At 45.5% G+C, this 106096-nt stretch overlaps 3 protein-coding genes across 4 annotated transcripts; 2 read left to right on the forward strand and 1 right to left on the reverse strand.

Annotated features, from left to right (window-relative positions):
* The first annotated feature begins 7624 nt into the window (after positions 1-7624).
* Positions 7625-29894, forward strand: HSD17B7 (hydroxysteroid 17-beta dehydrogenase 7). The gene is made up of 9 exons (XM_048497492.1): positions 7625-7739; positions 12882-13085; positions 16694-16786; positions 20910-21024; positions 22002-22196; positions 24235-24339; positions 26387-26443; positions 28385-28483; positions 29558-29894. The coding sequence occupies exons 1-9, from the start codon at positions 7705-7707 to the stop codon at positions 29657-29659; spliced, it is 1005 nt and encodes a 334-aa protein (XP_048353449.1). The 5' UTR covers positions 7625-7704; the 3' UTR covers positions 29660-29894.
* A 6012-nt stretch (positions 29895-35906) lies between these two features.
* On the reverse strand, positions 35907-63732 carry CCDC190 (coiled-coil domain containing 190). Of its 2 annotated transcripts, none has more exons than XM_048498455.1 (5): positions 63369-63732; positions 44754-45076; positions 39252-39561; positions 38424-38538; positions 35907-37109 (listed from the first exon to the last, which is right to left on the reverse strand). In XM_048498455.1, exons 3-5 carry the CDS (start codon positions 39424-39426, stop codon positions 36551-36553), a joined length of 849 nt encoding a protein of 282 aa, XP_048354412.1. In that variant the 5' UTR covers positions 39427-39561; positions 44754-45076; positions 63369-63732; the 3' UTR covers positions 35907-36550. The 2 variants fall into 2 exon arrangements, with proteins under 2 accessions (XP_048354412.1, XP_048354411.1); XM_048498454.1 differs by having other exon boundaries at positions 35907-37112; positions 63369-63725.
* On the forward strand, positions 63590-97134 carry OLFML2B (olfactomedin like 2B). Its single transcript, XM_048498453.1, has 8 exons — positions 63590-63990; positions 69236-69499; positions 82891-82998; positions 85754-85906; positions 87903-88128; positions 91125-91724; positions 94048-94224; positions 96171-97134. The coding sequence occupies exons 1-8, from the start codon at positions 63832-63834 to the stop codon at positions 96770-96772; spliced, it is 2289 nt and encodes a 762-aa protein (XP_048354410.1). The 5' UTR covers positions 63590-63831; the 3' UTR covers positions 96773-97134.
* Positions 97135-106096: the final 8962 nt, after the last annotated feature.

Consider the following 106096-nt stretch of genomic DNA (forward strand, 5'->3'; position numbering starts at 1 on the left):
TTGGGTTGACAAATTCTTGTAGATTTGGGAGTAGAAGATAGGGTTTGGGGAGGGGAGGGATGACAACAGAGCATAATGCTGGAGTCCACGTTCCAAAAGCAATCCTTATGTCCAGAGGAGCTGAACTCTGCAGTCTGTAATATCTCCAGGTCCCTCACCTGGAGGCTGGCAACCCTATAATGCAGTGGTGGCGAACCTTTGGCACTCCAGATGTTATGGACTTCTGAGTTACATCAGCCCTACCAGCATGGCTAGTTGGTATGCTGGCAGAGACTGATTATGAATCCTCAGTCCATATAGATGCTCAAAGTCACTCCCTCATTCTGGACTGTTTCTGGAACCCTCTGAGGACATGTGAGGTTTTTTGCTGTGGTACCCCTTGTTCTGTAGCCCCATGATGGGGTGGTGGCAGATTTGACAGAGAGTGGAAACAAATTAGGAAAGACATTTTTAACTCTCAAATTTTTAAGATATTGTTTTTTATTGAAATGATAAAGTAAAAACAAAAAAGGGTGCATATCAATGACTTTGCGAAAAGAACAATATCCATTTCGTGATCAGTTTTTTAAAGTGAAAACATATGCCCTTCAGGCATAAACTTAGGAGTCAGATTTCAAGTTGTCTGCAGGTTTAGTCTCTCAAAGCTGACAATGGTGACAATACAATTTCAAGAATGTCCCCTGCCTGTGCTATAAATAGTTAATACCCTGTTTCTCCGAAAATAAGACATCCCCTGAGAATAAGACGTAGTAGAGCTTTTGCTGAAGTGCTAAATATAAAAACATCCCAGTAAGGGCGTACTTAGTTTTTTTTGTTTGAGCTGATGCCCATCGAGCGAGGAACACCAGAGCATGCAGCTGTGGAGCAGAAAAATAAGACATCCCCTGAAAATAAGACATAGCGCATCTTTGGGAACAAAAATTAATATAAGACACTGTCTTATTTTCGGAGAAACACAATAGCTATACCGGGACCCAAAATGTTAATTTAGAAATTCTTCAATGCTCAGATCTTCCCAGAGAGATCCTTCTTTTTTTTCCTGTACACCCACAATGCACGTATCACAAACTGCTATTTGAAAGGTTCCCTCAGATTCAGAAGTGGTTTGCCATACTGCGTAGATGCTGTTGTCCAAAACAGATATACATAAAGGCTCCTAAGAATTCAGTTCTTTGAAGCCTGACCACAGTTTATAATATATTATACATTAGTCTTGTTGCTGTTTGTAGTGTATTGTTTGCATTTCTTGTCGTGTACACCATTCTCCTGCAAACAGAACACATTCCTCGGAGATGTTCTAAGTTACCGTTGTGATTAATTGGTCCCTCTACTATAGCGAGACCCCAAGAGGGGCATGTTCTTTCCAGCCTGAGGAAATATAAACTTCAGGCTGCTTAATCTTTGTTTATAGCTGTAGTATTTGTTCTGAAGCAGTTCTGTATGTGGAAACGGAGGCTTAGATTACCAGTGTATAGTTTATTTATTCTCTGTAAGGTTAACATTGAACTGTATTCCTGTAAAATGATCAGTTTGTAAATAAGAAGACTCTTTGGAGGAGGAAAAATTCGTGTTGCTGTCTGTGTATTGAGAGTGAAGTGTGATTAGTTCTGTCACTACGTACAGCTGGGGTGTCTGCTTAATACAGTGGCTGTCGGGGCCTCAGTTGGCTCCTCCCCCTCTGATGCTGCTCCGGTCATGGTAAGTAGAATCCATCAGGACGATCCAGGGAAATCAAATCCTCCAAACAAAAGTCATGTAGTATCTTGATTAGATCGAACCTATCAAAGAGCTGTGCCCCATGGCACAGAGTGGAAGGCTGAAGTACTGCAGTCAAAGCTCTGCTCATGACTTGAGTTAGGTCCAATGGTGGGATCCAAAAATTTTAGTAATAGGTTCCCTCACCAGCCCCCCCCCCCCTCAGCAAAGGGGGCAGAGGCGTACCTAGGCAAACCTGAGCCCTGGGCAAAAGCTGAGTTGGATGCCCCATGGGCAGCCACCCACCTAACTTAAAAAAATTTTTTTTGCACCAGGTCATTTCTAAAGCATTATCACATTATAGAAATGCCCCAACTCACAAATCTGAACCTACGCTTGTGGTGAAACACACAGGTTCTTTGATAGAGACTGGTGAGATAAAAGTCTGAAAGGCTGAGAATCAATGAATTGCAGTACCTGAAGGGATTAACAGTTCAGGGGAGTTACATTAATAGTCATAATTGCTATATGGAACCTTCACATTCAAAGGCAGTATGCCTCGGGGAGAGTGAGGGGCATGGGGGGCAAACGGACAATTAGTAACCCCCTCTCGGCACACACAAATAATTAGTAACCCACTCTCGGGAACTGGTGAGAACCTGCTGGATCCCACCTCTGGTTAGGTCCTGATAGAAGTTGGTTTCAGGTAGCTGGCTCAAGTTTGACTCAGCCTTCCATCCTTCCAAGGTCAGTAAAATAAGTACCCAGCCAGCTGGGGGCGAAGTGCAAAGCTTGCTGGAAGAGGCAATGGCAAACCAACATAGAACATATGCGAGAATTGCTCCTCTGTTGGCACAGGAATGCCCAGTAAATCGGGAGTTTGCACTGCCCCCGGTGCGGCAGCGTGGCTGCCACATTTTTGCCCCAGAGTCTTCCAATGGCATTGGCTTTGCTCCACGAATTTCCTGAACTGCAAAGGTTGAGGTTCCTTTGTTGCTCAGGAGGCTTCCACCGCTGTGCAAAACTACTCCGTAGCAGAACCGGCAAATTTTTCTGCCTTGCTGCTCTGGTCCGCCCCACCAATGGAGAGGTGCTGAGAATCGGCACCCCCGCCCACACTTGCAGTGAAAAAAAATGGAGGGAGAAACCTTGGGCAGAAAAGTGGCATGTGCAGACACCGCAAATGGGAGGTCAGTGATTCTCTCGCACACACAAGGATTTTAGATTTAGATTTTAGATGGAGGAGGGTGAAGGATGGCGTCCCGCTCGCTTTAAGCAAAAGTTTTAGGCGAGGCGAGGGCGCGTTCTCAGCGCCTGTTTTGTGTTCAGAGTCATTTAAAACTAAAATAGTGACAGTGAGTGGGGGGAATGGGGCAAGATTCAATCAATCTGAACGCAAGAAACGGAAGCTGCCCGCGCATGCGTGAAAGAGACTGCCGAAGAGCTCGTGGTACTTATGGGAATGCCCCGGGCTTGTGGGGAACCATTCGGGGCTTCCTGCACTGGCTCTGACTCGAGCGAAGGAAAGAGCCAGGCAGCAATGGGGAACTACAAGCAGGGTGTAAAGAGGAGGTTGACTCAGTTTGTTACACTGGGTGAGAAGCCCTGCAGCAGGTACAGTCCCATGATAAGCCACAGTGTAATTTTGACATGCAAAACAGGCCATAGTCTGCCTAGTAAATGTCATGATGAAATGTCACCCCATAGTTAATGACCCCATACTTGCCTTTTACCTTTGCCTTTTACCTGTTATCACCACACCTGTTGATGAAGACCTTCATCAGCAGTGGCGTAGGAGCTCATGTATCTAATCTGGAGGAACCGGGTTTGATTCCCAGCTCTGCCGCCTGAGCTGTGGAGAACATGTGGGAATTCAGATTAGCCTGTACCTCCCACCTGCGCCAGCTGGGTGACCTTGGGCTAGTCACAGCTTCGGAGCTCTCTCAGCCCCACCTACCTCACAGGGTGTTTGTTGTGAGGGCAAAGGAAGATTATGAAAGCCTTTGAGTCTCCTGCAGGAGGGGATATCAACCAAACTCTTCTTCTTCTTCTTCTTCTTAGGGGGAATGGTCCTGTCGGGAGGTATGCCAGCATCAGTGGTTGGCTTCTTTCTACACATGACACGGAGGCATTGCTGGCATGCAGCGGGTGGCCAAAGACTGGCAGGGACAAGACAATTGTCTAAAGGCCAAGGGGGAGCTTGCTCCATGGGCCTAACAGGAGATCCCATTCTAAAAACTCTTGTAATGTGACTGGACCTTTTCATCCAGATTGCTCCTAATAACAGTTAACAGGCGTATGAGCCCAGAGCCCTGCCATTTTTGAGAAAACTACATCTGAAATTGTGACTCAGCTGAACAAATCAGTGCAGGAGGAATCCAAGATTACATGAGAAAGATTCTGCAGCAAAATGAAAAAAAAGTATGTGAATTGTTCCTTAATGTCCTTGGCGTGCGAGTAAAAGAGATACAAAAAAGCAAAAGCATTCCTCTAAAACATAACCAGAGTCTGGCTGCACTAGCCAAAAGATTATCATCTCACTTTCAAACTAAGCCAGCCAAATTCCTCTTTTCAAAACACACATCCAGATAAAAAGCGTGTGTGGGGAGAGGGGTTGTGCCATTCTAAACGAAGTACTAAGTCTCTCTGGTTAGAAATACCTTTTCGTTACAGCAGAGTGCACAGATGCAAAACACAGTGGAGCTCACCCAGGCATGCATGTGTGCTGAACACAAAAGAAACTGGGAGCCAATTCATTGTTTCTGACTAGTAAGAGAAAACTTTATTAGTGAACTCCATTCTGGATAGAAAAGTGGAGAGACAGGTTCTCTATTCTCTAACTAGCTGGATGGGGAGGGATGCTGTCTGCATCTCTCTGCACGCGTGGTGAAGGATGGAGGAATGGGTGCAAAAATGGTGGAGAGTGGAGAAGCAGCAGGAAGGAAGGACATTCCCTGTGCAGCGATCTACATTAAAAAGATAGTGTCAGAGCAGCAGAGAAAAGTTGCCCAGTGTCTTGTCCACCTAGGGTAAAGATGAGTGCAGTCCTGCATGTGCACAAAAAGTGACAGGTGTCTGCTTCCACCAGAGAAAATACAGCGGAACCTCGGTTTTCATTTCCTTCAGTTTTCATCGATTTTTTCAGTGAAAAATTTGTCTCGGTTTTCATCGATTTGCAGTAAGGTGCAGAGGTTTGTGGGGAAAATCCATAGGACAAAAGCTGTTGCAGGCCATGTCTGCAACTTGTTTAATGACAATGTCTTCCCCATTTCAGACAAATCTTAAAGAGGCGTCAGAAACAGACCTCTTGGGACAGTTTTCTTAAAGAGGCGTCAGAAACAGACCTCTTGGGACAGTGCAACATTGGTCCGCTGGCTCTGAAGCTGGTCCGAGTGTTATTGTTTGTTACTGTTTTCAGCATTAAACACTATGTTTATTCATCAAAACATTGTTGTTGTTGTTGTTGTTAATTCAATTTGGTGCACCACCCCATCTCCAGAGGGCTCTGGGCGGTGTACAACATCAACATAAAATACAATAACAAGAGGGACGAGTAAATAACAACCAATAAATGCCTAACATTAAGAACTCAACCCTATAAACTCTAAAATATTAATTTAATTTAAAACAGCGGTGCTACATGAAATTGGCATCCGCCAAAACCCTTACTTAAAAAATCCTCTAACGAGGAAAGAGGAAGGGGAGCGCGATTGTGTCCCAAAAGGGACCCTCACAGGAGAACAGAGGGGGTACAATTCAGCGACTGGTCTCTCCAAAGGCCTGGTGAAACAACTCAGTTTTACAGGCCCTGCGGAAATCGCTGAGATCCCGCAGGGCCGGACAGCTGGAGGAGAGTGTTCCACCAGGCGAGGCCAGAGCCGTAAAGGCCCTGGCCTGAGTGGAGGCCAGTCGCATCATCGAGGGGCCAGGGACTTCCAGTAGATGTGCCTCTGCCGAATGCAGAGGCCGAGTAGGTCCCGAAGGTACGATGTGTTTTTAGTATGTTTTTTGGAGTGCCTAGAACGGATTAATTGGATTTACATTGATTCCCATGGAAATTTGCCTTGATTTTCATCGGTTTCGGTTTTCATCGATTCTTTGGGTTACCAACGAAAACTGAGGTTCCACTGTACTGCAGAATTTAAATAAGTATTAAACAGCCATTTCTGTGTGCAGCTTTCCTTTGGCACTATTAAACTAGCACTGGCGAACACTCCCCTCCATATAGAAAATGGCAGACAGAGCAGCAGCAACAGGAGAAATGGCGGTGAGAATGGCCAATGAGAATTAAGGTTCAAATAACCAGGCCATAATTACTGGGGGGAAAAATTTTGTGAATAAAGACATGAATTAATGAATGTTTTGTTAATAAACCTATTACTGTTTTGAACAGGAATGTGTTATTTATCGAAAATGTATTTATACACCACTATCTCCCCGGTGAGGTACCAGATTGGCTCACATCATTCTCCCCTTTTCCAGTGTAGCCTCACAACAACCCTGCAAGCTAGGCTAGGGTGAGAGAGTCTAACTAACCCAAGGTCACTCAGCTGAAATATTTGCAAGCATACATATGTATTAACACAAGCCTTTCTACATTTACCTGATCCAAACAACATATAAGTATCACAGGTGCTCGGAGGGTTGATCTACCTCCCATTAAGAAGTGCATCTAATGGGAGGTAGATCAGCCCTCCAAGCACCTGCGATTCTCTTCCATTGACCCTGCAAAGTTTTGTAGGTGTCTCCACTAAAAAGAAGAGAGAGATGTGTGAAGGATCACAAAGAACAACTTTATTTGTCTGGTTTTTACATTACAGTGGCCGTTGGGAGAGCTGAAGGAAGAGGAAATTCCTGTAAACATAAGGAAAATGGTCACAACAGCAGCATGAAGCCTCCTGACACTTGCAGAAGTTGGGAGGCACTACATTATAGTGCTCTAAGGTGGTGGGGTGGAATCTGAACAAGTTGGCACTAGAACCACAGTGATGCATTCAGCTGAGAAGTTCCAGGAAGAAGAGGCAGATCGATCTACAATCAAACTCTCATCTTTATCTTGAACAGGGTATAGCTGTGAATGCATCTTCTTAGCAGGTTCATATCCAAATGCTGCTGATAAGATGTGTTAACCTAAACCTAGCGATCTGACTTCCTGATAAGGCTCCCTTCATTCTTGAGCGGGAGCAGCACAAAGTCCCTCACTCAACACCAGACTGGCGGCAAAGAATTCAAATCGTCTGTGTTACTGCTGCTGTTATCCAAAGTTTCAGAAACCACGATGGTTTCCTCTCGCTATCTAGGCTTCTAAATGTCATGCAATACGACTCTAAAGAACATCAAGGGAATTGTGTGCGTGCACGCAAAGAAAGTGCACAAGTTTGTATGTTCCACTCTGAGGCTGTCAATTGCAATGGCATGCCACTTTCCAGAATCTCTTTTCAAAAGGTTCTACGGGAGAGTTACAGAGAGCAACGTCTCCCTTCCCCGTTGTTTGCTCCCAGCGCCAGGCGCTGGCGGGTGTACGTCATACTACCCGGCTGGAGGTTCTACATGGGCTTGGTTTCTTTGCTTTGGATTTTGCGCGCGCCAACCCAGCTGCTCTCCACTCCACAGCCGTTCCAACATCAGTAGTAGAAAGTATGACGTCGATGACGATCCGCCAATGAAAAGTCCGCGGCGCCACAAACTGGAACACCCACTAGCCCGCCCTCCGAACGCTCAAGCCCTATCCTATTGGCTAACAGTCTCCATTTGATTCCTGCCCATCATCGGGCTGCAGTCACCACCGTTCTCCGCTTTCATTAGCGCCAGGAAGGGCTGTCTTATTGGTGACACGCGTCAGGAAGGGGCGTGGCTTGAGTTTCACTGCACTGCTTCCCGGTGGGGCTTCCCGGTATATGGGGGCGTGGTCGCACGACTGAGGGGGCGGGGCTTGGGTGATGTTCCTATAGTAGTCAGCGGCTGGGCTGCGATCTTGCCTTCATTCATTCTGATCTTGTGGGCAGCGCCATGCAGAGGATCGCAGTGGTCACCGGAGCCAGCAGGTGAGGAAGTATAACGATGCCTGAAAGGGGGTCCGGCTTTTACTAAAAAACATGTGGGTTCCAGACACGTGTCAGCCAATTGTAATGTATGCATGCAAGTTGCAGACATGAGTCTAAACCCCGCGTTCTTCCATTGGCAGCATTACGCACGTGTCTCATAGTCTCTCCCTTTGGTATTAGTGGGACTGGAATGGGGCTTGTATGTGGTTTGATCTCCTTACTCTGTTTTCTACAGAGTTCTCCGTTGTGACTTTGGCTGGAAAGTGATATGGGGTGGGGGAGATGATCTTGATGACTTTGGAGAAAAATGACCTTTTGGGAGGGCAATGGCAGCCCCACCCAGTTCTAAATGTAGCCTAATATGTGTATTAAAAAACAACAACAGTCAAGTATCATTAATATGAAAATGTCATGATTCTTTTTTCTTTAATGAATGCCTCTCAGCTATGTTTTTGCCTTGGCCAAAAATGCTAGAAAGCAGAAGCAGATCTGTTCCTTACTAAGCCGCGGAATGCTGCCTCTTTGAGAAGTGGGCATCTTTTTTGCCCGCTGTACCCCACACCCCTGCACATCACTCTGCAACAGGTATGAGCAGTGGTGGGATTCAGCAGGTTCGCACCACTTCAGCAGAACCGGTTGTTAAAATGGTGCTTGTAAACAACCAGTTGACAAATTATTTGAATCCCACCACCGGAACCGGTTGTTAAATTATTTGAATCCCACCACTGGGTATGAGTGAAGAACCAGCTGGTGAAGAACCAGAAGACAGGTGTGGGAGGCGAAGTGGAGGACTGAGCATGGCTGGGCACAGTAGGAATGCTGCCACTGCCTCCAGGATTCCAGGTGCCGTGATGTGAAACTTTTTTTCCCAGGTGCGGTACAATGGTTTGGCAAACTATTGTTTGACTCATGCCGGCACTGACTTATCCCTGTTTTTTTCCTTATAGCGAGGACTTTTCCTGTTCCTGGATCCCGTGGACAGCTCTTTAGAGAGAGGCCTACTTGTTTAAAGGATTTGGGAGGGAGGATCAAACTGGTTATTTGAGGACATTTCTAAAATCAGTTTTATGTTCGTATCATATTAGCTGCATTATGGGGGGGTCGGTCTGCTGGGAGAAACTGGAATTAATGGATATTGCCAATTTAGACTGGGTCCAATGCTTAGAGAAAAGGATTGTTGTTTGAAACTTGGCCTCTAATCTCTATCTGTACATCACTGAAAAATAAAACTACCAGTATCAAATTAGTGGTGCGGCTGCTTGTGGAATACTATGTACAATTCTGTTATCTTATTTCAATGAAGATATCTTAGCACTGGAAAAGGCACTGGAGGATCACCTTTGGTATGAGTGAAAAATAGGTTAGAGTGTCTAGGACTTCTTTAATTTAGAAGAACAATTTCTAAAGTGGCACTGAAGAAAAGGCTACAGAATTGTACATTGTTTAGTGAGATTTTTTTTTTTCCTCACTAACACAGAGCTGGAACTTGGGGCCACCTGGTGAAATTAAATTCAGGCCAAGTGAAAGAAAGATTTTATCACAGCATGAAATACATTCCGTGAGGTGTGATAAAACAACACCTTATCAAGGGGTGTTGAACTCCAAAGATATTCCGCAATAGTTAATTGGAACCTGTTGGTTCAGGATTTCAAAAATAGATAAGGCTGAGAAATCGTGAATGGCCCAAAGTTGCCTGTCTCAGGGAAGAGGTTAATGCTGGGTCACTGACTCCCTTCTGGCAGTCTTTATAAAATTAGTTTTGGAAGATGGGGTGTTTGGGATGAGTACACCGTGTAATATTCAGTGACCTGCCTTTTTAAAAAAACTAAGCTCTTTTTTCCTACTTAATGGAAAAATTTAGATCTTTGAAAGTTTGAAATCACACCCTATGCCAGTGGTGGCGAGCCTTTGGCACTCCAGATGTTATGGACTACAATTCCCATCAGCCTGCCAGGGGCTGATGGCCAATTGTAGCCCATGTGGCAGGCATCTGTAATCCTGCTAAGGTATAGAACATAATACTCCATAGGTGTCAAACTCGCGGCCCTCCAGATGTTATGGACTACAGTTCCCATCATTCCCTGCCAGTATGCAAACCATAATTTGCAGTTGGATCCTTTGCATGGTTACTTGACTAAGTCTCTTGAGTCGAGCGTCAACAGTTGCTCATAAGCAGATATGCATGGGATTGGACTGTGTGAGTTTTGTTGCTACTGTCGTTGCTTTTCACCAGTGCTGGGAGTTGCAGGGTGGGAAATGAGACTATCCTGGGACTTTTAGGTCTGTCTGTCTAAATCTGCAATGTCGGCTGGACTACTCGCTGTTAATGGAAATGCATCATATACTTGCTCATGGGGTCTCTTTGTCTAGTATTCCTGCATAGGGGATAGGAGATTTTCACTGCTTCTCCTTCTACAGCAAAAAAACCTCCAGTTCCGCCCTCATGCTATTCCTGAGGGTCTCCCAGGAACAGTATTTGATGGCTGCAGTGGGTTTCTCAGAGAAAGTGCACACCTACTGATGGAAACCTTCTGTCAGTAGAGACTTACCAGGATTTGAGCCCATTTCTTCTAGGGTTAAATTGTAACACAAGCATAAACCTCCTTTATGTTTGTGTCAGCGTGGTATAGTAATTAAGAGCAGGTTCACTAATCTGGAGAATCAGGTTTGATTCCCTACTCTGCCACTTGAGCTGTGGAGGCTTATCTCAGGAACCAGATTAGCTTGTGCACTCCAACACATGCCAGATGGGTGAGCTTGGGCTAGTCGCAGTTCTTCGGAGCTCTCTCAGCCCCACCCACCTCACAGGGTGTTTGTTGTGGAGGAGAGGGGGAAGGGAAAGGAGTTTGTAAGCCCCTTTGGATCTCCTTGCAGGAAAGAAAGGGGGGGGGGGATATAAATCCAAACTCTTCTTCTTTTCAGTTCCTGCTCTAGTGTTCTCAAATATTTCTCTGTGAGAAAATATTGGGGTAGCACAAAGGAATGTGTACAAATTCCCAAAAGAGCTTAATGCTTTCTCTGATCTTGTTATTGTACATGTGGAATAGGAAGGTTTGTGCTCTCTTTTCTGGGATTTTTCACACTGTGTCCTTTTATCCTTGTTACATATCAGTCAGTGGTGTAAAAGGAAGGGATTTTTATTCCATCCAGTTATGTGGAAACTGAGCTGGAAACTGTTGGCCTCACACTTCAGATCATGTTGTCCCAAAAGTGTGGGGCATAAGTGAACGGATTGTGTTTCCCCCTCAGCATTTATCATCTTTGTTTTTTCAAGTAGCCCAGTGCCTCAGACAACAGTCTGTTGTTTTGGATTAGCCATGCCTAATGCTAGAAAGATCATATCTGGTTCTAGGACAGACTGCCACCTTCATCTGGGACCAAATGAAATTTAATGACAGCGCACAGAAACTTACCCGTCTGCTGCTGGATCTCCTGCCTTTATGTTTTGCAGTCAAAGCGCACTTTTTTGTAAAATAGTGGAGATATTGGCATAGGGAAAAAAAGAATGGCATGGAGTCTTTTTAAACACATTTCTTAACTGGTCCCTTACAGAGGAAAATGACATTTGTTAAAGGGGGGGGGGGGGTTATCCCAGACAGTAGTACCTTCAGGGCAGGATTTGGGAAAAAGGTTCAGGGTCCCCGTTTATGGACTCATTGGGGCTGCCCCTGAAAGCAAACCACTTTTGTGAAATTTGTTTTCTTGAGAAGTGTCAGTTAAAACCTTTTTGTTAAGTGTCCTGTCAAACTGACATTCTCGTTTATTGAATGCAATGAGTTGCTGTATGTTTATAAAGTTTGCTTTCTTTGTAAACTGTATTTTAGGTCATATGCTGTGTATACATTTTCTTGAAAAGTGGATGGCGTCAAATATATATTATGGTGTGTAATTTTTCTGCTGGTGTGTACAGCTGCACCTATTTGAGACTTTGGTGTCTTAATATAGTAGTGTTAAGGGTATGCCTAATAGCAAGTATCTCTCTGGTGATCTGATCTAGGGTGGTGGCCCTGTTTGAGGACTGCATCTTTGTTTCTACTTGCACTTTCCTTGTATATTTGTAAATAAAACTGGTACTACAAAGATACCACATGTCTCTGGTGTTCTCTCATTCAAAGGAAATAAACCTTGATAGCTCTTCTGTGGATCTTTTGGTCACTTGGGAAAATGGGGAGATCATGAAAGTATTTGCATGATAATCTTTCCTTTCAGGTGTTGATGTGTGAAACTGGAATATATAGGATGCCTGCGGTGTGCTTTTTGAAAAGTAGCTGCATTTTTGTCATTCATTATTCTGTCTTCAGGGGAGCCTGACAAAACTAAGGCAAAACAACTACTCCTCAGGGGAATTTATCTGCTCTTTTCTTGCCTTCAGTTTGGCCGTGGCTTACATTAATCTCTTCAGTCCTGTTGGGTGACCAGGTCAATGCGTCTTCTCAGTAACCTAGCATGGTAGTACCATAGAGGACCATTCTTTCCCTTGCGTTCAACCCGTCCCATTGCTCCTCATTCAGACTTTCACTTCCTTGCATCCAAAGTCTCCAGTCTTCTGCAAAAAAGGATTGGTTGAACCAGGATTGAGCAGAAGTGTCTACAGCAGTGGTTCTCAACCTGGGGGTCGGGACCCCTTTGGGGGTCGAATGACCCTTTCACAGGGGTCGCCTAAGACTCTCTGCATCAGTGTTCTCCATCTGTAAAATGGATAAATGTTAGGGTTGGGGGTCACCACAACATGAGGAACTGTATTAAAGGGTCACGGCATTAGGAAGGTTGAGAACCACTGCTCTACAGTGATCGTTAAAATTTTTCCAAAAGAGTTGGTGACAGTTACCTACCATAGGAAGTTCTACCTACTGTCCCAAGGAGACATTTTTCTTGAAGAAAGTGTATGAGTTGCCAGGGAGTTTTCTGTAATGAGTGCCGAGTGGCCAGCCTCTTCTACCACGATACGTTTACTGTACTAGGGCTTGGTGGTAGTCAGGCAGTTCCTTAATCCAGGGGTTGGCATATTTCATAACCGTTTCGGTTGGCTCCTTATGAAAGGAGTGAACAATTTGGGTGGACCGCCTGTCCTCTTCAGAGAGTTCCCATAGACAGCCGATTTGTACATTTGATAGCATGCCTCATTATTATTTTCTGTTACAGTGGCATTGGCTCTGCCCTGTGTGAGCGCCTTCTCCAGGAAGATGCCAGCCTCCTTCTGTGTCTAGCTTGCAGGAACATGGAGAAGGCCAACACCACCCGCAAGAAGCTATTGTCCTACTTTCCCCATGCAGACATCAGCGTCGTTCAAGTGGACGTGGGCAAGGTGGAATCAGTCCTAAATGCAGCCAAAGAGATTAAGAAGAGGTACGCAGGAGGGTGGGGACAGGGTGAGTGCGGCTCCCTGTGGCTTTTCGTAAGGAGTCATTTGCTTATCTTAGTTTGCCCTGTTCACAAACAGTGAACAGTGCAATTTTCCAGCCCATCACCGTGTTGCAGAATTTAATAAGTATATATTAGCAGTGCCAGATTTAGATGAAGAGAAGTCCTCGGCTGTTCCTCCTGTGAGATCCCTCCCAATCCTCCATCTCATGACTAGAGGAAGATGGAAGAGTGTTTTAAACAGAGTCAAGCCAAAAACGATGTTGGATGTTTAAAATTCTGCAGTCCACAATTTCTCCTCTAAAGGATGTAAGATGTTGCTGTTAAATACCGTAATAATTGGAAAAAATGTATAAATGTTAAAATGAACACTGTGAAAAACTTTTGGCATAACCTAACTTTATAAAAATTTTGTGGAATAAGCAAGAATTTGTCAAAAATATACGCCTTGGATTTTGAGGCCCTAGATTTTGAGGCCCTAGGCTTCAGGTTGTTGTTGTTGTTGTTGTTGTTGTTGTTGTTGTTGTTGTTATTATTTATTGTATTTATAAACCGCCCTCCCCCAGAGGGCTCAGGGCGGTGAACAAACAAATAGATAGAGCACAGTAAAAACAAGTTATAGATAATCATTAAATATGGCTCTATATATTAAAATCAACCCCCAATTAAAATGCAGCATCTTAATATCAGAATTACCGATGGCGTCCTACTCATGGTCCCCTAAGAGAGGGGGGAGGAAGAGGGAGGGGGGGAACGGCAGGGTTGCCAAGTCTATAGTTAAATCTGGTACTACATTTTAGTCTAATGTAGCAATGTAAAACTTAAAAGCCTTTTAAAGTGGTCTGGATACTTGCCAGCAAATAAAAAGGCTGGCTTGCCACAGGAAGGATTTAAGCACATGAAAGAATGCCGTTCTACATGTCCTCAGAATATATGGGCAACCAAACATGTTTACAATTGCATCAGAAGTCCATACCCAGAGATTGTAGCCAGAGTTTCAGCCAACTGCGGTTTTCAACTATCAGGCGAAGAAGTTCAGTCCCACCATGCAGTGGTTATTATCAGCCCTGATCTGGATGGCTTGGCTAGTACGATTTTGTCAGATCTCAGAAGCTAGTAGCAGGATTGGCCCTGATTAGTACTTAGATGGGATACTATGAAGGAATACCAGGCCTTTTCTGCACGGGGCCAAAAACAGCAGCCCAGGGACGGAAAAAATCGGTCCCTGGGGTGCTGTTTGCACAGGCGCCGCTGTCCTGTGCGGCCCCGAGTGGCGTGAAGGCGCCGCTTTCCACCTCCCTTCCCAAGGGCACCGCTTTCCCGTTCCCCCCCCCCCCCACTCATCTCGTCCTCCAGCGTCATTCTGGAGGGCTGCTGAGACCCGCCCATGCTGCCCTCCGACCCCTGGGCTCCCGTGCGAATGGCCCCCTCCCCTCCACTGGCATAATTTCTGCTGGTGGAGAGGCGCCCTTTCCGCCGTGCGGAAAAGGCCCCAGAGTCACTATGTAGGCTACCTCTGTTAGTCTCTTGCTTTGAAACCCATAACCCATATTATGAAACCAATATAGGTTTCATAAGTTGGCTGTGACTTGATGTCACTTTACACACGCATCGAAACAGAGGCCATTTCATGCCCTTGAATGCTGTAATCCCAGGTTTTGTTTAGTTTAAAGAAGTCATAAATGCTATTATTTTGTGTTTTTTGACAATTTTTCCCTTTCCCATTTTAAATTTATCTTTTCTGCACCCCCTTCCAACATGTGTGCATTTATTTTTTTAAACTCTCAAATAGTTTTGCACTTGCCTGTAACACTTTGAAGACTGACTTTTTTTGGGTATGTCATAAGTTTCCATAGGCTAGAATCTACTTTTCCAGCCTAGTTTTTCAAGATACATTATTGACATTTCATGCACAAAATTGTTTGGAGAGGTTATTCTGAGGGGTTTTTTTCGCCATCAAAGTTCATGACAAAACCAAATTTTTGTCATGTAAGATCTTTCCTTTGGGCCCCTTTAGGGTAACAAAGGTAGATCTTGATTCAACAGTCAGAAGTTTATGTGACAACTATTGTGACTGACATCAATGGCTGCCAAACTTTCTGAAGTAGGAATCACTTTTAAAAGTTACTTTGCAAGTAGGTCCCAAAAAGTAGCATAACTTCACACTATAATCCCTGGTATGAAATACAAGAATCTCACACCATTTAACAATAAACAAGTTTTTTTTAATTTTCTTTTAAGTATTTTCAAGTGTATTGCATTCCTGAACAGCAGGGTATATTTTAGCATATTTCATATATTAAGTATAGGCAAGACCAAACCTCCTATTTCTTTTCCCAGCACTCCCTGTGCTATACCCTCTTGGCCCTGGGGCCTACATCAGGGTCCCACCCCAGCACTGAAGAGCCACTGGCTGAAGTAAGGCTAGTGCAAGCAGATATTAATGTGCCTTTTGAGAAGTCCCATCATTTGGCAGCAAGATGCCAAGCTAAATTTTGTAGATTAATACTGAGTTGTAAAGTTCTTTTAAAAGGGTGCAACTCTTCAGTATATCAATTATAACTGTTTCTGAGGACAGTCTTTCTGTTCTCTGTATTCTTCCAAGGCCTCCGTCCTGGCTAGCTCTGTTGAATTCAGTGGGGGTTATTTCTGAGTGAATGGATCAAGCAATAAAAACATTGAGTGCGTTCTTAATGTAAAGTTGATAAGCTTTAACTCAAAATTTGTATTTCCAATGAAAAAGCTAAAAACCTTACCAAAACATAGTACTGTTTTGAGATGTTTGCTTTGTCAGTCTAAGCTAGAAACCCAATTAAAGGCTCAGAAGTATTTTCACCAACTGTTTTCATTCTAGAACAGTTTCTAGCTCTAATTAGTAGAGATAAAATAAATAGAAGTCATCTTGGTGCAGAGTGACTTCCCCTTCTTCCTCCATCTCCTGACATTTTGAATTCAAAGTAGTAACTCAAGCAACTTACATTTTAAAGCCTATCTGTGCCATGTCTCCCGTTGGAAACAATGCTTGACAGAGCCAAGAAAGGAAGTTACTACATGTTACCATGGTGTACCTTTTGGCCTTTTTTATGATATTGTGGTACTTTTTAATGCCACACTACTGCATCCAAGTGGTAATAAACACCTTAATGTTTGTGAATAGTGAGGTATAATTGAAGGGCTGTAACTGGAGGGGGGAAGTTAGGAACTTGTCTTTGCAGGCTTGGAGTTTGTTATAATTGGTTCTTTCCTGAACAGTCCTCCTATAATGCATGATGACCCAGAGTCTACAGCATTGTGTGGATTAAACCATTTCCTGGTCTAAACCTCTCCAGGTTCCAGGTGAGGTTGGGTTATATATTTAAATGCTGTACGGTACGATGAATACTTGCAAGCAGAAAGCCACCATATTGAAATAAACAATCAACTACTGGTGCACAAACTCCCAAATTATTTTACCACAAAGGAAGATGGTGATCAGTTGAACCAGCCATGGGATCCTAATGCATGTTTTTTATATGACTAGTTCTGTGTTGCAAGTGTTCAAGATTGTCCTTCTCTTCCAACAGTGACTAACAATAATTAATTCTGTTGTGCAGGTTTCAGCATGTGGATTATCTCTTCTTAAATGCTGGGATCATGGTAAATCCACGTATCAGCCTCTCAGCTTTTGTGCATGGACTTTTCTCGAGGTACAGCATATCCATCTCACCAGTGGATCTTAATTCTCTGCCTGGCTTTGTGAATGGAAGGGATGGGACGACTAGATGTTTCGGTATCTAGGAGTTTGCTTTGGTTGGCCAAGTGAAATTGTAGATGTAGTCTCTGTCATTACCCATGTTACAAACCAAGCACATAGAATCCCCATGGATCTCCTTCCTCTAAGACAGACTGCCACAATTTTGACTCTTTTTGATGTGAAGAAAGCAAAAAAATATTACCCAAGGTCACTGTGTTGTTTTTCTTCTTCTGGATGTAACCCAACTAGAGTTCTAAGAATGTCAACATTTATTTTGAGTATAAAGTACATTCCTAATCTTCACAGAGCTACATTTCGTGACATGAAGATAAAATTATTAGCGGACCAGAAACAAAACTTTAAATTAAACATAGCGCAGATTCACTGTCTGTTCCCTCTCCCTGTTAACTTCATTTGTTAGGATGGGACCCATCCTAAGATCTCCCCACCTAAGATCAAAACCAGTGTTTGAGTAATCATATTGCAGAATGAAAGTGCTAGCTAACTTTAGGCACCAGTGTGTTTTTTCCTCAAACATGTTAGCTTTAGTGCAGAGACTTGTTTAGAGCTACTGCCTGTCAAGAGCATCTGTTTTGGCTTCCCATTCCACAGGAAGCCATAATGCCCTTGAAATCCTGCTCCTATTGGTCAGGATTTTAGAGCACATCTTAGGCTGTCATGGGATGGGAGAAATGTCATGTTTAGCAAGAGGAAATCCTTGTGCCCCTGGAACACTGCCCGGGATCCAACGTGCTGGGTTGATATGCATATTGGGTTGGATCCAGACTCAGTTTTTCATCAGTGGAACGTTTCAGAATTTTTCTGTTCTGTTGCGGCCCACTGATCTCCATAAAGCACTGAGAAATAGAGATCCTTGGGGAACAGCATGAAGAAATGGGTCTGCAACGGGAAGGCAGAATTGATGGAGATTGCCAGTTAATCTGGATCTAACTCCTTAGAGCACCAGGATGACTGACTGACTGACTGACTGACTTATAAATATGGCTTGAAGAAAGATTAAAGCTGTGGTTGAAAAGGAAGCAAGCAATATTTTGAATTGGGCAAAGGTTACGGGGGGCAGGCATGGAAGATATGGGGAAAGAAGTCTTCTGGTCTCTGCTGCTTCTGCTCACACTCGATATGAGGGGTTGATGTGTTGGTTTGAGAGAAAATGCCTGGGTTCACAGTAAAGCCAAGAAGATCCTTGGAATTAAAAGCTCTTACAGAGCCTAAATGAGAAACTACCAGGGCCAGGATTGGGTTGACAGAGGCAGGAAAAGAGAGGATCACATTTATCTGTAGCCCTTTGTGGCCTTTCTGGTTTTGTACCATGGAACCTGTACATACACACACATCTTGTAGGACCAATATATCTTTTTTCCTGCTGTTCGCAGTTCTATGGAGTGTTGTTAAGAACAGTAGCCCTAGTTGGTCATTAGCCTTAAATGCAAAAGGCTGTCTTTGCCCTATAATAGGGGCATGGGAATTGTAGTCCATGAACATCTGAAGTGCCAGAGTTGGACACCCCTGCCCTATAATTCTACGCCTCAGTAGAAAAAACAAGTTAGAAAACAATGGGTTTACGTTGGATGTTTGCAGTATGCTTTGCTCATGTGCATTAAGAACTGGAAGTAGTCTAATTGTAGTTCTGGGTTGTTGTTGTTGTTTTCAAAGCTGCTGCAGCTGGAGGCATAGGAAAACTCCTAGGCAAATGTCAAACTTCATTTGCTGGGCACATTGCACTCCTGTTACAATATCAGTATTTGGAACAATTCTGGCATCATATTTCCCCCTCTCCTTTTCACGGTCTCCTTTCCCCGTATCGCGTTCATTGTGAACTTGCTCCTTGCTTTCAAGGTCTTTCATCCTTGGGCCCTCCCCTGATCTCCTTCCTCTTCCTTAGGTTCTGTGCCCCTTCCAATGGGGGAAGGTTTCTTCAGGCATAACTAGGGGCTGTTGGCCCAGTTCTCTTCATGCACAACTCTTGAGTCCAGTAGAAGGAGCTCTTTGAATCTTTGTTCTCCTTGCTGTGTAACATATTGCGCAAGTGATCCGAGTTTATTTACATATTTCCTTCTGTCACAAAATCCATTATGTACCTCTTTTTGTACTGTTTCCAGTTCATCCTTCTTACAGTTAGCAAGTTGCAAACAAAAACTCCAGATATGAGGACAACATGACTTTATGTATCTATTTACTTCACTTATACCCCACTTTTCTCCCTCATGATCATGAGAGCTAGCAGGGTATAGTAGTAAAGAGCAGGTGGACTCTAATCTGGAGAACTGGGTTTGATTCCCCCTTCCTCCACATGAGTGGAGGAGTCTTATCTGGTGAACCAGATTTGTTTCCCCACTCCTACATATGCCTGCTGGGTGACCTTGGACTAGTCACAGTTCTATAAGAACTCTCTCAGCCCAATCTACTTCATGTTGTCTGTTGTGGGGAGAGGAAGGGGAAGGAATTTGTAAGGCCCTTTGAGTCTCCTTACAGGAGAGAAATGGGTATAAATCCAAACTCTTCTTCCCTACTGAGACCTCAAAGTAGCTTGCAATATTCTTCCCTTCCTTTTCTTCTCACAATAACCCCATAAGAGGTATGTTAGAGTGATTGTGGCTAACCCAAGGTAACACCAGCAAACTTCCCTGGCAGAGTGGGGACGAACTTAGATCACCCAGATCCTAGTCTGATAGTCATTCACCACTACCCCACACTGGCTATAGTATTATGATCTGCATTCTGTCTTTTCACTACCTGGTTAACTTCTTGTTAGACTGTGCATTGGGTTAGAGGGCCATGAGGGCAGGCTTAAAATGGCCATGGACTAACAAGTGGTTATTTTTATTTCCACTTGTACAGTGCTCTTCCTCTATTGGGTTCCTCTAGGTCAGTGGTGGCAAACCTTTGGCTGATGGGAATTGTAGTCCATAACATCTGGAGTGCCAAAGGTTTGCCACCACGGCTCTAGGTGGTCTCCCCTTCAAATACTGACTAGGCCCAACCCTGCTTAATGGCAGTGATGACACATCATAAAGTGAAACAAAAGTTTCATTTTGCCCAATTTGTGTTACTTCATATATGTTGTACAGAAGCAGGATTGGTTTTTGATTTTTATATAATACATGCCCAAAGTGGTTTACAGTCGCCATCTTGGTTTTTCCTGATGACAATCCTGGGGGTCATGTTTTCACCCCTTCCCATTTTACCACGGAGGAACTTGCTGCTTACAGATGAAGGCTGCAGTCATTGGATATCTCTGGCAACAGCATGAGTGACTGCTTCCCTCTGTCTTCCCATTCAGACTTATATCATAGCTCCACTGTTTCCTGCCCCTTGTGTATAGTTGCCACCAGTGTTTGTTGTAGTGGATAGCTCCACTGTTTCCTGCAGCCTCTTCCTAAAAGTTTACCTCACATTCTATCACCACCCCTCAAAAGTTTGGTTTCTGATTATTTAGGAAACCTTTGATTTAGAATAGTGTCATTCTAGTATGCTGTTTTATGTCCACAGTATGACTTATGTGAAACTTCCAGATTGAAACTCAGCCATTACATCCATCTTTTGTGTGGTTGTGATTCAGAGAAGAACCATGCACACAGCCAGTGAGTTTTCTCTCTTTAGCCACTCAAGTAGGCACATAATAGAGACTTTCTGGGTTGAAGTAAGGGCTCTAGTTCAGCATCTGGTTTCCCCCAGTAGCCAGCCAGGTGTCTCCCAGGAACAACCCAAGCCAGGCCTGTAGGCAAATTTACTAATTAAAAGCATCATCATAATAACATACAAGAAACTCCAGATACTTTCCTGAATTTTCGATGTTGTCTTGAGAACCCCTCTGAAAAGCTGGTCTCCATACTGTCACCTCGGAACTACTCTAAAATGGGCTGAATAGAAATAGTTAAGGATTCTGTCATTTCCCACGGGGGGGGGGGTTGCTCTCTTATTACCACCAAATAATCTTCCCTACCTCTGTAAGAAGGGGGTAATGTTTATATTTTTAAATTAATTGTCCAGTTAAGGGCAGCTGTATTCCCTCTTGTTCAGGATACGCTGTAATTTTTGTTGTTGTGTGTTTGCAGGCAAGCAGTTCGGATGCTGACCACAGCAGAAGGCTTGATGACCCAAGAGGACCGCGTCAGTCCAGACGGCCTTCAGGAAGTCTTTGAAACCAACCTTTTTGGGCATTTCATACTGGTAGGGAAGCTTTTGGCCTAGCACCTGGGTTCTACTGGATGGTGGGAGGCCGTCTTGCTTGGGTGTTCATCACCATCTCTCAAGGAGGCAGGACAAACTTCTTGGCCACTCCCACTTGCCCTGCTGATGTCATCAAGCCTCAGTATCTTCCTGCCTCACTCAGGGAGAGCAGGACTTTTTGTAGGCTCTTCAGAGTTTCAGTGCTTTTGGTGTTCGTCTTTTTTTTCACCTTTACTTGCTGTGTGTTCCTGGGCTTTTCTCTCCCCCCCCCCCCATCCCCCACTGCTATTCCATCTGTGTCTGGGGCATGTGTGACAGAAGAAGCAGGGATCGTCGGAGTATCTTTTCCCGCCACCTTCTGTTTGAAGGTAGTTCATAATCTGTTGTAGGTGCCAGCTTCGTAGAAGGCTCTCCAATGTACAGCTTTGTTAGTTCTGAGATAGCTGCCATTTTGGGTGCCAGAAGAAGAAAACAACGCTTTTGAAAAAAGTTTGACTGAAACATTGCTCTGAGATTCCAATTCCTAAGTGAAAATCATGACTTGCAGATCACATCTAGAATCTGACCTGCCACATCTGCTTTTTTTCCCTTGTGGTGCTCTTTTTGCCTAGCATTGGTTGCTTGGAATAGTGGCATTTGGCTTGTGTACAGTCTATAACTGAAAGCCCAGTGTCACAGTGTCATAAAACCACCTTCCAGAGCACCAGTTTTCTCCGAGAGATCTGATCCATCATCTGGAGATCAGTTGTAATTTCTGTTGATCTCCAGTCACCACCTGGAAGTTGTCAGCCTTAATTATACATTAGTTTGTCGACTATTGCCCAGTCCCTTTAACAGAGGCTTAATGGGATGTTGTTCACCAGGTGATTTTGTTCTACACAGAGCCTCTGTTCCAGAGAGAGGACTTTTTTTCCCCTCCAAGCTGTTTGTCAATTCTAGTTGGAGTCTTCTGAAAACTTGTTTTTTTGTCTTCACAGATCCGGCAGCTGGAATCCTTGCTTACCTGTTCTGAAAGGCCCAGCCAGCTCATTTGGACCTCCTCGATCAGTGCCCGCAAGTCTAACTTCAGTCTGGATGACTACCAGCATTGCCAAGGCAAAGAGGCCTACAGCTCATCTAAATATGCCACTGACCTTACCAGTGTGGCTTTGAACAGCCATTTCAACAAACAGGTGAGTGTTGTTAATTCCTTCTCTGCAATGGCCTATTGTTTTTCAGAAGAGGAATGAGGTTGGGGTGATCTGCCAGAAAATGTTGATGAAGTATGATGCGACTTAAAGTGCTACAGAGTTTAAATATGTAAACAATGCCCTGTGAAATGTCTAAATCTGGCTGGGGAGGGGCCTACTATGGTTTTTGCTTTCTTAGGCAATATGAGGAATTTTGTTCAAGTATGGTTTATGTCTTAATTTGTTCAGGGCACAGAGTGGTTTGCAGGTACCTTTGGTTTTGGTGCAGGATTTGAGCTATTTCAGAGGAGGTTTTCCTGTTGTTTTGGCTTTGTTTCATCTTCCTGCATCCTTTTCTCCTCTCTCCTCTGTAGTGTTTAGAAAACATGCAGGGTGTGTCACAATCTCTGTTCTCCAAGCACACCACAAAAGTGCAGCTTGCCTGCATCAAAGGAGTGCAGGAATTTTGGTGCACTCCCACTATTTGCATTTGAGTTTGCTGACTCATTTTCTCCTATGTGCAATCTCCTAAATATGGGCAAAGCATCTACAAACATACAAGCTGGAATCCTGAATTTCCATGCGTTGTAACTGAAAATCACATTCATTTCCCAATAATTTCTGATCACATACCTAGGCATTATTCCATGTGTGGTGAACATAATGAAGGTACCACAGTAGTTCTCATTTCGAAGACATAGGGTACTGAGGTTGAAATGCATTAAGTTCTCCAACGCCTACTGGCAAACGTAGGCAACAGGGACTCCCATATTTCAGGGCCATAGTTTTGATCCACTAAGTCAAACTGCAGGTGTGCAGAACAGGTGGTCCCGTGACTTTAAAAATTGCAGAGCAGAGAACAATTCAAAACCTCCCCAGCAGATTTACAGAACACCTCTTTGCAAACCTTTACAAATTGACTCTTTCAAATGTATTGATCATATTTGTACCATGCCATTCCCTTAAGACTATGTTTTCATCAGGATGAGCAAGTGTGAAATTGGACTGAGATTGCAAGTCCTGCTCTGTCCTGAACCCTGACCACTACCACCACCACCCGGCTCCGGCCTGGACCTTTTATCTATTGCATCACATTAGCCTTCTTTTTTGTAATCTACATAGCTTCTCATATGGAATCAAATGTTTGAAGGCTACCTACCCTTCCCCCAGCAGATCTATTTGCAAGAAGGTGCTTGGAGACCTTCCATCCTTGTGGGTCTTTCCCAGTGGTGGGATCCAAAAATTTTAGTAACAGGTTCCCATGGTGGTGGGATTCAAACAGTGGCGTAGCGTCAAAGGGGCTGGGCGGGGCACAATGGGGGCATTGCCGGGCATTCTGGGGGCGGGGCATTAATATTTTCTCTGTTACTGTAAAAAACTCTTACTGTAAAAAAAAAGTTCCTAATTTCCAGCTGGTATCTTTCTGTCCATAATTTAAACTCATTATAGCAAGTCCTATCGTCTACTGCCAACAGAAACAACTACTTCTCCTCTAATTGACTGCCTGTCAAATACTTAATACTTTCAAATACTTAATTTTGTTTCTTGAAATCAAAAGAAGGATACTTTCCTTAAACAAGGAACTTTACCATATTTCTAAAACATGTTTTTAAAACAGCCTAACAGGGAGAGTTATCCCATTTTCTACCTTCGCTAACCAGCCACATAGGAAACAACAGGACTTTATGATTTTTGGACCTAATGGAATTTCTAACGGAAAAGCAGACCCAATTAGTAACCCCCTCTCGGCACACACAAATAATTAGTAACCCACTCTCGGGAACTGGTGAGAACCTGCTGGATCCCACCTCTGGTCTTTCCTGAAGAATGCTTTCTCGGAAATAATCCCCCTGGGATGTAGAGCAATTGGCATGCATAAAGATCAGAGTGGAAAACTACCTGGAAGAGGGAGGCAGCTCATCCCTCCTTCTCTTAGTAAGCCAAGTGACTGCACATCTTACTTAATGTGGGGTCTGCTGGATTCACTTTCCCCCCCGGCCCAAAACAACCTTTTGCCTTTGTTTCCCCTCTTTCCCAATAGGGTCTGTATTCCAGTGTTATGTGTCCAGGAGTTGTGATGACCAACATGACCTATGAAATCATGCCTGCTTTCATCTGGAAGTTATTTCTCCCCATTATGTGGCTGGTGAGTTGGGGCAGCTTCTGAAACCCTTATAGGAAAAAGAGGGGCCATAACTCACTATAGAGGAGGGGTCCCCAACTTGGTTCCCAAGGGGGTCATGGCATCCACTCACCCCTTGTACCTACCAAGTGCTTCTAAAAAAGTAGGAGAGGCTTTGGCCCAGAAAGGCTTCAGATTCTTTCTCCTTCAGGGTACTCCCCATTCTGAAGATCCCAAGTATTGAATGTGTTGGTTTGGCATGGGACATTGAGGAGAGTTTGGCTATCTGGCTGGTGTACCAACCATCTAACATACCAGCCAATACCCTGCTAAAGCTGTTGGGAGTAGTGTCAGGCTGGGCCTTGGAGTTTCCCAGGCTAATTGTTATGCAGGGCTTTAACCTTTAACCTCCATGTTGATATGCATACCTAAAGGACCTGCATACCTAAAGGACCGTCTCTCCCTATATCGCCCTGTTAGGCCCCTCTGCTCCTCGGAGGCAGAGCTGTTGGTGGTTTCCGGCCCCAAAGCGAGCTGGCTGGTCTTTATGGCCCTGGCCCCTACCTGGTGGAACAGGCTCCCAGGTGAGATCAGGGCCCTGGGAGATATACAGAGTTTCCGTAGGGCCTGTAAAACAGACCTGTTCCGCCAGGCATTTGGCCAGCCGGGTAACAACTCCTTTCGCTATAAATAATATCTGGCCTCCTGAGAGCACAAGAAAAGGGGGAGGGAAGAACTCTGACGCCATCGAAAGAAATATAGTTCTCAAATTTAGGAAGTGTAGATCGTTTTAACTGTTTTTAATGTATTTATAATATTGTTGTTAACCGCCCTTAGCTCCTAGGGGAGGGCAGTATACAAACAAACAAACAAACAAACAAAATATGGCTGTCTCCATGCTGAGCTGGCGATTCTGGGACTTTCTCAATTTGTGTCAGGTCCCACGCATGAAGCAGGCCACAACCTGGATTTAATCTTTGGTATGGGTCGGATATTGGCCCAGTCTCTGTGAATAGAGTGCTGTGGTCAGACCATTTTGCCCTGAAGGCCTGTTTGAGCACCCCAGCCGCTCCCTGTGTAGGCGGTAAACTGATTTATGCATGCCTGTGGAGCTTTATGTTAGATGAGATGGTAGAGGACTGGTATAGCAGCAGTGGCATTGTGGCTAAGAGCAGTGGCTAAGAGCAGGTGCACTCTGATCTGGAGGAACCGGGCTTGATTCCCAGTTCTGCCGCTTGAGCTGTGGAGGCTTATCTGGGGAATTCAGATTAGCCTGTGCACTCCCACACTCACCAGCTAGGTGACCTTGGGCTAGTCACAGCTTTTCGGAGCTCTCTCAGCCCCACCCACCTCACAGGATGTTTGCTGTGAGGGGGGAAGGGCAAGGAGATTGTAAGCCCCTTTGAGTCTCCTACAGGAGAGAAAGGGGGGAATATAAATCCAAACTCTTCTTCTTCTTTCTGAAGCCGGTGATGAAGTGGCATTCTCTTTGCCCCCAGTCCAGGCCAGCTCCTTGGTATATCATGAAGCTATAGAAGACAAAGTGGGAGCTGAGATTACGAGAGCAAGTTTGGCAGAGAACACCTAATGAAGCGGCAAGATCATCTTATAGGGTGCTTACGAAATCCTATGAGATTACTGTGCAGTCATCATTACAACAGCTAGCTCTCACTTGACACAATTGTTTAGGATAATTAGGCTGTTGACTGCCTTTCTGGAGGGATCCTCAAATACTCCGCATTTGGTAAGCTGTGAAGCATTTTGTGAGCTTTTTTGCGGATAAAATCTTGTCACTCCATCAGAACCATCAGGTCAACATTGATACAGTTAGTAAACTGAAAGCCCATTGGTACACTTGTTGGCCAATGGCTCAGTTTATTGCTAGTAGATATAAATCCAAGGCATGACTGCTGTCTCATTGTATAGTAACAGAATGCATGTTTTCTGCTTGAGCACTGGTTGCTGTAAATGTTTATGTGGGGCAGGGTGGGGTCAAGTAGTGTTTCCTACATTTTGCCGTGCTGTAGAAGGGAGATCTGAAAAATTAAACTTTGTTTTGCTCTGCTGTCAGATCCGCTTTTTCACCCACACTTACACATTGACGCCCTACAATGGAGCAGAAGCACAGGTAAGGGTCTTTAATCTGTAACATTCAGGCTGGCATTAGTCTTTTATGTCAAACCATTCCCAGCCATCTTCTCTGCTTCTGTTGGCTTGCCTCCCAGTCAAGTAAGTAGGGAGAAGTTTATTCCAGGGATCCCCAGCGTGGTGCCCGAGGGTTCCATAAAGCCCCCCACACCTTTCCTGGTGCTCACCAGGTGTGTTATTACAAAGGTGGGGCAGATGGCGCCTTAACTTTCTCTGCTGCTGTTCAGGTTTTTTCTCTCCAAAGGCTACGAATATGTCCCAGCGGTCCTTAACCTCTACAATGCTAAAATGTCACAGCAACATTTGTATTGGGCCCCCCTCTGGATCGGTGCTTGGAACCGATCAGTTGAGAGATTACAGTCTGTTTTCCTCTATAAGATTTTTGGAGTGCCCCCTGTGTACCATATGCAGTCCTATGCCTGGAATCTGGACCGCATCTTTTAGAAACCAGTGCCTGGATGCTTACATTTAAGTTTTGGATTAGAGTGTGTTTTAACACAGAATCCAGCAGTATAATTTATATAGCGTTGCCAGATCTACAATCTTTGGAGTGGTGGTCGCTCATAATAACTAAATTATCTTTTCTTGGCCTGTCTCTAGAGGCCATGCTTATGCTTCCCCCGAATGAGATCCTGACTGCTATCAAAAGGAGGGTTTTTTTGATCAAGAACAACAATTTCTTATAAGTCAGTCCAGGAAGACTTGTTCTGCCAGTCTTGGCATTCAGCCCAAACTAGGTCAGATGGCTAATTGTCTTTTTTTACAAAGCCCAAACATAGGTATATAATAACAAGGGCCAGATGTAACACACCCTCCACCGCTTTGTTCTAATGGCCGACTACAGAACATTTGAACTCATGACAGACATTGTCCCTATCATTTGAATATGCCTGAAACTCATGTGCATATCCTTTTTATCTGCCCCCAATACTCAATTTTAAGATGTACCATTCCTGCCCTTGAGTCTGATTCAAAGCCAAAGAACCTCTATAATTTAAAGTTGGTACAGTTGCTGGACTATGGCCATCACTAGGACGTTAAAAGCACTGGCCTGGGGTGGGGGTGGGAGCCGCCATTTTGCCCCAGGCCCCATCCTGCTTCCCCCCCCCCCCCCCCCCCGGGGCTTTTTATTGGGTAAGATTCTGATTGGCTTTGCGAAACAAACTTTTTTTAGCACAGGTAGTATTAAGACCCAGCATCTGTCTCCTATTAAAACTTGAGCACTGCTCCCATTTCTCTTGACAGCTCGTTTAGGTAACAGTCCAAGTTATGGTGCTATTCCCATACAGCTGCTGTTATGCCAATACTTCATGCCTGAATGTAACTGGTGCCATATCCAGGATTGCCAGCTTCCAGGTAGCACCTGGAGATCTCCCGTTGTTACACCTGACCTCCAGAAGACCAAAATCAGTTCACCTGGAGAAAATGGCTGCTTTGGAGCATAAACTCTATGACATTATACCAGGGGTGTCCAACTCTGGTGCTTCACATATTCATGGACTACAATTCCCATCAGCCCCTGCTGGCATGGCCAACTGAAGTGCCAGAGTTGGACACCCATGCATTATACTCTCCTGAGATCCCTCCCCAGACTCCATCCCCCAAAATCATCAGGTATTTCCCAACACAGACCTGGCAACCCTAGCCATATCTTTTCACCTCTCTGCCAGGCCTGCATTCCATCTCTCACACCTATCCTTTTGGCACCTGCTAAGCTTTGTAGAAAGGCCCCACCTACCTCACAGGGTGTTTGTTGTGAGGGGGGAAGGGAAAGGAGTTTGTAGGCCCCTTTGAGTCTCCTTGCAGGAGAGAAAGGAGGGATATAAATTCATACTCTTCTCCTTCCTAGATTTAGGCAGAGCTTGTCTGAATTGAAGGGGTGTTTACAACACACTGCTCATTGCTTGCCCTTCTCGTCTAGGTTTGGCTATTCAAGCAGAAGCCAGAGGTGCTGGACCCACTGGCAAAATTTCACAGCTGTATCACATTCCTTGGGAAGAAATATGTTGATATCCGCAAGGTAAACACACCTGTTTGTTTTAATTATGCAACAGCTGTTGTTTCATTCATGGCATCTATGTGAATTCTGAAGTACGGAATGGGAGGCAGGCCTTTTATGAGGCAAGGCAGCAGATTTATACTTACCATTACCAGAGGTGCTCAACACAGATTCAAAGGGTACATTTTGCCAAAAACTTCTCCTGGGCCAGCCCTCATTGAAAGTCATTGCCTGGAACCTTAGGGATTGGAAAGGCTAAAATATAATTTGGCATTTCCTTTTTTTGTTTGTTTAAAGCTTACTACACATACAGAAACTTTTTAACAGATACAACTTTGTTGCCCCTTGTTTGGCACATTGTGGCAGACTCTTGCTGACGACAAAATTAAGAAGCCAGTCCCATTAGAAGTTATTAGAACAGGAGACAACAATAAGTATTTGAAAAAAACCCAAACAAACCTTGATACCAGTATCATTTATTACTTGCATGAATACTTCTAGTAGATTTTTTTTTAAAGAAGCAGCTTCAGCCAGCTAGTAGGACTGGTGTACGTGAAAATAAGTTTTGGTGTGTATATCCCTAGCGAGATGAAGAATCCTGTATGTGAAGGTAAGAATTGCATCTGTAGTTTCTGCAGCATCCCAGATTAACAACACTGCAGTTTCTTTTGAGCATGTGTCAATAGTGCTGGTCAGTTGGTTTACATGCAGGGAGCTCTGTAGCTCCTGCTATCTGAGGCAGCCAATCAGCATTAGCACAGGTTATTGGGTCCATTCTGTGTACATGCATAGCAGACTGAGACCAAGAAATAACTTATGCCCGTATTAAATTCAGTAACAAGTCTCAGCAAATGATTGGTTTGGTGCCCTACCCAGGCAGGCTGAACCTCCTTAGGGGAAACGGGCTTAACTCATCTGCTGACCTCCTTCTTTGGAGGTTTTTAAAGAGAGGCTGGAGGGCCATCTGATAGGAGTGCTTTGATTGTGTGTTTCTGCATTGCAGGGGGTTGGACTTGATGGCCCTTGGGGTCTCTTCCAACTCTATGATTCTATGCTTCTATGACCTTTCACCGCTGTGTTCTGTGTATCTTTCAGATGGATATCGACAGAAGCCTGGCTGAGAAATTTTACCAGAAGTTGTTGCAACTCGAGAAGGAACTTTTGGCGAAATGTGGCAGCCCGGCACCTAAGCAATAACTCATTAATGTCTCCTGTTGCCTATCTTCATGGCAGTGGGACATTTTTCTTCTTGTTTGCAAAGCAAACCTCACTAAAAAAATGACATCAGGCTTTCCTGGGAATGATGAGAGGAACCAAAAAGACTTAATAATCTCTCCCTTCAGTATCCCTCCCTCTCAGTGTCTTGAACTTTTTTACTGCTATATACAAACTGTCTTTCTAATAAACTAGCTATGCATAACTGTTGGAAAAATGTTGCATCTGGCTTGCACTTCCTCCTGCCCCATGGCTGGCAGTTTGCTGCAGCTCAGGAAGTACTCATCTTCAGAAGGAGGTAGGAATGTTATCAAGTGTCTCAAAATGGGTCCGGACCTTTTTAGTTTGCATACCTGTTTCAGGAGGCTACCGATGTCTGAATTTCTCACTGATTCAGAAACTGACTGCCTTCTTCCCATTTCCATGCAAGAGAGACAATAGTATTTCCTCCAGCTCTTTCCAGATCTGGCAGTCATGAATGGGGCTTGCTTTCCTACCCATCCGGTTCTCATCCACAGTACAGTTCCTCTGGAAGGTCCAGGTCCACATTTTCATCCTAGAAGTACAGTTCCTTAAGGTTATGATTTCCTACTTGAAGATGTCTGCAGCAGGTAGTAAAGCAAACTACTCAATTTGACTGAAGGAGCTGCTATTCATGAAAGTGGGCTTCTTTATCTCACTCTACCTCATACTGCTTCTTAACTTAGTTCTGAGCAAATTACTAAACTATGCAAAACTAGACCACATTTGAGTAGCTGTAAAAATCAGTCACAAGTGCAGTCAATTTCACAAGGGAGCGGGTGACAGGTCTACCGTTACCATCTAATAAAAGAGGTAATGTCTCCAGGTGATCTGTTTTGGAGCAAGGAAAAAATTAAAAGATTTCTAGCCTCAGAAAAATAGTTACATTCAAAAGTCATGTGAGGCAGAATGTCTACACTACCTATCAGAGTACAGCATCTTAAGACATTTCCCTAGATGGTAAGGCGTTTAGGCACACTAACAAGGGCACTCCTATAGTGAGGAACAGTCAAATAAGAAATAGGCTTCTGTGGTAACCAAAGAGCTTCACACACTGTGCACCTGCCGTGCTACCTCTCAGCCTGCTTCTAGGGGTGTACATGCATATTATGCTGTAGGGGAAAGGAGAGTATGTGTCTGGATTCCCCTCCCCTTTTCTCCTTGCTAAGAAGCTGATTTTCTGCAGTTGCTGATTTTCTGGTTACCTTTTTATAGAATTGCATCCTGGGCCAGTGTGTGGATATGTTGTGTAAACATTTTGCTGACTAATTATGCAGGCAGTGTGAAGTTGCAGAACAGGCTGCCTGTGTTCTGGGGATAGGTTTTTTGAGCCAGCAGCACACCACTGTCAAATGGAGCATTCTGTATCTTAATACTGATTTTAAAAAACTCATTTAGTTTTCTGAAATCTTAGGCTCATTCCGCACATGCAGAATAATGCACTTTCAGACTGCTTTCAGTGCTCTTTGAAGCTGTGCGGAATAGCAAAATCCACTTGCAAACAGTTGTGAAAGTGGTTTGAAAACGCATTATTTTGCGTGTGCGGAAGGGGCCTAAGGTATCTTTAGTCTCTTAATTGGCCTCTGCCACATTGCCAGGATTTAAAGTGACTCAAAAACCCAAATTGCAGGTGCTGATTAAACTAGGCAGCTCTAATGCAAGAATATTCTATTTGACCTGTACTGCAAGCTGAACATCTGGCTATGATGTTTTGGTTTTGATTGTTTTTTTAACCACCAAGTTCACACAGCCCAAGTTCTTGGGCTGTTTCCTTCCCTTACCCCACTTTCTGCCATGCCTTTCATTTTTGTCCTCCCTGTCCTGTGTTTCATGTAAACCTTGAGCTTCCTGGAGCAGGGCATACATCTCAGTAAATAACATGAAGTGCGGATGTGTTTTTAACAAGCAGGCTGGAAAAGTGATCACCCATTGGGTGAGAGACTGAAGGGGATGGAAGGTTTGCTGTCCACAAAAGCACTAATGAATGTTGGGCAAGGAAAGAGAGAGACAACTTCCTTTTTGTGGCTCAGTCCTGCAAAGTTCCTTGGGCAGGCACAGACCCCAGTCTCTTAAATGCTCTTATGTGAGGAACCAGTCACATTTCCTGTCTTTAAGTAGAGCAGCAATTCCCAGCTTGGCACCCATGACTCCTGCCAGTGTTTTTCTTTCATACATTTTGAGTCTAAGGAACACAGAAGAAAAAGTACTTCAGATTATTCCCTTTCTTTGGTAACTGATACCAGGCAGTGTATTTTTTCCACCAAAGAACTGATTCTTCTCTCTGTGGCAGCCATTTGGTAGTCACTCCACCCAGCAGCCATTTTGTTTTGGCATGTATTAACTTTACTCAGAAGTTTAAAAGCACCTGCAATCTCACCATCATGATGATGATGATGATGATGATGATGATGATGATGATGATGATGATGATTATACACATAACAACACAGCACAAGTGTCTGGAATTCATCTCTGAATATCGAGTCCTTCCCAAGGACCTAGGATATTAGAGGTATTTGCGTAGAATGTGTGCAGTTCCTAGAAGTGCTGCTTTCTGCAGCATGTGGACTGATGTTCTGTCCAAGTTTAGGCTTTCCAGATGTTTTTCAAGATTTCTTGGGATTCCTCCTAGAGCACCGACTTTACTTGGTGGGATTACTGTTGTTGCTTTCTGCCACAATGCGACTTCAGCTTCAATTTGGTAGGTCGCGCTTGTATTTTTGTGATGGCTTTTCCAGCTCTTTTGTCCTCTACCCTGCTGTCCAACTGGCACAGCAACATCTATGATCCCAAACATGTTTTTTCTCTACCACTGTTATGTCTGGGGTGTTGTGTGCCAGGTGATAAACTGTCTGTCTGTATTCTAAAAGTCCCAGAGTATTTTTGCTTCTTCATTTTCTGTGGACTTCTCTGGCTTGTGCTCGTACCAGGTCTTGCTACACGGCAGGCCGTACGCTTTGCAAAGGTTCCAGTGCACCATTGCTGCTAGCCTATTGTGACGTTCAAGATAGTCAGTTTGGGCTATTTTCTTACAACAGCAGATGATGTGCTCCACGGTTTCATCACCCTCTTTGCAGAGACGGCACTTTGGGTCATTGTAGGACTTTTCGATTCGTGTCTTTATTGCATTTGTCCGTAATACTTGCTCCTGGGCAGCAAAAATCAGGCCTTCAGTTTCCTTCTTTAGAGTTCCCCTTCGGAGCCACTCCCATGTTTTCTTGCTGTCAACCTTCCCTTCAATGTTCTTAAAGTACTGCCCATGGAGTGGCTTGTTTAGCCACTGCTCCTTTCGTGTTTTAAACTGTTGGACTCTATACTCTTTTGATTCTTTGGCTTTCAGCATCTCAGCCTTGTGGACTTCTTTCAATGCTGTCTCTTGACTTTCTTGGATGTATTTTTTCAGGCCTCTTTTCTCTTCCTCTACTGATTGCTTGATGTGGAGCAGTCCTCTTCCTCCTTCTGACCTTGCTAGGTAGAGTCTGTCTACATCACTTCTTGGATGCAGTGCTCGATTGATGGTCATAATTTTCCTTGTTTTTCTGTCCAGGATGTCCAATTCGGCTTGTGTCCAGTTAATTATGCCAGCAGTGTAGCGTACTACAGGCACCGCCCAAGTATTAATTGCCTTTATTGTATATCCTCCATTTAACTTTGATTTCAAAATTTTTCTTACCCTTCTAAGATATTCCTTCCTAATTGCGCCTTTGACTTCTGCATGCTTGATGTTCTCTGCTTGCAGTATCCCCAAGTATTTGTAGCTTTCATTCACTGGTAAGCTCTTTATTTCTATGTCATTTGGCATATTCACACCTTCGCATGTTGCAAGTGTTATTATTATTATTATATTATATTATTATATTATATTATTATATTATATATTATATATATTATAATTATAATTATAATTATAATTATAATAATAATAATAATAATTATTATTATTATTATTATTATTATTATTATTATTATTATTATTATTATTATTATTATTTATAAACCGCCCTCCCCCGAAGGGCCCAGATATATTGACAGGTATCTGGTATAGAGACAGATATATTGACAGGTATCTTCTGAGAATCTTCTCACAGGTAATTGTCTCAGTGTTCTTTGTTCTTTATCTTGGTAGTTAAAAAAAAAAGATAAGTGGACCACGCCCCGCCGGTACACTGTAAATCTAACCAGTTCTCTTAGAGGGGAACAGCAAAGGATAGATTAATCCGATAGGTAAAGTTTGACTTCAACATAATTTCCCCCTCGTCTTTGCAAACTTGTAGCTGTGTGCTCAGTTCTTCAGCATCTATGTTAATTGATTTCAACCACTCAATCAATTCTTTCAACATATCTGTCTCGCTATCCAGCCTTGGCACCCCAACCAACCGTAGTTGCCAGTTCAGCCAATCTCGCCTTGAGCTGTCTAATTTCCATGGAATTTTTTTCTGCTTTTCCACTGTTTATTTCACAGCAGTCGCAGAAGATTGATCTTTCATTATCTTCATATCGAACCCCAGTGCCTTTAAGTTATCCTGGACTGTTTTGGAGAAATCATTAAATGACTCCTTCATTTGCAACATAAAGTCCATTAAATCTGGGGTGTCTTTGGGAGCCATAGTCTTCTCCTAATGTTTTTCTCTATCACCTTAAAAAAAAAATTAAAATGACTCACCAGCTTGTTTTCTGGCTTCACCGGCTGTCCAGAGTTTCAGTTTTTGTTACTTTGTGGAATTTTCACTTTAATCCAGCTATGTTTTCATTTTTTGCTGGTTTTCTCTGATTATTTGCCGGGAGAACCCAGATTGCGACTTAGTCCAGAGCCCCTCGGGGATAGGGCGGTATAAAAATCCAAATCATTCATTCATTCATTCATTCATTCATTCATTCATTCATTCATTCATTCATACATACATACATACATACATACATACATAATCTGTGTCCAACATGGCACGGTTCTTTGCGCTTTTGCCCCAGCCAAAAATGCCAAGAGCTCTTCCTCTAAATATGTACTTCTCCTAAAATTAGCAGACTGTTACTTCAAATGGGCTGTGTTGTAATGGAGAGCTTCTTGTTCTTTGAAAGCGTATTAAGCAAACCGCTTTCCCGCTGTGTGTGTTCTCGTGCATGTCTTCATATGTTACCAGATACAGTTGAGGTGTATCAGTCATAGGTATCAAACTCAGGCCCTCTAGATGTTCATGGACTATAATTCCCAGCAGCCCCTGCTGCTAGCATGGCCAATTGGTCCTGCTGGCATGGGCTGATGGGAATTGTAGTCCATGAACACCTGGAGGGCCTGAGTTTGACACCTATGCCTGAGGCTAGCACATGTTGTGTGGTGCTAGCTACGTGAAAATGAAAAGGTAATTATTAATGGCATGTAATCCAAATTCGAAGCTTGATGTGTTCTCTCTTCAGTTACCGATGCTTTCCATTATGGCACTTGATACTGAATGGACATAAGTCAAATGTTGTGTGCTATATAGAATCCAACTTTCGAACAAGTAAAATTCCTCTGGCCTTAATCTGCTTAACCTGTGAATTAATATTTTAAGGAATAATTTTCCCTATCTTGCTTTGATCATCTCCAGTTCAGCCTCAAAAGGAGGGTAAGCAATCTACTTCAGGGGGTACAGTGACATGGGGGAGGGAGGAGATCTTATTTGATCATTTGAAAAGGTTTCTAACATCACATGCTATAAGGGGGAACACACCCTACTTGGAGAAAACTCTTTTAAATGGGAAGAAAATATATTTAATAGATCTGTGCTAATGAACAGGTAGACTTGTCTTAGTTTTCTGTTCATTTTTTTTCTTTTTTAAAAAGACCCCCTTTTTTGCATTTACATGAATATGCAGCTACCCTTTATTGTACTAGAAAAATCCTTATAAAATCATGCCACTGGGTTGGTGTGGAGGTGTGACGTAGGCTCATTCTGCACATGCAGAATAATGCACTTTCAAACTGCTTTCAGTGCTCTTTGAAGCTGTGCGGAATGGCAAAATCCACTTGCAAACAGTTGTGAAAGTGGCTTGAAAATGCATTATTTTGCGTGTGTGGAAAGGGGCCGTAGTTTTATAGATACCAGAAGGGGCCTATAGATACCAGAAGCTGTATATATTTGATGCTCTTGCAGTGTTTTTCTTCCATCACATCTTTGACTGGCAGGATAGGAAGGTGTGCATGCATTATGAACATATAAAGCAACCTTAATTAAGCCAAGATGGTTTATTACAGCAGAAGGAGGGATACCAAAAATCTCTAATGGGAGACGCCAAAGATTGAATTTGGGATATTCTGCATGCCAAGCTGGAGTTCAGCTACTGATATCAGCGTGACAACAGCAGTAGCTCCCTATCTCGTACAGACCAGTACTGATTCCTGGCCTCAGTGTCTAGCTCTGCCATTTGTTTCCCTTCTGAGAAGAGGTAGTTTTCCCTTTATTCAGTGAAATTTTTGTCCAAAATCTTCAACATCCAGCTTAAAATGGACGCTTTTTTAATTTGCTGTCAAGTCACACCTGACTTATGGTGGTCCCACGAAGTTTTCAAGGCAAGAGATGTTCAGAGGCACTATGCTTTAGAAAATGGCACTATGCTCTAGAAAACGTTACATCTGGGCCTAGATTTTAAGCCAGGCCTACACAATATGATCGAAATTGAATGCAGCCCAGCAGGGTCTTGAGCAACCATCTGCCAAACAAACCATAAAACACAACTGATAGATTTTCTGAGACACAAGCTGTGTAGCCTGTTTTAGGCTGACTCTTTAAGGTCTATGCCATGGGCTATTAGATAAATGCCCTTTTTTCCTGCCCAAGGCTTGGTATTCCTTGAGTAGGCCAAATACCCCAGTGTTTAGGGTTTAGGATTAATCATAGTCTGTTGTTGCAGAGTTTTGTGCCCAAATATTTCCTGGAGGCTGAGTTCTTTTTCCCAAGCTGGAATGTTCTTGTGCCGGATGTAACGGAATTTCCGAGCTTCAGCATATGACTTGGTGAAATTGGGTCTGTAATACATAGTCCTGAGGCGTCCATCTGCAGCATAGGCCTCTGCATCTAGAATCAGCTTCTCGTGAACAAAAGAAGGTCTTCGCTTCCCTGGGGGATTCATAGGTTTATCTGTGGGGTCCTTACATCCAGCATCTCTAGACTCTTCTGCTGTGAGATCTCTCCCTTGCTCCTGTCTGTTACCGGGCTCTTCTCCCTTTGCAGGTTCTTCCAAGATGCTCAGCTGCTTGGCGATGGTGTTTTTAAGAGCCGTCACTTCACTGTCAGCCACAGAACTTTGGTCCTTAGTTTTCAATGGTGGCAAATGCCCTTTTCCAACTTCTTCACAGCCTAAGACATCACTACTGTGTGGATGTGAGGGAAGCTGGCTTGTACTTGACGGGCCTCCTGGCTTGGCTTTCCTCATGCTTCTAGAAGAGAAGGAGAATTATGCAGTCCTTGTCCAAACAGAAATGTTGTTTCATTCCCTCAGAGAGCCAGAGTGATGTAGTCATGAAATGGAATCTGGGAGGCTTGGGTTCAGATCACCACTAAGCAGGGGCGTACCACTCAGGGGGACATATGGGGTCAAATGTCCTTGAGCTGAGGCCATTTAGTCAAGTGGGGGGTGGAAAATTGCCCCCTACACCCAGTAGTGGGATCCAAAAATTTTAGTAACAGGTTCCCATGGTGGTGGGATTCAAACAGTGGCGTAGCGCCAATGGGACTGGGCGGAGCACGACGGGGGATGGCCGGGCATTCCGGGGGCGGGGCATTAATAATTTCTCTGTTACTGTAAAAAACTCTTACTGTAAAAAAAAGTTTCCTAATTTCCAGCTGGTATCTTTCTGTCCATAATTTAAACTCATTACAGCAAGTCCTATCGTCTACTGCCAACAGAAACAACTACTTCTCCTCTAATTGACTGCCTGTCAAATACTTAATACTTTCAAATACTTAATTTTGTTTCTAGAAATCAAAAGAAGGATACTTTCCTTAAACAAGGAACTTTACCATATTTCTAAAACATGTTTTTAAAACAGCCCAACAGGGAGAATTATCCCGTTTTCTACCTTCGCTAACCAGCCACACAGGAAACAACAGGACTTTATGATTTTTGGACCTAATGGAATTTCTAATGGAAAAGCAGACCCAATTAGTAACCCCCTCTCGGCACACACAAATAATTAGTAACCCACTCTTGGGGACTGGTGAGAACCTGCTGGATCCCACCTCTGCCTACACCCCTCCTCGTGATGGTTACTTTGAGATTACCTAAATGCCAAAAAGTGTTGTTTAGACGTGGTGGGGGAGGATGGCTGCTCATACAGGAGAGGGAGGTGGAAAACTCAGATTTTGCACCAGGCTACATTTCCCCTAGATATGCCTCTGCCACTCAGCTATGGAACCTTACTGGGTGACCTTGGGTCAGTCATGCACTCTCAGCCTAATCTACCTCACTGGTTTCTTGTAAGGATAAAATGGAGGAGTAAAGAATGATGTAAGCTGCTTTTGGTCCTCATTGGAGAGAAAAGCAGGGTATAAAGGAATAAATAAATATCACAGAATGGAAAGACCATCTCCTCTGTGTACCCCAACCACAGTTCATGGAATTCTGGCACACAGAGAGTGGCATCAGATGAGAGGAAAAGTGAACCGTCTTGTTTTCTAATGTTCTGGCTAATTTTCCAGTTCTTAGCAGCCCTCACATTTCTAGGAGGTCAAAAATTAAGCCCTCTTACCGTTGTGCTGCATCTTTGGAGCTGCTATCCCACTTTGTCTGATGGGATAGTAGCGGTAGTCTCATGTTTATGCCAATACGTCCTGGGCCCAGGAATAGCTTCTGCTTGGGGCGGCCTGGGAAGAACAGGAGAATGATGGAATAATATATTGAACACAAAACACGAGGCAAAAGAGATCTGAATGGCATCCCAGTAGATTTTGACTGAAACACCTCAGCGGATGAATAACTGGAGATGGCCTCTTTTGACACGTCCTTCACTCAAAATTCACCCTCCTTGAGCTGCATCTGATGCCAGCCACAGATACAGGCGAAACGTCAGGAGAAAATGCTCCTGGAACACAGCCATACAGCCCGGAAACCCAATGATATTTATTTGTTAGAATATATATTTAATAATTTACTTTGGCTTTTATTTTGAATTACATATACAGTATATGGGGGCACCATAATCTTTCAGTGCTTAGGTCCTCTAACAGTCTTAATCTGGCCCTGATGGCATTATACCCTAAATCCCTCCCTTCCTCAAACTCTTCCCTTCCTAGGCTCCACCCCAAAAGCCCCCAAATATTCCTCAACCTGGAACTGGCAACTCTTATTGAAAGCCATCAGAATGAGAATCACACTGTGGGTGCAGAGTCTGCAATGCATTCACATTGATAAAGCACGGAAGGCCTGCTTCTACACGCAGATCTCCTTTACCCACAGAGACTCCTTAGGGGCTCTTGGCAAGCCAGTTAAACCAAATAAAACATCATTAACTGCTGAATCCTCACAAAAAGAGCTTTGTTATTAGGTTATACAAAAGCAGGGGCCTCCTGCTGCTCACTTTTCCGCAACTTCTGGAGTTCCTGCTGGAGTCGCCTCTGTTCCTTGGTCATTGAATTCAAATAGGAAAGCCGAGCTTCTTCCAAACTCCGCAGCCCACAATTGAGCCGGACCTCTGCCCTTTTGACATCTCGCCTCTTTGCTTCCCAGTGTCGGAGGTCCTCACTTTTGGCCATGAAGTCTTTGGCTACTTACAGAAGTATGCCTGATGTTTGCGCAGAGATGGGGTGTGCCTTGTGAGCACCTGTGCTAAATGGTGCCTTTCAGGTGGCTCCCAGAAATGCTAAATTGTCAGGCATGCTTGGAGAAATCTGAAAAAAGATTTGGTGAGATCAGTGTCCTGTGTTTGATGCTTTGTGACAGCACATTCCAGAGCTCTGCAAATTTTGAAAAAGCAGAGATTAAATCCTGGTAGTTCAACCTGAAGGAGAGGTAGGACTTTCCTCCACTCAGATTTGAAACATCTGCCCCAGAACATATTATAGCATTCACAGCATATAGGAGGGGAGGGATCTCTCCACTCCCACAAATCTCTTTTTTTCTGGACACTGCTCCTTCTTTTGTGTGTCTGGAGAGCTTGGTACAGCGTACCAGCGTATCTGTACAGCGTTTCAGAGTGTTTCAAGTCCTGCACATCCAGTACTATATGATGTTTTACATTTTTGTAAGAAAGGCTGGTATTGTCCCACACCCCACTCTTCATACACATATTATAGATGTGAAAGACTGAGAGGTCAGCCTAAGCCCATCTTGTGAATTAGTGGATACAGCAAAATTAACACCAGGGCCTTTCTCATTCACTGCCACCTATTCTGCCAGCCCCCATACATGCAAATGTTAGGGTACAGAGAATAGGTTCTGTCCATTCACACCCATGTGTAACCCCATGACTATGGAATAACCTTCCAAGGAGGTACTTGTGGCGCCCTGACTTGGAGATGACTTTATAGGATCGTGTTGGATTAGCTTGGTGGCATTCTTAAAAGTGTGGTTTTTATTATTATTTGTATTGTGACTGCCTTGAGTACCCTAAGGTAGAAAATGGCTAATAAATTTTTTTTAATCCCATCTTCTCAGTGGCATACTGAGGAGGGGGCACAAGGGGACTCGAGCCCAAGGAGCTACTTCCTTGGGGAGCATTTTGAGTCTTCCCCATCCCACCGCCCGCAGGTTGCCGATCATGGTTGAGTGTTGCTGCACTGCAGCCTTCAGCAGCTGTTCCAAAATTATCCATTCACCCCATCGCTCTGGGCCAGGCGGGCCTCTGCGCATCCAAGTGATGCAAGATGGGACGGTGTGCTGTGCCCTCTGCTGTGCCCCACTACCGCTCACTGTAGGCCCATCAGCTCCAGGAAGAGGCAGTGGCTCCCACCCACCTGGTGGGGGCATTGGGGGGAGAGATTCCCGGCTTCCTGCTGCCCCCAGTTGCCCAGGCCAGAGGGGGATGGCAGTGTTAGGAGCGTGGGGTGAATTGCTCCTTCCCTTCTTACCTGATGTTGCTCTGTGGAGGCTTTCAGGATGCTTGAGAGCTGAGGCAAGAGGAGCGGTGGGGGCACAATGGGTCCTGGGCCAGGGAGAAAGCCAGAGGTGGGATCCAGCAGGTTCTCACAGGTTCCCGAGAGTAGGTTACTAATTATTTGTGTGTGCCGAGAGGGGGTTACTAATTGGTGATTTTGCCACGTGAATTTTGCCCTAGCTACGCCCCTCCTCTCAGCAGTAGCGCGCAGAACTTGAAGCAGTCTAGCAGGAGGTGCACCGGCGTGCATGGCAGCCTGCGCCTGTGTGCATTCGTTTCCCGCCCCCGGAATGCCCAGCCACACCCCCGTCGTGCCCCACCCAGCCCCTTTGGCGCTATGCCACAGTTTGAATCCCACCACCATGGGAACCTGTTACTAAATTTTTTGGATCCCACCACTGGAGAAAGCACGTGGCCAGCTTGACTGCCCGCTCTTGGGCTGTGTAACAAGTGGTGGGGTGAAATAGGGAAGGGTCGGCAATCCCTACTTCTTAAGGAGCAGGTTGGCCAAGGAGATCCCCATGTAGCAGAATGCTTCTGCATCACCCTGTCCTTCACTGCCATTTATGCTGAGGGAGAGTTTTAGGTCCATTCAGCTGGGGGTGGGGGGACAGCAGTAGCACTGCACCTGGTAGGATGAATTGAGAAATCAGAGAACTTGTATCTGGGCAGGAAACACAGGTTGCCCAGGTGGAGGTTGCTGGAGCGATGGAACCAGGTTTCAAAGGCTCATTGGAGCTGTTTGCCGAAGGTAAGGGGAAGTGATTGTCAGAAACTGGAGTAAGGGGGGGACAGGATTGAATCCCAAACTGAAAGCCACATCTGCAAGCTTTCGAGTTATCTAGAACACTTCTTCACCAAGTGATGTTTAAACAACATGTCTTCAATACCTGGATTATTTGAGGACTTTCTTGTCACTCTCCCCCTCCGACTATGTTACTGTTCCAATTATGTTTCCTCAAATATATACTCAGTTCTGGCTGCAAACAAATTCATACTTAGGATGCGTCCTTCCACTGAATTACGTGGGATCTAATTCTGACTGATTATGGGTAGGATTGGGTTGTAAATTTTCTGCCTCTGAAGGAGAATTCTAGGTTGGTTGGATTCTGACTAGAGAACTCACTTCTGTTGTATTCATTGGATAGGGGTTGCTAGGAGAAAAGCTGCTATCTGAACAGCAGTTCATTATGTAATATGAAAAAGTAAATCTTTGCATTGCTGTGCTCCTTTTGATATATGGCCAAACAGTGCTGAATCTATTATGCTAAAGCTAACATCCCTGTTTGGTTTACTTCTTGGTTTGCAGTCTGGACTGCAGGAAGTAGGACAGATCCTAATGCCCTTTTTATGGTTCTGTGTCTGGTCGTCTTGGTTACCTTGAATGTTGTCTATTATCCCTCGGTGCTTTGTCTGAACTGCCACCTGAGAAGTGTGTAGATTTTGGGGATTAAATCTGTTAATGGTCCTTGAGGAAAGGGAGTTGGGGTGGTCTTAGCCATCGGGCAGTAGGGTTGGTGATTCGGTAAAGCCAAATCACAACTCCCCTCCCAAAAAGCCATGACACCCACACCGTTGGCAAAATGATTGCCATCAATGGGCAGCCTTTCAGTACAATATAGTACATCAGATTCTGCAAGGTGCTCCACTTGGTTACGGCCTGGTACATGCCCCCCTCTTGCTTCACAGTGAAGAGGACCATGATGACAGTGGTATACAGGTCTGCAAGGGTCTACGTGAAGGCATAGTCGTGCCATGCTCGCAGGAGAACTGTGCACTTCACCATGGATATCTAGACCTGCTGGCAGGCAGGGCATGCCTACCTTACAGTCACTGTGCTTGCACTGGTGGCAGCCCGATGACCTCTTGGTGGGGAAGGGGACCAGAGCTAGGCAGGGAGAGGGCCAACGAGCCAGCTATTGCCATGCTTTGCTCCACACCGAGGTGCTCAATGAGGTGCTCATGTTGGATAACATCGCTGCTTCCATCAAACCACAACTAGCCACATGGGAAGGCAGGGACCACACCATGAGCTTCACAGTCAACGTTAGGGCAGCAACGAGGGCATTGGGCCTGAAGTACCTTTCCTGTACAGCCCACCTTCTCCACCTCATGCTGAAGGATGCTGCGGGATTGCTCTATTTGCTGCCTGCTATAGGAGTTTTTGATTATTTATACATGTAGTAAATATGATCTAGCCCCAGTGAGTCTCTGGGGATTTTTTCCCCCCAAGAAAACTTAAATCTGTAATAGTGCCCCAGAGATAGTGTGACCAGACATCCCATTTTTGGCGGGACAGTCCCGCTTTTGACGAATTTGTCCCGGGTCCCGCGGGGTTTTTTAAATGTCCCAATTTTTGGAAGGCTGCCGCACTGCCTTCTGGGGCGCTCCCCTGTGACAGGGCGGGAAACAGGGGTTTGGCAGTGTGGCAGCCTCTCGCACTGCCACACTGCCTTCTGGGGTGCTCCCGTTTCCCGCCCTGTGACAAGGCGGGAAACAGGGGAGTGCCCCAGAAAGCAGTGCACTCCTGCGGCTGCGCACGAACCCCCCCCAGGGTGTCCCACTTTAAAAAGGTGAAAATCTGGTCACCTTACCCAGAGAGCCAGCATGGTATAGTGGTTAAGAGCAGGTGGATTCTAATTTGGAGAACCAGTTTTGATTCCCCGCTCCTCCACCTGAGTGGCAGAGGCTTATCTGGTGAACCAGATGCATTTCCACATTCCTACATTCCTGCTGGGTGACCTTGGGCTAGTCACAGTTCTCTCAGAACTCTCTCAGCCCCACCTACCTCACAAGGTGTCTTTTGTGGGGAGAGGAAGGGAAAGGAACTTGTAGGCCCTCCTTACCAGAGGGAAAGGTGGGGTATAAATCCAAACTCTTCTTCTTCAGTACTTCAGAAATGGGGTATGTAGGTTTTAGCAGTGTTACCAAACAGGGAGAGATAAGAGGATGCCCCTACCCTTGATCACATTGCTCTTTACGACAGTGTGGACAGTCATACAGTTGCTACATAGAATGTAGAAATGCCACACTCCTGGTGTAGAAGGCATGCAGTCTATACTAGCAAGCTGAGCCAAACTACGATGGGACAGAAAGGAAGAGGTCTGGAAATGTTACCCTGTATAATATGGGACGATGAATAGTACAGACTTGACAGTCAGCAGTAGGACACATAAAGTGGTTCAGGCTTTATCAGTGTTTGTTTAGAGAGGGATTCAATGGGGCATTCCTAGCTGGCAATTGCGGGTGGGTGGGGAAGATTTAGTAACATTCTAGTGGTACTGTGAAGTTCATGTTTCCTGTTTTCTTTTAAGAGACACCCGCCTAGTTTGCCATAAAATTCCCGCACATGTGAGTGATTTTGCAGTAGTACTGAGAACATCCTGGATTCTGACCAGGTCTGTTGAATTTTGCCATCACCCTGCATACGACGAGTTGTAGGCTGTACAAACTACTGCTTTGGAGCTGACCTTTGAACACATAAATCAGGGCCCCTGGCAAGTTTCTGAAGGATACCCCTTCCCGCAAACAGTAAATAGCAAATCTATACTAACTATTCTGATTTGTGCTGTCTCTAGTCACACTCCCAACCCCGTAAACAGGCATTGAAAAACAAATTCCACTTGCTAACTATTCTGCTTGTGAATACAAATGACAAAATAAAATGTTTGAGGCAAAATGGATCCATGTTTGATTATACATCCTTAGAATGGGTACTAATCAGATGGCCAGATGCAAAGGAGACTTGTATTCCTTTGCATCTGGACATCTGAGTAGTGTCTAAGCAGAAAAACAAGTCGCTTTTTCAGGTAACAGGAGTTGGTGGCAGATTTTCCTAGGCTACCAAAAACAAGCTTCTGCTAACAAAAATGTCTGTACTGTAAAGACAGAGAAATCCGGATATCTGATCACACTCAAGCAGTTTACAAAGGCAGGACAACGATGCTCATACCTTGGAGAAGGATACATGTGACTTGCAGTACTTACACACTCAGGATTCTTGCTGTGATGTAGGGTGCTGTTTCTTATCCAGACTGTGAATTTGAAGCTGGCTGAGGAGATTCTCACCATTCATTCACAAAGTTGACTGTGTCAATCAGCAACCAGCTAGCTTGCTTTTTCTTATTGGAAAACCCCAGACATTATGCAAGCAAAGCTTCCGGCTTCCCAACCTGCTCGATCTGTTTCCATCCCTGCCTGTATGTGGTTGTTGCTGGTTCTGCTTCACGTTTTTGGCTGGGTGCCAGGAAGGTGGAGGCTAGCGAAGGGTAGCGATTTGGCTCAGGGGAACAGTCCCGCAACAAAGAGCCCTGTAAATAGGAAACAGACGTGTGAAATGACATCATTGGACAAGGTTTTTACTGATAAGGGGGGAAAATAGAATCCTGCCTGAACAGCATAGTTTGCTTGATTTTTAATCAAGTAATAGTAACAACTATTAATAGTAACAACTAGCTGATGCCCATGTGCCACTTAGAAGAGTTTGAAGAAGAAGGGTTTGGATTTATATCCCCCCTTTCTCTCCTGCAGGAGACTCAAAGGGGCTTACAATCTCCTTGCCCTTCCCCCCCTCACAACAAACACCCTGTGAGGTGGGTGGGGCGGAGAGAGCTCCGAGAAGCTGTGACTAGCCCAAGGTCACCCAGCTGGCGTGTGTGGGAGTGTACAGGCTAATCTGAATTCCCCAGATAAGCCTCCACAGCTCAGGTGGCAGAGCTGGGAATCAAACCCGGTTCCTCCAGATTAGATACACGAGCTCTTAACCTCCTACGCCATTGCTGCTCCTTACCGTATATACTTTCATTGCCAGTATACCTACAAATACCTAATTTGAGGTTTCGCACCACATAATTCCTTTGGGGACAGACCAAAGCGGATATACCTCATGGCAGGGCTACAATCTGCTATGAAATTTGCCCACCATCGTGGCTGACCTGAAGTTGTTTTTCCAAGGATTGCCAGTCCATTCTAACTGATCTCGATTACAGAGATTAGTTCCCCTTGAGAAAATGGCTGCTTTAGAGGGTGCCCTCTATGGCATTCTATTCCGCTGAGCTCCTTCCCCTTTCCAAACCCTCCCCAGACTCCCCCTCACAAATATCCAGGAATTTCCTAACCCAATCCTAGGTTATTGCCCAACTTGTGCACAATCCTGATGCTCCCCCAGTCACTTAAAGCCTTTTGTTTACAATGCAGCAGCTGAATAAAATTAAACTGGAGTCCCCTGGCACCTTACAGACCAATCACATTTATTCCAGCATAAAATTTCACGGGTCAGTTATGCTGGAATAAATTTTGTTAGTCTTGAAACTGGCACTAGAATCCTCCTTTATGTGGTGGTATAGTTGTATCTCTGTAGCCATTCCAGAAAGGTGGCAGCGTCTTGATCCTATTGCAGCAGAAATAAGCGGCAGTCTGATCGCACCTGAAAAATGACCGAGATTTTACTGCAACGCAGGCATTCTTGAATCAGAACCTGCCCTAGACTCCTGTTTGTTCTTCTACAGGGAATTTGTGCACTTTCCTGCTGTAATCCCTTATAACAAAACAGAACTTGATAGTATCAACTGACCTGGGAAAAAACTCCCAGTCCCAGAGTATGGATAAACAAAGAAACTATACTCACTATACAATGTGAACCAAAGGATTAAATCCTGCCTGGAAAAAGAAATCATTATATTTTGCAATGCTTTCTCTGAAATCCAACTCCAAGAAAAACATTTGAAATGGACTCTTGGGAACCGGTATCTTTACCACTAATTGTTTGCCCTGCATAGCTTACAAAGAGCTGTAAGCTTGAAATTCAGCTTAGGGCAAAAATAAATGTGAACCCTTAGATACCTACTATATTGCAAAACCTAGCAACTAGAACCCAAGAGATCAATTGATTCCCAGGGTATATTTCCCTGTTTCTCTTAAGAGCATTAGAACAGAGTACTTCTGGAGAAAGGTTCCAGGCAAGGCGAGGGGAAGAAACAGCCTTTAGTTAGAGTTTGCTATTAGCGTGCTGGGAAACGTACTGGTGCATTATCAGTTTTAGCAACACTGCCATATGATGGGCAGAGGAATTGGAGGGCACACATCCCCCCCGCCCAGAAGTCTGTGATAGGATCAGCCAGTTCAGGTTTAGATCAGAAGTGTCAATAATAGCAGTGATGGTATGTCCACAATTCCAGTCTTCAGGTGGTGGCTGCAAATGCCCCAGAATTACAGCTGGTTTGATAAAATGGCCACTTTGGATGGTGGACTTTATGGCATTATATCCTACTGAGATCTCTTCCCAAACCCTTTCCTCTCTAGGCTCCACTACTAATATCTCCAGGAATTTCCCAATCCAGATCAGGGGCTGATGGGAATTGTAGTCCATGAACATCTGAAGCACCAGAGTTGGATACTCCTGATTTACTGCTTTTCCATGCCTCCCTGCCATCCCAGAACTTCCTTCTCACCACCATTTTATCACGTCGCTGAGCTCACTTCATTCCCTCTCGCCTGTTTATTTTAATCATTTCTGTGTTATTTTAATGGGGGGGGGTAAAACCTGCGAAGCATCAATTATACAAGTTATAGAGAATCGAAGCAAGAAGCACTGAAGCACCAATTCAACAAATAATTTAAAAAAGTGGAACAATCTCTCACAGCTGCCATGAATCATTTCAAGGAGGTGAATGCGGACAAAAATTGGCCCCTTCCGCACAAGCAGAATAATGCACTTTCAATCCACTTTCAATCAACTTTCACAATTGTTTGCAAGTGGATTTTGCTATACCGCACAGTAAAATCCAACTGCAAAGTGCATTGAAAGTGGATTGGAAGTAGATTATTCTGCATGTGTGGAAGGGGCATGTGTAGTAAAGGAGAGCATTGAAAATGTTTTAGAAACATTTCAGGTTACTTGTGTGGAAAGGGCCATTGTCAGCTTTTATCATAAGGATACAAGGTGGATTACAGTTACTACAATCAACAAAACGGGGCATTCAATAACCAATGCATTAATATTTTAGAAGTCTGGAACCAGCAAAAAGAACAGAAGCATGGCATATGTATTAACAAGTGATACACAGCATAAGTATATTAACATAATACATTAAGTGGTACAAAATGATGCAATAGGATCCTGCTTACAATAAGCTGTATACTGCACCACAGACCATAGTCCCTAATAATTTATGCAAGTAAGTTTGTGAACCATTTTGTACAGCACAACCTTATTATCCACACAGAAAAGCCTTTTTGAATAGTTTAGTGTTGCATAGTTTGCAGAAGGTCAGGAGAGTAGCAGCTTTCCTGACTTTGTACTTTAATAATTGTATTTATTTCGTTTTGAGGTATCGGCTGTGCTGTTTTTTACTTGGTAGGGTTACTAGGATCCCCCTCAGCCCCAAGTGGGGAATAGTGGGGGGGAAGATGGCAATGGCACAGTCACGCCAGATTTTTACATGGCTGGGATAGAAGTGACATTGTGTAAACCAGCACATCTTCCCAGACTTGAGAATATCCCCAAAACCATGGGCTAATGATTACCCCTTCCCCAACTGTTTTAATCTCCAGTAAAGAAAAAAAAAGACAGACAATATAAGGGACTTTAAAGGAGGGGTCAAAAACAGCAAGGGCCACTCTGTGGAGGAAAATGGCATAGGAGCAAAATGTTATCCCCCCTCCCCCCCTGCACCTTCCTAAGTGCTGCAAACTCAAACTGTATTTATCTCACAGCCCAGCATGTTGCAGCTGAATTATTTTGTGGAGAATTAACTGTAGGTTCCCAGCATCTTATGCAGTTTGGTCCTTATTGTTGGATTGCACATACCTATTTTCTTCCTAGGGCAAATATGAGACAAGTATTGACAGAAGACAATGTTATACAGGTGACCACTAGGTGTCACTGTATTCTCACATACTCTTTAAGGACCATAAGTCTGCCAGTCCACAAAATGGCCTGTAGGGGGAGCCTTAAGTCCATCCTGGACAATATACAGTAGGATATGGCAATTCTTGCATCTCTTATGGGGCCATGGGTTAAAAATGCTTTTTCTTTACTGGTTATCCCCACTACTGCATGAGTGGCATATAAATAATATAAATATACAAGTGGAAGACCCACAAAGACTTGCTCTTGGGGAATCTCATCCCTCCCCATTTCCTCTTTCTCTTAGTTGGAAGCTCCCATAGTTTCTCCACCTTTCCTGCCTCCTCTTCTTCCCACCTAGCAGCTTACTTTCATCTGTCTCTCCAATCTTCAGTTTTCCTGCCTTCACTACCTCTAGCGGCTGCTCCTTGGGAAAAGGCTGGCCATGTTTTCAGCATTGGGCCCAGTTCTGCATTAAGGAACCCACAAGGACTTGTGAGAGGCACCTCACTTTCCACCATTACTATTTCTGTCTCTCATGCTTCTCTTCCTCTTGGCAACATCCATAATTTCATCTTTCCTGTCTTCCTTCTCTCCTTCAACCAGCAACGTACATTTTATCTGCCCCCTGTATCTGCAGCTGTTTTATTTATTTATCTGTATTATTTATATACATTTATTTACCTGTATTATCTATATATCTGTATTTATCTGTAAATACTTGTAAATATACATTTATTTGCCTAAATTATTTATATACATATACTCTATTTTTCTTCCCAATAAAGATCCAAAGCAGCTTATATCGTTCTCCTCATCTCCATTTTATCCTCACAATAGCCCTGTGAGGTAGGTGAAGCTGAGTGTATATGACTGACCCAAAACCATACAACAATTTCCATGTCAGAGTTGGAATTTGAGCCTAGGTTTTGCAGATCCTAGTCTATAACTCTAACCGCTACACCACTTGTTTTCATGTGGTGGCTACCAATCTTGATCCTCCTTGATCTCAGATTGCAAATGCCTTAGCAGACCAGGTGTTTAGGAGCAGCAGCAGCAGCAGAAGGCCATTGCTTTCACATGCTGCACGTGAGCTCCCAAAGGCACCTGGTGAGCCACTGCGAGTAGCAGAGTGCTGGACTAGATGGACTCTGGTCTGATCCAGCAGGCTAGTTCTTATGTTCTTAACAGTGACAAGCAGCAGAGGCAGGGTATGTCAGGCAAGACATGTAGTATCAAGTCTCCTAGTGGTTGCTGCTGCTCCTGGCCCCACTGAGTTCTCCCTCACAGGTCAAAACAGCCATGGAAACAGCCCTGCCCTCTTCCCTTGCTTCTTACTGACAAGATTTAAACTGGCAACACTGTTGTTGCCTAGCAATGTCTATAAAGGGCACGTGTTTCTTAAAGTGATAGCTGCTGCTTCCACTATTTGTGGTGGCATTAACCCCCTGGATACTTTGTATATAGGATTTCACAAATCCAGGGCTTTTCTCAGGTTTGTGGAAATATGTCTTTTGTCTGTTCATGGCTGCAGTCCACAGATCTGGCCATGTTGAGAATTAACTATATTGATAAAATATGTTCTTTAATCATTTTGTTTGGAAAGTCTTATGGATGGACTCCAGATATACTATATGAGTCCAAGACACTTCATTTGCTGATACACAGGTGAGCATCTCAAGGGCAGAACCTTTACTGACCAATGGGGAGAAGGAGAGGTTGGACATGTGAATGAAGGGTTTTCACACATGCCAAATAGTGCACTTTCAATCCCCTTTAATGATTGTGTGCAAGTGGATTTTGCCATTTCATATGGTAAAATCTAGCTGCAAAGTACGTTGAAAGTGGGTTGAAAGTGTATAATTCAGCATGTATAAAAGTGGCCAATCCTGGAATGTATATGCCTCTCTGTTAGGAGTTTGCATATGTAAATAGTAATGCTCATAGATTGGCCTAATTTGATTGGTTTAATTCTCTCCCACCCCTGCTCATTATTCCTCCACAGTAGAGGTAAATAGAACTCCAACTACCATCTAAATCGGAGGTGTCCAACTTTGGCACTTCAGATGTTCATGACTACAATTCCCATCAGACTCTGCTGGCATGGAACACTCTTCCTCCAGCTGTCCGGGCCCTGCTGGACCTTGGGGATTTCTGCAGGGCAGATGGAGTTGTTCCACAGGGCCTTTGGAGAGACCAGTTGCTGATGGTGCCCGCTCTGTTCTCCTGTTCTAATGGGTCTGTCAACATGGTTGGGACCCACCGTTCCTCCTTCCTCTTTTTAGGAGGGTTTTAAGTAAGAGGTTTTTGTGGGATGCCATTTTAAAGTAGCATTCACTGTTTTAATGGAAATTAATATTTTACTGGCTATGGAGCTTGAGCTACTAACTCTAGGTATTTATTTGTCAGTAATTTATTTGCTCCGCCTGCTACGCTTGTGTTTTAATTATGATTTTATGTATGATTATTTGTGATGTACACCACCCAGAGCCCTTTGGGGATCGGGGGTTTTTCAAATTCAATCAATAATAATAATAAATAAATAATAATAGTCCATGAACATCTGAACCGCTAGAGTTGGACACCCCTGATCTAATTCAAACCCTTACTCAGCACAGGACATGCCAAGTTAGAGCTGCCAACCTCTGCTTGAAGACACCAGAAGTTCTTTTAGAAGTTCTAATGTTCAGCTGAAAACTACCCTCCTGGATCTTCCCATTAGATCTCATCTTGCCCTCTGAAACAGCAGAGAAAATGAATCTTTGCTTTTTTTTCCATTGGATAGGTCGTTTCCAAGCTAAATGTACCCAGTTCCTTCATCCTTTCCTTGTGGGGCATTTCCCAAAACCCTGATCTCCTTCATTGCCCTACTCTGAAACCCTTCTAATTTGCCTTTCAGAATGAGACACAGGGCTCCAGGTTTATTTATTTATTTACATTTTTTGTAGTTGGCTTTTCTCACTTGGGCTCAAGGGGTCCCAGAGTGAGTAAATACAAACAAAATGGGACATTCAATAAATAATTAAATAGGATTTGGGTTGCAAAACCAACCAGACATCTAAAAAACAGAAAGGAAGCGAGCATAAATATTAACAGGACACATTAAATAATGCAATGTTAAACAATACAATCCAAGTTACAGCAAATTGTACACAGTAGTATAGACCACAGACCCTAATAAATTTATCCAAGTAACTTTGTGAATCATTTTGTACACTCCTACTCTATTGCCTGTGTAGAAAAACCCTATTAAGTAATTCAGTGACACAGTGGAACTATTACAGCTTGTGAGTTGGATACTAAGCCTTTGATGCAGGATAATTGTGTTGGGGTTTTTTTCTTTGGCAGATGCATCATACTGCTGAGTGACAGGGGGCTTCTGATTGACTGCAACCCCAAGATATACCACCTACATTACTGCTCAGTTAGATGCTGTCATCCTGTATAGTTTGCCTAAATATAGGACTTATGCAGAAATGTAGCGGGTGAGTCTTTGCTTATCATTTTTTCTCTCTGCCAAGAAATCTCCATGTTTACAACACAAGAACAAGTCTGGGGCAGGGGATGGTGAGTGAGTCTACTGAGTTTGACTATTACAATCTAGAAGGAGAGGATTTTGGATTTATACCCCTGCCTTTCTCTCCTGTAAGGACTCTCAAAGTGGCTTACAAACGCATTCCCTTCCTCTCCCTATAACAGACACCTTGTGAGGTAGGTGCAGTTGGGAAGAAGAAGAAGAAGATGGAGAAGAAGAAGAAGAAGAAGAAGAAGAAGAAGAAGAAGAAGAAGAAGAAGAAGAAGAAGAAGAAGAAGAAGAAGAAGAAGAAGAAGAAGAAGAAGAAGAAGAAGAAGAAGAAGAAGAGGAGGAGGAGGAGGAGGAGGAGGAGGAGGAGGAGGAGGAGTTTGGATTTATATCCCCCTTTCTCTCCTGAAGGAGACTCAAAGGGTCTTACAATCTCCTTGCCCTTCCCCATTCACAACAAACACCCTGTGAGGTGGGTGGGGCTGAGAGAGCTCTGAAAAGTTGTGACTAGCCCAGGGGTAGGGAACCTGCGGCTCTCCATATGTTCAGGAACTACAATTCCCAATTGGCCATGCTGACAGAGGCTGATGGGAATTGTAGTTCCTGAACATCTGGAAAGCCGCAGGTTCCCTACCCCTGGACTAGCCCAAGGTCACCCAGCTGGCGTGTGTGGGAGTGCCCAGGCTAATCTAAATTCCCCAGAGAAGCCTCTACAACTCAAGCGGCAGAGCTGGGAATCAAACCCGGTTCCTCCAGATCAGAGTGCACCTGCTCTTAGCCACTATGCCACTGCTGCTCTTAGAAAGGTCTGAAGAACTGTGACCACTAGCCCAAGATCACCCAGCAGGCTTTGTGTGTAGGAGTGGGGAAACAAATCCACTTCACCAGATAAGAGTCCACTGCTCATGTGGAGGAGCGGGGAATCAAACTTGGTTCTCCAGATATAAGTCCACCACTCTTGACCACTACATCACACAGCAAAGTGTGAGGGAAAAGGTGGAAATAACATGGAATTGTAAAAGACTACATGTATTACAACTCGTTTTTTTTTTTGGTCTTTGGAAATCAATGAACAGTTTGATGTTGCAGACTGATTATTACACGTTCTCAGAGCTATTAGTTTTGGCGAGACAGTGAGAATGGAATGCAACTCTCAACAGGACTCTCTCTTAGATAATGCCTGCATCTATTTTCATGCCAGTGTTTGCCTGTCTCAGTGAATATATGTCTCATCCATCTGCAGGCATTTACACGTGCTGGCTAATGCACTTTCAAAGCACTTTGAGCTCAATTTCCCTGTGTGAAATGGCAAAATCCACTTGCAAAAGATCACTAACGTGAATTGCAAGTGGATTGAAAGTGCATTAGCCAGCATGTGTAAATGCCTGCAGATGGATGAGACATATATTCACTGAGGCAGGCAAACACTGACATGAAAATAGATGCAGCATGTGCGAAAGTGTTATTTTCTTAAGCAAACATCACCTCTCAGAGCAGTTATTTGCCTACAGGGAAAATGTATGTCCATGTATGTAGTGTACAGGTATGTAGCCCATCAGTACAGGTATGCGACCTTGAGTCAGTAAGCTTAACCTACTTACTATACATGAGGAATTAAAAGAAGCAAAGTAGCATTTGGTGGCAAGATGTGTTGTAAACAACTTGTGCCGAAATGGCCATGTATGGACTTGTCCGCATGTCTTAACCCAGCCCTGAATGTAAGCCATCAGAAAGTGTCTGGAATTCAGATCAAGGCAAAAAGAAATCAACCATTAGTTATGTCAGGTTTGTTGCAGAAATTATTTTTCATGCTCCGAAGTCATCCCCCTAGCAAGGTTTAAGTTTTTCTGGGAAAACATATTCATGATCTGAATGGCCACACGTGGTTTTACAACTGGATGGGCAGTCAGAGAACCAACAAACAGCCTCACCAACACAATAGGCCTCTTTCAAGAGTGATCTACTGTCATGGCTCAGAGCTCTGTAGGAGACTGGCCAAGGGCCCTTTCCTTACTGGTACCAAGCCAAGGAACAGGGTGTTTTAAGGTAACAGGCTTAGCATCTCCAGGACTGGGCATATCACTGGAAAGGTCCAGTGTACTGTGTTTCTGTAAGGTTGGTGTTTCTGCCAGGCATTTTTCTACCCCCTGCAGTACATGTTTTGCTTGTATGAATTCCATGTATTTCCCAACAGTCTGGTATTATCATTCCCCTGTAATTTTACGTGAAATCTGGTATCTGCTTCAGAGTCAAAGCTTCAAGTTTACAGGTTTGAGGTCCTAATGTCACCACCAAAATGCTACAAAACATTTTTAAAACACTAACTCTACTTTTCAATACTGAGGATTTCATATAATGCCATTGTATTCTCTGCAAGCCAGCAAACTGGAAAATTGGAACATGAATGCCAAATTCTCTAGAACAGTGGTTTCCAACCTTTTTTCACTCACATACCCCATGCAACCCATTTCCCTAAAATTGTACCCCCATATTAGTAAACCCATCATGTATTTTTTCATGTGGCGTGTACCCTTAGGGGTATGTGTACACCAGCTTGGGAACCACTGCTCTAGAGAGTTTGTGGTATCAAAACATGACCCGATTTAGTGAAAATTCTCCTTTGACCATGCAATAGTTACTAATAGGGTTGCCAGGTTTGGCCTGGGAACCAGTGGAAGACTGAGAGATAAGGACAATGTGACGTCACATCACTTTCAGGAAAAAACTAGAAGTGATGTCACATTCTTCTAGGAAACATAGATTTTCTGATGATCCGTAGAGAGGACTGATGTCACTTCCAAAGGGGCAGGGGCAGAAGTGACATCAGTCACCTCTAGAGTTTTGATCAATTCCTAGAGATGTATGATACCACATCTGGATTTCCCCAGAAGTTACATTATGCTGAACCAATGGCTCAGAGTAGCAGTGGGAAACACAAGCTGGGAGCCAGGGATCCTCTGTCTCCACGGGGCGGGGTGGGGAGATGGCAACCCTGCTATATCTTGATGCAGCACTTAAGCTATATATTATGTCTAATTGCATTTTTAGTGTGTACTTTTTGAGGCATCTTTTCAGCAGGTTGGGAACAGTACAAACCAGGAAAAACTGTTTGCTTTTTGTTGTACAGTCAGCTAGTTGTTTTCAGAAGGACCTGAAAGCATCTAAGCCCAAAAAAAGACAAGCTGGAAACCAGTAAATGAGGCTTCTTCTTCTTCTGGTTAATTTGTTTGTACAGTAATTTTCCCCTGGACCTTTCCAATTGCTCTTGTAAATAAATAATTCCTAGTTAATCCACATTTTTGTTAACAGTTCTCACAGCACAATATTTATCTGGCAAAGAAGGTAGGATTGTCAGATTCAGAGAAACCCTGGACTTGTGACCAAAGCTTTCAAGAGCCAGACTCAGCTTTTGAAAGAAAGGAAAGTGTTGTTTTTATTTCTTCAGTCTCTCCCTCCCCCACCCCAGCTGCTGTGGTGGCCAAAATGGCTGCATTGGCTGCAATTTGAGGTGAATCAGCCAGTATCTTGGGACTGTGATGCTGAAAGGCTATCCTATTCCCTGCAAGTCAACAAAATATTAAGTGCAGAGCACCAGTATGTGATTCTCTAGAGAGACTGTGGTGCCAAAATATTTGGCATTGTTCATTTCCTGCTTCACCAGGCTCAAAGGCCTGCATGAACTGGTGTGGAAGGCAGATTCTTGGCCATGTCTATCTGTTACCTTACAGGGTACAGACTAAAAAGCCAGCAAGGGCATCACAGACAACATAGTAGATCTCCAACCCCTTATTAGATGTTTGTACATTTGACAATCTTCAGGAGGGCCATCTTTAAGATCATCTCATCTGCAGAGTTTAAACATCCCACCTATTCTTGCAGATAAATCCAACTTTTAGCACTGCACAAAGACAAGCCAAAGCCAAATTCCGTAACATCAGAGAAGTTTGGGCGTGGAGGCAGCAGAGGGGGCTGAGCCAGGTAGCAGGAGTCAGTCTCCTCTGGGCTGTCCATGAGGTAGACGCGGGAGACAGTCGGAGGCCTGGCACGCTGCCTTCCCATCTCGTGCATGGCTCCACCCACCTCTGCCACGCTCCTGCTGTGCCTGGCCCACCACCACAAGGCCTCATTGCTCCTGAGGCACCGCTACCACCCCACACCAACCACATCTTGCTGTTGGGCCCTCCGGCAGAGGGCAGGAGGTGGGCAGTGGAGGGGTGCCACTCTTCCTGCCGCTGGACTGGACTATGAGACAAATGATAACGACAGCCTCCGGGCCAGCTGAGTTAAGTGGGGGGCAGGGGTGCTCTTGGCCAGGTGTTGCCCTGGGCGCCATTTCCCCTTCCCACGCCTCTGCTGCTAACTACTTTAATATGGCCGCTCTTGGGCCTGTAAGCCACTCTCTAGGTCTTGGATCATGACAACTTTGGCATCCCTACTATGTGATATGCTTGGAGCCATTAGTGTTCTGAAAGTTTTAGCATTAAGTAACATTGAAGTTTTAACTGTAGTTTTAGTTATGTTGTAAACTGCTCTGAGCCTGACCTGGTTGGGAAAGGATGGGTTAGAAATAGAAATTAATAAAATAAAAATAATATTGTCCCTGGCAGTCTGCTCTCTTACGAGTCCTTTCTTACCCTAAGAAATTTTATTCACAAGCTTGCAGAACCCATATGGACCAATAGCCATACTGGTTGGGAGCAGTGGTGGGATCCAAAAATTTTAGTAACAGGTTCCCATGGTGGTGGGATTCAAACTGTGGCGTAGCGCCGATGGGGCTGGGCGGGGCACGATGGGGGCGGGGCATTCCTGGGCGGGGCTGTGGCAAGGACGCAGCCGCTGCGCCGGTCCTTGGGCGGGAAACGAATGCACACAGGTGCAGGCTGCCACGCACGCCGGTGCACCTCCTGCTAGACTACTTCAAGTTCTGTGCGCTACTGCTGAGAGGAGGGGCGTAACTAAGGCAAAAATCACATGGCAAAATCACCAATTAGTAACCCCCTCTCGGCACACACAAATAATTAGTAACCTACTCTCAGGAACCTGTGAGAACCTGCTGATCCCACCTCTGGTTGGGAGGCTGCAGTGGAAAAGAGGCAAACTGTCTGATGGAACATGGGACTGAAACCCATAGACCAGCGTTTTCCAACCTTTTCGACATCACGGTACCCTTGACCTCAATCTTCATATCTCACGGTACCCCTGCCATCCTCCCCCCACCTTCCCCTCCCAGTTCCCCTGCTTGCCACCCGCCACCTTCCCCTCCGAGGGTGAAGGGAAGCACGGGGGTGGGGGGTGGGAAGTGGCTGCTGACCTTGTCGCAGGTCCTGCCCCCTGGGCCAGCTCCATATCCATATCCTTGCTGGTGCGGGAGACACCGCAAAAGTGAGGGGGGCCAGTAGCATTGCTGCGGTACCCCTGGGACATGTTCACAGCGGTGGCGTATCTACCTAGGGACAAGGGGTACCCCTTGTCCCCGGGCGCCACTCTTCTGGTCACGTGGGGGGCGCAAAATTGGCCCCCATGTGACCAGGAAGTCCTGCTGCCTCATCGTTTTCGCGTGCCTCAACCTATTCGTGTCAGTCGAGGCACGCAAAAATGATGAGGCAGCAGGACTTCCTGCTGACTCCAAGCACCCTCAACCCCCCCTGGACTCCCCCCTCCCTCCCTTTCTTCCTCCCCTCCCCAGTCAGAAGAGACTGCAGGCTGCCGGCTGGGAGCCCAGCCGGCAGGGGGAGGGGAGGTGGGCACCCTAGACCTTGCCCATGTCCATGGTAACATGGGCGGGGTCAAGGTCAGTGGGGGTGGAGCCTGGGGGCATCAGGGGCGGAGCCAGGGTGGCGGTGGGGCAGAGCCTGGGGAGGCATCCTGGAGACAATTTGTCTCCGGGCGCCATTTACCCATGGTGCGCCTCTGGTTCACAGCACCCCAGGGTACCACAGAACCCTGGTTGGGAATCGCTGCCATAGACAGACAGATGGATGGATGCAGCCACCAGCTGCAGGAATTGTTCCTCATCAGCTGGGGATTCATAGCTCTACTGCTGGTTGGGGGCATAATTGGGACATCCCTAATTTCATGGAGCTTGAAAAGGAGACTTTTCTTATTTAACTTCCCTCTCTCTATATATATATCTTACATTTTATCATCTGTTTTTATTTAATGGAAGGCCATTAAAATGAACAATCTTAATTTTCAGCCCCCTTTCCTGTCAACCTTTTTGTCATGCTTTTTCTTGTTGACGCTGCAATGTTATTTTCTTGGCTGCTGCCCCATCCCTTGCTGATATTTTTACTGGCTGGATGTTTTTCTTTGGAGTACTTTGCAAAAGTGAGTCGTCTAAGAAACAACTAATCCCTGGAGCCATGTTCAAGCTGCTCCCCGTTGAGTGAAAAATTAATTTGAAATGTCTGCCTGTTTGGGTGAAAAAGATTTATTTGGATGCTAAATTAGGAAACCCCATCTATGGCTTTGGGAAGGGAATGATTAATGCTATCTAGCGGAGCAGCTGCTGAGAAGGAATTTGCTGTTTTACAGCTGATGGGAATGAAAAACCTGTAATTTGCTCCACAATTGAAAAAGGCTGGTTTTTCTGCCTGGAGGCAAACTGTCTGGCAGAACCACAATCTCAGCAAATCACCCACCTCAAAATCTACCAATTGCAACATTTAGTGGCTTTTTCCAATAAAATAGACACTAAAAGAAAAATGAATTTTGGCATGTGGCTAAAGAAATCTGGGATTGCCACTTTAAAATTTAAACAACTTAAAACAAGTAATGGAGACAATATTGGGGGGAAAAATGTGATCTAACACCAAGTATTCAGCCTTCTCTAGCCTGGTCACTGGAAATAGATCTATGAAAGGAGATACTTGGTAACAGCATGATCTAATTTAAAAGGCAGAGTAACTGACTCAAAATGTATGTTTGTGTGTGTGTTCCCTTAAGTCACAGCTGATTCATGGGCCAACTATGCACAAAGTGTTTGCTGCATGATAGAGGCAAATGTCTGCTGCAGCAAGATTTCTTGTACGTATTTCCTTCAGTCCCGCTTTCACTTTCCACTCTCTCTGCAGCAAGCAAATCTCCTTATGGCATGGCTTTAATTTTGCTTCATTGCCAGAGTGGAACAGATTTTCCAGTGGACACAGCTTTGCCCCGGACCTCTTCTCTCCACCCAAAGCCAGCCTGCCTAGTCTTACCCCGCCACACCCTCATTCTGCTTTGAATGCTTTCCCCTCATTCTCCTCCCTGATGCTGACTATTTCCTGATTCTTGTCCTGCCATATCACTTCTGTTGCCCATGGCCTCCCTGCTCCTGCATATCTTTAGATCTTTAGAGTTTAAAAAAATTAAATAACCATATTGATAAATCAATACTAATATTTTAAAAATTAAAAATAATATGACTAGTCGATCAGTCCAAACACCCGATTTGCCCTTGTATTTGATCAACAAACTGGGGTGTCTTCAGCATTGTAGTTTTATACACAACCAATCAGTGATTCCAGACCACACTGGGAAAAGCCCATCATCTTGACACGTGGGTTTACAGCACATCAGGAGGCAGATTATTGTTAACCTGGTTCACATTGTCCTTTTGCAGTTTTGCAGTTTGCATGCTACTACTCTACCCTGACTTCCCTCCATAAAAGACAATCAGTCTTCAGGCAAAGTGTACAGATGCCATATTCAAGACTGTTGTGATAGTTTATTTATTGCAGTCATAGACCTTCCATAAAACTTAGAATAAACCAATACAAATTCCAGTATATAACAAATAATTATCATTCAGAGGAGATCTTATTTACATACTAGTGGGGCCCGGCCACGCGTTGCTGTGTCTTATTGTGGTGAAATGGGAAAGGAACAGTAGCAGCAAATCAATTGCAGAAGCCAGCAGTACATTCTCATGGAAAAGCGCAGGCTGATACTGTGCGATGTCATTGGGCCTTTCCCCACTCGCTTCCATCCCCCCTTTGCCGCGCGCTGCTCTCAGCACGCGGCATCCCAGGCGCGCGCCCAGGCGTCCCCACGACCCCGCGCTTTGTGCGGGGTCGTCAAAAGGTGCCGTTCCGAAGAGCGTCTGGGATGCCGCGCGCTGAGGGGCGCGACAGCAGCAGCTTCGGGGCGGCTGCGCTGTCGCCGCCCCTCTCAGTGGGGAGTGCCGAGGGACCCCGCGCTACTCTCCTCGAGTAGCGCGGGGCTTAAGGGAAGTGGGGAAAGGGCCACTGATGTGTGTGACCACATTCCTTGGGGGGGAATGGAAAGGCACCCCTCCCACACATCTAGGCTGGCTGGTCACGATCCTTTACCTGGGAGTCAGTTGGGGTGGTGGCAATGGGTGTCGCTTCTGAGGGGCGCAACTCAGTCATGGTTGCTTTACCGAGCTTACTCCTGAGTAACGCGTGCCTCGGAGGCAACCTGGTTTTCTGAACTGTAACCTCAGTATTCAGGGAATCTAGGCTGGCTGGGCCCTCCCTCCCCTCCCTTGCATGCCACCCCTCGCTCTCTCCCCTCCCTCATTTCTCTTCCCTTGCATGGCACCCCTCCCCCTCCCTCCCCTTTCCCTTTGCTAGAGTGGGTGGGTCATATCCAGATGCTGGTCCCCCTCCCTCCCTTCCCATATGTTTCCCCATGGAGAAATTGAGATATTATGGTTTTTCTACTCATATGTTAATAATGATGAATTATGCACGGGCAAAGGAGATACTTAAACAGAGAGCCCTGGATGTTGAAAGATAGCACAACATTAATAGAATTAAACAATTTCTTTTTGACCCTAACAAGTAAATAAAGTAGCATTGTTATCATATGTAAGGCTGTTAGGTAATTCAGATTATAGAAGATTTTTTTACCTTACTAAGATACAATGCATTATCCATGGTGGTCCTTTGTGATAAATATAGAGAAATTCCATCTGAAAGGTGTCTATGTGTATCACTGAAGCATATTCTATTCGATTGCAAATGGTATGATAGCATTAGAAGGATTCTTATTAGCCCTGTAATAGCCCATTTTCCAGGAAGGGACAGGAAGACTTTTCCAGGAAGGGACAGGACTATAAGGGACAACCGATACTGTATTGTATTGTCATTAAAGTGGGTTTATTACTGTTTTAACCAAATGATAGAGAAATGTAATGTTATTTATTTGAATCTGAGATAGTTTTATTTAAATTGATTGTATTATAGTATAAAAGTGATAGATTTTATAACAACTTTAATCATATACTTCCCTATTGAATGTTATTAATATTTGAGAATTATTGGTTTTATTTAAAAAATTGGTTTTACAGTTTCAATGGATTGTTATATTTATTTCCCAGTTCTAAGTCACATTATCTATATATATGTAAAAATGGAACCATGCGTTTGTTGCTTCGAGAATAACTCCGCATCTGCTGGCCCAAACACTATGAAAATTTCACAGACGCTTACTCATTCCCCTGACTGTGTTCTTATGTACCTCTCGCTGTCAGACAACACACCTGAGCCAGGTAAAACATCTTTTTCCATGCGCACCAGGCCATGAAGCTGCCTGTGTGTAACTGTCACCCTTAGAATGTTTGTGCCCTTAGAATGTTCACTCAGATGGCCAGATATGAGCAGCGAAAACAGTACATAGGTGGAAGTGGAACTCAAGTGGAAGTGAAACACATACACTCGTTGCCGTGTGAGACGTCAGGTGGGGTTCCCCCCCTCACACGCAGGTACCTTTCACTCTCTGTGCCTCACCCACTACTACCACACAACACACCTACTCTCATACATTCAGCGGAAGGAGAGGGAAGGGACGGAGGGGGAGGCATGCAAGAGAAGTGAAGTTAGGGAGGGGAGAGAGTGAGGGGTGGCATGCAAGGGAGGGGAGGGAGTGGGCCCAGCATCTAGATATGACCCACCCACCCTAGCAGAGAGAGACTGGAGGGAGGGAGCGGGAGGGGTGGCATGCAAGGGAAGAGAGGGTGGGAGAGGGAAGGGACGGAGGGGGAGGCATGCAAGGGAAGAGAAGTTATGGTGGGGAGAGAGTGATGGGACTATGGGGACATTGTTAAATACCCTGGTTGAGAAAATTCCTTTTGTTGCTAGGAAGGCTCTCGAGGGCAGCAAAACAGAAGGAATATGGAGGACCCCAAGTGGCTTACAACATTGCTCTCCCCTCCCCTGTTTATCCTTCAAAGAATTATTTGGAATAGGGGTTATCTACAGGGGCTTCTCAGGGTAAACTGTGCAATTTACAAACAGATGGCCACCAGCACAGATGGCCTTATAGGGATTAAGCAGATTCAGAGAGGGTAGGTCAATCAGTGTCAGAGGCATAGCTCTAAGGGGACGGGGGGCACGCGCCCCTGTGGGGGTGTGGTGGGGGTGTTCCAGGGCGGAGGATGCACCAGTGCACCGGGCGCTTTACCCCCTTGCAACGCCTCTGGTCACTGTTTACTATACTTTTTCCCATTGAAAGATCCAAGTGTGGTCTTCCAAGGTATGGTGGAAATGGAAGTTTCCACATTGGAAAATAGTTCTGAATGAATATGAGAATTAATAATTAACACTTATTTTTAAGCGCCGCCTTTGTCAAAACCACTAGTCTTTGCTTCCTGGGAGCCTTCCTGGTCAACCGGCAACCAGCGCACTGCATCTGAACATGGATGTTCCATTCAGTTGTGGTAGAGTCACTGACAGTCCTATTCACCACATTAAAAAAATACTGAGAATCCCAATTGAAGATGAGTAACGGAGACTATTCTAAGCCCATTTAGTTACAGCAAACTCAGACTCAGCAGTCAGCCCGGAGCCCGTACAATTGCCCAACTCGCTTGGGACAGCAGAACCCTCAAGGAAGAAACGATTCAAGATCCTGCAACCAGCCCAAATTGCCTAGAAATAATCTGGGCATTGAAACTCTTTTGTCAAAACAGCCAGCTGCCAAGCGATCCATCCCTTCACACTCTCCAATTACGAAGAGAAGCATTTTCCAAACAGAAATGGTGTTTTTAGTTATTTCATTGCAATATCACTAAACACGACCTATCTGCAGAGCGCGTCCGGGAGAATTGGTTTGGTTTGTTTTGAATTCCGGGGGCTCCGGGCACAGTGCTCGACTCGATCGTCTCCACGTGCATCCCGAAGGAGGAGAAGATGCGGGGCAAAGGGAGCCCTCAAGCACCCGAAAGCCCCACCAGCTCGGGTTCTGCGCTTACCCTCCGCCCCTCAGTGCGCACAGGGTGCAGTCTCACCCGCAGTTACTCCGGAGCCCGTGCGGACAACTCGCGCCGCTTTCAGAGCGCTGCAAAGGGGAAGGAAGCCCGACCGCCAGCCCTGTCTTCATAGCGCGAGTTGCAGGCTGGACGTGCGGGGGGGGGGGCGTCGCTCGCCCTTCGGGGGCCACCGCTAAAGGGTCCCGGGGCCAAAGCGGCCCGAGGGTCGTCTCCCCTTCCCCAAGAAGTCCCGGATCCGCCCCCCCCCCCCCCCGCTCGCAGTCTTCGCCCAGCGAGAGCGCAGCCAGGAGGCTCCTCCTTCGGTCCCGCCTCGCTCGCAGCCGGCCGGAGCCCGTCCCCCTCTTGCTCCGGCCCTGCCCGCCCGCCGGCTCGCCAGAAGGCCGGGAAGGAGAGAGGCGAGCGCGCTGCCTCCGCCGCCCGCCCCATGCCCGGCTGCTCGCCGGCCGCCCGCTAGTCCTCGCCGCCGCCGCCGCGCGCCTCCATGGCGCGGCCCGTGGCGCTGCTCTGCTGGTGCTGCTCGGCGGCGCTCCTGGCGGCCTGGTGGGGCACCGCCGGCGCCGACCCCCGCGCCAGCAGCCCCACCGCCGGCGCCCCCCGGCTGCAAGACGAGGCGGACAACCAGGAGAACGTCCTCTCCCAGGTACCGGAGGCCGGCAAAATGCTGCGGGCCAGGCTCCCCCATCGCGCTGGGGGTCGCCCTTGCTTTGTGCACTGGCGTCTGCTATCCAACGAGGCTCCCTCCATCGGGAGGGGTCTTACTTTTGCAGGCAGGATGGAGAAAACCTAAAGGAAGGGTGGGTGAAGAAGGGGTGCACCCAGAGGTGGGATCCAACCAGTTCTCACTAGAAAAGTGGTTACTAATTTTTTCTGAGTGCCGAGAAGGGGTTACTAAAGCGACCTCCCTGCCCAATAGGGACTGGAGGTGCGTGTGTGCGGCGGTGCCACTGTTTGAATCCCACCACCATCGGAACCTGTTATTAAAAATTTTGGATCCCACCACTGCTTGCATCGCCTCCCCCCCTCCCCCCCCCCCGTTTATTTTCCTTGCTTCGTTGGTCGTTCCATTTGATATGCCTAAAACAAGAAGTCAATATTGGGCATCGATCACGACGCCTGAGAAGTCGATGCTGATGGACTGACATGAGATCTAGTACTAAGTATACTTGTGGGTACTTTGGGTGAAGGAAGTTTAAGCTTCAGGGAGTTTTCATTAACAATCTGGAGGCTCTGCACGACAGCCGGCTCAGAGAGCATCTGCTTTTGCATGCAGAAGATCCAAGATTGTATCTCTGGCTGCCTTCAAAAGATCTCAGGTTCAGCCCATCTGATTTGCATGCAAAACATCCTATGGCCAGTTCCGCACATGCAGAATAATTCACTTTCAGTGCACTTTGCTGCTGGATTTTACTGTGCGAAAGAGCAAAAGCCGCTTGCAAACAATTGTGAAAGTGGATTGGAAGTGCAGTATTCTGCATGTGCTGAAGGGGCCCAAATGTGATTCCTGGTTGGATGCAAAAGGTCCCAGGCTCAATCCCCAGCACTCCCAGTGTAAGGAAGCATCTAGTGATGGGAAAGACCTGCGGCAGAGAAACTTGCGGTGCCTGACCTAGAGTCCAGTGCTCAGAGTCTCTGTACAGGACAGCCACAACAGAGCAGGATGATCCCCTATCCCTGCAGGGTATGATCCTAAACATACTTGAACTCAGTTAGATTTAGTTATGAGTTAGCACGTTTATGGTCAGACTGCAGGGCAGGGACTAGACTTTACTAACAGGTTTGAGTGCCGGCACCTGCCAATTCAGAAGCTAGCATTCATTTACTTATTTTTTAAATTAAAAAACATATACTTTGCCTTTTCTCTTGGTTCAAAGCCAGTTGGGGGCCAGTTTGCTAGAAGTCTAGGTCCATCAGCTTTGCCCCAGTTCACTGTCTTGGGGGGCTTCATAAGTTGAGAGCCAGCGTGGTGTAGTGGTTAAGAGCAGGAGCACTCTTATCTGGAGAACCGGGTTTGATTCCCCTCTGCCACTTCAGCTGTGGAGGCTTATCTGGTGAGCCAGATTAGCTTGGGCACTCCAATGCTAGTCACAGTTCTTCAGAGCTCTCTCAGCCCCACCCACCTCACAGGGTGTTTGTTGAGGGAGAGAGAGGGAAAGGAGATTGTAAGCCCCCTTGAGTCTCCTTGCAGGAAAGAAAGGGGGGATTTAAATCTTCTTTTATTCTTAAAAGGATTGGGGCTCTTAGAACTTCCCCGGACTCTTAATTCTTCACGAGGATCTTAAGAACAGCTTTGCTTTGAGGCAGACTCCGCAGAAGCTCAGGGGCTTTGCTTTCGAAATAAATGGGTATAGGATTTAGTTGCTGGTTCCAAGGGTAACACATGTAGCTTGATCTGCAACCTGAGTTAATGCAGAGTGTTTGAGATTTGGGTTGATAAGCATCCAGCCATCTATTATTTGGAAACTGGAACGAATGATTTCCCAAGACGTCTTTGGGAATGCGGATTTATCCCGCAGGTGCCTGTCATTTCAGGAGAGGTAGCATTGCATCATGGGCAGATTTGCACCGCGCCAGTTGAAAGTCCTTGTGAGCACAGCTCCAATGTTCCATAGGTTTATTTAGTAGTCAGTTTCACTAAGTCCGATGAGGATCACTCCCAAGTAGCTGTGCAAATAGAATTCTAGCCTTGTTTCAATCACATCCTGCCATTAACCATGCCAGATGAGAGCGAGTCTTTTGAAGGTATCATTACATTTCTGTGTAATGAGCATTGCCAGACTCTCTCTATGGGTCGAGGAAGCATTTGCAATTACCAACTCTCACCTTTCATAGGAGGGACAGTACCCTCACCAAGCCACCCAAACGATTGCTGGGGGCAGTACAGTAAGAAGACACCCCAAGGGATCAGCCGGCTCCAAGCCCTCAGTGACAAGGGAAGACTGGCATCCTCTCCTTGGCTTACACCAGGGGGTCCATGCCAATTCTCTGCAAGACTTGTGGTGGACTTAGTCAGCAGTGGCACGTGGTCTGCAAGGGGTGGGTGTCCCTTGCTTGGGTGCAAGAAATCATCTCGTATGAGCCTTACACCTTAGCTAAATCGGATCAGATCTGATTCCAGAAGGGTAGCCGAGTTAGGCAGTTGCAGGAAAAAGAATACACAGGAGTCTTGTGACTCCTAACCATATTCTGGCTTAAGTTTTCACGAACGGGAGACCATTTGCTCAGATGCATGTAACGAGTCTGCGTGTTCAGCCTTTCACTGCTGCTTCATGTCCGTTCTGATATCATCCTGGTCTGAATTGTATTCTTTGCTTTTTAGTTCGATCCAGGTGCTTCCGTTTAGTGACTTTTTAATAGGGAATTTGGGATTGATGCCTGAAATGCTGGAAGCCCTCCGCACAGGGGGATCGTATCGCATCTGCACTCTGTCACCCTACACACTTTCGCTACTGAATAAACGGCGCTTTAGAAACCCATCTCCCAAAGCTGAAATGCTTGGCTTGAAGTCGATAATCCCGTGAAGTGATGGATTTTTGTGGTTTGCTGCCGTCGCGGCTCCTGCCTCTTTAAATCCAAGCTAGGATTTCAGCTGGTCTAATCTCCTGGGATGGTGCGCATTCATGTGATTCTTTGAGCCTGTGGCGGTGGCAGTTTTCCATCTGCTTGTGTTGGCTTTCACCTGTGGTTCAAGTCAGCTCCAATCTGCAGCTGCTGCGGCTCTAGCAGTTGTTGGAGCTACCCATAAATTGGTCTCAGTTAGAATTATTTTTCTCCCAGTGGGCTTTTTGTTGGGTTGGTAGACCCTTTCACTCCTTGTCATTAACGTAACCAGTGATGTAGGACTGCTTTTTAGATTACTTTACCCTGTTGTTGAGTAAATTCTGGCTGTTAGGTTGAGTTCCCTGTCCTACAAGAAAGAAAAGCAGTGCTTCATGGCATCTACGTATTTTAGATGCAAACCTGACCTAAATTGAATACTGTGCTAATCCACCGCTTAGAAGTGTGTTCAGAGATAACAGAGGCCAACAAATTGGTATCTCATTCTGGATCAGTTCCTGTTGCTAGGGGAGCGAGCCCGCTCTTCAAAGTATAGTCTTCACCAAGCCAAAGGAAAAAGGTAGCAATTGCCTGCTGGAAAGAGGACAGATTTGGTTTTCGAGAGCTATTTGGGTCAATTTTTGGAAACCATTTTACTGATCTGTTTAAAATATCTCTATACCACCTTGCCCATAATTGTTTGAGACAGTTTCCAAAATTATAAGTGTCAATTCATCATGATGTCAATTTAATTGCAGACCATATTGCTGGGGAGATATTTTTGTGCAATCCGATGCAGAATTCTTCCAGTCCAAGACCGCTGAGATCGATTGGCTTCAGTTGGATGTACTCTGTAATGGTTTAAGACTGTTGTAACAGTCCAGGATCCAAATGTGCACAAGGTGCTGTTCTCAGAGGTCTTCCTGCTCCCTAAAGAAGTGAAAACGTACAGGGAAACAGAATGCTTTGAAGGTGTAGCATTCACAGTTGTCCAGCTCAGGCTGTTACAATTCCAGAGCATCACTTAGTGGGCAGAGAACCTTATTTCAATTGCTGCAATTGACATGATCTAGCCATCTAACTGCTTGGTTGGATTCAGATATTATACTAACTATGACTAAGGAATCTTCACTATGGTTTGCTATAAAAAGGGGAGCTTATAAATACTTCAAACAAATAATATGGATAAATAACATGCCTAATTTACCCGTCATAATCCACCTGAAAGAAGAAGAGAGGAAGAGTTGGATTTATACCCTGCTTTTCTTTACTGCAAGGAGTTTCAAAGCAGCTTACAAACTCCTTTCTTCCTCTCCCCGCAACAGACACTTTGTAAGATAGGTGGGGCTGAGAGAGTTCTGAGAGAGCTGTGACTAGCCCAAGGTCACCCAGCAGGTATCATGTGGAGGAGTGGGGAAACAAACAATCTGGTTCTCCAGATTAGAGCTGGCCACCCTTAACCACCACACCAGTGGTTCTCAACCTTCCTAATGCTGCGACCCTTTAGTACAGTTCCTCATGTTGTGGTGACCCCCAACCCTAACATTTATCCATTTTACAGATGGAGAACACTGATGCAGAGAGTCTTAGGCAACCCCTGTGAAAGGGTCGTTCAACCCCCAAAGGGGTCCTGACCCCCAGGTTGAGAACCACTGCACTACACTCTCCTGCTCAAATGGGATGTGCTTTTCTGCTTCAGCCCCCCCCCCCCCCAATAGGCATTGTAAGTCCTGGTAGAGGAGAATACTTTTGCTCCTCCACAAATCTGTAAAATGACCACATTTTAAGTACAGTATGAATGTGTCCGTTTTGTGCATTATCAAAAAATGCATAATTTGGAGCTGGTCCATGGGACATGATCCACGATCGACTGGGGAATTCGGCTGACAAAGCCACACTGAAACAATAGTGTAGTGTGCAAGAAGCAGCATAGCGCTTTTATAACTCCTTCATTTGAAGCACGGTGTTACTGCGGACTTTCTTTTTAAGTAGGGTCTTCTGCAAGAACACTTACAGAGGGACTGTACCCATTACATTTCTATGAGATCATTCTGGATGGAATGGCTTGGAAGATGCAAGCTTTTAATTCCCCCCAGATCGTCAGAGAAACACCAGAGTGGGGTTTTGGCGGCGGCGGCGGCGGCGGGGGGAGTTGACCAGATTTTTTTTTATTTGGTGGCTGAAGAAAATTGCTTTCCCAAATTACCAAGGAATGGAAAACTTTAGAGTCAGCAGTTTTGAGCGACCTATTTCTTCAGGGTTTCAGCGAAGCAAAGCAAACACAAATGAGGGGAGGGGGATCTTTCTTTCAGACCCAACTGATCTGCTTATATTTCTTCCCCGCCCCCCAGTTGCTAGGTGACTACGACAAGGTGAAGGCTGTGTCGGAAGGCGGCAACTGCCAGTGCAAATGCGTGGTGAGACCCCTGAGTCGAAGCGCCTGCCAGAGGTTTAATGACGGAGCTTCCAAGCCGGAGGACTTTTACGTGGTGGAAACCATCACTTCTGGACCGGAGTGCAAATGCTCCTGCGTGGCTCCACCATCTGCTCTGAACCCTTGCGAGGGAGACTTCCGGCTGAAGAAGCTGAGGGAAGCAGACAGCAAGGATTTTAAGGTTGGCAAGATCTGAATCACATCATCGTTGAAATTTTAGTTTTTTATTTATCTGCCACTTTGCTTCCCAGCAGACCCAAAACAACTTCCAACACTGTTCTCTGCCCCTTCTCTTCCCTTTTGCCCTCTAATTTACAATCCTGTGAAATAGGTTTGGATCGAGGTTGTCCAGTGATATTCTGTGGCAATGCAGAGATTTGAATGTGGGTCTTCCACAATGTTTAAATATGGCTCTCTCATATCCTAGCCTGACATTGCACCACTCTGGCCCTAATTTGCCTTTGAATGGTCTTTGATACGTCTCCAGTTTTCATTTTCTGTTCTCTGTATTCTTTGAAGTAAGAGCTGAACTACATGTTACAGCACACTTGACTTGTGACCTTTGTGAGGCCTTACAGTTAGATATCAGTTGCAAGTTGCTGTGGAAACTCAGTTCTCATGTTTGAGTTAGGGCCTGGGCCCTTTCTCCACGGGCCATAAATGGCGCCCTGGGGATGGCAAAAACGCCATCCCCAGGGAGCCGTTCGCACAGGCGGCGCTGTGAAAACGCAGCAGTGCTGACCTGGCTCCCCTCCCCATCCCCCAGGGTGGCGTCAGGCCGCCTCCAAAAACCTCCCTCCTGGAGGGAGGTTTTTGGTAAACAGCGCATTCCTGGCGGCGCGGTGCGAATGGCACTGCCGGGAATGCGCTGTTTTCCCCGTCCCTCTCCCACTCACCTCCGTCGCCCTGCTGGCCTCCTAAGACCCTCCCTTGCTGTGCTCCGACCCCTGGAGGTCGGAGGGCAGCGTGGGCGGGTCTTGGGAGGCCAGCAGGGCGACGGAGGCAATGAGGTGAGTGGGAGAGGGACGGGGAAGAGGCGGCTCCTCTCTTGCGCCGGCCTCTTTGGGGGCCGCTCGCACGCTCTCGTACGCTTTCTGCAGCTTTCTGCTCGCACGCTTTCCGCAGTGCGGAAAGGGCCCAAGAATTGGGTTCTCTTCCTCATAGTAAATCCCTATGGTGGTCATGTGTCAAATGCAAAGGGTAGTTTGGCCCTGTGTTCTTCACTGAGTCTAACCTCTCTTCCTTCATTCTGCAGTCCTTTTTTCATAAGTAGAGGAAGATATATAATCATATCACCTACTATGATGGCCGCACAGAAGTTTTTCAGGGACTACCCAGTCTTTCAAGATGAGATTATTTTTGACAGGGGATTGAAGCTGAGGAATCCTGCATGCAAATGTGAACCTTTCCCTGAGTTCTGGGCTCTACCAGTAATGCTGGAATCAACTAAATGTATATCACAAAAGCATAAGAAAGTAGAGACTGGCAGGCATATTATGTGGCCATGAACTTCTGCCCTGATTGACTGAAATAAGATTGCTTTCACAGTGTCTGTAGCCTGAAAAGGAAGTCATTGGCGGAGCAGCCCTAAGCCATGGATGCTGGCTTGTGATGGTATTGGCACGGCCCCAGCGTAGCTAGCCAGCATACTGTGCTTTCTCAACAGAGAGAATAGTTTTTGAAGCAGACCCAAATTGAGCTGAGGATAGCAATTGCTTTGGAGTTCATGTGACACGAAGACCTACCAATCACATGGTAGGCCTTGAGGTACAGAATGGCGTGTTGATGACGCTCCTATACGGAACGGCATGGTGACGATGCTCCCATGCCAGTCATACATGGAAGCAGCCGACCAGTGCATGCTGACATACATCCCCGATGTCACATTGTTCCTCACTCCTGTGCAAAACACAAGTAGGGAAGGAACCAATGAAATACAGCACCCTCTGCTGTTAGGAGGAGTTAACACACCCTGTAGGACTAAATTCCCTGATTCTGGGAGTTCTGCAGATGGCAGTTCAAATCTCTACTTGCACTCTCAGGCCAGCAGAAGGGAGAATGGTGACTTCATTCATACTGTCAAGGCAGCTCAATTTGAAGAGAGAGCCTGTAGAGAAAGATTAGGGCCTCATCTAGGATGATGCCCAGGGCAAGGGAAACTATTCCAAACAGCAGTTTTTCTGCAGGAAGGGGGACCACAGAAACTAGGTGAGGTGTAAGGAAGCACATGTCTATACATTCATAGAAGCCATTGCTATCATCTCCCCAATAATCCCCTAAGGGGAAAGTACACAGGAAACACCTCACAGGCTCTGCAGCATTCTTCGAACCTCATCCCCAGATGGGCACAAAGACAAAAGATGCAACTTGAGGCATTTGAAATCCTTCAGTGGCCCCAGTGTTGAGCCCAGCCATACAGACTGCAGAGAAGAGCCATGAAGCATGTGTGAGTTTCCTTCATGGAGCTAGCTACAAAACAGGCGTTGATGGAGTCTCAGCTCTCAGCTGTTCCATCAGACCTAGTCACTGGGATTTCGCTCCTCATGCTCCAAGGTTGTATTATTGTCCCTTATAATTTTGTTTAGTATCTCCCCAGGTAGCCATCCCTGAGCAGCATTCAGGAGATCCATCACTGTTACTTGATGCTAATCATCCCAGCATCTTCTGGCCTCCACGCTTTGTGTAGGCTGCATTGTTGATGACACACCAGTAATGATGGTGTGGGGGAGTGAACTCAACTCTGCTCCCTGTTGCTTGAGTACAACTGTGCAGGACCCCCTCTGCCCCCTCCCAGGGTGAATCTCATGCTGAGGACAGCTGAGGCTAGTCATTGAAAAAGAAGGTTGGTTTTTATACCCCACCTTTTCCTCTACCACGAGGAGTCTCAAAGCAGGTTACAATTGTCTTTCCTCCCGCCATCTCAAAAGACACCCAGCAGGCTTCATGTGGAGGGCTGCGGAATCAAACATAGTTCATTACATTAGCGCCTTCCCTCATGTGAAGAAGTGGGGGATCAAACCAGACTCTCCAAATGAGAGTCCACTGCTCTGGACCGAATTACCAGGCTGACAGTGGGAGTGGGAATCATTTCCTTTCTAGCAGATCCCACTGCAACTGGGACTCAGCTGTGAAACAATCCAAGCTGGCATTGAACCGCACTGGGAATGGAGTTCTTAAAGCAAGCCAGAGGAACAGAAGTTTCCAACTTTCTTGGTCTAGGAAGGCTCTGGTGCCTTTAAAAGCTGCGCTAACATTATGACTTTTAAAAAGTCACATTCACAGAACTGAGGCTCAACACATTCCCTGGAGTTGCACCAGGGAGCTGCCTTTTAAAGAGCTGCCAGGGCCCAATTCTGCTCAGTATTGGGGCATGAGAGAGGAAGGTCTCCCTCCCTGTCGTTTTCCCAAAGCTGAAACTGCACTAACAGGCACTGTAGGGAATTCACATCAGGTCCAGGGGATGATATTTGTATCTGGGTTTAGTGATTCTGTACCGTGAGGCTCAAACTAGATGCTGTTGCTTTAATGGGTCAGGTTTGCGGAGCTGCACCCGACTTGTTAAAAGTGGTTACATCTAGTCTGAGCCTGGCTTGGCAGAATCGCGCAGTGATCTGTCCTCGTCCCTCTGTGCTTACATGAGAAGAACAACTGTACTGATCAATCAAACAGCTCGCAACAGTGCAGAAAGCAAGCTGGGACTGGAGGATTGGCCACTTTGCAGCAAAGCAGCTGGCCGTATTCTGTGATGTAAACTCAGCAGATGGTTTGAACTGCACTGCAAGGGAGAGTCTGGTCCATCCTGGCCCGCTTGCCGCTTGCAAAGGGCCGACGGGAACAGAACAGAAGCGCGTAATGTTTTGTGGTAGTGACAGACAGCAAACAGGCTTTCAGCATCCCTGCATGGGGCTCTTGCCTATTCCCCTTGTGCAGAGTGGCCCCTGTGTAGGAGATGCTGTTAGCAACAGTCGGGGGAAAAAGAGTTATTAAACCAGGGCCTGGTGGGCACTTTACTGTGGTTTGGGGTGGGTGGGTAAAGAAATTTGCTCAACTCCATGCTGCGCATCTCCCAAGTAAAGGGGTGGAGGCTCCAGTTCAGTATTTGTGTCCTGTAAGGGTTCTGCTCACAGCAGTGTTTTCAGTACTTTGTAGCTCATTAAGTTAGACAGGCAGTTCTCTCAGGCCCCTTCCGCACACGCAAAATAATGCGTTTTCAAACCACTTTCACAACTGTCTGCAAGTGGATTTTGCTATTCCGCACAGCTTTAAAGAGCACTGAAAGCAGTTTGAAAGTGCATTATTCTGAGCCTCAGACTGTTTCTCTGCATACAATATGAGGATGATCCTTATGGGTTCGTCATACATGGCTAGTGGTTATGAGCGGTGGACTCCAATCTGGAGAACCGGGTTTGATTCTTCACTCCTCCCCATGAACGACCAATTCTTATTTGGTGAACTGCTTTTGTTCCCTGCTCCTGCACATGAAGCCTGCTGAGTGACCTTAAGCTAGTCATAGTTCTCTCAGAACTCTCTCTGCCCCTCCTACCTCACAAGATGTCTGTTGTAGGAAGAGAGAGGGAAGGGCATTGTAAGCCGCTTTGAGACTCCTTGTGGTTGAGAATAGTGGGGTATAATCCAAACTCTTCTCCTTCTTAAAGCAAGATGAGTCATTTTATCTTGATAGTTTCCACCTGGTCTTTTTGTTTTGAGATAAAATCAGAGCCCTTTTGGGACATCGCACATGTCAGGGGAGTGCAAACCACGTGTTGATCCTCACAATATGTACAACAGCCAAGTTGTGTGAACAGGGACACTTCATATACTTACCATGCATGTACAATACCTGACCGCTGTTTTTGTCAGGGTTTACATTCATGTGTGCCGAGCCATGTCAATATGCATGTTTGTCCCTCTTTACACAGCATGATTATCTGTTGCAAGGAGAGTGGAGTGGGTGCAGAGGAGAGCGACGAGGATAATTTGGGGCCTGGAGACCAAGCCGTATGAGGGGAGGCTGAGGGACTTGGGATTGTTTAGTCTGGAGAAGAGGAGTTTAAAGGGGGGGGGGTATGATTTAAGTAATTGAGAAGGACAGGGAGCTCTTCCTGTTGGCAGCAGAGGATGGAACTCTCAATAATGGGTATAAATTAGAGGTGCGTATTAGGAACATTTTTTTACAGTGATCAGTGAAATTGGCTACCCAGGTAAGTGGTGAGCTCCCCCTCAATGGGCAGTCTTCAAGCAATTGCTGGACAAACACTAGTCAGAGATTCTGCCATTAGGCAGATCCTGTGTTGAGCAGGGGGGTTAGACCAGGGGTCTGCAATCTGTGGCTCTCCAGATGTTCATGGACTACAATTTCCATCAGTTCCTGCCAGCATGGCCAAGGGCTGATGGGATTTGTAGTCCATGAACATCTGGAGAGCCGCAGGTTGCAGACTGCAGGGTTAGACTGAATGGTCTGTATGGCCCGTTCTAATTCTATGATTCTAATGTGTTGTCCCGATACACCTGGTTGGTCTGTGTAATCGTAACCTCTGAATAGGGCTAAAGCAGTTTACAAATCTGGAATAAAATTCAGTGAAGCAGTAGCATAAAAGCAATTTAATTATTCCCAAAATGCCCAGCAAATGGCAATTGTGAAGACTTGATCAAAGCAGTGAAAATTGCAGTAAAGCCATAAAATCAACATCCGATTAGAACCGGCTGTCGCATCGAAACAAGAATCACGATCCATATCAGTGTGAACAGGGTTCACTCAGTTGCTCGCCCTCTGCCCAAGATGTTCGGAAGAGCCAAGACTTCAAATCATTCCAGATGGCCAGAAGGGGAGAAGTGAAGCAACCCCGACAGGCAGTGCACTCCATTATTTAGGGGCAGTAACTGAGAAGGCTCTCACCTGGAGGCTTACCAGCCTTAGTTTAGATGCAAGTGAGCTCACAGAGCAGGACACTGTTGGTAGATCTCAAGTCCTGGGTTTGTTCAGGGGGGGTGGGGGTGGTGGAGGTGGGATTCTTTAGGTGGCTACAATCTTGAGCTTCTTAGGGTTTTAAAAGAAGAGTTTGGATTTATACCCTACCCCCTTCTCTCCTGTAAGAAGATTCGAAGGGGCTTACAATCTCTTTTCCCTCCCCCCCCAGCAAACACCCTATGAGGTAGGTGGGGCTGAGAGAGTCCAAAAAGCTGTGACTAGCCCAAGGACACTCAGCTGACATGTGTTGGAGTGCACAGGCTAATCTAGTTCCCCAGATAAGCCTCCCCAGCTCAAGTGGCAGAGCGGGGAATCAAACCCAGTTCTCCAGATTAGAGTGCACCTGCTCTTAACCACTACTAGAGACACTTTAGCTCGGGCTGAAAACAAGTGGGAAGCCACTGAAATCAGTATAAGTTTGGCCGATCGCAGTTGTGATGCTCGCCTCATTTTGTACCGAAAAGTTACTGAATATTCTTCTGTGTACGCAAAGTACTCTGAGCACTTAGAAAACATGATATTAATGCAGACTGTTTGTTTTCTTAGATAACAAGATATTGTATTCCGGCCTGCTAAAATTAGACATAAAATCGTTCTGTGTGAAGGTGCCTATTCTCTTTTCTCCAGTGGAACGGGGAAAATGTTTAGCAAGAGACTGCTCGGGTGGTTGGATCCTGATGATCCATTCTGCTACCAGAGGCAGTTTCCTCAGGAGGAAGGAACATTTTCCTTGATACAGATGTCTCTGTAGAATCCAACCCCTGTTGTTTCTGCTTTCCTCCTAGCAGCCCCCTGCTGTGCTTTTAATGCTTCCTCCCCATGGAAAGCAACACTGTTGAGGGAAATTGTGTACGTGGCAGCTTGAGATAGATGTGGAGGATCTGTGCTGAGTGGTGGGGGCGGAGGACGGGGTGGGGGGAGAAGAAGAGAAGAATGCTTCTGGGGGTGGGGGGAACCCAATATTCTTTCAGATTGCCTTTCCCATCTGGAAATAAAATATCTTTTAAAAAGTTTTTGAAGCACCCTGAGATGAATGTTGCCAATTTGCATTACACAGATCAGTGCAACAACTCTTTATTAAAATCTTATTTTGCAAATCAGTCTTTGATTTAGCTGGTCCCAACATCTGCAGAGGCTGTGTGCTGAGAATGGTCTTGTTAGATCAGATCAAGATTCCATCTAGTCCAGCCTCCTGTTTTTCATCAGTCATCAACCAGATGCCTCTGGGAAACTCACAAGCTGTGAGTGCATAGAGATAACTTTTTCTCCCTCTCCCAAAATACCTGAACTTGGGAGCACCCCATGAAGATGATGGGCTAGAGATTCAGAACAGGCTAAAGGGAGTGCTTCTTTACTCAGGCCCCTTCCGCACACGCAAAATAATGCGTTTTCAAACCACTTTCACAACTGTTTGCAAGTGGATTTTGCTGTTCCGCACAGCTTCAAAGAGCACTGAAAGCAGTTTGAAAGTGCATTATTCTGCATGTGCAGAATGAGCCTCAGTGAGTTATTAAAATGTGGGAATTGATATCAGAGGATTTAGTGATGGCTACGAGCATCGATGGCTTGGAAAAGGAGTGGACAAATTCATGGAGTGAATACAGCCATCAGTGGCCACTAGCCACAGTAACTAAAGGGAACCTCCACTTTCAGGGACAATAAACCTCTGAATACCATTGCTGGGAGGCAAGGACAGGGGAAGGCCTTCCAGGGCAACTGGTGAAATAGGATGCTCAACTAGATTGACTAGTGGTCCGATCTGGCAGGGTACTTCAAGATATGCTGCCTTGGGCTGTAAAGAGTCCTTTGCATTTCCTGCTTTCCTTCCCTGTGCTCCCGTTGCAACCGCCACTTTGCATTGTCTGCCAAACAGCTTCCGAGACTCTTTGCAAGGTTAGCATCCTTAGTGCTGCCCAGATAGAAGTCTTGGAATCTATCAGTTGTGTGTGCTCATCATGGTCATAGTTGGCTTGCCTTTTTTTTCCAGTTTCATGAGACTTTGGCCCTTTCTGCACAGCAAATGTATAGTGGGTTGCAGTCGGGATAAAGTAACCCGTTTTCCTGTTTCCGCGTTTGCATGCATCCATGCAGGCAGTGATTGGAACCCACAGAAACAATCCGGGTTGCTGTCACCCTTTTGCATGGAGGCGTGTCTGTTTTTTTTTATTTACCTCCCACTTATGCGTAGCTATGAAGGCATGCACAAATGAACTCCTACAGCCATACTGATGTCTCACGATACCACGATACGACCCTTTTTGCCTGCGTGCCTATGCAGATGTAAGCCGGGAAATTGGGAAAAGGGAAGCGCAGCCGAATAAAGTGCCTCCTGTCTGGCTGTTCGCTCACAAGCAGCTGCGACCCAGCCTTTTTTAAAAGATAGTGCGATTCTCGAAAAACCCAGTTTGTGGGAAATAACATGGGACAGACTCTCTTTAGGGGTGAGATCTGTGCGAAGTTTCCTCCCAAAACGGGTTTTTTACTGTCCTTAATTCATGTTTATTGGCCTGTGCGGAACAGGCCTTTGATAGCCAAAGACTTGTGTTATATATTTTCTTTTGCAATATTGTTCCTGAAAGTCTTGAAACTTGCTCCCTCTGCAATTCCGTGTCCTGATTAGGCTCCAATGAACCATAATCTGGCTAATGATCTGACCAGCAATATCTCCGTTGTTCTTGAAACCACCAGTTGATGAGCAGTTTAGCCTTGTGCTGAAGAAAGACTCTTGTGTGGTTCAAAAACTCCCCCCTCCCCCAATACAGGGAGAGGGGTTGAATCTTACTGTTGGGCTCAGCCAAGTTTGAGGACTTCCTCTAGCACAAGAAGGATCGTTGGGCTGGAGGAAATCCTAATCCTTTGCTGAGTAAAATAGCGGAGTTCAAGCCGCCATTTTAATCTTCTACATAGTTTGTGGCCAAAATAAAATACTCAGCGTGCCTTTAGTATATGCTAAATAAACATATGAAGTGGGAGTTCCATGTCTCTCCATGCAGGAGACATCTGCTAAAGAGCCAGGATCAGTTATGGCTTCCCAGCACCATGCTTTCAGGGTTGTGTGCCCCTTGGCACCCTTGTATTTTGGATGGAGAATGAAACAGCTCTTTTGGAGAGGAGTTTGTATCTCTCTCAGCTCTTAAATAGGAATGTTTTGTCCCAGTCAAATGTACTGTGTCCTCCACTGGTATGCTGATTGTAGGAGCTATGCAGAAGGCAATCGCATTGGATGCCATAGCACCTACTGAACAACGTCCATGATATCAGTAGCATAAGAACTCGCTGCAGCATGGAGGAGGGAGGAAAGGATGAGTCCTGCTGGAACAGACCAGTGGTCTAACTAGTCTAACATCCTTCTTTATGCAGTAGTCAACCAGTTGCCTCAAACGAGAGAGGCCAAGGTCTTCTGTAGAGTTGTCTACTTGCACTGGTATTCAGGGCTTTACTAGCTTAAGATGTAGAGAGCCAATATGGCATAGCGATTAAGAACAGTGGACTCTAATCTGGAAAACTGGGTTTGATTCCCGACTCCTGTACCTACCTCACAAGGTGTCTTTTGTGGGGAGAGGAAGGGAAGGAGTTTGTAAACCACTTTGAGACTCCTTGCAGTTGAGAAAAGTCGAGTATAAATTCAAATTCTTCCTCTAGAGGTTTCCTTTAATAGCCATAGATGAACCTATCTTCCATGAATCAGTCTAATCCAGGGGTGTCCAACTCTGGCGCTTCAGATGTTCATGGACTACAATTCCCATCAGCCCCTGCTGGCATGGCCAGCAGGGGATGATGGGAATTGTAGTCCATGAACATCTGAGGTGCTAGAGTTGGACACCCTGGTCTAATCCTTTTTAAAAACGCTCTGTCCCTGGGGCCGTCTCTGTATCCACTGGCCATGAATTCCACAGTTCATCTTTGAGAAGTCCCACAAGGGTGCCTCAAAGCTGTATTCTTAGATTTTTCCATTTTGAGAATGAGGATATTATATTGATGAACTTGAAAGATCCTCCCTGGGGACAGCATTTGGAAATGCCATTGATTGTGTATGTGTCAGGTCACACTGGATGTGCTTTGTGGCGGCAAGAGCGATTGAGTGATCTCAAGCCCTGGTTGCGCTTCAACTTGATAATAACCGGTCATGTGGTTTGGCTCTCCACTCACTGCATGCCTGCCTTGCCTTGCCTGCTTCTTCCCATGCTAATATATTCAGTTAGCATTTTCTTTTTCTTTGCATCTGCACATATTGGAGCCACATGCTCTACTTTGATTTCTGTCAGTTGATGAGCAGGGGAATCTATGGCGTTTATTTGCTCATTGACCTTGTCGTGCACGGGTATAATGCAAATGATAGAATAGTTATGTTGGGAAAAAGAAAGAAAGTGGCAGTGTTTTTAAAATAAAATGGGCTCTCCTCTTTGCTTCTGGGATAGGTAGGTAAAGACTAACCCTGCTTAGCTTCCAAGATCTGATGAGATTCGGCTAGCCAGGACCATCCAGGTAAGAATGAAGCTGCAATAAGCTACCATTAAATCATTTACCCCTTTATTTAGAGGTCTGTGAAACCATAGAATTGGTCACTGAATTCAGGTTTTCATATTCATGAGCACATTTAGGAAAGTCTCTCTGTAACCAAACCTCTGGATGGAACTGTCGCTCACTGGTTGAGCATGTGGTTTATTCAACCTCTGTAATCTCAATTCAACCTCTGTAATCTCCAAACCAACTCAAGTAACATGGTTGAGAGAGTAACTCCTGATCACACTCATGCACCATGCAGGACCATAAGAGCATTGGACAGCGTCAGCTGTTCAAATAGATCTTGCCCCATGGCCTTATCTATGCAGTTGTAGCATGCCTGAGATGTGCTGTAATTTGTCCAAGGAGCAGCAGTGGTTAAGAGCAGGTGTACTCTAATCTGGAGGAACCGGGTTTGATTCCCCGCTCTGCCGCCTGAGCTGTGGAGGCTTATCTGGAGAATTCAGATTAGCCTGTGCACTCCCACACACGCCAGCTGGGTGACCTTGGGCTAGTCACAGCTCTTCTGAGCTGTCTCAGCCCCACCCACCTCACAGGGTGTTTGTTGTGAGGGGGGAAGGGGAAGGAGTTTGTAAGCCCCTTTGAGTCTACTATAGGAGAGAAAGGGTGGATATAAATCCTCCTCCTCCTCCTTCTTTGTGACACGTTTGAAGCCTGGCTCTAGAGGACGTTGGGTCTCCATTGTTGCCTGTGCCTTTTCCTAGGCCTTCCTCGAAAAGCAGCCAATGGTGGCCAGCTGCAGCAGAGATCCCTGTTGTCTAGGAATGGCACCCCGTTTGAGGACTAATTCGTAAAGCTCCCTGAAGAGGGTTATGCAAACATCCTTGGCTCTATTCTTCAAGCTGGGAAAACTCGGAATGAAGCGATCCAAGATTGCCTTGTGCCAAGCACAATTTGAAGCAATTTATCACCGACAGTTTTGAGATTCACTTAGCGCTGTGGTTTTCTTTTTCTGCTTTGGCCTGAGATTCAAAGTTTAATTCTGTTTTTTAAAAGAAAGCCTTTTACTGCAGCGTTAGTTGACCCAGGGTCAATTCTAACATAAGGTTTTCCAGCCTCAGTGTGGAATTCTCTTAGCTTCATAAAAGCAAAAGGAAGTCATCTTCATACTGTGGATGTAGAGGTATATTGGAAAGGCTTGTTCATGGAGAAAAAGAAAACCTTTAACAGGTTTTACTGTTATAATATGTTCATAATTGTATAGAAAATGGGAAGAGCCATTGGGATTTTGTTCTCTCGCCTTACTGCCATCCTTGCTGGAAAGAATCCAGCAGAGAACCAGCATGGTGTAGTGATTAAGAGCAGGTGCACTCTAATCTGGAGAACCGGGTTTGATTCCCTGCTCTGCCATTTGAGCTGTGGAGGTTTATCTGGTGAACTAGATTAGCTTGTGCACTCCAACAGATGCCAGGTGGGTGACCTTGGTGAGTTACGGTTCTTCTGGAGCTCTCTCAGCCCCCCCCCCCCAACCTCACAGGGTGTTTGTTGTGAGGGGGGAAGGGAAAGGAGTTTGTAAGCCCCTTGGAGTATCTTTATAGGAGATAAAGGGGGGATGTAAATCCAACTCTTCTTTTTCTTCTTCTTCTTGTATCTGCTGGTTATCATGGGGGAGGGGGGACAAATAGTATTACCAGCCTCCTGGAGGGGTCTGGAGTTCTGCCAGAATTACAATTGATCTTTTGATCAGTTCCCCTTGAGAATATAGCAGCTTTGGAGGGTGGTATCAAATTCCCTGTGAGCTCCCTTTCTTCCCTAAGCGCCACCTTTTGGAGGCACTGCTCCTAAATCGCCAGGAACATCCCAAACTGGAGTTGGCAACCATAGGGTCAAACTACATGCTCTTCTGCTTCTGGGTCAGCTCTGGAGCCCATGAAGACCATCTGCCATTCATATACATTTTAGTGTTTGGAAATCAGAGAGTCCTTGTTTTCCTTGTTAGCATGGATTATAGAGACGGTCTGACATTGTTTCTAAAATCATTCAGCATACAAAGTGATCTTCGCAACAGGCCTGAGGGTAAGCTGGGTTTTCTAATCTGGAGAACCAGGTTCGATTCCCCACTCCTCCACCTGAGTGGCAGGGGCTTACCTGGTGAACCAGATATGTTTCCGCTCTCCTACATTCCTGCTGAGTGACCTTGGGCTAGTCACAGTTCTTTGGAACTCTCTCAGCCCCACCTACCTCACAAGGTGTCTGTTATAATGAAAAATTGTATAAAAACATATGAGGAAAGGAAAGGAAAAATGTTAGGAGTTTTATATAAATACATGATTGAAGATCAAGAATTTATGGTAAGAGTTATAATGGAAAAATGGCAAGAAGATGGCGTAAAAGACATAGATTCTATAAAACAAATAATAGACAATATAAATAAGATAAAAATAGAGAAATATGTAGAATTGGAGAAGAAACTAATATCAAAATGGTATAGAACACCAAAACAGTTGGCATATATGACAAGTGGACTCAGCCGGAAATGTTGGCATTGTGGGGATAAAAATGCAATTTATACCCATATGTGGCTGGAATGCCCAGAGGTAGAACATCTGTGGGAAAATGTTATAATGTATATAGAAAAATATGTGAATGTAAAAATAAAGATAAACATAGATCTATTATTTATAGGCATACTGGATTATACAATAATAGAACAAAGAAAGAGAAAGCTATTCAAACTAATGATTAGAGCGGCCCACACAGTAATAGCATTGGGATGGAAGAACAAAAAAATCTGGACAATGCAGAAATGGTTGGAATATATATGGGCACAAATACAATTAGAAATTTTTGACATAATGTCAAGAAACCAAATATGGCAAGAAAAACAAAAGGACATGAAGTGGATCTGGACTGAATTTAAAGACTGGTTAAATGAAATTGGAATCACAGAAGAAACCTGGATAAGAAGATTCGAAAGAATGGACCTGCTGCTGCACATCTAAAGAAGAAAAGAAGAGGGGGGAGGGGGAAAAGGGGGGTAAAAGGATATGGAGGATGAAATATAAAGTATCTACATGTTAAAGCATTCTGTAGGAAGTCACAGGTGATCGATCTCACTGTTGATTTGTTCTGTTTTGCAGTTGGCAGCTGTCATCGATATGCTGGAAGGCGCATTCTACGGCTTAGACCTGTTGAAGCTGCATTCCGTCACCACCAAGCTGGTGGGTCGAGTGGAGAAGCTGGAAGAAGTAAGGGGCCTGCAACCTCTTCTATGGCTTGTTCTTGTAAAAAGCAACAGCAGTCCCCTCAGCCACCTTTAACGAAGCGACCAGCTCTGTGGCAAGAGCTGCTAGACACACTCTGACCTCCCAGTGGGAGCACCTGATCCTCCATGCTGACAGAAGTACCCCAATTTTACCACCCTTTTGTGATATGAAACCAGGCCTTCATGCTGGACATTGCACTGCGTTGGCTATTCCTAGATATTGAACTGTGCTGGATATTGCACTGTTGTTGAATTATTGTGATCATTGGCAACTGCATTGGTTTGTCTAGACTGGAAAATCCAGTTGCTGATGATTGCTGTCATGCAGTGAAAATGCAGTATCCAACAAAGTGTAGATACAGTCCAGATCTTCCTAGATCCATCGGTGTATGTATAGAAGGCTTCCTTCCTTCCTTCCTTCCTTCCTTCCTTCCTTCCTTCCTTCCTTCCTTCCTTCCTTCCTTCCTTCCTTCCTTCCTTCCTTCCTTCCTTCCTTCCTTCCTTCCTTCCTTCCTTCCTTCCTTCCTTCCTTCCTTCCTTCCTTCCTTCCTTCCTTCCTTCCTTCCTTCCTTCCTTCCTTCCTTCCTTCCTTCCTTCCTTCCTTCCTTCCTTCCTTCCACGCACATTTATCCCGGCCTTCTTCTGGGCAAACTCAGAGTGGCTGACATAATTCTCTCATCATCCATTTACATCCAACCTCGTGAGATAGGTTAGGATAAATGTTCTGTGGTCACCCACTAAGCTTTATGGCAGGATTGGGATTTGAACTCAAACCTCTTTTGTCTCAGTCCAACACTGTACCATTCAGGGGACTCTCAAGGAGACTCTTGAAAAGGTAGAGCGTAAGCAGCAGGTGGGAGCAATCCTGTGTTTTCATTCAAACACGTGACTCCTGAACATAACGGTACCTCCCTTCTACTGCCTCTTTGACCTTTGTTCAGTGTATGATGAGATTAAGACTTTGTCCCCGAGAGAGGCTTTCTCTGCATGCACAGTTTACCACAGGTTTTCCCAGTGGTCAAAACTTGTGTCTTGGAAACATTTTCTGTCAAGTCATTCTTCACGCCTCCTTTTCCCCACATTGTTTTGGGTTTTCTCCCTCCTTGTCTCTTCAGCTGCATTTGTATCACACGCTATCGCTGAAAACATATTATTTCTGATGGTGGCGGGATGTCGTCTGTGTTGCAGAAGAACAATGCCCCCCCCCCTTTTTTTCTTTCGCGCAGGCGCTCTGATGTTATTGCACAATTACATTTTGAAGTGGCATTTCAAAAATGTCTGAGAGCCCCCATTCAAGGGGGGAGGGATCTACTCTTGAGAGCAGTGTGCTTCCGCACTGGCACATTCATCTCCCCCTATGCCCCCACGGGGGCACTTAGATAGCAGAGGGGTGATGTTGATGGCATGTGGTAGCAGTTACCCCCCAGCATCAGAACGCACCACTGGATGCCATGCCAGCATCCCAGGGCTCCTGCTCCCATCAGTGTAGGAGGGTATAGTGCAGTGATAGTGAACCTTTTCGAGGCTGAGTGCCCAAATTGCAACCCCAAACCCACTTATTTATTGCAAAGTGCCAACACGGCAATTTAACCTAAATACTGAGGTTTTGGTTTAGAAAAAACGGTTGGCTCCAAGGCGCGTATTACTTGGGAGTAAGGTTGGTGGTAGTCTGTGGCTTTGCATTGAAGCAACTGTGCAACTCTTCCAACGGGTGAATCATGACCCTAGGAGGATTTACTTAGAAGCAAGCCCCATTGCCAGCAACCGAGCTTACTCCCAGGTAAAGGATCGTGCTTTAGTTCATTGCATGAAAATCAGTGGGATTAACAGCGCTTAACCTACACTGCTTCCCCCAAACTTGGTCTTAGGTTTAATGCTAATAATCGAGCCCAGCGGCCCAGGCCAGCCTAGATATGGGGGGGGGGGCACGTGCACACAGAGTGGGTTCTGAGTGCCACCTCTGGCACCCGTGCCATAGGTTCGCCACCACTGGTATAGCGGGAGCAGCCCGGAGGCATGACTATGGGAGGGGCCGATCTTAGCTCCCTCCCAGCCTTTGCCAGCATTACTCTGGAGGCCGCAGTTGGGACTTATGTCACCTTTTTGGATGGTGTAGGTCCATTGTGGCCCATAGAGGCTTCATGGTAGGGAGATTTTGCACTTTGTGAGCCTCCACATACCGTAGGGTCCTGCTGCCTCCCATTTGGGTGGGGCTGTAAGTCTCTATTTCTTGATAGGGTTGAGCACCGATAATTTTTAATTGGTAAATTTCAAATTTTAACATTTTTGGTAAAGCCGAATAAAACTGATAAGTGAATGAATGAATGGGGTGAATGAATGAATGAAGGTGTTCGGTGGAGTGGAGGCATAAAGACCTTTTCAACATGATCCCGCACTCAAGGGACGCTTACTCGGAAACAGATTTTAAAAATCATGGTAAAAGTGCTTGTGAAAACAGTGGAGGAAAAACGAAGGGAAATTTTCCGGAACCTGCAGAATTAAAACAGAAAAAAAACCTAGCATTTGTCTTCAAGACGTGTTGTAAATAACTTGTGTGGAAAAAGCCAGAGTGTTTACAAGAGAGTACACCAGTAATGCAACTGAATCTTGGGGTCGACCAGGAGAATGTTGGCTTCAAAAATACAAAATACAAGCTCCATTATAATGGAAAAAAGTCCTGCATGTGTGCTATGCACAAATTACATTGTTTCTTTTCTTTCTTTTCCATGTGCACCCAGGACCAGAAACACAAGACACAGAAGGCTGATGAAGTTCTTCAGGAGCTGAATCATAAAGCTAAGAATAATTCATCCTTTGGGATCTCCAATGATCTCGCTGACATCCAGAGTTTGCTGCAAAGAGATGCTGCAGCTGCCTATACGCTCACTGAGGTGAGGCCTGAACAGAAAGATTCTTGTTTCCTGTGTCGTTCTCCCTCTCTGCCCCTTAAGGACTAGAAACTTGACGGGGGTGGGGGTTAATAGAAACTTGGAACTCTGAGGATATTGATGCTGGCCTGCTATCAGATTTATCAGAGAAGCTGATGAGATGGTCTTTTTAAAAAAGATTCCTGAAGAGTCACAGGTTCACTTAATAGAAAGGTAATACCGTATATACCGGCGTATAAGACGACTGGGCATATAAGACGACCCCCCCCCCCCCACTTTTCCAGTTAAAATATAGAGTTTGGGATATACTCGCCATATAAGAGTACCCGGCATATAAGACGACCCCACACTTTACAGATGATTTCCCAGGGTTCAAAAGTAGTCTTATACGCCAGTATATACAGTATTTCACTAGCTTGCTAACTTCCCTTTCTTTGTGGTTTTTGATAGCTGAAAGTAGTCCAGAGTTTGGACTGAAATGGTGATTCAGCCTTGCAGAAAGTATCAGTGGTGTCTTCTTCTTCAGTCATGGACCCTTTAACCATTGAGGTTGTAGGTGATGTAAAAGGTTTTGATCTGGGACCCTGGAGAGCCACTCTAAGGCCCCTTCAGCACATGCAGAACAATGCACTTTCAATGCACTTTGCAGCTGGATTTTACTGTGCAGAATAGCAAAATCCACTTGCAAACAGTTGTAAAAGTGGATTGAAAGTGCATTATTCTGCATGTGTGGAAGGGGCCTGAGTCAGGGTAGATGAGTTTGAGGCATCTTAAATAAGGAACTGTTCAGCAATAAAACTTCTGCTTTGGTTTATTACTTAACACTGGAACTTTGAATTGAGCTTGGAAATATGCCGGAAAACAGTTGTGTAGCGGTTTTAATAAACAGAGAGAGATGTTCCTGTCAAGGAGCCCCAGCTAAAATCTTTTGCCGTAATATTTGGAACAAGTGTTTGAAGTTTTGAAAGCTGTTTGCAGGCATGGTGCCACGAATGTCAAACACGAGGTAGAAAATGGGAAATCCAAAACCCAGATCTGAGATCCAGAACGATGCTGAGCTGTATCCCTCCACGACACCCAGGAAAGCTTGCAGCTTCCTCCAAAGAGCCATTTAAGTTGGATGAAGTGGGAGAGAGGCTTCCGATTTTGCTGAGCAATCTGCGGTGATAGGATGCACGGTCGATCATGATGGATGAGAAAGTAGCAAAAAAAAGCTGCTGAGAGATCTCTTGAGAGACTCGCGATGTGCTTTCTGTCCCACTGTCTGTGCTTCTTGTACCTACCAGAACAACCAAGGCAGTTTCCCTACAAATCAACAGGGAAACCAAGCTGGAGATGAGTCAAGCCCGTGTATCACACTTAATAATAGCCAAACTGTTATTTTGAAAAGTAGTGTCCCTCAGGGTGTGTGTGTGGGGTGGGTGGGGGTGTGTGTGTGTGGGCGATCATACAGCCAAGGATAACTATGACTTTCATGCCCTGCTTGTGGGCTTTCCAGAGGCATGTGACCACCCTGTAGGAAACAAGAAAGTGGAATAGGAAGAACGTGAGTCTTATTTATGTTTTCCCTTCATTTCTTTCTTTAATGCCCTGCCTTTCTCCCCAATGGGAAGCCAAAGCAGCTTACATCTTACATCTTACAAAGCAGCATACAAAGCAACTTACATCTTTCCTCCATTTTATCCTCATAACAGCCCTGTGAGGTAGGTTGTCCTGTGAACGTGTGACTGGCCCAAAGTCACCCTGTGAGCTTCCATGGCAGAATGGGGAGGCCTTGAACTCGCGCCTCCCAGATGTCATGTCCAGCTCACTCTGAGCCACTACATCCCCTACCACTGGCTCATTCGTGGTCATTACCACTTGTGGGCTTTCTGATGGGCCTGTTGGAAACAAGAAATGGGACGATGGACCTTGAGTCTGATCCAACTGTGTTCTTATGTTCTTTGGCATATGTGTCCTCTGGACCACAAAGTGATGTGCTCTTCTGGCTCTCTTAAAGGAAAAGTATGAAGATGAGTTCCTGCACGATGAAGTGGTTTCTCAGCACATCGGCTCTGATGAGTCCTTGCACTATGCACCCCACGTGCCAGATGCAACAAAGCCTAAGTCCACTTTGCCAAGAAAGCTCCATGTCAGAAGCAGGTCTCCCTCCCGGCCCACCATCATCCGCGGGGTCACGTATTACAAAGCCAAAGACACGGAGCTGGAAAATGATCTTGATGAACGTGAGTTGTCCTGTCAGAACTGAGGGTGGTTATAAAAGCTGCTCTTTCAAAATTCCAGATTCTCAATAAACATTTGCCAGTTATCGGCAGATAACTACGGATGTTTAACTTCAGAGTGTTATTTTAAGGTGAGAAAAAGGTGCCAAGCTCTGTGATGCATGTAGCCCAGGGGTCTGCAAACTGCAGCTCTCCAGATGTTCATGGACTACAATTCCCATCAGCCCCTGCCACCATGGTGGCAGGGGCTGATGGGAATTGGCCATGGTGGCAGGGGCTGATGGGAATTGTAGTCCATGAACATCTGGAGAGCCGCAGGTTACAGACCCCTGATGTAGCCGATTGTTTTATTATGCATTTTGAAACATTCTTTCCCATATGAAAACCCTATAACAGGGGTTACTTTTTGAGCATTGGTGTGTCCTTCTCCTGTGCTACTAGAAATTCTGGCCCCTTCCGCACACGCAAAATCATGCATTTTCAAATCACTTTCACAACTGTTTGCAAGTGGATTTTGCCATTCCGCACAGCTTCAAAGAGCACTGAAAGCAGTTTGAAAGTGCATTATTCTGCATGTGCTTAATGAGCTTCTGTTGCTTTGAATAAAAGCCTATACTTACAAAAATAAATAAATACACATTTGCCAGTTTGCTGGCTTTGCATATTTAATTTGCATAATATATATACAAATTTGCATAATATATATACAAAACTCTCTGTCTCTCTCTCTCTCTCTCTCTATATATATATATATATATATATAGAGAGAGAGAGAGAGAGAGAGAGAGATTGCAAACCATATAGGCAAAGTAAATCACAGCTGCATAATATGTGCAGAGTAAATCGTACTTTGCATATTTTTCATACATCTCACTGATTTCCTCCTCCCCTGACAAACTTCCAACTCCTCCTTCATTCTGTTCTTGGGGGCTCCCCTGTCCCCCAGGGGCAGCATTTGGTGGAGCATGTTGGGCTCCTGCAGGAAGTAGGAGGGAAAAAAGTTGTTATGCACAGACAAATATTTTAATCCAAAATGATTTTGGGCAGGATCCAAGTCACTATGTGGGTGCAGCCACAGAGCTCAGGTGCTCTCACGAGTTGTTCGATAAAATGTGATGTTGTTGGATATGAGTTGTTGGATAAAATGGGTCATCAGTTGTTGGATAAAATTTGATCCCATCCAGAAGGATTTTGGAGTCAGCAAAGAGTTTTCTCCTGTGGTCCGGTAACCCAGTTGATGTTGTAAAAGTGCTGTCAGGTCATAGCCAAGTTACGTTGATCCAGTATGGTTTTCAAGGCAAGAGATATTGTGGTGGCTTGCCATTGTCTGCCTTTGCGTAGTAACGTTGGACCTCCTTGGTGGTCTCCCATCCAAGCACAAACCAAGGCCAAGTTCTAAACAAGTACTAACCAAAGTTAGGTCTTGAACCCTAAGCCAAATAAACGAACGCTGTAGTATTGATCAGTAGCGTTTATTGATGAGGCATCGAAGCACCAAAGCTTGGCAAAGCCAGTTCTGACAAACCTGGCCTTTGCCATCCCCTTTATCCCCATTGCAAGTCCCCCATCCCACTTTCCCAAGAAATTGTGACAAACAGTCCCAGGAACTGAGGCACCCCAAGGTCAGCAGCAGATAGTAAGGGAAAGCCACCTGGCTTCCTGCCCCTACGAGATAATGGATGCAGCTCTGTTTCTCATGGGACCAGGGTGTCAGGAGAAGCCTAGTTATCTACAAAGCATGGAAAGCCATAAAGATCAAGGAAAGATTCCTTCAGGTGGCAGTGGTAACATATAGTAGACTGGTTACATATATCCTTTAGCAGCATTAATTTGTAGCTTTAGGCAGCTATGTTGAGTTACGAATGCATCTTAACCACATAGATACAATCCCCCGACACCTACTTAGCTTCCAAGAGCTAATGAGATCAGGCTAGCCTGGACCATCCAGATCAGGGGATAACCCAAATGAAGAGAGGGAATGTTTGCCCTCCTCTGCAGGGGCGACTTCACCTGCTGAAGGAGTCAACTTATCTCGGCCTTGCATGTTCCTTTCAGCAGAGCAGCTTCTCTTGATCTCAGGCAGCCTGGGGTCAGGGTTGCATTGGGGCTGCTAAGTAGATGCTTTTGCCTCCACCTAGTGGCTTCCATTTCAGTCTGAAATCCAACATCTAATATACTTATTTCTGCAGTTGCAGTCACTCTCAACGCTTGGATTCCTTTGCACAGAATCCAGATTTAAAGTTTCTGCTTAAATATTAGAGTGGAGAGATGCATGCATGCAAATGAATGCTTTTCTCTGATTCTCAAGGTCCGTTTAGGTCTGAGGAGCTGGAGCCGAGTAAACGAGTCCGGCTGTTTGCAAGGAGGCACAGGTTCTATCTGTCCTTCGCTCCATAAAACAGCCTATTGGGGAGATTCTAGCTACTTTTTCCTGGTCCCAAGTGCAAGTTCTGTTGGATTGGGATCAGAATCTCCATGGGTTATGGTAAATATTCCTATGGAGCCTGATCTTTAGCTCTTGGGAAAGCAGTTCACACACTACAGTTGTGGAACATGCTGTCAAGTCACAACTGACATATCCTGTAAGGTTCGCAAGGCAAGAGATGTTCAGTGGTGGTTTGCCCTTGCCTACCCTGCATAGCAATCCTTGGTGGTCTCTCATCCAGGTACTAATGAGAGATGACGCTGCTTAGCTTCTGAGATCTGATGAGATGGGCCCGCTTGTGCTATCATGCACTATGGCTAAGGTATTTTAAGTGAACAGCCAGATAGTTAGGAGCAGTGGATTCAAGATGGAAGCAAGGTTAGGAAAAAACATTTTGCCGTGTGCCAGATGAGTTCTAGGAAGGATGTGGTAAGAGAATGCACGGGGAATGCCTCCTATCATTTATCTGAGGATAGCCATTTAGATTGGTTCACATGTTCCTGGTGTGAATTCTTTCCACACCTTATGCAGGAGAGAAGCATGACTCCCGTTTCTTGCTCTATCTCTTTGGTAGAGGATGAACTTTTCAGTGGTGAAAATGCAATTGATTTGCTGATTGAGGACCAGCTGTTGCAGCACAACGACCTGCTAAACATCCCCACAAGGAAGCCGTTCCCAGTTGAAGGACCACTTACTGTCCAAAGCATTGATCTTACAAAGGAACCTGTTACGCATGCCACATACACTGGAGGAGGAGCTCCGACAGCCACTACCGAGACAAAGATGCCCCCATTGTCCCCTTCCATTGTTCCTCCTTCTGTTGAACCCAAACCTTGGTCTACCTCATCAGTTGTCTCTCCTGTCAGCCATCATCCACCAACTTCTCTGAAAACCACTGCAGCAGTTGAAGACACCTCAGTGACTGGGTCATTGGGTGAGAGCATCCAGTGGACAATGAAGTCAGTGGCTCAGGCAACCACCCAGGCTCCCACAACAGTCCAGAGTACAACTACCACAAGGCCGCACACCACTAGGGGAGCCACAGTTGATTTCCAAGCAAAAGTGATGGCCAAGCCTAGTTCAACAGCCACCACCAAAGCTGTGACTTCTCCATCCACTACCACCACCACACCAAAAGAGGGCTTTGATGAGGAAGATATCAGAAACAGCATAGGTGAGCTTATTTTTTCTGTCCTGCCTTTTGAATTTCAACTTACAGGTAGACCTGTGACAGCAGAGTTATTCCAAGTGGCATGAAAGGGGCACATGTCTTGGGCCCAGCCTGAAGAGAAGTATAACATATTTTGACAATTGGTTGTGGTGGGCTGTCCGGGCTGTGTGGCCATGGTCTGGTAGGTCTTCTTCCTAACGTTTCGCCTGCATCTGTGGCCGGCATCTTCAGAGGTGTATCACAGAGAAAAGTCTGTTTCACTCTGTGTCTAGTGAGAAGGGAAAGTTTAGTGAGAAGGGAAAGTTTATTTTGACAGTTATTATGTTTTATTTTAGGTTCAGGATAAGGAAGCAAGGTTTCAAGGCTACGAACGTGAAGTGAGATAATGGCTGCCTAAGAGGAGAATTAAAGAGGACAGCTGGCCGGGCAGAGCGGTCCCAGTTTACTCTTTGTCTGTCTGTCTGTGGCATAGTAAAGCACACTGAGCCATTTTGAATGCTGCTGATGGGGAGGGAGAATAGTGAGTCTGGTTGGCCGCAGCCAGGAGATGTTTGACACTCCAGCTTGGAGTAGAAATATTCTCTAGGGTTAGATTCAGATGTCATGTTTCAGTGGGTAGAAGAATATCTGCTGACAGAATGCAGGCCTCCTCCTTCCCTCACACACACGTCCGTCGCCGTCTGAAATGCCTCTGAAATTGTTTTGGGAAGGGAGGAGATCCCTGAGAACAAAAATTTAGTAGCATTTTTGCTGCCGTTGGATGTGTGTATGAGAAAATCACACTCTGTGAGCACCTGTTGAAATATTAGTTTGGATCCAACCCTGTTTGTTTAGCATGAACTTGGAATTGTACCTGCAAATAACCTTGAAGCTCCACAGCTGTTCTTAGCTCCCGTTGATGCTGTGGAGGGGAGATAAGCATAGTTCAGGAAATATGCTTCTCCAGTAGAAATAACAAGTTTCAGTACCACCTTGGATGAGTTTGATAGTCTGGCTGAGGGCTAAAGGGCACCATTGAGTTGCAACTGACTCATAGAGATCCCATTAAGTTCTACCTTCTGGGGTTTTCAAGGTAAGTAATGGGTTGAGATGCTTTGCCACTGCTTCTTCTGCATAGAAAAAGAAGAAGAGTTTGGATTTATATCCCACCTTTCTCTCCTGTAAGGAGACTTAAAGTGGCTCGTAAGCTCCTTTCCCTTCCTCTCCCCACAACAGACACCTTGTGAGGTAGGTGGGGCTGAGAGAGTTCCAAAGAACTGTGACTAGCCTAAGGTCACCCAGCAGGAATGTAGGAGTGCAGAAACACATCTGGTTCAACGGATAAGCCTATGCCACTCAGGTGGAAGAGTGAGGAACCAAACCCAGTTCTCCAGATTAGAATCTACCTGCTTTTAACCATTACACCATGCTGGCATAGTAGCCATGGTCTTCCTTTGATGGTCTGCCATTCAAGTACTAAGCATGGCAGACCCTACTTAGCACATGAAAAACAGAAGGGAAAACAAAACCCAACCTATATAATAAGCTCGGAACCAAAAATGTTCTGAGAAAATCAGAAGGAATAATTAAAATTAAAATTTACAGCATTGTTTATTGCAGAGTCTTAAAGAACAAATGTTAAAACAATGTTGAACGCTTAAAATTGCAATAATTAATTAGAAATTTGAATTCAAAGATTAAACCCCAAAACATCAGATTGCTTGCACATAACGTCTTATATGGATTGACCTGACATATTTTGACCTGATAGGGCTCCTTCAGAGGTCAAACTACATACACACAAACAGTACTTATCAAACAGTTCAAAAAAAGTCCCAAAGAATCTAGTAGAAAGATTGATCATGAATCTCCAGTCAAGTGTAGGTCATCACTTCCAGGTAGTCTTTGAAGAGCTTCTATTATAGATGGCAATGAAATATCTATCCTTAACTGAATGCAAATTCACAGAAAGTGTGCCAGTGCAAATCAAAACCATTTTTGGTTCCTGACTCCACTTAGCTTCAAAGCTCTGGCAATATGGGCTAGTTCCAGCTATTAGGCCTGTGGACTGAGGGCTACCCAGAGGAAATAGCACCCAACAGGGGAGCAGATGAGCCTGTTAATTTTATATTGCTAATCACACTTTCTTATTGCTGATCTGCAGCTGTATCCAGCATTGGCAAGCCCCTGTTTTCCACTTGAGATATGGAGATAACAGTCGCCTTTTTGCAAGGCTGTTGTAGGAACACCTGGTCTAGTGTCTATATATGAAGCACTGTGAACACTTGACATGTGTTATGTACCATGCTGAGTAGGGTTATTCTTTATTCCTCTACTTCCCCATCAGGCCAGTGCAAGGATACCTTGTCCACCATCTCCAGGCCTACGGTCCAGAACACCTACGGGCGGAATGAAGGTGCTTGGATGAAAGATCCACTTGCCAAGGACGAGCGAATCTATGTCACCAACTATTACTACGGGAATACCCTGGTGGAGTTCCGGAACTTGGACAGCTTCAAACAAGGTGAGCTGTATACTGTGAACTGAATTATTCTGCTGCTGTATGTGCCTAATGGGAGGGAGGATCTTTCTGGTCTAGAAAGGAGGAAGGTGGAAGGTAAAGAAGTCCAGTAGAGCCAGGAAGGAATTGGAGGAGGAGAAGGTTATGCAGCAGGCTGGTATTGACATGGACTTTGAAGGAGAGGTGTTAGAAGCTTGCAAAATGGAGGTGGTGGTTGAGAGGACCAAGAATGGTCCCAAGAGGGACAAGGCAATTAAGGCTGCCTGCACATTCCCTGAAGATCTTTCCTTCATCTGCCTGGTGAGATTGTTGAACAGCCTGCTCTCCATAGCGAAAAATTCACACATTCTGGAGATCTGCCAAAATTCAAATGTTGAATGCAGATTTCAAATGACAAACTTTACCTAAATTATTCAGTGTTTAGGAACCCAGTGATCCCTAACAACTGTCCAAATTCACTCCAGCATGCTAGTCTTGAAGGTGCTGCTAGACTCCTAATCTCCTACCACAGACTAACATGGCTGCCGTTCTAGAATTTAGCCATTTGCATCTCTTGGTGGTCTTGATTTTGGTGTAGAGCAAATATGTAATCAAATAAGCTGTCCAGTATCAGAAATTAAATGCCATGATGTTAGACCCAGTGATCTGCTTGCACGAGGGTCACAGATCTTCCTTGCTTTCCCCTTCCCCTAGAGCCATGGTGGCGAACCTTTGGCACTCCAGATGTTATGGACTACAATTCCCATCAGCCCCTGCCAGCATGGCTAATTGGCCATGCTGGTAGGGGCTGATGGGAATTGTAGTCCATAACATCTGGAATGCCAAAGGTTCGCCACCACTGCCCTAGAGCAGTCCCTTCTGATCCCATGAAAGTTGATTCCCAGGGGTGCCATACCCATCTGGGTTATATGGGTCAGTGAACTCCAGGGAGAAAATAGAAGGAAGCAAAATCACTTCCTCTTCCTTCTTCTGCCACTGCAGCTCTGCTACGTGGTAGAAAGGGTGATTTTTGTTCCCTTCTGTCTCCATACTGCAGACCCCACAGCTGCACAGGTGTTGAGAGGCAGCATAGTGTAGTGGTTTAGAGTGGCGGACGCTAATCTGGCGAACCAGGTTTGATTCCCTACTCCTCAATGTGAGTGGCAGACTCTAATCTGGTGAACCAGGTTTGCTTCTCCACTCTTGCACATGAAGCCTGCTGGGGGAATTTGGGCTTGTCATAGTCCTTTCAGAACTCTCTCAGCCCCACCTACCTCACAAGGTTCTGGGGAGAGGAAGGGAAGGCGTTCGTAAGCCGCTTTGAGGCTCCTTATGGTTGAGAAAAGTGGGGTATAAATTTAAACTCTTCTCCGTTACTCCATGCATGTTCTGCAACCCTGGGTGAAACATTTCCATTGACCATTTGCTGGATCCATTTGCTAGATTAGGGGTCTGCAACCCACAGCTCCGGAGCCGCATGTGGCTCTTTCAGCCTTATACTGCGGCTCCACGTGGCCTGGAGGTTGGAGGGTAGCGTGGGCGTGTCCCTCCAGCCCTCCAGAGCAGCGCTGGAAGGAAAGGTGAGTGGAGGGGCCTCTCCGGTTTGGTAGATCTTCGGGGCTGTGGAAAACCGGTCCAAATGGCTCTTTGGGTGGTAAAGGTTGCCGACCCCTGGGCTAGATCTAACTGATTTAACTTATCAGATACTGTTAATATCAGCTGTAAACACTATCAAATGTCAAATAATGAAATGAAGTATATGGCAAATATTGTGGTGGGGGGAGGCATTTGGGAAATATTTGAATATTATAAATTAAACTTTTAAAATCACAGAGGAGAAATTTGGGGAGCGAACTAATCTCAGGCTCACTCAAAGAGCATGTCAGATTTTCAGGCTTCGAAGTAAACCGCTAACAGGAGAGCAGTTAGGTTTGCATGCATGAATTAATTCTGTTATCTCTGGTCTGAAGGCCGATGGAGCAACTCTTACAAGCTACCCTACAGTTGGATGGGGACAGGTCATGCAGTGTACAATGGCTCCCTTTATTACAACCGGGCCTTCACTCGCAACCTCATCAAATATGACCTGAAGCAGCGTTATGTGGCCGCCTGGGCTATGTTGGACGATGTAGCCTATGAGGAGGAGACTCCGTGGCGGTGGCGTGGGCATTCTGACGTGGACTTTGCTGTGGATGAGAATGGCCTGTGGATCATTTATCCGGCCATCAATTATGAAGGCTTCAGCCAGGAGGTGATCGTCCTCAGCAGACTCAACGCCATGGACTTGAGCACTCGGAAGGAGACCACCTGGAGGACGGGCCTACGCAAGAACTTCTTCGGCAACTCCTTTGTCATCTGTGGTGTCCTCTATGCCGTTGATAGTTACAACAAGAAGAATGCCAACATCTCCTACGCGTTCGACACCCACACCAACACTCAGATCATCCCCCGCCTGCTTTTTGAGAATGAATACTCCTACACCACTCAGATAGACTACAACCCCAAGGACCGCCTCCTTTATGCTTGGGACAATGGCCATCAGGTGAATTACGACGTCATCTTCGCTTACTGAGGACACACCAAGGACAATTCGAATGGGCCACTAGCACCTTTTAAAAAAAATAAATATTTTTTTATTGTATAAATCAAAGAATAAATGATTTTTGTTTCCTTTTGGAAAGTTAAGTGGATTGTAGATCAGTCCACAGGCCAAAGTTAACCCTTTTTATTGTGGGCATAACCTTTGCTTCTGTTTTTATACTAAACATGCGGCCTCCCATGGGACCATGGAAAATTATTTCTTTGCCAGTGCAAACTCCCAGCGGAAGACGACCTGTTCTGTTGTCTTGTTATTGTAACACGAGACTTGCCCTTAAAGATGAGAGCCTTAAAAAAAAGTTACCATTTTTTATAATAAAATATCAGTTGTTGAAACTCTGTTAACTAATCGTTATTATTTCTGCTGTTGTGCGTTTTTGTTGAATCAGCCCATGTTCTCTGTAGTTTTAGGGGTCCTGACCCAAATTGCTGTTCTCTTAACTAGAGAGCTCATGCCACAACTCAGAAAATAGAGCTCCACCTGTTGAATTATAAAAGCAGCACTGAAGGATGCGTTCTCTGGTGTTGGTTCCCAAGAACCAGTAATCCGGCATCAGTTTCTTTCAGCCACAAAGATTTCATCTCATAATAGTGTTTCACCAAAAACTCATTACAAAAATATAAGGTGTGAAGTGAGCCACCATAGTATAATATGTGATGTGGTAGGCCAGTCATTTGTGTCTGGGAGACCCAGTTACTCTCAATTTATCCTCCTTCACAATGTTGTTACGAGCATAAAATGGAGTCTGGGAAGAATGATGTGTACTCCTCTGGAATCCTTGGAGGAAATGTGGAACAATAATATACAAAATATAGGATCTGTCTCACAGTCTAACTTTTCTTTGGGAGAAGCGTGAAGTTTTTCTCTTAAAAATGATTTACAAATAGAAAAGGTTACAAAAGGGAGGTACAAAGAGTCTGAGTTAATTGCATATGATAAGTATTAAACAGTCCACTTAAAAAGAATACACTAAAAAAATCACAGCAATGAAGCACTTCCTAATAATTAGCAGGAGTGAATGTAACTTCCATTCCTAAATGGTGCTCTCTTAGGGGCTTGGTGCACAAGATGGGTATAGCCCTGTTTCCCACTTCTTTACTGCTGCTTCATATTAGCCGGTACCAGCTTACTTTCACTTCACTAACACCTCAGTATCACTTTTCTGACTGGGTCTTTTGTTACAGCCCTTCTTTGATCATAAGTAAGAAGTTATTCTCTTTATTATGGCCAGTTCCTAGTCAGATGCACTACTCTCTCGAGAATTTTTGGTTTGTTTTCCCCTATTTGGCATATATTATTCTAACCGCCATCCTTTCTGAAAGGAACTGTATTTGTTACTCCAGTTATACAGTGTCTACTATAATGCTCCTTAAACACATATTTCTTAATGTCCTAAAAATGCCTTCTGTGATAGTCTTGTTCAACCATGGATCATTTTTAAAGAAATTGCACTGCACTGGTTAGCTTCTAACCGTCTCTTACAGATGCTGGTTTCAGGAATACCTTTTTAAACCAGTGTAGAGAAGAACAAGAGTTTTGGATTTATATCCCCCCTTCCTCTCCTGTAGGAAACTCAAAGGGGCTTTCAGTCTCCTTTCCCTTCCCCCATCACAACAAACACCCTGTGAGGTGGGTGGGGCTGAAGCCCAAGGTCACACAGCTGGTATGTGTGGGAGTGCACAGGCTAATCTGAATCCCCCAGATAAGCCTCCACAGCTCAAGTGGGGAATCAAACTGGGTTCCTGCAGATTAGAATGCACCTGCTCTTAATCACTACTCCACTGCTACTCCTGAATTTAGTTTCAGCAGAATTTAGCAGAATTTCGTTTCTGCTTTAAGTTCTTTTCTGGATTCTTTGTGAATGTCCTCCCGGCTCAGTACTTAAACAAATATTTAACTCATCAGTTAATTTTTCTTCTTATTGCCACCCTGATTTAACATTGTTGTTTAGATGCACACCCTGAACATAACGGCTGAAATGGGGGCAGCTGTACCATTTTGACAATTATTATTATTTATTAAATTTCTATACCACCCTACTCTACCAAAGTAAGGCTCAGGATAGGATCAGGATCATATAACAATACAATCATATATTCATTAAAAGGACCTAAATATGAATGTTTAGCTCTTTACAATGTGATACAATAAAACAATACAAACAATTGTGGAAGGCTTTCACGGCTAGATTCAACTGGTGGTTGTGGGCTTTCTGGGCTGTGTGGCCATGGTCTGGTAGATCTTGTTCCTAACGTTTCGCCTGCATCTGTGGCTGACATCTTCAGAGGTGTATCACAGAGAGATATACCTCTGAAGATGCCAGCCACAGATGCAGGTGAAACGTTAGGAACAAGATCTACCAGACCACGGCCACACAGCATGGAAAACCCACAACCACCAATACAAACAATGGCATCTAATTGATGCAACCAAAACTGTCCCTTTACTGAAAATATAAATGAAGCAATAACTGCAATGAATAAAATATAGGGACCGCATGGCAATCATACCTGGGTGGTAACAGTACTGATGAATTTGATGAGGCCAGCAGAAAAGGGCGAGGAGAGTTGTTATTTTCAGCCATCACTTTTTGTTGTCTTCAACCCTATGCCCAGCAGAACATGTCTGTCTTGCAAACCCTTCTAAACTAAGTTAAGCTAGGCCCTGGTCTCTTTGGACAGAGAGTTCCACCAGGTTGGAGCCACTGTTTGAGATAGCTTTGACCCAAGTCAAGGACAGCTGAATAAGCTTTGGGCCAGACAATTGCCAAGCTCTCTGGTGGGTATACTGGGAGAGATGTCCTGCAAATACAAGACCACTTAGGGCAGACCTAGGCATTATACGGCCCATGGGCCACATCCGGCCCGCCAGATGACCCTGACTGGCCCCAGAGCGAGAGGCTTTGCCCGCAGTAGCCAGCTGCCTTGGCTGCCGCTTCATGGTCTTCAAGCCTCGCCTCAAATAGTAGGGGAGCGAGGGCTTTGAAAGCCCGCGAGAAGCCAGTTGCCTTGCTGCCGGGCTTCTGGCGGCTTTCAAAAAGCTACTCTGCCTTGCTGAGGGCCCAGCCTTTGAAAACTCCCTTGTACGAAGCCTATTTTCTGTTTCTTCTGCGGGGCTCGCGCTCCTCGCCCTGCCCCAGCCCAGCCCTCCGCGATGGCCTGAAATGGCCATTGCCCACCCCTGACTTAGGGTGTTAAAGGTAAATGGCAGCACCTTGATGTGGAAATCAATCTGGAGCTAGTGCAGCTGACAGAGCACCGGTTGTACGTTTGCTCTCAACAGAGGTGCCAAAGGAGGTTTCAAACAATTTGTGCAACTTTTTCTGTCCTCTGTTTGCAGTCATTCTCTAGCTATCCTACTGCACCAGTGTAGCAGATTGTGTCTAAATACATCTGAACATGTCTTCAAGGCAAGGTTGCCATGCCTAAAGAAATCTTCTTGCCTTCTGTAGTGACTGTGACTTTGATATTTGACCATGCTGGCATTCTTTTGCCATTGTTACAGCTTTTCCCAGGCTCTAAAAATGTTTTCATCAGTATCTTTGATAGAATTTAAAGAACGCCAAAGCTGATGGGCATTTGGAAACTTTTACATTTTTTGTACAACTGACTTATACAACTGGCCCCTTGAAATTACGTATAGTTGTATCGGACATGCAGGGCAATGTTCCAACTGATAATAATGGCTATAGTTTCCAAGAGAATTTACATGGGGTGCTGTATGAGTCCTGAACATTATTTAGAATTATGTTACTATTATTTAAACGGCACTGCCTAGAGGGCATAGGCCAGTGACGGTGAACCTTTTCGAAACCGAGTGCCCAGATTGCAACCCAGAACCCATTTATTTATCGCAAAGTGCCAACACGGCAATTTAACCTGAATACTGAGGTCTTAGTTTAGAAAAACGGTTGGCTCCGAGGCGTGCGTTACTCGGGAGTAAGCTTGGTGGTAGTTGGTGGCTTTGCTTTGAAGCAACTGTGCAACTCTTCCAACAGGTGAATCATGACCCTAAGAGGGTTTACTCAGAAGCAAGCCCCATTGCCAGCAACCAAGCTTACTCCCAGGTAAAGGATCACACTTTAGTTCTTTGCATGAAAATTGGTGGGGTTTAACAGCGCTTAACAGGGTTACCTACACTGCTTCCCCAAAACTTAATGCTAATAATCAAGCCCAGCGGCCCAGGCCAGATGTGTGGGGGAGGGGAGGGTGACTGTTTGCACGTGCCCACAGAGAGGGCTCTGAGTGCCACCTCTGGCACCCGTGCCATAGGTTCGCCATCCCTGGCATAGGCAGACAAATAGCCTGATCTTTGCCTATAAGCAGTTTGCAAGTAAAAATTTCCTTCTCATGGTAGTGCCTCAACTGCGGGCAACTCGCTACATTATTATGGCTATAAACACACTTGATGCTGGTACTCATGTGACAGTCAAAATCCTCAGCTACATTCAGGTAACACAGAGAATGATCCAGCCAGTTAAGCACAATGCAGTTTATATGGGGAAAGTTTTGTGGGGAAAGTTAAGGACTGCAAAGAAATTGCATTAAAATCAATGGGACCTGCAAAGTTCCAGTGTTGGCTGAATGATGCCTTAATTGCTCTAGTAGTTCAACTATTGCAGTTTTGTTCTGAACAGCTCAAAACCATTGTCAGAGTTTTGTTTGGGAGCGAGGGAAAGGTGCATCCTTTTAGGCCTAACTCTGGTCCACTTTTAGCAAAATGATAGTTGAAATAGAACAATGCCATGGGGTTTTTTTATTTGCAGTCATATTGTTTAAATGGAGCTGCTCCGCCTTGCAAAAGCATCCTGCCTCTGTTGAAGCCGCTGTCATGTGAAAATGCCTTTCCAGTGTTTGGAAGAACAGTCTTGTGAGCAGTGCGTCCCTCCCCCACCTCTGCCCCAGAATATGACAGAGCAAAGCAGAAGGCCATTTCATGAGGTACTTGGTCCAGCTGGCTTTTATTCAGTACTGGTGGAATATCCACCCAACAGAGGGTGTGTGGGTGTGTGATAGCGTTAATCATGAGCAGAGACTCTCCCCTGTGCCAAGATGGCACCCTTGGGCCTGCTTTCCCCTCAGCACCAGGTTCACACATGCCACCTCCCCCCACTTCTCATCCCCCCACTTCTCACTCCTCCTCCACCTCCAGCCCTGCTTCTTCGCACCTTGCCTCAGCCAGCTTTCCTCAGGCTCCTTTCTTACCTGTTGCTTGTCTTTCTTCCACACCTGTGCTGAGAGATTGCCAGGTTGTTCACGCAGCCTTCTTGCTTCTGGCCAGAGGTGTATCTACCCCCATGGCAGTGAACCTTTGGCACTCCAGATGTTATGGACTACAATTCCCATCAGCCCCTGCCAGCATAGCCAATTGGCCATGTTGGCAGGGGCTGATGGGAATTGTAGTCCATAACATCTGGAGTGCCAAAGGTTCGCCACCACTGATCTACCCTGTTTCCCTGAATATAAGACATCCCCTGAAAATAAGACGTAGTAGAGGTTTTGCTGAAGTGCGAAATATAAGGCATCCCCCAAAAGTAAGACGTAGCAAAGTTTTTGCTTGGAAGCATGCCTGACGAACAGAACACAGAAATATAAGACATCCCCTGAAAATAAGACATACCGCATCTTTGGGAGCAAAAATTAATATAAGACACTGTCTTATTTTCGGGGAAACACGGTAGGAAAAATGTAGCCCGGTGCAAAATTTGAGTTTTCCGCCTCCCCATCCCCCACCACGACCAAATAACGAAAGGAGGAAGGGTGTGGGAACGATTTGCCTGCTCCCCTTTTTTGCAGCACAACACCTACCTGGTTCTAAGTCTATGGCTTGGAGGCCAGAGAGGTGCGGCTTTGGGTAAGTTGGAAGGTGAGGATGGGAGAGGGTGGAGAGAAGTGACTGGGGATGGCAGGAGGGTTGAAAGGGAAGGCTTGGGGCAGCAGATTGGGAGATGGTGGAACAGAGGCTTGAGGTGGGGAAGGGAGGAAGTGAGGGTTCTGGTGGGGCAGGGTGGCAAGGTTAGGCTTGGGGTGGGGAGGAAAGAAAGGTAAGGGTTGGGATGGAATGGGGAGGGTTAGGTGAGTATTAGGGTGGGGGAGGGTTGGAAGGTGTGAGTAGGAGTGGGGAAGGAGTTGAAGGTGAGTATTGGGATGGGGAAGGGTTGAAAGGGGTGGGTATGGTTGGAGGAGGGTGGAATTTAGATGGTTAGGGTGCAAGGGGGAGGCAGGGAGGCTTTGCCGGGCCTATGGAGGGCCTGGCTGGAGTTTGGGGGGTGGCGGAAGGGGCCTGCTGAGCCAGCTGGTAAGGAAAGATTGGGGGAAGGGGCAGTGGTGCAAAGGTGTTAGGGACCACGGTCAGCGTGGAGGGTGTGCAGGGATTCCCTAAAGACACCTCCCTCTCCAGTCCTGTCTCATAGAAAGGCAGGGATCCAAGGGGGAGACCCCTGGGGCGGTGCCAGCTCCCCTCCGTTCGGCTGGGCCGCTTGGCATTGAAGTTGTTGAGGGGCCACCGGAAGTCTGCAGCCTCCCATCTGGCTGGGCTACAATGGCGCCTCCTTGCCACCCAACGGGACCTTGTGGGGGACTCCGGCAGCATGGGGCGAAGGGAGCAATGGCTCAGGGGCCTCCGGTGGTGGGGCCAGCACAGTGGCTTGCAGGACCTGGGGGGAAGGAGGAGAGGGGCAATTTTCCACCCCTCCACATGACTAAATGGCCTCCGGCCAGGGACATTTGACTCCATATGTCCTCCTAGGAAGTACTCCACTGCTTCTGGCCTTGCCCTCTCTTTAACACCTACAATTTTGGACCTTCAAACTCTTCCTCTCTTTCTTTCTGGTCTACCTAGCAGATATTCAAAGTTACTGTTTCTGTAGCTAGTGAAGAATGGATAGAGATGGGGGGGTTATTTTACTGGCTAACAATTTGCTTAGATGTTTTTCACCACTGCTGTTTCTTGAAGAGGGGGGGAGGGCTATCTCCTGCCGTGGTGGCGAACCTTTGGCACTCCAGATGTTATGGACTACAATTCACATCAGCCCCTGCCAGCATGACCAATTGGCCATGCTGGCAGGGGCTGATGGGAATTGTAGTCCATAACATGGAGTGCCAAAGGTTCGCCACCACGGCAGATGAATTCAATGTTTCTTAAACCCATGCCTGCCCCTTCTCCTCTGGTTACCTCTCCTTTTGACATTGATGATAAGAGTTTGCACTATAACAGCAGGTATGCAGAACATTGTTGATAAAGCTATTGCAGAACTGGATTCAACAGAAGATGGAAAGCAGATGCCCCCCCCCCCCCAATCAAATCCACTGATGTTCTCCATTAATTGTTCTTAATTTGGTCTCAAAAGAAGAACAGACACAGAAGCTGTTCCTCATTCTCACAGCCTGGCTGTCATACGCCTTCACACACAGACCCAGAGACTTGACTTCATCAAAAACAGACACATTGACTACGTACAAAAAAAATCCCCCAAACACCCCTCTCCAATTCACAAAGAAAATGGTTTCTTCCTTAGGTTGTGCAACTAGAGGCCTAATTTCCTTATTTCAAAAGGATTTTTAACTTGGTGATTTAAGATGCTGTAATTTGGGGAGGGGTATTCCTATACTCTGCTGATTATAGCAGATAACATCTCAGGAAAGGACATGTATTGGAGGGGATGGTTAATCACACTTGATGCACATGGCATCTGACAAAATGCTGCCCTTGTGGTGCCTGTCTCCCAAGATGGAGGGTTCCTGTTAGGAACAGCAGTAGCGTAGTGGTTAAGAGAAGGTGCATTCTAATCTGGAGGAACCGGGTTTGATTCCCAGCTCTGCCGCCTGAGCTGTGGAGGCTTATCTGGGGAATTCAGATTAGCCTGTGCACTCCCACACACGCCAGCTGGGTGACCTTGGGCTAGTCACAGTTCTTCTGAGCTGTCTCAGCCCCACCTACCTCACAGGGTGTTTGTTGTGAAGGGGGAAGGGCAAGGAGATTGTAAGCCCCTTTGAGTCTCCTACAGGAGAGAATGGGGGGGGGGGATATAAATCCAAACTCTTCTCTTCTTCTCTTTGTCTTAAGCGTGCTGTGTGATCTGTGTTTTTTTCTAATACAACAAAAGATACAAAGCAAGCCTGGCTGCCAGGGTCCTGAACAGGTAACGGAGCAGAAGGGGTTGAGAGTAGAAAGAGAGCTGACGGCACCAGGTGGCAGGAGGGGAAACAGACAAGAGCTCTCAAGGCTGCAGCCTCCAGAGATGCTTGGCAGGGCTACAAGATCGGCCTGGAACGGACCACACCCTCAAGTTTCCAGCCTCCTGCAGTTGCTGACAGGTTTTATAGCTAGACCTCCGAAGCTTTCGGGTAACTATTTCACGCTTGCCAAGCGTGTTGACTACTTACCTGGCTCTTCACTGTGCACCAGGGCTGGGTAAATCCAGAGATTTTCTCCAGGAAAGGCCCGCAGCCAGCATCCTCCACGAGACCTGGTGCCGTGACCTTCTCACTGGCTCGTGCCCTCAGTTTTTCAGGACAGGCTTTGCACACTGTTTCCAAAAGCAGCCTTCCAAGAATGTCTGTTTGTTTCCACCACTATTGAATTGCACAGAGCATGGCGGTCTACAGGGAACAGCTAATCATGGGATAACAGTGTGTCCGTCTCCCCCCCGCCCCCCAGCTTTAAAAACCAGGGCATAAAGGAACTTGGCCTCCAAGCAAACAACGCCTTCCTTCTTTAATAAAGGAATGTTTATGAAATATTACTCGACTCCTTATAGGAGCCAAAGCAAGCTTCCTTAACAAGGAAAACAACAGCAACATCTTTCCGTCCCTAGAAACCCAAAGCTTAGGAGATGAAGAGTTGGGGTTTATATCCTGCTTTTCTCAACCTTTAGAGTCTCAAAGTGGTTTTTCTTCTTTTCCCCCACGCACAGCAGACAGCTACGTGGGGCTGGGAGAGTTCTGAGAGAACTGTGACTAGCCCAAGGTTACCTAGCAGACTTCATGCGGAGGAGTGGGGAAATCTGGTTCACCAGATAAGAGTCCATAGCTCATACGGAGGAGTAGGGACTCAAAGAATCTGGTTCTCCAGATTAAAGTCCACCACTTTTTACCACTACACCACACTGGCTCCAGAAGTTGAACAGAAGCTCAGAGCCATGCAGAAGAGAGTTAGGTAAATTTGCAGGATACATTTTTGATATGACAAAGCTCAGCTTTTGCCTAGCACTGTGGCTGACAGAAGAAGAAGAAGAAGAAGAAGAAGAAGAAGAAGAAGAAGAAGAAGAAGAAGAAGAAGAAGAAGAAGAAGAAGAAG

This window comes from Sphaerodactylus townsendi, linkage group LG05, assembly GCF_021028975.2.
Source record: "Sphaerodactylus townsendi isolate TG3544 linkage group LG05, MPM_Stown_v2.3, whole genome shotgun sequence".
In the NCBI taxonomy this organism is placed as follows: Eukaryota; Metazoa; Chordata; class Lepidosauria; order Squamata; family Sphaerodactylidae; genus Sphaerodactylus; species Sphaerodactylus townsendi.

What these genes read in the sequence shown, in the direction of transcription:
- OLFML2B (XM_048498453.1), top strand. Translation starts at nt 63,832, where the DNA reads ATGGCGCGGCCCGTGGCGCTGCTCTGCTGGTGCTGCTCGGCGGCGCTC. An exon ending in CTGCCTATACGCTCACTGAG is followed by an intron (nt 85,907 to 87,902) that starts GTGAGGCCTGAA and finishes GCTCTCTTAAAG; the next exon opens with GAAAAGTATGAAGATGAGTT. An exon ending in GGAAAATGATCTTGATGAAC is followed by an intron (nt 88,129 to 91,124) that starts GTGAGTTGTCCT and finishes TCTCTTTGGTAG; the next exon opens with AGGATGAACTTTTCAGTGGT.
- HSD17B7 (XM_048497492.1), top strand. Translation starts at nt 7,705, where the DNA reads ATGCAGAGGATCGCAGTGGTCACCGGAGCCAGCAG. An exon ending in GCCAAAGAGATTAAGAAGAG is followed by an intron (nt 13,086 to 16,693) that starts GTACGCAGGAGG and finishes TCTGTTGTGCAG; the next exon opens with GTTTCAGCATGTGGATTATC. An exon ending in TTCTCCCCATTATGTGGCTG is followed by an intron (nt 24,340 to 26,386) that starts GTGAGTTGGGGC and finishes CTCTGCTGTCAG; the next exon opens with ATCCGCTTTTTCACCCACAC.
- CCDC190 (XM_048498454.1), bottom strand. Translation starts at nt 39,426, where the DNA reads ATGGCCAAAAGTGAGGACCTCCGACACTGGGAAGCAAAGAGGCGAGAT. An exon ending in ACTCCAGAAGTTGCGGAAAA is followed by an intron (nt 38,539 to 39,251) that starts GTGAGCAGCAGG and finishes TGTTCTTCCCAG; the next exon opens with GCCGCCCCAAGCAGAAGCTA. An exon ending in TCCAAAGATGCAGCACAACG is followed by an intron (nt 37,113 to 38,423) that starts GTAAGAGGGCTT and finishes CTTCTCTTCTAG; the next exon opens with AAGCATGAGGAAAGCCAAGC.